The 109935-nt window shown below is 44.3% G+C and overlaps 1 protein-coding gene across 2 annotated transcripts; it reads left to right on the forward strand.

Moving 5' to 3' along the window:
* Window positions 1-365: 365 nt before the first annotated feature.
* Window positions 366-98396, forward strand: nek11 (NIMA-related kinase 11). 2 transcript variants are annotated; one of them, XM_045698340.1, is made up of 17 exons: window positions 366-466; window positions 673-887; window positions 14872-15037; window positions 31391-31509; window positions 31726-31790; window positions 32827-32953; window positions 35444-35593; window positions 35801-35879; window positions 39443-39528; window positions 44259-44378; window positions 46394-46487; window positions 48446-48575; window positions 58498-58634; window positions 70464-70524; window positions 75539-75635; window positions 81417-81618; window positions 98005-98396. In XM_045698340.1, the coding sequence occupies exons 2-17, from the start codon at window positions 703-705 to the stop codon at window positions 98131-98133; spliced, it is 1947 nt and encodes a 648-aa protein (XP_045554296.1). In that variant the 5' UTR covers window positions 366-466; window positions 673-702; the 3' UTR covers window positions 98134-98396. The 2 variants fall into 2 exon arrangements, with proteins under 2 accessions (XP_045554296.1, XP_045554290.1); XM_045698334.1 differs by lacking the exon at window positions 98005-98396 and having other exon boundaries at window positions 81417-82944.
* The last annotated feature ends 11539 nt before the right edge of the window (window positions 98397-109935 follow it).

Genomic DNA, 109935 nt, shown 5'->3' on the forward strand with positions numbered 1-109935 from the left:
GTAATAAATTTGCTAACAATTCTAAGCCTGTTTTTGCTTTGTTATGATGGAGTATTGTGTGCAGATTGAGGGGGGAAAAACAATTTAATACATGTTAGAATAAGGCTGTAACATAACAAAATGTGGAAAAAGTAATTGACTATATTCTTGAAGAATATGACTTAGGTTAGGTAGCCAGCCTACAGATGTCTCATACAACTCGGTTCCACGTTAGAAGAGAATATAGTATATGTGTAGTCTTCTGGTCAAATGCATTGCGATGAGAATTGAGACTAAAACTCCCTATCCCAAACAGGCCTTCACATCAGAAGGCTCTTCACTGACACCTGGTGAAATAAAAGGGTGTAATGAAAGGGAGACAAGAGGTTTCCTATTACCATAGGAACAAGAGTAAACACGGAAGTTAATACAGTAGGCTATGGATGTTTTAAACTGGTGGAAATAGCCAACACCTATCTGCAAACAGGTGAGTTTGTTTGACAAAGTGGCAATAGTGAAATGGAATAACCTAGCCAGGACTCTGCTTTCAGTAATCCTACACTGTAACAAGTGCGATGAGCTGCTATCGGACTCTGTCTCCCCTGTAAAATATGTATTTATTTTCATCTGAATTGGGCAAACGTGAATAAAATAAGGAAAAGCAACATGTTTGTGTTTTGCTGAATTTTGCAGTTAATTCTCCTGCAAGAATCCCGCAACAAGATGCCCAAGTTTGAGGAGCTGGAAGCCCATTCATCCTGCCATGTCCACTCCCTCTCCACTCCTATAACTCCTGTCCCCAGCAACCTGATTGCCAAAAGATACAGCATCCTACAGAGATTGGGCAGAGGGAGTTTTGGCACTGTTTACCTCGTACAAGACACTAGAGCAAGGGATGGGGAGAAACTGTGAGTATGCCTCCTGCTGTTGTCCTGCGCTGCTCTTCACATGTCAACTGCCCAGTGCCCACCTTGCCCTCTATTAGAAATGGGTCAAATCTTTCATATTGCTTACACCTCTCCAATCCTTCTAGATAAGTGTGTTGGGGGTCGAGACCGATGACTAGGAGTGTAGGGGTGGTTCCTCTACCGTTGGTGCTCAATTAAAACAGCAGTTCATCCTCTTGGTGGCAGCATTAGCCTGGGTATACCGATGCCTGAGAGCACCTCACATCTCTTCTCTTCCCCTCTCTCTTCCCCTCTCTCTTCTCTCTCTTCTCTCTGTCTCCCTCATCATATCCCCATGTATGGGGGAGAGAATGTTTGCTCTGAGCAGCTGGCTCTGTGCTAATCAAACACATTTGAGATTTTATTAGGATCCCCATTAGCTGACACCAATGGTGACAGCTAGTCTTCCTGGGGTCTGACATATAATGAAAAAGACATTACGGACAAAAATACTTCACAATTTACATACATTTAAAAACATAAACGTAGACATGACAGACTTATAAAATGTAACTGCATTACATTGAACTACATTGCAGAAGCCAAGGCATTATCTGGATGTACTTGAGACTCAACATGAAGAGAGCTGGCTCTCTGGACTGAGTTTAATTGAATCCACTATAATGACTATATTCATTCACTGTCTGGAACATATACTGTAGAGTTACAACATCAGCGTATGTCTATTAATCCAATAGGCTTTGATGGACTGCTATTCCAAAAACGGGTCTGTACATACATGTAGCAGTGAGAATAGATTTCCCAGGAGGGATAGAGGAGGGAGGAGAGTATGTGTGTGTGTGTGTGTGTGTGTGTGTGTGTGTGTGTGTGTGTGTGTGTGTGTGTGTGTGTGTCTGTGTGTGTGTGTGTGTGTGTGTGTTGGTGTGTGGTGTGCCAGTCATGTTTACCTCCTGACCTTGACATAACAAACTCCTGGCTCACTGCTCAAATACTGGCCACCCAAATCAAAACAGCACTAGGAGTTCATCTACTATGTCTACAAATACACATTTATCGATAAGCCTAAGCCTAAATGGGCACTGCAAGCACACAATGTTCTCACTACAAAGGACATACATGATGAAACTGGGTCTTGCCTAACCAACGTTGAAGCATGATGCCTGCTGGCACAGTCCAGCGAGACGGGCCCAGAGTCCGTGTCTCTTTGAGCACACAGATGCCACAGCAGGTATGCTTGGCTCATGGGCAAGTATCAAGCCCCTGCAAGGTGCCAGACAGTAGGCTCTGAGGCTCCTTTGGCATTTCATGCAGTGTGCTGCATTCATAGGGTCTCAGTCATTAAGGAGAGCGTGACAGTAGCCCATCTTTAATCATGGGCCAGAATCTAATCGTTGCAGATAGCAGATTTGAATTGGAAAAAGTCCTCACTTTCATTCTCTGTCTCTCTGCCACACACACACACACACACACACACACACACACACACACACACACACACACACACACACACACACACACACACACACACACACACACACACACACACACACACACACGCACACACACACGCACACACGTACACACACACAGGCGTTTGCGCACACACATACACACACATGCCCTCCTTCCCACTCAACACCTCATCACATCTTTTAGGTTTCAAAGAAATGGAGGGAAAGGGACTCCACCCAGAGAGTAAAGAGAGGGAGTGAGAGAGAGTGAATAAAGAAAGAAAGAAATGGAGGGAGATAGGGAGTAAAGAAAGGGAGAGAGGGAGACATACCCTTTTCAGAGAATGCAGCACCAATTAGTTATGGCACCCAGAGGCAAGAGACGTCATGCCACGGGTCATTACACCCACGCTCCAGGCTCAGGGCAAGGCTTTCAACTTGTTACCACAGCCCAGCGGTGCCCACTAACCCCCTGACCCACCACACACTAGCACAGCACTGCCACTCAAAACCACCGCCATTCACAGGGCAGACAGCTCACCTCACTCACAGCACACATTAGCAAGTTAGCTACTACCAGGGAGGGAGGGAGAGTTCTCCAAATGGTTTTTGTAGTCCAGATGAAATCCACTAAACATCTGAAATGAAATCCCTGAATCTTTTTGGGAGAATCAATACAATAGCATAACTCTTTTATAGCCAGATATATAAAGAGTGCTAGCCAAGGGGCTGTATTTAGGATAACTCTTTTATAGCCAGATGTATAAAGAGTGCTAGCCAAGGGGCTGTATTTAGGATAACTCTTTTATAGCCAGATGTATACAGAGTGCTAGCCAAGGGACTGTATTTAGGATAACTCTTTTATAGCCAGATGTATAAAGAGTGCTAGCCAAGGGGCTGTATTTAGGATAACTCTTTTATAGCCAGATGTATAAAGAGTGCTAGCCAAGGGGCTGTATTTAGGATAACTCTTTTATAGCCAGATGTATAAAGAGTGCTAGCCAAGGGGCTGTATTTAGGATAACTCTTTTATAGCCAGATATATAAAGAGTGCTAGCCAAGGGGCTGTATTTAGGATAACTCTTTTATAGCCAGATGTATAAAGAGTGCTAGCCAAGGGGCTGTATTTAGGATAACTCTTTTATAGCCAGATGTATAAAGAGTGCTAGCCAAGGGGCTGTATTTAGGATAACTCTTTTATAGCCAGATGTATACAGAGTGCTAGCCAAGGGACTGTATTTAGGATAACTCTTTTATAGCCAGATGTATAAAGAGTGCTAGCCAAGGGGCTGTATTTAGGATAACTCTTTTATAGCCAGATGTATACAGAGTGCTAGCCAAGGGGCTGTATTTAGGATAACTCTTTTATAGCCAGATGTATAAAGAGTGCTAGCCAAGGGGCTGTATTTAGGATAACTCTTTTATAGCCAGATGTATAAAGAGTGCTAGCCAAGGGGCTGTATTTAGGATAACTCTTTTATAGCCAGATGTATACAGAGTGCTAGCCAAGGGGCTGTATTTAGGATAACTCTTTTATAGCCAGATGTATAAAGAGTGCTAGCCAAGGGGCTGTATTTAGGATAACTCTTTTATAGCCAGATGTATACAGAGTGCTAGCCAAGGGACTGTATTTAGGATAACTCTTTTATAGCCAGATGTATAAAGAGTGCTAGCCAAGGGGCTGTATTTAGGATAACTCTTTTATAGCCAGATGTATAAAGAGTGCTAGCCAAGGGGCTGTATTTAGGATAACAAAGCTGTATAGTTAATAGACCAATCATAGAGCATCTGCTTAATACAGTTCCTCCCTTCCTGTGTGTGTGTGTGTGTGTGTGTGTGAGTGTGTGTGTGTGTGTGTGTGTGTGTGTGTGTGTGTGTGTGTGTGTGTGTGTGTGTGTGTGTGTGTGTGTGTGTGTGTGTGTGTCTGTGTGTGTGTGTGTGTGTGTGTGTGTGTGTGTGTGTGTGTGTGTGTGTGTGTGTGTGTGTGTGTGTGTGTGAGTGCAGAACGTATTCTTAAGCAGTTTGATCTTCTGAGTCACTGCCTGAATTGGCTTTGTTCTGCCCATTGTAGCATATGGCTCCAGCTTACCAGATACTGTGGTATTTCTATTGTGACTCATTACGACTTCGCAATACAGCAGTCTAATGCGCCCTCCAACAACTGATTGTCAGTTAGCTGTATTCAAGCTATATTTGGGATATGTAGAGATATATGTGTCAAGGATGCATTTAAAGCAGTGCATTCACATACAGTATACACATTCATTTCTCACATTTTTCTCAGATCATATGACAGCAGATTGTGGGTTGGTGTTGGAAGCCACACCCTTTCCCTTACTGAAGACATCAGGTGCCACCAGCCCCTCTGCAGTAAAAATACATATCAAATCGTCATCTGCTATGATGATCAATGTTATCACTCTGCTCATGGATCACACCTGCTTTGAGTAAAAGGAGTTTCTGAATGTCTGATGTTTGTTCCCCTGGGGCAGGGGTGTCAAACTCATTCCATGAAGGGCCTAGTGTCTGTGGGTTTTTCTTTTTTCTTTCCAATTAACACCTACACAACCAGGTGAGGGAAGTTCCTTACTAATTACTGACCTGAATTCATCAATCAAGTACAAGGGAGGAGCGAAAACCTGCAGAAACTCATCCCTCCGTGGAATGAGTTTGACATGTGTGCACTGGGGGATTGATTCTGTAACCTGGACTGTCCATCAGACACATCCACACTGAGAGATGACTGGTAGCTTTCCTTTCCTCGTCACGTGAGACCAGTGTCAGTCAAGCTACTGTCTATCACATGCAATGATGACTCGTGTGTGTGTGTGGGGTTCTGAATGAATTTATTATGTCCAGCCAGAATTCCTCCTGCACTTGCTGAAGCCAGTCACTCATGACTTCTGGTTTTTGCTACCCTTCTTGGCACTCAAGTAGGTAGCTATGCACATAGCAAGAAAGTATTTTTAAATTTATGTTTTGTTGAGCACAGTAGAGTAGGTAACCATTTTTGATTCCAGCTAGAACCCTTCTTGGTTCCAGGTAGAACTCATTTGGGTTCAATGTAGAACCCTCTGTGGAAAGGGTTCTACATGGAACCAAAAATGGTTCTACCTGGAACCAAATGGGTTCTACTTGGAACCAAAGGGGTTCTAGCTGGAACCAAAAGGGGTTCTTCAAAGGGTTCTACTGTGGAAACAGCCGAAGAACCCTTTTTGGCTCTAGATAGCACCTTTTTTTCTAAGAGTGTACATGAGTCATAAACACATACAGTGTGCAACGTGACCTTATTGACTTATTCTGGTCAACAAGCCCATCAATCTGACCTCTACTCAAATTGAAGAAGTGGCAGAAACCAAACTATTAGGAGTGCAGCTAGACAACTGCTTATCATGGTCATCTCAAATAACTAATCTATGTAAAACAAATATTAAAACAGCATGTATAATCAGAATGATAGCTAAATATTTACTTAAGCAAATAACACAAGTATTAATTGAGAGTCAGGTGAACTACTGTTCTGTGGTCTGGGGAAATGCATCATCAAGTGAAGTTAGGAGGCTGCAGATTGCACAGAACAAAGCAGCAAGGATTGTTTTACGGTGGAGATATGGTTTTTCTGTTGCAGTCATACGCAATGTTCTTGGTTGGTCATCAATCGACAAGATAATTGAAAAAAACATGCTTATTTTATTTCATAATATACATAATTTAAAACGGCCAAGTACAATTCACAATGATAATCAGTTGGTAAGAGACAGACATTCCGTAAATACTAGGAATAGATTGTCCACCATCTATGCGTTATCCAGACAGAAAAGAGAAATAGGCAAAAGAACATTTCAATTTAGAGCAATAAAGAAATGGAATAAATTAGCTGAGCAAACCAGAAACCTTTCAATATATAAATGTAAACATTATTTTAAAGCAATTTAAATATAATACACAGAAACGTTGTGGGATTACAGTAGATGAAGAATCCATATTTTTTAGATTGATTATTTATTGGTTTATTACTATTTACTGTTAGTATATTATGTATGTTTGTAATAGTGTGTTATATGTGAAAATGTGTTCGTATATAAATTGTATTTTAATATTTAAGGACTCTTGGAAGATTAGTCCAAATGGGGACTAAAAGAGATCCCAATAAAATCAAATGAAATCAAATCTACTCCACTGTGTAATCACATACAGTAGATGGCTTTGAACAAGAAAAAACTAGACTTTAAAAAGAGCAGACTTCAAGGCTACAACAGAGAGAGCTGCTGTTTCATATCAGCCCAAGACAAATGGCCTTGTCTTCTTCCCCTTTATTAAGAATCCCCTCCTTATCGTTTAATTCTAACGTTAAAATGATTAACTCTGAATGAGGAGCGATGTGTTCTTCTGCCTGTTTCAGAAACAAGAGTGACAGGCAGCCAGCAAGGCAGAAATAGTTTCCCCCTTTATTTATTTAGTTCCCCCCACCCATTCACTTAGTGTGTGCAGCATTCTGGGAAAATAAGAATTGCTCCTTCGGTTAATTTAGCTGTCAACAGTCACTGTAAATGTTCCCCATCCAAAACGTGTGTATTGAGTGTTTGTAAACACAGTCATTACTAACAATGCTGGTCTTTTCTAGATGGTTTATTGTGTGCTTTCTATGCTAATTACAAAGTCGCAGCTGATGTGCTATCAGTACCGAGTAATTATTGTATCATACACACATATCTAATTCATTACCAGCACCTACCAGCAGGCCTTTGGAGTCCTTCTCCAATGTGTAAATAAGTATCAGCCAATAGCAGGACACAGGCAAGCACACTAATTAAATGACGACCAGCTGACGTTGCTGTCCTTGCATACTTGAGTTGTGTGTACCCGCTAGCTCAATAAGTGTTTCTGTACCTTTAGGGAAGAATTACGGAGGTGAGGACAAACAGCTTGGTAATATTTCCTTCTGGGCTGTGGACAGATGTGGTTGGCAGCACCATGCCTCTCGCCTCTCACACTCTCCTTAGCCTCGCCCGCCACCACACATCCATTTAGCAATATCCCGCCACTCATTTCCCTGCAATGCGAGGTCTTTCACTTGGAAAAGAGCAATATACGGACGGTACTGATGCGGATAGAACGTTTTAAAGGCTCAACAAATGAAATTGAATTAGAAATCAAATCAGAAAAAATAAGCCCTGGTTGCATATTAGGGACTGACTGACTGACTGCCTGCCTGCCTGCCTGCCTGCCTGCCTGCCTGCCTGCCTGCCTGCCTGCCTGCCTGCCTGCCTGCTTGCCTGCCTGCCTGCCTGCCTGCCTGCCTGCTTCGAGGTGGATTTGTGGTGGTGTGGCCAGTGGATCAGAGATTGTCAGGTCTCAGACCTTTACTGTACATGGATACAGAGGGGGGATGCAGGTGTTCTTTACATGGAGCAGGTCTGGCCTGGCCTATTGCTATACAAGGCCTACTAGAGGGGTTTCCATGCCAATAGTGGACTCCTGTTCACCAGTTCTTGTATAACCTATTTCATGGACTTATAGTTACCAGCTCGCAAGTTACTATTGATTACCATATTATTGTTTTATATCTGTATACACATACAGATCATTATATTTACTGTATATTCACACACAGATCATTACACACACATCATTATATATACTGTATATACACATACAGATCATTATATATACTGTATATACACATACAGATCATTATATATACTGTATATACACATACAGATCATTATATATACTGTATATACACATACAGAGCATTATATATACTGTATATACACATACAGATCATTATATATACTGTATATACACATACAGATCATCATATATACTGTATATACACATACAGATAATTACACACACATCATTATATATACTGTATATACACATACAGATCATTATATATACTGTATATACACATACAGATCATTATATATACTGTATATACACATACAGATAATTACACACACATCATTATATATACTGTATATACACATACAGATCATTATATATACTGTATATACACATACAGATCATCATGTATACTGTATATACACATACAGATAATTACACACACATCATTATATATACTGTATATACACATACGGATCATTATATTTACTGTATATACAAATACAGATCATTATATATACTGTATATACACATACAGATCATCATATATACTGTATATACACATACAGATAATTACACACACATCATTATATATACTGTATATACACATACAGATCATTATATATACTGTATATACACATAGAGATCATTATATACACTGTATATACACATACAGATCATTATATATACTGTATATACACATACAGATCATAACACACACATCGTTATATATACTGTATATACACATACAGATCATTATATATACTGTATATACACATACAGATCATTATATATACTGTATATACACATAGAGATCATTATATACACTGTATATACACATACAGATCATTATATATTCTGTATATACACATACAGATCATTACACACACATCGTTATATATACTGTATATACACATACAGATCATTACACACACACTCACATCATTATACACACATCATTATATAAACTGTATATACACATGCACACGCAAATGCGCGCACACACACACACACACATAGCTTCTCCACTCCTCTCAGTCTCCAGACCCCATACCTCTGTCAGATTTAGGAAACCTCCCAACCTCTTTGAAGCCAGATTGGTTATCTCATCTGACTGCATGTCCCCCCTCCCTCCCTCCCTCCCTCCCTCCCTCCCTCCCTCCCTCCCTCCCTATTCATCCATCCATCCATCATCAATCCTCTAACTCACTCTCACTCTCTTTTCACTCTCTTTTTCTCCTTCCCTCCATTCCATTGGTGCCATGTTTCTTTCTTTCTCTTTATTTCCCTCACTCCCCTCTCTCCCCTCTCCCCTCTCCCCTCTCCCCTTGCCCCTCTCCCCTCTCCCCTCTCACCTCTCACCTCTCACCTCTCCCTCTCCCTTCGCCTCTCTCACCTCTCCCCTCTCCTCCCCCCTCTCCCTTCTCCCCTCTCACCTCTCCCTCTCCCTTCGCCTCTCTCACCTCTCCCCACTCACCTCTCACCTCCTCCCTCTCCTCTCGACTCTCTCGCCTCTCCCCTCACTTCTCTCCCCTCTCGCCTCTCACCTCTCTCCCCTCTCACCTCGCCTCTCTCCCCTCTCACCTCTCGCTTCTCTCCCCTCTCACCTCTCTCTCCTCCCCTCGCCTCTTTCCCCTCTCCCCTCTCCCCTCGCCCCTAACCCCTCGCCCCTCGCCCCTCTCCCCTCTCCCCTGTCCCAGTCCATATTGTAATTTGAACTTCTGGGATCTATCAGGACATGTACATCTGTTTGGGATTATTCTTCATGTTAACAGTGAGACAGACAACATTTTCAACATATACCTGTAAATCTTTGTAGTGATTTCTCATCTTGTTTTTCAGACTGTCATCACCTTGTTACTTATCAGCTAGTGATGTGGCTAGGAGGAGCATAGGAATGCTACCAATGGTTTATTCCCCAGGAGGAAAGTGTGTGTGTGTATGTGTGTGTGTGCATGCGTGTGTGTGTACCGTAATGTGGCTTCCCTCCCCACTGTTCCAGGATTATACCAATGTGATCCAACTAACAGAGACAATAAGAGAATCTGGACACGCTACGTGCTGAGTTATTCCCTGCAGGAACGGCTCCATGATTGATGTGATGTTCATGCCGCATGGCGATAACCCCTGTCCTATGAGATTGAATGGAGGACTTTCTCTGAATTCTGAATGCCCTCCACTGCAATGTGATATTATGAGGGAGACAGAACAATTGCATAAAACAAAAAGCAAAAAACGAAAGCACTGAGTCACATAGACACATTTTTATATACTCAATCCATACTCTCATACTCCTACTTTGGGCCCAGACCCATAGTTTAAGAAACCCTGCTCTACGTCAATCTCTCCCACCAAGGACAAGGTCACTAAACTGCAAACCATTTATCGTATCATACTGTACGTATGCATGAGAACATGTGAAAGGTGGTGGCATGATATCTAATGAAGCACAGTATATGGAGGGTGACTTTGAACGACCCATTTATCACAATGTTCCACCAACATCTCCGCAACCAGCTGACTTCAGCAGTGTTGGAAATCTCCACCAACAGCAGTCTTAGACAGTGTTGGAAATCTCCACCAACAGCAGTCTTAGACAGTGTTGGAAATCTCCACCAACAGCAGTCTTAGACAGTGTTGGAAATCTCCACAAACAGCAGTCTTAGACAGCGTTGGAAATCTCCACCAACAGCAGTCTTAGACAGTGTTGGAAATCTCCACCAACAGCAGTCTTAGACAGTGTTGGAAATCTCCACCAACAGCACTCTTAGACAGTGTTGGAAATCTCCACCAACAGCACTCTTAGACAGTGTTGGAAATCTCCACCAACAGCACTCTTAGACAGTGTTGGAAATCTCCACAAACAGCACTCTTAGACAGTGTTGGAAATCTCCACCAACAGCACTCTTAGACAGTGTTGGAAATCTCCACCAACAGCAGTCTTAGACAGTGTTGGAAATCTCCACCAACAGCAGTCTTAGACAGTATTGGAAATCTCCACCAACAGCACTCTTAGACAGTGTTGGAAATCTCCACCAACAGCAGTCTTAGACAGTATTGGAAATCTCCACCAACAGCACTCTTAGACACCGTTGGAAATCTCCACAAACAGCAGTCTTAGACAGTGTTGGAAATCTCCACCAACAGCAGTCTTAGACAGTGTTGGAAATCTCCACCAACAGCAATCTTAGACAGTGTTGGAAATCTCCACCAACAGCAGTCTTAGACAGTGTTGGAAATCTCCACCAACAGCAATCTTAGACAGTGTTGGAAATCTCCACAAACAGCAGTCTTAGACAGTGTTGGAAATCTCCACCAACAGCAGTCTTAGACAGTATTGGGAATCTCCACAAACAACAGTGTTGAAAATCTCCACAAACAGCAGTCTTAGACAGTGTTGGAAATCTCCACCAACAGCAGTCTTAGACAGTGTTGGAAATCTCCACAAACAGCAGTCTTAGACAGTGTTGAAAATCTCCACAAACAGCACTCTTAGACAGTGTTGGAAATCTCCACCAACAGCAGTCTTAGACAGTGTTGGAAATCTCCACAAACAGCACTCTTAGACAGTGTTGGAAATCTCCACCAACAGCACTCTTAGACAGTGTTGGAAATCTCCACCAACAGCAGTCTTAGACAGTATTGGAAATCTCCACAAACAGCACTCTTAGACAGTGTTGGAAATCTCCACAAACAGCAGTCTTAGACAGTATTGGAAATCTCCACAAACAGCACTCTTAGACAGTGTTGGAAATCTCCACCAACAGCACTCTTAGACAGTGTTGGAAATCTCCACAAACAGCACTCTTAGACAGTGTTGGAAATCTCCACAAACAGCAGTCTTAGACAGTGTTGGAAATCTCCACCAACAGCAGTCTTAGACAGTGTTGGAAATCTCCACAAACAGCAGTCTTAGACAGTGTTGGCCATGTAGTACATCAAACCACAGCTTGGTCATGAATGATCCCATCCCTCCACTGTCTCCTGGATGACCTCTCAGCCCTGCCCACTGATGTGGTAGTGACCCGGAAGTTATTTCAACCTGGGATCACTGGCTAGCTCAGAACAACAGTAAGCCCACACCTACGCTGACATTAACAAGAAGTCAAGGAGCTCTCTCAATCTGCAGACAATCATTTCATTCCAGGAAGACAAATAGTCTGACCGACTGTCAGACACAGCCAAGCTTGACCATGACTCATTACAGAGAGCCAACAGAAGAGGGTGTAAAATATGTTTTCCGGCAGGAAGGAAGAAAGTGGAAGTTAGTTCTTGAATGTCTTGCCAGCTGCCACCGGGAATTTGTGAAGAGAGCAGAGAAGACGGAACACCAGATGTAACACATTTCACCAACCACACTAACCCTGGATGCCAACCCAACTGCAACATGTGTCATAGTTAGGGCCATGTGTTTTGGTTAATCATGTCAGAAGCCTAAGGAGCTCTCAGTCTCAGAGCAGCATGGCAGGATGTAATTTAGGACATTGCGTTTCCGCTGCCTAACCTTTGCAGAAAGTGAGAGAAAGGGAAGTAGGAAGCTGAATAGAGAGAGACTGAATGAGAACGTAGACCTCACATCAATGACCTGAGAGGAGGAGAGGAAGAGAGGAGGAGAGGTAGAGAAGAGGAGAGGAAGAGAGGAGGAGAGGTAGAGGGGGAGAAAAGGTAGAGGGGGAGGATAGGTAGAGAGGAAGAGCGATAGAGGAGGAGTGGTAGAGAGGAGAGGTAGAGAGGGGGAGAGGTAGAGAAGAGGAGAGGAAGAGAGGAGGGGAGGTAGAGGGGGAGAAAAGGTAGAGGTGTAGGATAGGTAGAGAGGAAGAGCGGTAGAGGGGGAGGAGAGGTAGAGAGGAGGAGAGACAGAGAGGAAGAGAGGTAGAGAGGTACAGAGGAGGACAGGTAGAGGAAGAGCGGTAGAGGGGGAGGAGAGGTAGCGAGGAGGAGCGGTAGAGAGAAGGAGAGGTAGAGGGGGAGGAAAGGTAAAGGGGGAGGAGAGGTAGAGAGGAAGAGCGATAGAGGGGGAGGAGAGGTAGAGAGGAGGAGTGGTAGAGAGGAGGAGAGGTAGAGAGGAGGAGAGGTAGAGAAGAGGAGAGGAAGAGAGGAGGAGAGGTAGAGGGGGAGAAAAGGTAGAGGGGGAGGATAGGTAGAGAGGAAGAGCGGTAGAGGGGGAGGAGAGGTAGAAAGGAGGAGAGGTAGAGAGGAGGAGAGGTAGAGAGGAAGAGAGGTGGAGAGGTAGAGAGGAGGAGAGGTAGAGAGGAAGAGAGGTGGAGCGGTAGAGAGGTAGAGAGGAGGAGAGGTAGAGAGGAGGAGAGGTAGAGAGGAGGAGAGGTAGAGAGGAAGAGAGGTGGAGAGGTAGAGAGGAGGAGAGGTAGAGAGGAGGAGAACACTTAAAAAAACGGCTGCTCTCCGAGTCTCAGCCTCATTACCACGTATCCCCCTGGATTTGAGCACAGACCTATGCTGGGATTCAAGCAAACCCTCAACGTGTAAAGTAGTATTGTTCATTTAGTTGTTAAAGCCTGCAGCAAGATTACATGGACCCACCATTGTGAGGTGGATGTTTTTCCACTTGAAGGACAATCTTGGACAACAGGCTAATGTTTCCAGTTAAGAGAAAAACAACAATGGCATCCTTTCCTTGTGCTGAGTCCTTCCCACAGGGTCCTTCCTCCTGTCCTTCAAACACAACTCAACACAACTCCAGATTACTGTTTTCTCCTGTCCTGTCCCTCTGTAATGACTAAAGACCCAGACATCCTGTCCTGTCCCTCTGTACTGACCAAAGACCCAGACATCCTGTCCTGTCCCTCTGTACTGACCAAAGACCCAGACATCCTGTCCTGTCCCTCTGTAATGACCAAAGACCCAGACATCCTGTCCTGTCCCTCTGTACTGACCAAAGACCCAGACATCCTGTCCTGTCCCTCTGTAATGACCAAAGACCCAGACATCCTGTCCTGTCCCTCTGTACTGACCAAAGACCCAGACATCCTGTCCTGTCCCTCTGTACTGACCAAAGACCCAGACATCCTGTCCTGTCCCTCTGTACTGACCAAAGACCCAGACATCCTGTCCTGTCCCTCTGTAATGACCAAAGACCCAGACATCCTGTCCTGTCCCTCTGTACTGACCAAAGACCCAGACATCCTGTCCTGTCCCTCTGTACTGACCAAAGACCCAGACATCCTGTCCTGTCCCTCTGTACTGACCAAAGACCCAGACATCCTGTCCTGTCCCTCTGTAATGACCAAAGACCCAGACATCCTGTCCTGTCCCTCTGTACTGACCAAAGACCCAGACATCCTGTCCTGTCCCTCTGTAATGACCAAAGACCCAGACATCCTGTCCTGGTAATTACATCTCAGGGCCTACACAATTAGTAGCAGGCTAATGACAGCCTCTGTGTGTGTGTGTGTGCATGCGTGCGTGTGCGTGCTTGCGTTCACGCGCACATGTGTGTGTGTACCCAGGACCAGACAGGGGACTGGAGAAAACATACATTTTAAACGATCTGTCTGAATGACGTTCCCTGTCCCTGTCCAGGATGATAATTGGGGAACGGTGGTCAACTTACGTCTATTGCCAGCTTTTCACATTTGCACTCCCTAATACTCTATATGGATATATGGACGGCAGGTAGCCTAGTGGTTAGAGCGTTGGACTAGTAACCGAAAGGTTGCTAGATCCCCGAGCTGACAAGGTAACAATCTGTCGTTCTGCCCCTGCACAAGGCAGTTAACCCACTGTTCCTAGGCTGTCATTGTAAATAAGAATTTGTTCTAAACTGACTTGCCTAGTTAAATAAAAAATAAAAATATCTTGCTACTACGTACATGTGTTGCCCATTTTGGAAAAAACCCTTACTATGACCTTTCTCTCTCCTCTGCCCTCTGCCCTTTAATCCCTAGTAAGGTGCTGAAGGAGATCCCTCTGGGTGACCTGCGTCCTAACGAGACGGTCCATGCATCCCAGGAGGCTCAGCTCCTGTCCCAACTCCACCACCCAGCCATCATCACTTTCTACAGCAGCTTTCTGCATAGAGACTCCTTCTGCATCATCACTGAGTACTGTGAGGTAGGACTGGCCACAAATATCAATTTCTTTGCACTTAAGGCCTAGATCTTTGCCTTTAAAAGGTGCATAGCCGAAAAGGGGCGATCGGATTGAATCATGGCCTAAGTCAAATACGTGTTGATAAAGTACATTTTTTTTATGAGGGCATTTCAAATCTTGAACGGGCCCGTAAAGAACATAAATGATTTTAGTGAGTTTTTGTGAAACCACCTATGAATTCTCTAATTCTTTCTGTTGTTTATTTAATGTTTTGTAAACCTGGCATGTCTCCAGATCTCTTCAAATCTTTTGTGCTGTTGCAATCTCATCCACAACCTTGAATAACGCATTCACTCTCGAGTTCCCTCTGTCAGCTGGACTGGCATCAGGTCAGGGCTTCAACCATGCAGTGAGGAAATATTCTCTGCCATCGGTCCAATTTCAGTTTCCTCGTTTGACCTTGGGCAGGGATCGTGTGCACCTTGCCATTGCATTCTCAGTTGTTATTTTCTGTCAGAAACCTGTGAAGTGGTTATGGTTCTGACTGTGGTGGTTTAAAGTGTAGCTTGGTCTCTTAACCTACACTTCACCCCAGGTTGTTTCTCATTAATTCAGAGCCTGGTGTTATACCGTAATGGCCAACAGCTGTTTTACCACAATTATTATATTTTCCCATTCTCTCCAGAAGATTAAAAATACATTTAAAAAACAGTCCAACACAGAGACTTCATCTTTCTATGGTCTGTTGCTAGCTGTCTACCAGGGGTAGCCTATTACCCCCAGCTGTTAATAGACAGGTTTAAAAATGGGAAAGGTTAGAAGTAGAAACTTGGTTTCACTGCAAAAGTGAAATAATGGTTTCACTGAAAATTAATTCATGAAAACAAGAAAACAATCACTGACTATACAAAACATTAACCTTTACAGGATTGGTGGGTCCCCCTCGGTACAGTTGAGCTAACGTAGGCTAATGTGATTAGCATGAGGTTGTAAGTAACAAGAACATTTCCCAGGACATAGACATATTCTGACATATTTACAGAAGCTATTACAGTGAAAGAATACCTTGCTATTGTTTGAGGAGAGTGCACAGTTATGAACTTGAAAATTAATTAATAAACCAATTAGGCACATTTGGGCAGTCTTGATACAAAATTCTGAACATAAATGCAATGGTTCATTGGATCAGTCTGAAACTTTGCACATACACTGCTGCCATCTAGTGGTCACAATCTAAATTGTGCCTGGGCTGGAATAATACAATATGGCCTTTCTCTTGTATTTCAAAGATGAAGAAGCATGGTTTTTTCTTTGTATTATCTTTTTCCAGATCTATTTATATTCTCCATTCATTTCACAGTTCCACAAACTTCAAAGTGTTTCCTTTCAAATGGTATCAAGAATATGCATATACAGTTGAAGTCGGAAGTTTACATAAACTTGTTTTTCAACCACTCCACAAATGTCTTGTTAACAAACTACAGTTTTGGCAAGTCGGTTAGGACATCTAACATGACGCAAGTAATTTTCCAACAGTTGTTTACAGACAGATTATTTCACTTATAATTCATTGTATCACAATTTCAATGGGTCAGAAGTTTACATACACTAAGTTGACTGTGCCTTTAAACAGCGTGGAAAATTCCAGAAAAAGATGTCATGGCTTTAGAAGCTTCTGATAGACTAATTGACACCATTTGAGTAAATTGGAAGTGTACCTGTGAATGTTTTTCAAGGCCTACCTTCAAACTCAGTGTCTCTTTGTTTGACATCATGGGAAAATCAAAAGAAATCAGCCAAGACCTCAGAAAAACAATTGTAGACCTCCACAAGTCTGGTTCATCCTTGGGAGCAATTTCCAAACGCCTGAAGGTACCATGTTCATCTGTACAAACAATAGTACGCAAGTATAAACACCATGGGACCACGCAGCCATCATACCGTTCAGGAAGGAGATGCGTTCTATCTCCTAGAGATGAACATACTTTGGTGTGAAAAGTGCAAATCAATCCCAGAACAACAGCAAAGGACCTTGTGAAGATGCTGGAGGAAACAGGTACAAAAGTATCTATATCCACAGTAAAATGAGTCCTATATCGACGTAACCTGAAAGGTCGCTCAGCAAGGAAGAAGCCACTGCTCCAAAACCGGCATAAAAAAGCCAGACTATGGTTTGCAACTACACATGGGGACAAAGATCATACTTTTTGGAGAAATGTCCACTGGTCTGATGAAACAAAAATAGAACTGTTTGACCATAATGACCATCGTTATGTTTGGAGGAAAAATTGGGAGGCTTGCAAGCCTAAGAACACCATCCCAACCGTGAAGCACGGGGGTGGCAGCATCATGTTGTGGGGGTGCTTTGCTGCAGGACGTACTGGTGCACTTCACAAAATTGATGGCTTCATGAGGAGGGAAAATTATGTGGATATATTGAAGCAACATCTCAAGACATCAGTCAGGAAGTTAAAGCTTGGTCGCAAATGGGTCTTCCAAATGGACAATGACCCCAAGCATACTTCCAAAGTTGTGGCAAAATGGCTTAAGGACACCAAAGTCAAGGTATTGGAGTGGCTATCACAAAGCCCTGACCTCAATCCTATAGAAAATGTGTCGGCAGAACTGAAAAAGCGTGTGCGAGCAAGGAGGCCTACAAACCTGACTCAGTTACACCAGCTCTGTCAGGAGGAATGGGCCAAAATTCACCTAACTTATTGTGGGAAGGTTGTGGAAGGCTACCCGAAACATTTAACCCAAGTTAAACAATTTAAAGGCAATGCTACCAAATACTAATTGAGTGTATGTAAACTTCTGACCCACTGGGAATGTGTTGAAAGAAATACAAGCTGAAATGAATCATTCTCTCTACTATTATTCTGACATTTCACATTCTTAAAATAAAGTGGTTATCCTAACTGACCGAAGACAGGGAATTTTTTACTAGGATTAAATGTCAGGAATTCCTGAAAAACTGAGTTTGAATGTCTTTGGCTAAGGTGTATGTAAACTTCCGACTTCAACTGTACTTGCCTCAGGTCCTGAGCTACAAACAGTTAGATTTAGGTATGTCATTTTAGGCGAAATTTGAAAAAAATCCAATCCTTAACACCTGCTCTTTCCATGACATAGACTGACCAGTTGAATCCAGGTGAAAGTTATGATCCCTTGTTGATGTCACTTGTTAAATCCACTTCAATCAGTGTTGATGAAGGGGAGGAGACAGGTTAAATTGTTAAGCTTTGAGACAATTGAGACATGGATTGTCTATTTGTGCAATTCAGGCGGTGAATGGGCAAGAAAAGATGTAAGTGTCTTTAAACAGGGTACGGTAGTAGTTGCCTGGTGGGGGGTGGGTTGCAACTCAATATTAGGAAGGTGTTCCTAATGTTTGGTATACTCAGTGTATATTTCAACATAGCATGTCATTGTTATTCAAGGTAGAACAAATGTACAGAATCGTCTACACACACCTTATTCAATACTGCATTATCACAGCATTACAATAGAACTATAGAAGGCCACAGATGTATGATCTTAATTTGATCACCATGTGTTGCAGGAGAACTTTCCAGGAAATGTAAAATGTGTAGTGTATTTTAAAAAATACTTCTGAAGTTTGTAATTTCCCCTTTGAAATGTCATACTTGATTTTCCTTTATGAAAAATGTATCAACCCCTACAAAAATGTCCATGAATTATAATCACATAATTCACATTTCCTGTTGCTGCAGGATTGTTTTCCTGCTGTAGCAAACTGGCTCAAATTAAGATCCTACATGTGTATATGGTTGTTTTGATCCTGTCATGCACTTATCATGTTATAAAGTCATGGCTTCGTGATTTTCTTATATAACACCATGGCTTGGAATCACTCCATACAGCGCTAACATGATTACATGGTCACTGTGGTTCCCTGCACCAGAGCAGCACACCTCTCTCTTCAAACTGTAGCCCTCTAGGTGTTCCAAGCTAGAGAGAGGTCTCGGGGGAATGTCTGAAGTGTCAGAGCATGGAACAAGTGATTGATCTGTGCCCCCTCCTTCTCCGCCCCCCTTCTCTCGCTCTCGCTCTCGCTCTCTCTCTGTCTTTCTTTTCATCTTGTGTTTTCTGTTTCATCTCAAAGTGTTTGCTGTATAGATTACAGCAGGTAGGGGTCCTGTTATCCAGTCTTTCTCCTACTAGATTACAGCAGGTAGGGGTCCTGTCTTCCTCTCTTTCTCCTACTAGATTACAGCAGGTAGGGGTCCTGTCCTCAAGTCTTTCTCCTACTAGATTACAGCAGGTAGTTGTTCTGTCCTCTAATCTTTCTCCTCCTATTCTTTCTCCTACTAGATTACAGCAGGTAGGGTTCCTGTCTTCCTCTCTTTCTCCTACTAGATTACAGCAGGTAGGGGTCCTGTCCTCCAGTCTTTCTCCTACTAGATTACAGCAGGTAGGGGTCCTGTCTTCCTCTCTTTCTCCTACTAGATTACAGCAGGTAGGGGTCCTGTCCTCAAGTCTTTCTCCTACTAGATTACAGCAGGTAGTTGTTCTATCCTCTAATCTTTCTCCTCCTATTCTTTCTCCTACTAGATTACAGCAGGTAGGGGTCCTGTCCTCCAGTCTTTCTCCTACTAGATTTGGTATTTGGTATTTTATTAGGATCCCCATTAGCTGTTGCGAAAGCCGGAGCTACTCTTCCTGGAGTCCACACAAAGCATGAAACATGACATAATACAGAACATTAATACAGTCGTGGCCAAACGTTTTGAGAATGACACAAATATTAATTTCCCCAAAGTTTGCTGCTTCAGTGTCTTTAGATATTTTTTTCAGATGTTACTATGGAATACTGAAGTATAATTACAAGCATTTCATAAGTGTCAAAGGCTTTTATTGACAATTATATGAAGTTGATGCAAAGAGTCAATATTTGCTGTGTTGACCCTTCTTTTTCAAGACCTCTGCAATCCGCCCTGGCATGCTTTCAATTAACTTCTGGGCCACATGCTGACTGATGGCAGCCCATTCTTGCATAATCAATGCTTGGAGTTTGTCAGAATTTGTGGGGTTTTGTTTGTCCACCCGCCTCTTGAGGATTGACCACAAGTTCTCAATGGGATTGAGGTCTGGGGAGTTTCTTGGCCATGGACCCAAAATATCGATGTTTTGTTCCCCGAGCCACTTAGTTATCAATTTTGCCTTATGGCAAGGTGCTCCATCATGCTGGAAAAGGCATTGTTCATCACCAAACTGTTCCTGGATGGTTGAGAGAAGTTGCTCTCGGAGGATGTGTTGGTACCATTCTTTATTCATGGCTGTGTTCTTAGGCAAAATTGTGAGTGAGCCCACTCCCTTGGCTGAGAAGCAACCCCACACATGAATGGTCTCAGGATGCTTTACTGTTGGCATGACACAGGACTGATGGTAGCACTCACCTTGTCTTCTCCGGACAAGCTTTTTGCCGGATGCCCCAAACAATCGGAAAGGGGATTCATCAGAGAAAATGACTTTACCCCAGTCCTCAGCAGTCCAACCCCTGTACCTTTTGCAGAATATCAGTCTGTCCCTGATGTTTTTCCTGGAGAGAAGTGACTTCTTTGCTGCCCTTCTTGAAACAGGCCATCCTCCAAAAGTCTTCGCCTCACTGTGCATGCAGATGCACTCACACCTGCCTGCTGCCATTCCTGAGCAAGCTCTGTACTGGTGGTACCCCGATCCCGCAGCTGAATCAACTTTAGGAGATGGTCCTGGCGCTTGCTGGACTTTCTTGGGCACCCTGAAGCCTTCTTTACAACAATTGAACCGCTCTCCCTGAAGTTCTTGATGATCCGATAAATGGCTGATTTAGGTGCAATCTTACTGGCAGCAATATCCTTGCCTGTGAAGCCCTTTCTGTGCAAAGCAATGATGGCGGCACGTGTTTCCTTGCAGGTAACCATGGTCGACAGAGGAAAACAATGATTCCAAGCACCACCCTCCTTTTGAAGCTTCCAGTCTGTTATTCTAACTCAATCAGCATGACAGAGTGATCTCCAGCCTTGTCCTTGTCAACATCCACACCTGTGTTAACGAGAGAATCACTGAGATGTCAGCTGGTCCTTTTGTGGCAGGGCTGAAATGCAGTGGAAATGTTTTGGGGGGATTCAGTTCATTTGCATGGCAAAGAGGGACTTTGCAATTAATTGCAATTCATCTGATCACTCTTCTTAACATTCTGGAGTATTTGCAAATTGCCATCATACAAACTGAGGCAGCAGACTTTGTGAAAATGTATATTTGTGTCATTTTCCAAACTTTTGGCCACGACTGTAGACAAGAACAGCTCAAGGACAGAACTACATTTTTTTTTTAAAGGCACACGTAGACTACATATCAATGCAGGTCAAATAGGGGAGAGGCGTTGTGCCGTGAGGTGTTGCTTTATCTGTTTTTTGAAACCAGGTTTGCTGTTTATTTGAGCAATATGAGATGGAACAGAGTTCCATGCAATAATGACTCTATATAATACTGTACGCTTTCTTGAATTTGTTCTGGATTTGGGGACTGTGAAGACCCCTATTGGCATGTCTGGTGGGGTAAGTCTGTTTGTCAGAGCTGTGTGTAAATTGACTATGCAAACAATTTGGGATTTTCAACACATTCATGTTTCTTATAAAAAGAAGAAGTGATACAGTCAGTTTCTCCTCAACTCTCCACCAATCATCAGTCATTTGGGTTTGTGCAGTACATGTTGAGTGCCCTTCTCTATAAGCATGCTGAAAGTCTGTTGTTAATTTGTTTACAGAGAAATACCATTGTATTTGGTCAAACACAATTCTTTCCAACAGTTTGCTAAGAGCTGGCAGGAAGTTTATAGGTCTGCTGTTAGAACCAGTAAAGGCAGCTTTACAAACTTTTGGGTAGTGGAATTACTTTGGCTTCCCTCCAGGCCTGAGGACAAGGACTTTCCTCTAGGCTCAGATTAAAGATATGACAGATAAATCAAATCAAATCAAATTTTATTTGTCACATACACATGGTTAGCAGATGTTAATGCGAGTGTAGCAAAATGCTTGTGCTTCTAGTTCCGACCATGCAGTAATATCTAACAAGTAATCTAACCCAACAATTTCACAACAACTACCTTATACACACAAGTGTAAAGGACTGAATAAGAATATGTACATAAAAATATATGAATGAGCGATGGCCGAACGGCATAGAGACTGAATGCCGTAGATGGTATAGAGTACAGTATATACATATGAGATGAGTAATTTAGGGTATGTAAACATTATATAAAGTGCCATTGTTTAAAGTGGCTAGTGATACATTTCTTACATCAATTTTTCATTATTAAAGTGGCTAGAGATGAGTCAGTATGTTGGCAGCAGCCACTCAATGATAGTGATGGTTGGTTAACAGTCTGATGGCCTTGAGATAGAAGCTGTTTTTCAGTCTCTCGGTCCCCGCTTTGATGCACCTGTACTGACCGCGCCTTCTGGATGATAGTGGGGTGAACAGGCAGTGGCTCGGGTGGTTGTTGTCCTTGATGATCTTTTTGGCCTTCCTGTGATATCGAGTGGTGTAGGTGTCCTGGAGGGCAGCTAGTTTGCCCCCGGTGATGCGCTGTGCAGACCTCACTACCCTCTGGAGAGCCATACGTTTGTGGGCAGAGCAGTTGCCGTACCAGGCGGTGATGCAGCCCGACAGGATGCTCTCGATTGTGCATCTGTAAAAGTTTGTGAGTGTTTTTGGTGACAAGCTAAATTTATTCAGCCTCCTGAGGTTGAAGAGGCGTTGCTGCGCCTTCCTCACCATGCTCTCTGTGTGGGTGGACCATTTCAGTTTGTCCGTGATGTGTACGCCGAGGAGCTTAATAACCTCTTACATCTAGACGTTCCGCTAGCGGAACACCTGCTCCAATATCCAATGATGGGCGTGGCGCGAAATACAAACTCCTCTAAAATACAAACACTTCAATTTTTCAAACATATGACTATTTCACAGCATTTTAAAGATAAGACTCTCCTTTATCTAACCACACTGTCCGATTTCAAAAAGGCTTTACAACGAAAGCAAAACATTAGATTATGTCAGCAGAGTACCAAGCCAGAAATAATCAGACACCCATTTTTCAAGCTAGCATATAATGTCACAAAAACCCAGAAGACAGCTAAATGCAGCACTAACCTTTTATGATCTTCATCAGATGACAACCCTAGGACATTATGTTATACAATACATGCATGTTTTGTTCAATCAAGTTCATATTTATATCAAAAACCAGCTTTTTACATTAGCATGTGACGTTCAGAACTAGCATACTAGCAAACTTCCGGGGAATTCGCTAACATTTTACTAAATTACTCACGATAAACGTTCACAAAAAGCATAACAATTATTTTAAGAATTATAGATACAGAACTCCTCTATGCACTCGATATGTCCGATTTTAAAATAGCTTTTTGGTGAAAGCATATTTTGCAATATTCTAAGTACATAGCCCAGGCATCACGGGCTAGCTATTTAGACACCCGGCAAGTTTAGCACTCACCAATATCAGCTTTACTATTATAAAAGTTTCATTACCTTTTGTTGTCTTCGTCAGAATGCACTCCCAGGACTGCTACTTCAATAACAAATGTTGGTTTGGTCCAAAATAATCCATCGTTATATCCGAATAGCGGCGTTTTGTTCGTGCGTCCCAGACACTATCTGAAATGGTAAATCAGGGTCGTGCGCATAGCGCAATTCGTGACAAAAAAAATCTAAATATTCCATTACCGTACTTCGAAGCATGTCAACCGCTGTTTAAAATCCATTTTTATGCCATTTTTCTCGTAGAAAAGCGATAATATTCCGACCGGGAATCTCCTTTTAGCTAAACTGAGGAAAGTAAACAAAGCTTTCGGTCGACGCGGGCACGCGCCTGAGTCTCACAGTACTGTAACCAGCCACTACCCAAACGCGCTACTTTGTTTCAGCCAGAGCCTGCAAAGCCACGATTCAGCTTTTTACCGCCTTCTGAGACCCTATGGCAGCCGTAGGAAGTGTCACGGGACAGCTAAGATCCTCACTCTTCAATAAACAGAGACAAGAAGAACGACACCTTGTCAGACAGGCCACTTCCTGCCTGAAACCTTGTCAGGTTTTTGCCTGCCAAATGAGTTCTGTTATACTCACAGACACCATTCAAACACTTTTAGAAACTTTAGGGTGTTTTCTATCCATATGTAATAAGTATATGCATATTCTAGTTACTGGGTAGGAGTGGTAACCAGATTAAATCGGGTATGTTTTTTATCCAGCCGTGAAAATACTGCCCCCTAGCCATAACAGTTTAAAACTTTCCACCTTCTCCACTACTGTCCCGTCGATGTGGATAGGGGGCTGCTCCCTCTGCTGTTTCCTGAAGTCCACAATCATCTCCTTTGTTTTGTTGACGTTGAGTGTGAGGTTATTTTCCTGACACCACACTCCGAGGGCCCTCACCTCCTCCTTGTAGGCCGTCTCGTCATTGTTGGTAATCAAGCCTACCACTGTAGTGTCGTCTGCAAACTTGATGATTGAGTTGGAGGCGTGCATGGCCACGCAGTCATGGGTGAACAGGGGGTACAGGAGAGGGCTGAGAACGCACCCTTGTGGGGCCCCAGTGTTGAGGATCAGCGGGGTGGAGATGTTGTTACCTACCCTCACCACCTGGGGGCGGCCCGTCAGGAAGTCCAGGATCCAGTTGCACAGGGCGGGGTCAAGACCCAGGGTCTCGAGCTTAATGATGAGTTTGCAGGGTACTATGGTGTTAAATGCTAAGCTGGAGTCGATGAACAGCATTCTTACATAGGTATTCCTCTTGTCCAGATGGGTTATGGCAGTGTGCAGTGTGATTGCGATTGCGTTGTCTGTGGACCTATTGGGGCGGTAAGCAAATTGGAGTGGGTCTAGGGTGTCAGGTAGGGTGGAGGTGATATGGTCCTTGACTAGTCTCTCAAAGCGCTTCATGATGACGGAAGTGAGTGCTACGGGGCGATAGTCATTTAGCTCAGTTACATGCACTTTCTTGGGAACAGAAACAATGGTGGCCCTCTTTAAGCATGTGGGAACAGCAGACTGGGATAAGGATTGATTGAATATGTCCGTAAACACACCAGCCAGCTAGTCTGCGAATGCTCTGAGGACGCGGATGGGGATGCCGTCTGGGCCTTGCGAGGGTTAACACTTTTAAATGTTTTACTCACGTTGGCTGCAGTGAAGGAGAGCCCGCAGATTTTGGTAGTGGGCCGTGTCAGTGGCACTGTGTTGTCCTCAAAGCGAGCAAAGAAGTTGTTTAGTTTGTCTGGGAGCAAGACATTGTGGTCCGCAACGGGGTTGGTTTTCCCCATCCGCGTTTGTAGTCCGTGATTGACTGTAGACCCTGCCACATACCTCTCGTGTCTGAACCATTGAATTGCGACTCTACTTTGTCTCTATACTGACGCTTAGCTTATTTGATTGCCATGCGGAGGGAATAGCTACACTGTTTGTATTCGGTCATGTTTCCGGTCACCTTGCCCTGATTAAAAGCAGTGGTTCACGCTTTCAGTTTTGCGCGAATGCTGCCATCAATCCACGGTTTCTGGTTGGGAATGTTTTATTAGACGCTGTGGGTACAAGATCACCGATGCACTTGCTAATAAACTCGCTCACCGAATCAGCATATTCATCAATGTTATTGTCCGACGCTATGCGGAACATATCCCGGTCCACGTGATCGAAGCAATCTTGAAGAGTGGAATCCGATTGTTCGGACCAGCGTTGAACAGACCTGAGCACGGGCGCTTCCTGTTTTAGTTTCTGTCTATAGGCTGGGAGCAACAAAATGGAGTCGTGGTCAGATTTTCTGAAAGGAGGTCGTGGGAGGGTTTTATATGCGTCGCGGAAGTTAGCCCGGGTCGCGCATTCGATATGCTGATAAAATTTAGGGAGCCTTGTTTTCAAATTAGCCTTGTTAAAATCCCCAGCTACAATACATGCAGCCTCAGGATATGTGGTTTCCAATTTACATGGAGTCAAATGTAGTTCTTTCAGGGTCATCAATGTGTCTGATTGGGGCGGGATATAGACGACTGTGATTATGATCGAAGAGATAGGAGAGGCTATAGAGTCAGCTACCATCCTCAGTAGCTTTCAATCTCTGTTGTTAATGCCAAGAGGTTTGTCATTATTGATTGTAAACAATAATCTTTCCATCTCTCCCGCACTTACTTTACAAAATTCTAACTTGCAATGCTTTTCTTTCATTATTTGTTTTTTTATGCATGAATACGATGGCTCACGGTTCGTTGTTGGCATTTCCTTCCTAAATTTGCCCACTTTGCCAATGAAGTAATCATTAAAATAGTTTGCAACATCAAATGGTTTTGTGATGAATAAGCCATCTGATTCGATGAAAGATGGAGTTGAATTTGTCTTTCTCCTACTACAGTAGATAATAGTAGGTAGGGGTCCTGGCTTCCAGTCTTTCTCCTACTAGATTACAGCAGGTAGGGGTCCTGTCTTCCAGTCTTTCTCCTACTAGATTACAGCATGTACGGGTCCTGTTATCCAGTCTTTATCCTACTAGATTACAGCAGGTAGGTGTCCTGTCTTCTAGTCTTTCTCCTACTAGATTACAGCATGTACGGGTCCTGTTATCCAGTCTTTATCCTACTAGATTACAGCAGGTAGGTGTCCTGTCTTCCAGTCTTTCTCCTACTAGATTACAGCATGTACGGGTCCTGTTATCCAGTCTTTATCCTACTAGATTACAGCAGGTAGGTGTCCTGTCTTCCAGTCTTTCTCAAAACAATCATGGTGTACAAGACACCTGTCTGATTGGCGCCTGTCTGAGTGGACTGATCCATTGTGGAGGCCGTGGAGATGGCACAGTTCATCAGTCTAAGAGATGTGCTACTGAAATTGTGTATGGTTATATTATGTAAGAACCATGGTGCAACACAAATCAAAATTATATTATTTTATAACAAATGCGCTTTCTCCCATGTTGGATAGTGGTTACTGTCCTGAAACACATTAGGTCTATAATCAACAGTCTAACTGTTAAATGTGCCTGGCTTTGTAAATCTTCCATTTATATCTACAGAAATAACACAGATCCTGCTTCTGTTGTCTGTTTGACTGTTTGTTTAATAGCCTACTGATTCTGTGAGCAATAAGCCTTACGTGTAACGGTTGTCGTACTGTAGAGAAGACCAAGGCGCAGCGGATTGCGTGCTCAACATCATAATTTATTAAATAATGAGAACACGGAAAAAACAAGAAAATAACGAAGGACAAACCGACAGTTCTACAGGCTATATAGATACTTACAGCAGTGCAAAATAAATAACTACCCACAAGTGACAAATAAAACACACACCTACTTATAGGACTCCCAATCAGAGGCAACTAGAAACACCTGCCTCCAATTGAGAGTCCAGCACCCAACCTACACATAGAAAAACTAACCTAGAACATACCCATAGAAATACAAACATAAACTAGTGACCAAAAAAACCCGTAATACATAAATCAACTACCCTCTGCCAAGTCCTGACCAAACTACAATAACAAAATATCCTCTATACTGGTCAGGACGTGACAGTACCCCCCCCAAAGGTGCAGACCCCGGATGCACCTACACAAAACACAGAAAACCCCAAAACAAACAGAAAAATCCCCCTAAACTAAAGGGAGGGAAGGGAGGGTGGCTGCCGTCAACGATGGCACTGTGCTACACCCCCCCTCCCCAACCCACCTATATAGGAGGCGGCTCAGGTACGGGACGCGGACTCCGCTCCACCCTCGACGTCGCCCACTTAGGTGGCGCCCCTGGCCGCGCCGGAGGACTGGCGGGCGACTCTGGCGGCGCTGGCCCAAGATTCACCAGGCTGGGGAGACATAAAGGAGGCCTGGCCCTGGGCGCAGGCACAGGACTCACCAGGCTGGGGAGACATGAAGGAGACCTGGCCCTGGGCGCAGGCACAGGACTCACCAGGCTGGGGAGACATGAAGGAGGCCTGGCCCTGGGCGCAGGCACAGGACTCACCAGGCTGGGGGGCGGCTCTGGCGGCTCCGGGCAGGCGGGTGGCTCTGGCGGCTCTGGACAGGCGGGCGGCTCTGGCGGCTCCGGACAGGCGGGCGGCTCTGGCGGCGCCGGACAGGCGGGCGGCTCTGGGGGCTCCTGACTGGCGGGCGGCTCTGGCGGCTCCTGGCTGGCGGGTGGCTCTGGCGGCTCCTGACTGGCGGGCGGCTCTGGCGGCTCCTGGCTGGCGGGCGGCTCTGGCGGCTCCTGGCTGGCGGGCGGCTCTGGCGGCTCCTGGCTGACGCACTAGAAGCTTGATGCGTGGTGCTGGTACTGGACGTGCCAGCCTGGAGACACGCACCTCAGGGCTAGTGCGTGGAGCAGGAAAATCTGGACCGTAGAGGCGTGCTGGCGGTCTTGAGCGCAGGACTGGTATCACCCGTACTGGCTGGATGCCCACTTTCCCCTGGCACATGCGGGGCACTGGTACTGCGCATACCGGCCTGAAAATACCCGGCCTTGCCACAGCACCCATCACCCCAAAGCACGGGACCTGTCCAGTATGTCTCTGCCCAAAAAGGGTACGGGGAGCTGGCCTGGGGCTCCATCCTCGCCCCGCCAAACTACCCTTGTGCCCCCCCAATTTTTTTTATTGGGGCTGCCTCTCAGACTCCCTTAACTCCTCCATAGCCCTGGAAATGCTTATCCTTAGTTCTGTCCATGTCTCACGATAGTCCATCCGTTGCTCCCTCCTCCGCTGCTTGGTCCATTTTTGGTGGGTAGTTCTGTAACGGTTGTCGTACTGTAGAGAAGACCAAGGCACAGCGGATTGCGTGCTCAACATCATAATTTATTAAATAATGAGAACACGGAAAAAACAAGAAAATAACGAAGGACAAACCGACAGTTCTACAGGCTATATAGATACTTACAGCAGTGCAAAATAAATAACTACCCACAAGTGACAAATAAAACACACACCTACTTATAGGACTCCCAATCAGAGGCAACTAGAAACACCTGCCTCCAATTGAGAGTCCAGCACCCAACCTACACATAGAAAAACTAACCTAGAACATACTCATAGAAATACAAACATAAACCAGTGACCAAAAAACCCCGTAATACATAAATCAACTACCCTCTGCCACGTCCTGACCAAACTACAATAACAAAATATCCTCTATACTGGTCAGGACGTGACATTATGCAGCCACATGTCGGATAAACATGTCAGTGTCCGTGTATAGGTGATGAGGAAAAGGAGTCAATCGCAGGACACCGAACTGAGTAAAACATAAGTCATTTACTCAAATAAAATTTCAGTATACAAAATCCACGCAGGGAAAACAAGAACTACAAACACAACGAACAATACCAACAGTAAAACAATAACGCACAAAACATCATGATGACCAGAGGGTTTAAATAGGGAAGTAATCATAACAAAATGGGAACCAGGTGTGAACAATCAAGACATAACCAATCGACAAAGAAACATGGATCGGTGGCAGCTAGAAAGCCGGTGACGATGACCGCCGAACGCCACCCGAACAAGGAGAGGCACCAACTTCGGCGGAAGTCGTGACAAAACAATTCCACAAATTCGTCTGTTTTTAATCTTTGCTATGCTGTAATAAAGGCTTTACACTTTTTTTCATTAGACCAGCCTCTATGGCATTATTTATAATTTATTTAATGTTGTTTACTCTGTTCCAAATTGAGAGCGCATCCTGTTTAGTCTTAATACTGTAACTTACTGAGGCCTTAGGCTTATATTTCAACACTTATATAGGCTACTGCAATAAATAGGCCTAAACTGCCCCATTTCGTAAATTGCATTCACAAATAAATGTGACTGTTTTTAGTCTTTGCTGTAATAAAGGCTTTACAAGAAAAAAACTAAAATTGTTACAATAGACTACCTATTACGCTTGTAATTTATTTTATGTTGTTTACATTGTTACAAATGGTAAGAAATGTTTTATTGTAATCTAACAGCACCTGTTTGGCACACATAATATGCATGAAGCGCATGCTCCTTACCTTCTTTTTCTTTATCTCCAGTATTTTCCACAACTTGTCAAATTTATTCCACACATCTGAACTCCCCTTTTACCTCCTGAGCAACCAGTAAACATTCCCCCGTATCAAGTTTGTTTGTCACATCCTGTGCATCCATTTTGCTGTCATGCGTTACAGTGTTCAGAGTTTGTTATAACCAATTTATTGATATGATTATAATATGCTATAGGTCAGGCCCTATTAGTCACGTGCATGCGATGCATACATGTGTCACGTAAAGAGAGCAAGGGTTGAGAGAATAGGGAATGTTTTTCCTAAACAAATTAGGAATTTCGGTAACATATCTTTTCAGTCAGAAATGGCTGTAATTATGTTGCAGCAACACGGACAGCACGATACACACTGTTGATGTTCTGTGGTGGACGCTGCAGCAGCGAGGAGAGAGACAACGGGTGCTAGTCACACTTGTTTTTAACACAGCGCAGCAAATCCAGGAGGCATAATCAAATCAATTGCAGTCGGACTCCCTCTAGTCATTTCTGTGTCTTAATTATTTAATGAAACAGTTTGCTTAAAGCATTTTTAGCCGAGGACAGACCTACCTGACACAGATACAGCTTATGTTGTTCCATCACCCCCCATATACACACAAAATAGGCTTTTCCCCACTACACAGAAGCTCAGATGCATGCAGGCATGCTTGTAGACACGTGCACACACACACACACACACACACACACACACACACACACACACACACACACACACACACACACACACACACACACACACACACACACACACACACACACACACACACACACACACACACACACACGCACACTGTCAGAGCATCATAACCTACTCAGCGCCTCTCAGAATGAACCAGTGAGGACATTACCCGTCCCACACCCCTACAGTTCCATTAAGAAGTTCACTGGTGCTGTTCTGTTCTCTCTGGAAGTCCCATTAGAGAGAATAAAGCCAGCTCAGATCTCATTCCAGCTTATCCTCACAGACAGTTAAATGGTCACAATGGCAGCTGACAGAGGACCTTTCTGTCTGGAGTGTAAAATAGAGATGAGGATTCAGAGCTCTCTTAGTGTTGATGCACTTAGCTCTTACAGTTAGAGTTGATGCACATTTCCCCCAGAATGGAAATTAATGAACTTATGGACGTAATGGAATGGGTATTTTGCAAAAGGTTTTCCACAATGTGTATCCACAATAGTGTGTTGGTGGGTGTGTGCGTGCATGCACCTGTGTACACTTGCATGCATTTATTGTGATGTGGGTATCTGTATGAATATCTGAGTCTGTTGCTATAATATTCTATGCTCTAGGACAGGGACTTGGACTGTCATCTGGAGGAAGTGAGAGAAGCAGGGCAGAGCTTGCCTGAGACCCAGGTCACTGATTGGCTGATCCAGCTGCTGCTTGGACTCCACTACATGCATAACAGGTTCATACTGTATTTATACTTTTAAAGTCCAAGACTCCATTGGTCAAAAATGAAGAGTACATAAGGGGGAGGTCTAAGAACCACAGGGATCTAAACAAGGATATATTTTGGACTTCAAAGTATCATGATTGCATTGTGCAAGGTTTATTTCTTTATTGTACTCCTGCCTGTCTGCCTGTCTGCTGATATCTGTTTGTCCTGCCTCCTCTGTCCCAGGCGCATCCTCCACAGAGATCTGAAGGCCAAAAATATCTTCCTGAAAAGGAACATAGTTAAAATCGGTGAGTTCCAATGCAGCAGGGGCCCATGGGAGTTTTTTTTGTTTGTTTGAAATCTTTGCTAGTCCTTAAAAGTGCAGGGAGGCTGTGTCACGCCTGTTAAATTCAAAGGCTCTCTCCATATGTCAGCGGCATACAATTACCTACAAAGGTAATGGATGAATACAAAAGTGTTGAAAGTACACACAGTTTATACACAGCACACAGTTTATACACAGCACATCATCTGTAGCCCACTGTGTAAATCACTGTCAGTTGTTTGCTTACAAGATTTAGATCAAATATGTAATTCACTTTAACAAATTAAGACAATAGAACATAATAAGGGCATGCACTTTAATGTGCTAATGGTTCAATTCCAAACAGAAAATGTGCTGATGGTTCAATTCCAAACAGAAAACTGTCTACTTTAATGTGCTAATTGTTCAAATCCAACCCGAAAAAGGCCTACTTTAATGTGCTAATAGTTCAATTCCAAACAGAAAACGTGCTAATGGCTCAATTCCAAACAGAAAACGGTCTACTTTAATGTGCTAATGGTTCAATTCCAAACAGAAAATGTGCTAATGGTTCAATTCCAAACAGAAAACGGTCTACTTTAATGTGCTAATGGTTCAATTCCAAACAGAAAACTGTCTACTTTAATGTGCTAATGGTTCAATTCCAAACAGAAAACTGTCGTTCTTTCCTCTTCCTATGATGACTCATCCTTGTCACTCGAAAGAGGACTGGATAGGTGAAAGCAATATGGCGGACACTTCTTTCAGGCTTTTTATTGTCCTTCTGCATAGTGCTCACACCCATCCTCCTGGTCCTTTCAGATGGGATCAATGAGGGCACAGGAAATAGGAACAGGTTCCAGTTTGGAAATAATCACCACATAATGCTTGATAAATTCATCTGCTTAGTCTAGAGTTAGCATTATTAGGTAATGTATTGTTGCTGTTAATTGTTCTTTGTTTTGTTTCCTACCTTGTGCAAATTGCACTTTACAAATATAATATATTATTATTATAAGTGTTGCTCTTCCTCCGTTCAGGTGATTTTGGGGTGTCCTGTCTGCTGATGGGGTCATGTGACCTGGCCACCACCTTCACGGGCACGCCTTACTACATGAGCCCTGAAGTACTGAACCACCACGGTTACGACTCCAAGTCTGATATCTGGTAGGAAGGTGGAGCAGCACACTGAGGCTCAAAGACAGAAAGGTCAAAGTTAGGTTAAAGTTCAAATGTAAAGAAAGGTAAGGTTAGATAGGTTGAACGGTGAGTGGACATTGACATTTATCTTGATGCTGCACTGTTTGTTTATGTGTGTAGTAACTTTCTTGTCACTTGTAACGCTTGTTTTGTGTTGCGGCAGCCACCACAAGTTTTATTATGTGAATGTTTGTCATGTTTAAAACTTTTAATGAAACAAACACCTTTAGAGCTCTGCGTTTTGAAGATGAGTTCTTTTTTGATTCTCATACCCCTCCGAACCTCAAGAGAGTTGTTGACATCCAGTTTCCTCCGCCATCTCTCTGCTTCCTGCTAAGGCTACAGGTGCTGAGTTCAGAATGCTGTGTAATGCTGTCACGTATCAAGGCAGACTCTCATTGTGAGATTTGGCTGGCATTTACTGAGAACTTGCTACTCACTTCAAAGCAGTCCAAAAGGAGCATGGCTAAGAGGCACTTTGGATATGGACTGGAATATGTGATGAGTAATGAAGTGTAGAAGAGGGGTAGAAAAGGATTCATGTATAATGATGAATGGAGTCGATCCGGGCGTTGGTATGATCAGCAGGAGAGCATAAAGAACACCTTTAATACCAAGACCGACTATAGATCCCTCATTTTTCACTGCAGTCTGAAGTGCAAGCAAGCATCTACTGAACTCAAAGTTCTTTGAAAACAATGCAACAGTGGTAACTGTTCATGACTTCCTTCAGCACCAGTGCTCCATGGTTTCAAATAATAGTCTTTTTGAGAAGTTATTCATGAAGAAGAATCTGATTTCTTGGAGAAAAATAAGTACAGCCGGTAGAACATAGTACTGAATGGAGACAAAAGCACTGGCAACTCTGCACTATCCCTCCCAGCTGCCAGCAGCTACGTTCCACCCCTGGCCTTCCTTCCTCCCTTCTTTCCCTATTCATCTGTTTTCAAGAGGAAATTACCACTAATCCCAGAGTGGGAGTGGAAAATTGGCTTATTTTATCCGACAGAGAGGAAGAGAGATGGACAGAGAGGAAGAGAACAAGAAGCCAATTGAGGAGATGGTGGTGATCTCAGACACTGATACACAGCCCTCTGGGTAGTCTGTTGCCTCCCACTCCTCACTCCGCAAGGCTCAGCGTCTCTTCCCATAGACCACACTAATGAGAGAGGAAGTGGTCACCTCACGCCTCGACCGCTCTACTGTACCACGCACGGCCCGTTTAGCTGATCTCACAAGGAGGAGAGGGCTCACTGTAGGAAACAAGTAAAGACAGGAAGTGGGAGATGGACTTTAAGGGTTAGAAAGAGTACGAGGATTAGAGCAACAAATAGAGTCACAACTCTGTTAGGTCACAATGAGACAATGACTGGTGATAGATGTTTGAAATCCCTGTAATACATGGATGTCCACTCCTCTTCCCAATCCCTTCTTCTTATTTTACATCAAATAATACAATTATTACTTGATATAAAAACAATGGAACATTTGATATGGAAAATAAGATGGAGGCTTCCAGGGAAATGTAGATGATATTGTTTGTTTATCCTCCATTATGGTATCTGAATACATTCATATTCATTGTAGAATCACTCTGTCCATTTATATTACTTGCATTGTTGTTCTGGTGAACTGTGTGGCAGGATGCAATAAAACAAGAGATTAAGAGAGAGTGATATTAAAGACAAAGAGGTGGACGATTGACAAATAATACCTTTAACTCTCTAACTTCCATCTTCTTCCTGTCATCGTTTGGTTATCTCTCTAATCCATCAAGAGTAATAACGGGAGCTAGTATATTCATTCACATATGTCTGGCGGGCTATTATTATTCTCCCATCTAATCTGTTTATTCATGGCCACTTTCCTTTGATGCCAAACAACCTGCAGGAGAAGGGAGCTTTATTACACCTCAATAGAAGATCTGTACAGTTCCATTACCAGATGTGTTAATGTTCTCACTTCTTACTGATCTGTTTAGAGTCCTTGTGGGGTATTAGTCATATTGGAAATATGAGACGACATTGATTTATTGATTCAATTACACAGTAGATCAGAGTGTCAGGTCGCACTACCCTTCCAAGGGCAGGTAATGAATATGGAATGGAATGACAGTTTTGATCCAGTAGGTGACCTTATCACTGCTCAGATGGATGGGGACCTCAAAGGTTACCTCAACTGGCACCGACTGTTCCATACGACTGGACTTCAGGTCAGGACCAGTGGATCCTGGTGCAGTTGTATCCTTAACCAATGCAGGTGTACCCAGAGGGGTCGATGATATCACTACCAGTGTGAACTGTGTTGGCTGATTTTGTGTGTGTGTGTGTGTGTGTGTGTGTGTGTGTGTGTGTGTGTGTGTGTGTGTGTGTGTGTGTGTGTGTGTGTGTGTGTGTGTGTGTGTGTGTGTGTGTGTGTGTGTGTGTGTGTGTGTGTGTGTGTGTGTGTGTGTTTCAGGGCCCTAGGCTGTATCCTGTATGAGATGTGTTGCCTCTCACACGCCTTTGAAGGACACAACTTCTTGTCAGTTGTGATGAAGATAGTGGAGGGAGAAACCCCCAGACTGACAGCCAGTTACTCTCTGGAGCTCAACACACTCATGCAAAGGTGAGAAGGTATTAGCTGGAGAATGTAAGGGTCAACTCAGTAACACATAGTAACACAGAGTTCATACCTCTCACATTGTGCTTCAAAGTGTACAAAAGGATAATACAGGATAAAGAGTTTCTTACCCTCCTTCAAACCCTAACACTTAACTTAGCTTCAAACCCTAACCCTTAACTTATCCAGAACCATGTGCTATGTCTCTTTTAGGATGCTGGAGAAAACCCCGTCATCCAGGCTCTCTGCTGCAGAAGCTCTGAAGACAAAATTCATTGAGGACAGTATGCAGGTTAGACCTATCCTGGAAACATAACACATATCACAGCAATATAAATACTTCCTAAAGCTGATTGATTGGTTGATTGATTGGGGTGGCTCCAAAGGTCAAATGGGCAGAGCTATGGTACCAGAATCACAGACTAATCAAACCTACTGGCTGGTTGGATTTACTCAATGCTAAATTGACTTCCTGTCATAGTTCACTTTTTTCCACAGCACATTTTCTGTGTTCATAACCTTTTCTACCATGACAGGTTAGAAAGTCAGTATTTCATCTGTCGTCCACATTCTTATTGACAATTCACACACACACACACACACACACACACACACACACACACACACACACACACACACACACACACACACACACACACACACACACACACACACACACACACACACACACACACACACACACACACACACACACACACACACACACACACACTCAGACAGGAAAATGAAGCTCACTAAGCTCATGTGAGATGTCAAATAATGTACTGTATCTGACAAGCATGTACGGTGCCTTCGGAAAGTATTCAGACTACTTGACTTTTTCCACATTTTGTTAGGTTACAGCCTTATTCTAAAATGTATTACATAATTTTTCCCCCCTTCATCAATCTACACACAATACCCCATAATGACAAAGCAAAAATATGTTTTTAGACATTTTTGCTAATTTATAAAAAATAAAAAACTGAAATATCACATTTACATAAGTATTCAGACCATTTACTCAGTACTTTGTTGAAGCACCTTTGGCAGTGATTACAGCCTCGAGTCTTCTTGGGATGACACTACAAGCTTGGCACACCTGTATTTGGGGAGTTTCTCCTTTTTCTCTGCAGATCCTCTCAAGTTCTGTCAGGTTGGATGGGGAACGTTGCTGCACAGCTATTTTCAGGTCTCTCTAGAGATGTGCGATTGGGTTCAAGTCTGGGCTCTGGCTGGGCCACTCAAGGACATTCAGAGACTTGTCCCAAAGCCACTCCTACGTTGTCTTGGCTGTGTGCTTAAGGTTGTTGTCCTGTTGGGAGGTGAACTTTCTCCCCAGTCTGAGGTCCTGAGTGCCCTGGAACAGGTTTTCATCAAGGATCTCTCTGTATTTTGCTCATTTCATCTCTGCCTTGATCTTGACTAGTCTCCCAGTCCTTGCCGCTGAAAAACATCCCCACTGCATGATGCTGCCACCATCATGCTTCACCGTAGGGATGGTGCCAGGTTTCCTCCAGACGTGATACTTGGCATTCAGGTCAAAGAGTTGTTTTCATCAGACCAGAGAATGTTGTTTCTCATGGTCTGAGAGTCTTTAGGTGCCTTTTGTCAAACTCCAAGTGGCTGTCATGTGCCTTTTACTGAGGTGTGGCTTTCGTATGGCCACTCTACCATAGAGGCCTGATTGGTGGAGTGCTGCAGAAATGGTTGTCCTTCTGGAAGGTTCTCCCATCTCCACAGAGGAACTCTAGAGCTCTGTCAGAGTGACCATTTGGTTCTTGGTCACCTCCCTGACCAAGGCCCTTCTTCCCCGATTGTTCTTGGGGACCTTCAATGCTGCAGAGATTTTTTGGTACTCTTCCCCAGATCTGTGCCTCGACACAATCCTGTCTTGGAGCTCTACGGACAATTCCTTCGACCTCATGGCTTGGTTTTTGCTCTGACATGCACTGTCAACTGTGGAACCTTATATAGACAGGTTTATGCCTTTCCAAATCATGTCCGATCAATTGAATTTCACCAATGTGGGCTCCAATCAAGTTATAGAAACATCTCAAGGATGATCAATGGAAACAGGATGCACCTGAGCTCAATTTAGAGTCTCATAGCAAAGGGTCTGAATACTTATGTAAATAAGGTATTTCTGTTTTAGTTTTTTTTCATTATGGAGTATTGTGTGTAGATTGCTGAAGTTGTTTCTTTTTAATCCATTTTAGAATAAGGCTGTAACTTAACAAAATGTTGAAAAAGTCAAGGGGTCTGAATACTTTCGAAGGCACCGTATGTAAATGTACACATTACATGGATACACATCTGGTGGTCTGTGTTTAGTTTCTGCCTTGTGCAGTATGGTAACCTGACTGGACATGATGTATTCTGTTGAGCTTTCTTTCTGTCAGCACTGCATTTTTTTGTATTGCATTTCTCTCTAGCACCAATGGCTGAATGTACATGTAAAGTATATGTATAAGTATATGATGTGGCTATCCCCTTTTATGTCTGTATGCTAGCCTGACTGTTGTCTCCTTCTCAGTAAACATGGTAATTGGTGTTGCCTGGCTGTTCTGTGTTCACATAAAACACAATGGTTCTTTGATGTCTCTTGTTTTATCTCCTCCTCCTCCATATCTTCTCCATCTCTCCCTCCAGCTCCTCCATCTCTCCCTCCTCCATATCTCCTCCATCTCTCCTCCTGCATCTCTCCCTCCATCTCTCCCTCCTTCATATCTCCTCCATCTCTCCCTCCATATCTCCTCCATCTCTCTCCCTCCATCTCTCCTCCTCCATCTCTCCCTCCATCTCTCCTCCCTCCTCCTCTTCCTTCTCCTCCTCCTCCTCCATCTCTCCCTCCTCATCTCTCCCTCCTCCATCTCTCCTCATCTGTCTCTCCCCCTCCTCCTCCTCCATCTCTCTTCCTCCATCTCTCCTCCATCTCTCCTCTCTCCTCCTCTTCCTCCTCCTCCATCTTTCCCTCCTCCATCTCTTCTCCTCCTCCATCTCGCACTCCGCTTCCTCCATCTCTCCTCCTCCATCTCTCCTCCTCCATCTCTCCTCTTCCATCTCTCCCTCTGCTTCCTCCATTTCTCCCTCCATCTCTCCCTCTGCTTCCTCCATCTCTCCCTCCATCACCTCTCCTCCTCCATCTCTCCCTCTGCTTCCTCCATCTCTCCCTCCATCATCTCTCCTCCTCCATCTCTCCTCCCTCCTCCTCTCCCTCCTCCATCTCTCCTCCTCCATCTCTCCTCCCACCTCCTCTCCCTCCTCCATCTCTCCTCCTCCTTCTCTCCCCCCTACTCCATCTCTCCACCTCCATCTCTCCCCCTCCTCCTCCTCATCCATCTCTCCCTCTATTTGTATTCAGGGTGTGGCGTGACTGGTGTTATTTGTCCATGACAAGTTTCTTCTATTGTCCTGTGAATCTTCTCCCTCCCTCCCTCTCCCTCCCCCTCTCCCTCTCCCCCCAGTGGTTTACCCTCCATGTCCCTCTTTACTCTTGTTGACAGATTTCAGTGAGAGAATGAGGGACATAGAGATAGGGCACCACCCTCTATTATTCCGAAAGCACAGAGTTTCGAAAGAGAGGAAGAGGGAGAAAGAGAGAGGGAAAGAGAGGAAGAGAGAGGGAAAGACAGGAAGTGAGAGGAAATGAGAGGAAGAGAGAGGAAGAGAGAGGGAAAGAGTTGAAGAGAGAGAGAGAGAAAGAGAGCGAGGGAGGTAAACATATCAACGATGGTGAAGTAAGACAGGGATATACTAGTCTGTTAGTAATAAAGCAATAATATTGATAATGTTAACCTTTATCTCGCTCTTTCTTTTCTCTCTCTTTTTCTCTGTCTCACTCACTCTCTACAGATCTTAAAACACAAGTTCTGTAGTCTGACGCTGAGAGACAAGACATCGGCGGGAGAAAGAGACGCAGCACAGATATTGAAAGCGGTGTAAGGACATGCTCTATATTCTGTATGGTTTGTCTGTGGTTTGGGTTAGAAGGAAGAGGGAGAACTAAAACCACTATCATCCTCAGACATGAAGAATGAACACTGGCTCCTCAGTTTAGAGCTACGTGGCTGCAGTTACACACCAGTATCATCCTCAGACATGAAGAATGAACACTGGCTCCTCAGTTTAGAGCTACGTGGCTGCAGTTACACACCAGTATCATCCTCAGACATGAAGAATGAACACTGGCTCCTCAGTTTAGAGCTACGTGGCTGCAGTTACACACCAGTATCATCCTCAGACATGAAGAATGAACACTGGCTCCTCAGTTTAGAGCTACGTGGCTGCAGTTACACACCAGTATCATCCTCAGACATGAAGAATGAACACTGGCTCCTCAGTTTAGAGCTACGTGGCTGCAGTTACACACCAGTATCATCCTCAGACATGAAGAATGAACACTGGCTCCTCAGTTTAGAGCTACGTGGCTGCAGTTACACACCACTATCATCCTCAGACATGAAGAATGAACACTGGCTCCTTAGCTTAGCGCAATGTGGCTGCATCGGGACAGAGGGATTTTTAAGCATTTACCCAAACACACACTAATATTGCCATACTCTGTCCCTCTCCATAACCCCCCTCTCTCACTCTCTGTCTGTCCTCTCTCTCTATCTATCTATCTCTCTATCTCTCAATCTCTCTATCTCTCTCTCTCTCTCTTTCTCTCTCTTTCTCTCTCACTTCCTCTCTCTCTCACTCTCTGTCTGTCCTCTCTCTCTCTCTCTCTCTCTATCTCTCAATCTCTCTATCTCTCTCTCTCTTTCTCTCTCTTTCTCTCTCACTTCCTCTCTCTCTCACTTTCTCTGTCCTCTCTCCTCTCTCTCTCACTTCCTCACACTCACATTTTCTCACTCACTCAGACATGGAAGCACAGTTAGTAGCAGCTGTCTCTTAAACAAACCAGACCGTCACTGATTCAAACTGGCACCAATCAGGGAAGGTGCCTGTCATCATTAGCTTAGCTGGCCACACACTCTCCTGTATGTCAGAGTAGCCAGGTGTAACATGCTGCAGAGAAAGACCAGATTAGGTCTAGGTCTTAGCAATAGCCACACCCATCTCTTTAGGATTGACACGATCATGTCATTTGTTACCTGATAGACTGCATCTGTAATGACTTGCCAAGGTGCCTTGGTAGCATGTGGACAATGCGATATGGTTGTGAGAAATTGTGATTAATTTGGGATTATGCATGATATGATTCTCTGATCTGATGTTATGCTTATTAACTGGTCAGTGACATGATCGTGTTATTCCACTTTGTACATACTAACCCTGATGACTTGTCGAATGGAATTCTACACACCTTATAGTTAGAGTTAGAGTTGTGGTTGAAGCCAGGGTTGTGGTTGAACTGGGATGTGGACATGATGCTAGGTTTAGGGTTGGGTCTAAGGTTAGGGTTGAACCAGGATGTGGACATTGTCGTGTCTTTGGGGGTACCATTAAATGGAAGATATGTTTATCAATTAGCTCCCTGTAATTATTATCACGCGATTAAACTGATTAATCGTTTAATTGTAATTAACTAGGAGATCGGGGCACCAAGGAGAATATTCAGATTACAAAGCTATAATTTTCGTAATATAACTTTCCTGTACTATAATATTATATTCTATTATAGTATAGGCCGATTATCTTCTAGTTTCAATGGTGTATTTACCTCTAGTCCAGTCTCATCCCAAACGTCGTAAATTGTTGTATCTGCACGAACCCAGTCTTTACTAAAATCATCCATACATCAATTGTCTTAAAATCATTTATTTACTACACTAAGTAATTAACAGAAAAACATACAAACAGTAATTATCATCACAAAGGATTGGTATCGGAATGTGCCCTTGTGGGCTAAACAGGCAGGTCGGCCTGTTGAACAATGGATCATAAACGGTCAGGCTCAGAAGTTACACAGAGTTCATTAATATGAACAATTGACAATTGAAGGCTCACTCATTCGGGAACAATTGCAATCAATATATATTTACGCTCAGTGTGTCGTCGTTCTTTGTTGGAGAGTTCGGTTCTGTTGGGAAGTTTTGTCCGCGTTCTCTCTCTCTCTCTCTCGGTTAGAATGGATCTTTCAGAGCGACATTCATTAATGTCGTCATCGAATGGTTGTTTCGTTGGTCTTCGCGTTCAATGATATAATTTACTTAGCTGCAGACTAATAATTAATATCAAAGACTTGTTCTTATTCTGTCAGTATCGATAGTCTAAAAGTTAACCACGTGGTATGGTTCACTTTCAGTAGAGGAATTGGAAGGTAAAACCTATTAGCCAACGGAGTGTAGGCCTGGTCTGGGGAAATGTAAATCAGGGGGTGTTTTATAGTGCCCATAGAACAGCTTCTCAAATGACGCCTGGTCCTGTATGGGTCCCTGGGGGCGTGCCTATGACTGAGTTAGATTTGGTTACAGAAATACAATTCTATCACATTACATCAGTACAATAGCATCTCAATGTCTTACAAAAGCTTTATCCTTATTAATACATTCCATACACCCATATGATGCAAGTCTTAAGCTAAGTCTATTATATAAACAGTTTTATGGTAATATGGCTATATTGTCTCTTCTGAGTATCACAAAATTGTACCAAGCGGATCAGTTCGTAGCTGGATTCTTCACCAATCTTCCATACCTTCTCCAGAACACAAAATGTCGCTTGGCCCTCCAATTCTATGAGTTGGAAGAATTTCCTGTGTCTCTCTATGGGCCATGTGGCCAGAGACTCTCCTGGAATTTTAGAGTTTTTACGACCCTTTACACACAGGGTCGATTGGGTGCAAAAGGGAGGGGTCAACTGTCCTCCCTGTACCAAAAGAGGCCAACGTCATGACAACATGGAGCTAGGTTTAGCATTGGGTCTACGGTTAGGGTTGAACCAGGATGTGGACATAGAGCTAGGTTTAGGGTTGGGTCCAAGGTTAGGGTTGAACCAGGATTTGGACATGAAGCTAGGGTAAAGGTTGGGTCTAAGGTTAGGGTTGAACCAGGATGTGGACATGAAGCTAGGGTAAAGGTTGGGTCTAAGGTTAGGGTTGAACCAGGATGTGAACATGAAGCTAGGGAAAGGGTTGGGTCTAAGGTTAGGGTTGAACCAGGATGTGGACATGAAGCTAGGGAAAGGGTTGGGTCTAAGGTTAGGGTTGAACCAGGATGTGGACATGGAGCTAGGTTTAGGGTTGGGTCTAAGGTTAGGCTTGAACTAGGATGTGGACATGGAACTAGGTTTAGGGTTGTTCTAAGGTTAGGGTTGAACCAGGATGTGGACATGGAGCTAGGTTTAGGGTTGGGTCCAAGGTTAGGGTTGAACTAGGATGTGGACATGGAGCTAGGTTTAGGTTTGGGTCTAAGGTTAGGGTTGAACCAGGATGTGGACATGGAGCTAGGGTAAAGGTTGGGTCCAAGGTTAGGTGTGAACCAGGATTTGGACATGAAGCTAGGGTAAAGGTTGGGTCTAAGGTTAGGGTTGAACCAGGATGTGGACATGAAGCTAGGGTAAAGGTTGGGTCTAAGGTTAGGGTTGAACCAGGATGTGAACATGAAGCTAGGGAAAGGGTTGGGTCTAAGGTTAGGGTTGAACCAGGATGTGGACATGAAGCTAGGGAAAGGGTTGGGTCTAAGGTTAGGGTTGAACCAGGATGTGGACATGGAGCTAGGTTTAGGGTTGGGTCTAAGGTTAGGCTTGAACCAGGATGTGGACATGGAACTAGGTTTAGGGTTGTTCTAAGGTTAGGGTTGAACCAGGATGTGGACATGGAGCTAGGTTTAGGGTTGGGTCCAAGGTTAGGGTTGAACTAGGATGTGGACATGGAGCTAGGTTTAGGTTTGGGTCTAAGGTTAGGGTTGAACTAGGATGTGGACATGGAGCTAGGGTAAAGGTTGGGTCTAAGGTTAGGGTTGAACCAGGATGTGGACATGGAGCTAGGTTTAGGTTTGGGTCCAAGGTTAGGGTTGAACCAGGATGTGGACATGGAGCTAGGATTAGGGTTGGGTGTAAGGTTAGGGTTGAACTAGGATGTGGACATGGAGCTAGGTTTAGGTTTGGGTCTAAGGTTAGGGTTGAACCAGGATGTGGACATGGAGCTAGGTTTAGGTTTGGGTCTAAGGTTAGGGTTGAACCAGGATGTGGACATGGAGCTAGGTTTAGGTTTGGGTCTAAGATTAGGGTTGAACCAGGATGTGGACATGGAGCTAGGTTGAGGGTTAGGCTTTCGGTTAGGTTTAGGCTTATGGTTAGGGTTTAAGTTATGGTTAGAGGACAGTGGGAGACATATCTGAATCAGGGTCTCCAATTAATATTCCTCTTGATTAGATCGTCTCTTTCATATGTATATTGTTTATATCTGATTACAGCCCATCTCACTCTAAATGACCTTGTTACATACATTACATGATGAAAGAAGTATTTACATTCACATAGGAAGTGACCTACAAAAGGTAAACGCTAGAATTCAATCAAATCCACCACACTGAGGTATTTACTGTGCACAGTATCTCTTTTTGCCATGGTAAATTCAAAATCCCATTAAGGCAGCAATTGTTTTTAACAGTGCAGAGGTAATTGTGTGTAGGAGTATCTGACCTCTGACCTATCTTACTCGCCAACGCTCCAGCCCTCCCAACCTCTGACCGTTGCCCTTTGACCTTTGCCCTTTGGACAGGCAGAGAAAGGTGCACCTTCAGACACTGAGGGAGAAGTCAGAGCTAGACAGAATGACCCCCAGGGAGAGAATGAGGCTGAGGAAGTTGCAGGCTGCCGACGACAAGGCCAGGAGGCTTAGGTAGGACACCCGCACATACACACACACGCACGCACATGTACACACACACACACACACACACACACACACACACACACACACACACACACACACACACACACACACACACACACACACACACACACACACACACACACACACACACACACACACACACACACAGCCCACACCACAGTCATTTGGTCCATGAACAGTATAGAGCCCGTGAGGTCCCGTTGGGATTCTCCTGGGGCTGATGCTTGGCTGGGTTCCTTTTAAAGATGAAGAGAGATTTGTGTAAATGCATTCTCCCCTGCCCTAGTTTCCTTGGGCTGAACTGTGTTGGAGACGTGTCTACAGGGAACGGTACTGAGAGCGACAGAGGGGTGGTGGATGGGAAGGACAACGGGCCAGGCAACAGGGCTATTGATGTGCTCTATGGAGTTCCAACTTTTATATATTATACAAGCCATGACCTTCTCTCTCTCCTCCTCTCCTCTCTCCCCTCTCTCCCCTCCCTCTCTCTCCCTCTTCTGCCTCTCACTTTCTCTCTCTCTCTCTCTCTCTCTCTCTCTCTCTCTCTCTCTCTCTCTCCCTGTCTCTCTCTCTCTCTCTCTCTCTCTCTCTCTCGCTCTCTCTCTCTGTCTCTCTCTCTCTCTTCTTTGTGTGTGGCTCTCTCTCTCTCTCTCTCTCTCTCTCTCTCTCTCTCCTCCTCTCCTCTCTCCCCTCTCTCCCCTCCCTCTCTCTCCCTCTTCTGCCTCTCACTTTCTCTCTCTCTCTCTCTCTCTCTCTCTCTCTCTCTCTCTCTCTCCCTGTCTCTCTCTCTCTCTCTCTCTCTCTCTCTCGCTCTCTCTCTCTGTCTCTCTCTCTCTCTTCTTTGTGTGTGGCTCTCTCTCTCTCTCTCTCTCTCTCTCTCTCTCTCTCTCTCTCTCTCTCTCTCTCTCTCTCTCTCTCTCTCTCTCTCTCTCTCTCTCGTCTCTCTCTCTCTCTCTCTCTCTCTCTCTCTCTCTCTCTCTCTCTCTCTGTGGGTCTCTGTCTACCTGTTTTGTTTCTTTCTCTCATTTTCTCTTTCTCTCTACCTATGTCCTTCCTCCTCTCTCTCCCTCTTTCCCTCTCTTTCCCACACTCTGTTGTTTCTGGTTGATAACTACAGTGTTATGACCTCCTAGTCTTAATGATCAACATAACCCACTGCCATCTCACTTTTATACTGTGTTGCATCATTCATCTACAGGTAACTGCCAAGATAAAGGAAACCCCAACATAGTGTCATAATAAGGCATTGGGCACCACGAGCCAGAACCGCTTCAATGCACCTTGGCATAGATTCTACAAGTGTCTGGAACTCAATTGGAGGGATGCGACACCATTCCTCCATGAGAAATTCCATCATTTGGTGTTTTGTTGATGGTGGTGGAAAACGCTGTCTCAGGCTCCGCTCCAGAATCTCCTATAAGTGTTCAATTGGGTTGAGATCTGGTGACTGAGACGGCCATGGCATATGGTTTACATCGTTTTCATGCTCATCAAATCATTTAGTGACCACTTGTGTCCTATGGATGGGGGCATTGTCATCCTATGGGGGAATAGCCATGGTAGACAAAATTATTTTTTATACATGACCCTAAGGATGTTTAACTCAGGAACCATACCTGTTTGGAAGCACCTGCTTTCATTAAACTTTGTATCCCTCATGATCTCAAGTGTTTCCATTATTTTGGCAGTTACCTGTATATTAAGATATAAGGCACGGGGGGTGTGGTATATATGGCCAATATACCACGGCTAAGGGCTGTTCTTAAGCGGGACGCAACGCGGAGTGCCTGGATACAGCCCTTAGCCGTGGTATATTGGCCATATACCACAAACCCCCGAGGTGCCTTATTGCTATTATGAACTGGTTACCAATGTAATTAGAGCAGTAAAAATAAATGTTTTGTCATACAAGTGGTATACAATCTGATATACCATGGCTGTCAGCCAATCAGCATTCAGGGCTTGAACCAGCCAGTTTATAATATAATGTAACACTACAGGAGACTTGCTGAGGAGAAATACCAGGAAAACCACTTCCGAATGCAGGAGCTGAGGAGCCTCCATTTCGAGAAAGTCAGTTTGGACGTCTTGAATGTAAGAGAGACAATTCTAAAAGTTGAATGAAAAGCTCTCTTAGGAAATAATGCATATACAGTGAGGGAAAAAAAGTATTTGATCCCCTGCTGATTTTGTACGTTTGCCCACTGACAAAGAAATGATCAGTCTATAATTTTAATGGTAGGTTTATTTGAACAGTGAGAGACAGAATAACAACAACAAAAATCTAGGAAAAAGCATGTCAAAAATGTTATAAATTGATTTGCATTTTAATGAGGGAAATAAGTATTTGATCCGCTCTCAATCAGAAAGATTTCTGGCTCCCAGGTGTCTTTTATACAGGTAATGAGCTGAGATTAGGAGCATACTCTTAAAGGGAGTGCTCCTAATCTCAGCTTGTTACCTGTATAAAAGACACCTGTCCACAGAAGCAATCAATCAATCAGATTCCAAACTCTCCACTATGGCCAAGACCAAAGAGCTCTCCAAGGATGTCAGGGACAAGATTGTAGACCTACACAAGGCTGGAATGGGCTACAAGACCATCACCAAGCAGCTTGGTGAGAAGGTGACAACAGTTGGTGCGATTATTCGCAAATGGAAGAAACACAAATGAACTGTCAATCTCCCTCGGCCTGGGGCTCCATGTAACATCTCACCTCGTGGAGTTGCAATGATCATGAGAACGGTGAGGAATCAGCCCAGAACTACACGGGAGGATCTTGTCAATGATCTCAAGGCAGCTGGGACCATAGTCACCAAGAAAACAATTGGTAACACACTATGCCGTGAAGGACTGAAATCCTGCAGCGCCCGCAAGGTCTCCCTGCTCAAGAAAGTACATATACATGCCCGTCTGAAGTTTGCCAATGAACATCTGAATGATTCAGAGGACAACTGGGTGAAAGTGTTGTGGTCATGTGAGACCAAAATGGAGCTCTTTGGCATCAACTCAACTCGCCGTGTTTGGAGGAGGAGGAATGCTGCCTATGACCACAAGAACACCATCCCCACCGTCAAACATGGAGGTGGAAACATTATGCTTTGGGGGTGTTTTTCTGCTAAGGGGACAAGACAACTTCACCGCATCAAAGGGACGATGGACGGAGCCATGTACCGTCAAATCTTGGGTGAGAACCTCCTTCCCTCAGCCAGGGCATTGAAAATGGGTTGTGGATGGGTATTCCAGCATGACAATGACCCAAAACACACGGCCAAGGCAACAAAGGAGTGGCTCAAGAAGAAGCACATTACGGTCCTGGAGTGGCCTAGCCAGTCTCTAGACCTTAATCCCATAGAAAATTTGTGGAGGGAGCTGAAGGTTCGAGTTGCCAAACGTCAGCCTCGAAACCTTAATGACTTGGAGAAGATCTGCAAAGAGGAGTGGGACAAAATCCCTCCTGAGATGTGTGCAAACCTGGTGACCAAGTACAAGAAACGTCTGACCTCTGTGATTTCCAACAAGGGTTTTGCCACCAAGTACTAAGTCATGTTTTGCAGAGGGGTCAAATACTTATTTCCCTCATTAAAATGGAAGTCATTTTCTAACATTTTTGACATGTGTTTTTCTGGATTTTTTGTTGTTGTTATTCTGTCTCTCACTGTTCAAATAAACCTACCATTAAAATTATAGACTGATCATTTCTTTGTCAGTGGGCAAACGTACAAAATCAGCAGGGGATCAAATACTTTTTTCCCTCACTGTAATTGGATGAAAAATGTTTAGTTTTTACCCTCTACGACTTTAATTACTTGAATTAACTAATTGTTTAAGTGAAATTAGTAGCCGGTTCTTTGGCCTGAGTTAAATTAAACACTAAGGGTGTCCCTTCTCCGTGAACCTCGTTTGGTATTCCCTTATGGTCTCATTAGCCAATCACTCGCTTCATAATTGAAACTCCCCCTAAAAATACAAAAAAAAATTGTCTTGTTAAAAAATTAAATATATACTTATGACTAATTGAATTGAAAACTCCATCACTTCCACCCAATAGGAGAGTGCAGGAGATGCAGTCCACCAGACTGCACCAATCCCATCTGAGAACTACCGGTCGCTGGGTTGTTCACAGCCAATGGGAAGGCAGCAGCAGGACAAGATGCGAATGTCTGAGCCAGTGGGACGTGGTGAGTATACTTTCTTCTTGTACCTTTTATTTCTGTTAACGATGACCTACTATAAGATCATGTTTTTATGCAATACATCTTGGTTGGCCTGCAGTACATGTTTTTCTTGCTATACTTTATTTACTTTGCCACCATGGCATTTTTTTGCCTTTACCTCCCTTATCTCACATCATTTGCTCACATTGTATATAATCTTTTTTTTTTTTTTTTTCTACTGCATCATTGATTGTATGTTGTTTTACTCCATGTGTAACTCTGTGTTTTTGTATGTTGTCGAACTGCTTTGCTTTATCTTGGCCAGGTCGCAATTGTAAATGAGAACTTGTTCTCAACTTGCCTACCTGGTTAAATAAAGGTGAAATAAATAAATAAAATAAAATAAACATCTTGGTTGGCCTGTAGTACATCTTGGTTAGCCTGCAGTACATCTTGGTTGGCCTGCAGTACATCTTGGTTGGCCTGCAGTACATTTTGGTTGGCCTGCAGTACATCTTGGTTAGCCTGCAGTACATCTTGGTTGGCCTGCAGTACATCTTGGTTGGCCTGCAGTACATCTTGTTTGGTCTGCAGTACATCCTGTTTGGTCTGCAGTACATCTTGGTTAGCTTGCAGTACGTCTTGGTTGGCCTGCAGTACGTCTTGGTTGGCCTGCAGTACATCTTGGTTGGCCTGCAGTACATCTTGGTTGGCCTGCAGTACATCTTGGTTAGCCTGCAGTACATCTTGGTTAGCCTGCAGTACATCTTGGTTGGCCTGCATTACATCTTGGTTAGCCTGCAGTACATCTTGGTTAGCCTGCAGTACATCTTGGTTAGCCTGCAGTACATCTTGGTTGGCCTGCAGTACATCTTGGTTAGCCTGCAGTACATCTTGGTTGGCCTGCAGTACATCTTGGTTGGCCTGCATTACATCTTGGTTAGCCTGCAGTACATCTTGGTTGGCCTGCAGTACATCTCCCCGCCACTGTTTCAGTAAAAAGCTGAGGGATGGGGCTGGAGAAAAATAACCACTCTCAAATTCATAGACAGGGATATGGATGCAAGGACTGATCATCCATGATATCAAAATTATAGTTGTAACCATGTTTTGAGGCTATACAGTTTTGTTTATATTGACTTTGTTTACAAACGTGGGAGTAAAACAAGCTTATATTTAGTGTTCTGATGGGGTACGACAGTTAAACTAAGATCATGATGCATTTCTAAGTTATACAGTGGGGCAAAAAAGTATTTAGTCAGCCACCAATTGTGCAAGTTTTTTTTCTCATTTTGTCTGTCATAGTTGACGTGTACCTATGATGAAAATTACAGGCCTCTCTCATCTTTTTAAGTGGGAGAACTTGCACAATTGGTGGCTGACTAAATACTTTTTTGCCCCACTGTATTCTTCAAGAATCAATGGATACCATTCATTTATAAAATGTACTGTATGTAGCAACTGCAGAAATGTTTGTTGAAATTAAACCTTATGTAAACCCTGATGAAAATGTTACTTTGGCAAATAAAAATCTGTTCCCATTTATCCAAGACCACCTTAAAATGTATCGTGTGCTTGAATCTCGCCAAATTTTATTTTTCTATTTAACAACACTCAGGCACTTTGGAGGAATACACACGCACACACACACACACACACGCACACCTGCGCCCAATCACACGCCCAATCAGGGCCGGCCCTGTGCCCAATCACACACCCAATCAGGGCCGGCCCTTCACCCAATCCTCTGAGATCGGTGAAGACCAGGATGTAAGAATAAGAAAATAGGACTTCAACAACGGTTATACTGTTGCAGCTGTAGTGCCCTTCAGGGTTGGGGTCAGTTTAGTCTCGTGTTGCTATTCCTCCAAAATCACGCCATTGTCACGCCTCCCATTGTAGGGAAGGTCGACGAGGCCCGGGTAAGTTTAAACTCAAGTCTATAAGTGGACAAGTGATTTCAGTTGAAAATAATGTCTGCAATTCACGTTGGAATCCGTCATTAATTTAAATGACTATTAAATATCCAATATTCCTTGATGAATGTCCAAACCCATAGACCAACCCCCTGCTTAACACTCGCTCCACTTCCACTTCACTGTGGGACCCCCATAGTGGGAGATCCAGGGGGTCCCTCAGATCTCCAATGCCCCAGATTCCCTCATCTCGGCTGGGAGCCCCTGGTGGCATGAAACCTCTCCTACTCTGACAGACCAGCCATAATGTAAAGCAGCCCAGGCAGTATCATCAAAGGCTGAGGAGCAGAGTGAACATGCATCACACAGTGTGCAGGAGAGAGTGTAACATAGAGGATGGCTCATAGTAATGGATGCATTTATTCTGTTCCAGCCCGTCCTCCCCATTTATAGTGTCACAAGCCACCACTGTTATTGTACTACACACACCCACTCACCCCCTCAAGGTGCACACTCACACACACACACACACACACACACACACACACACACACACACACACACACACACACACACACACACACACACACACACACACACACACACACACACACACACACACACACACACACACCCTCAAGGAGCACACATGCAAATAAGAAAGACAAGAGAAAAGTGCTTTGTTATTTTTACTAAACCACATTAAACCAAATCTCAATGGCCCATTGCCCCCTTTCCCCTTTCAACTGTAGACATGGTCTGACATTAAACATACCTCAAGCAGCCTCACTGGGGAATAAAGGCAAGTATTAGACTAAAATGAATTAGGAAATAAACATTGAATTATGCATGCCGATGACCTCTGTCCTTAGTATAAATAAACATACAGTATCACTGAGAGCCACAGGCAGCCCCAGATGCAACATGCTCACAGGTTTCAACACAGTGTGGTAGGATATAGGGCTGAAAGAAGATTATATTATCTGAGTTTGAGGTCAGATGACAGAGGTCTCTCTCTCTCTCTCTCTCTCTCTCACTCTCTCTCTCTCTCTCTCTCTCTCTCTCTCTCTCTCTCTCTCTCTCTCTCTCTCTCTCTGTCTCTCTCTGACAGTCCCAATTTGCCCAGTGAAGCACTTTTTCAAAGTCTCAGAACTCTTTGCAGTCGGTCTCAGAAAGTTGCAGAGTCTGTTGGACAGGGAGGGAGGATAGATTGACTGATGGGAGTACCTGGCCCTCTGTAACCTTGGCCGTGGTACTGCTGGTGCAGGTGGCCAAGATGAATGATACCTGGGGCAGCGGAGGGCACATGAATGAAACATTCTGGATTGCAAAAAACTGTTAGAGCTTGTTTGCATAAGTGATTATTCTGGTCTGGTATTAACATGAATTAAAATCAATAAAGCACTGAATCAGGTGAGATGGGACAGAAACCACTGACAGAAATCGACATCAGGTTATAAGCACCAGACAGACAGGGTGTGTGTGTGTTTGCGTGTGCAGTTGTGTGTCATTCTCTGTCGTGGAGAGTCTGCCGGCTGGTTGGACTGTGGGATGCCTGGTCATAGGTCACTGATCTGATCTGCTTCAGGCTCTGTTGGACTCACTCTAAGAAAGCCACAAAGGGGAAGGCTTTTAGGAGGCTTATAGTTTGTGTGATGTAATCAGGGTATTGTGTTGTACTGTAGTTGTATGACTTGACTGAGACATCATTATTTACCTGGTTCCTTTATGATACTTTGGTCAATTTTTAGAGACCGCTTGTTTTTTTTCTCCATTTCATTCCCTCTTTCTGCCTCTTTATCTCAATTTCATTCCCTGTCTCTTTATCTCCATTTCATTCCTGTCTCTTTATCTCCATTTCATTTCTGTCTCTTTATCTGAATTTCATTCCTGTCTCTTTATCTGAATTTCATTCCTGTCTCTTTATCTCCATTTCATTCCTGTCTCTTTATCTCCATTTCATTCCTTCTGTCTCTTTATCTCCATTTCATTCCTGTCTCTTTATCTCCATTTCATTCCTTCTGTCTCTTTATCTCCATTTCATTCCTTCTGTCGCTTTATCTCCATTTCATTCCTTCTGTCTCTTTATCTCCATTTCATTCCTTCTGTCACTTTATCTCCATTTCATTCCATCTGTCTCTTTATCTGCTTCCCCCATTTTTAGTGGCCATATTTCTCAGAAGATATGGTTTTGTCTTGAAGGATTAAGGATAAGTCTTTGGAAAGTGTACCGTTTTCTATTGGAGTGTAAGGAAGTTTGTGTGTAGCTGGTGTATAGGAGTCAGGCGCAGGACAGCAGATATGAGTAAAACACGTATTTTACTCAACATATAATCAATGCATTACAAAAACAGAGCCCACAATAACGGACCTTCCTACATAGAAACAATCACTCACAAACAAACATGGGGGAACAGAGGGTTAAATAATGAACAGGTAATTGGGGGATTGAAACCAGGTGTGTAAGACAAAGACAAAACAAATGGAAAATTAAAAGTAGATTGGCGATGGCTAGAAGGCCGGTGACGTCGACCGCCGAACACCGCCCGAACAAGGAGAGGGACCGACTTCGGCGGAAGTCGTGACAGTACCCCCTCTTGATGCGCGGCTCCAGCAGCGCGCTGACACCGACCTCGGAGACGACCCGGAGGACGAGGCGCAGGGCGATCCGGATGGAGACGGTGGAACTCCCGCAGCAACGAAGGGTCCAAGACGTCCTCCACCGACACCCAGCATCTTTCCTCCGGACTGTACCCCTCCCACTCTACGAGGTACTGAAGGCCCCTCGCCCGACGCCTCGAGTCCAGTATGACTCGAACAGCATACGCCGGGGCCCCCTCGATGTCCAGAGGGGGTGGAGGAACCTCCCACACCTCACACTCCTTGAGTGGACCAGCCACCACCGGCCTGAGGAGAGACACATGGAACGAGGGATTAATACGGTAATCTGGGGGAAGCTGTAACCTGTAGCATACCTTGTTCAGTCTCCTCAGGACTTTGAATGGCCCCACAAACCGCGGACCCAGCTTCCGGCAGGGCAGGCGGAGGGGCAGGTTTTGGGTCGAGAGCCAGACCCGGTCCCCCGGTGCGAACACCAGGGCCTCACTGCGGTGGCGGTCGGCGCTCGCCTTCTGCCGCCTCATGGCCCATTGCAGGTGCACATGGGCAGCCTCCCAGGTCTCCTCCGAGTGCTTAAACCATTCGTCCACCGCAGGAGCTTCGATCTGGCTCTGATGCCACGGTGCCAGAACTGGCTGATACCCCAGTACGCACTGGAAAGGAGAGAGGTTAGTGGAGGAGTGGCGGAGTGAGTTTTGGGCCATCTCTGCCCAGGGGATGAATGCCGCCCACTCCCCCGGCCGGTCCTGGCAATATGACCGCAGAAACCTACCCACATCCTGATTTACTCTCTCCACCTGCCCGTTACTCTCGGGGTGAAAACCTGAGGTGAGACTGACCGAGATCCCCAGACGTTCCATGAACGCTCTCCAGACCCTGGACGTGAACTGGGGACCCCGATCAGAGACTATATCCTCAGGCACCCTGTAGTGCCGGACGACGTGCATGAACAGGGCCTCCGCAGTCTGTAGGGCCGTAGGGAGACTGGGCAAAGGGAGAAGACGGCAGGACTTAGAAAACCGATCCACAACGACCAGGATCGTGGTGTTGCCCTGTGATGGAGGAAGATCTGTCAGGAAGTCCACCGACAGGTGCGACCACGCCGTTGTGGAACGGGTAGGGGTTGTAACTTCCCTCTGGGCAGGTGCCTGGGAGCCTTGCACTGGGCGCACACCAAGCAGGAGGAAACATAAACCCTCACGTCCTTGGCCAAGGTGGACGACCAGTACTTCCCACTAAGGCAACGCACCGTCCGACTGATGCCAGGGTGACCAGAGGAGGGTGACGTGTGGGCCCAATAGATCAAACGGTCGCGGACAGCAGAGTGGGCTCTGTGCGTAACGCCCACTCTGCTGTCCGCGTCCAACTCCCACACCACCGGTGCCACCAGGCAAGAGGCCGGAAGTATGGGAGTGTGATCCATGGACCGCTCCTCTGTGTCATACATCCGGGACAGTGCGTCTGCCTTAGCGTTCTGGGAACCTGGTCTGTAGGACAGAGTGAAAACAAAACGGGCAAAGAACATGGCCCACCTTGCCTGGCGAGGGTTCAGTCTCCTCGCCACCCGGATGTACTCCAGATTGCGGTGGTCAGTCCAGATGAGAAAAGGGTGTTTAGCCCCCTCAAGCCAATGTCTCCACGCCTTCAGAGCCTTGACAACAGCCAACAGCTCCCAGTCCCTCACATCATATTTTCGCTCCGCCGGGCTGAGCTTCTTCGAATAGAATGCACGGGGCGGAGCTTTGGTGGCGTGCCCGAGCGCTGAGAGAGCACGGCTCCTATCCCAGCCTCGGACGCGTCCACCTCCACTATGAACGCCAAAGAGGGATCCGGATTAGCCAGCACGGGAGTCGAGGTAAACAGAGCCTTCAGGTGACCAAAAGCCCTGTCCGCCTCAGCCGACCACTGCAGCCGCACCGGTTCCCCCTTCAGCAGTGAGGTAATGGGAGCTGCTACCTGACCAAAACCCTGGATAAACCTCCAGTAGTAGTTGGCAAACCCTAGAAACCGCTGCAATTCCTTTATCGTGGTGGGAGTCGGCCAATTACGCACGGCTGAAATGCAGTCACTCCATCTCCACCCCTGAAGTTAAAATGCGGTACCCTAGGAAGGAGACGGACTGTTGGAAGAACAGACATTTCTCAGCCTTGACGTACAGGTCATGCTCCAACAGTCGACCAAGCACCCTGCGCACCAGGGACACATACTCGGCGCGCGTAGCGGAGTATATCAGAATGTCGTCGATATACACCACTACACCCTGCCCGTGCAGGTCCTGGAAAATCTCATCAACAAAGGCCTGGAAGGCTGATGGAGCATTCATCAACCCGTACGGCATGACGAGGTACTCATAGTGCCCAGAGGTGGTACTAAATACTGTCTTCCACTCGTCCCCCTCCCGGATACGCACCAGGTTGTAAGCGCTCCTGAGATCCAATTTTGTGAAGAAGCGCGCCCCGTGCACTGACTCGATCGCACTGGCGATGAGAGGCAGCGGGTAGCTGTACCTCACAGTGATCTGATTGATACCTCGATAGTCAATACACGGGCGCAGATCCCCATCCTTCTTCTTCACAAAAAATAAACTCGAGGAGGCAGGTGAAGTGGAGGGCCGAATGTATCCCTGCCCCAGGGATTCAGAGACATATGTTTCCATAGCCACTGTCTCCTCCTGTGACAGGATACACGTGACTCCTGGGAAGTGCTGCATCTACCAGGAGATTTAGTCGCACCGATGGAAACCCCGACACACCTCCCTGAGCACTCTCATGACTACCCCTTGAAAGCCCTCTGTTGCCACGAAATAGTGGGGTCATGACAGGCCAACCAGGGTAGGCCCAGCACCACCGGAAATGCAGGAGAATCAGTAAGGAAGAGACCGAGTCTCTCCTTATGACCCTCCTGCGTAACCATGTCTAGTGGAGCGGTGGCCTCCCTAATCAGCCCTGACCCTAATAGTCGACTATCTAGGGTGTGCACAGGGAAGGGCATATCCACAGGAACAAGGGGGATCCCTAAACTATGGGCAAATGAATGGTCAGTAAAATTCCCAGCTGCGCCTGAATCCACGAGCGCCTTATGCTGGGAATGCGGGGAAAACTCAGGAAATGAAATAAACATATACATGTGAGCAACAGGGGGCTCTGGGTGAGCCTGGTGCTGACTCACCTGGGGTGACACGATAGTACCCTGCCTGCTGTCTCGACTCCCTGAGGAACCCCCCCCAGCACTGACCAGCAGTGTGCCCTCTGCGGCCACAGATGGTGCAGGGAATGGCCCCTCCTCCGGTCGCCCTAAGCGCAGCACCTCCCAGCTCCATGGGATGGAACTGACAGGCCCCAATCCGGACGTCCGCGGGCAGTCAGCAGGTTGTCCAGCCGGATGGACAGGTCCACCAGCTGGTCCAACGTGAGGGTGGTGTCTCGGCAGGCCAACTCCCGACGGACGTCCTCGCGCAGACTGCACCGGTAGTGATCGATCAGGGACCTGTCATTCCATCCGCACTGGTGGCCAGGGTCCGGAAGTCCAATGCAAAATCCTGCGCGCTCCTCGTCCCCTGCCTTAGGTGGAACAGTCGTTCACCCACCGCTCTACCCTCAATCGGGTGGTCGAAAACTGCCCGAAAGCGGCGGGTGAACTCTGCGTAATGGTCCAACGCCGCGTCTCCCTCACTCCATTCGGCTTTGGCCCACTCCAGGGCTTTGCCTGAGAGGCAGGAGATGAGGGCGGACATGCTCTCACGTCCCGAAGGAGCCGGGTGGACGGGCGCCAGGTAGAGCTCAAGCTCAAGCTGGAGTAGGAACCCCTGGCATCCGGCAGCCGTCCCATCATACTCCCTCGGGAGCGCGAGCCGGATCCCGCTGGAACCGGGTGAATGGAGGGGTGGACCTGCTGTAGTGGGGCTGGTGGAGACGCTGGACGACCTCCTCCTCTCTCCCAACGATCCATCTTCTGCAGCACGCGATCCATGGCTGCTGGACGCGGTCCTATATCGCTGAAGGGAGGGCGTCTGCTCCTGCTGACTCCATTCTTTCGGGTGAGTGATTCTGTTAGGAAGTCTGTGTGTAGCTGGTGTATAGGAGTCAGGCACAGGACAGCAGATATGAGTAAATAACCGGATTTTACTCAACATATAATCAATGCAATACAAAAACAGAACCCACAATAACGGACCTTCCTACATAGAAACAATCACTCACAAACAAACATGGGAGAACAGAGGGTTACATAAGGAACAGGTAATTGGGGGATTGAAACCAGGTGTGTAAGACAAAGACAAAACAAATGGAAAATGAAAAGTGGATCGGCGATGGCTAGAAGGCAGGTGACGTCGACCGCCGAACGCCGCCTGAACAAGGAGAGGGACCGACTTCGGCGGAAGTCGTGACATGGAGATAGTCCCGGTTTGAAATTGAACTTTTGTCTCCAATACCAGTCAACACTGTATATTACAGGCTTCTGTGGTAGATAGGAAATAAACAATTATTGGAAATGAAATGAAAGTGATTTCCACTCTCTTCCACACATTTTCTTTCTCTGTCTCGCTCCTCAGTGCTCTCTGTCTTTCTATTTTTCTGTCTCTATCTCTCTTTTCTCACTCTCTCTCTACCCGTTTCCCTCTCATTCAGGCAGACAGTAAGCTGCTGCAAAAGTAACTCAACGCCATACAGCTGTCACTCTCTTCCTTTCCTATCTCTTTCTCTTGTTCTTTCTCCGCACCCTTTCTCTTCCCCCCTCCCTCGCTACTTCACTCCATGGAGAGGAGTCCCTGGACAGGCTGGTGCTCAGGTGCAGAGCACTATGTGAGAAAATGGAAGTGTTCAAGAGAGGGATGTTCCCAGTAGCACAGACATCCACCACAGCTTTTTCCTTAACACTCCCCCAACCCACACCAGCACCAGCACACAACTGCTGGAAATATCTCAGAGAAAGAAAGTGAGAGGTAGAGAGAGGTAGAGAGAGAGAGAGAGAGAGAGAGAGAGAGAGAGAGAGAGAGAGAGAGAGAGAGAGAGAGAGAGAGAGAGAGAGAGAGAGAGCGAGAGTATATGTGTGTCGTCCAACGTGCTCTGGAGAGGGAAAATTATCTACACCCTACATTTCAATACTGTTCTCCGTGAAGAAAATGGCCCCCATAGTGTTAGTCTTGTGTTATCTTTGCTTCAGTGTTTTGAACCAATCAGGCTTGTATTATCCATGATCCATCTCTCTGTATTCTCCCTACATTGCGTCACTTATTTTGTTTTGTTTGTTCCCCACTGTGTGTGTGTGTGTGTGTGTGTGTGTGTGTGTGTGTGTGTGTGTGTGTGTGTGTGTGTGTGTGTGTTTATGTGTGTGTGTGTGTGTGTGTGTGTGTGTGTGTGTGTGTGTGTGTGTGTGTGTGTGTGTGTGTGTGTGTGTGTGTGTGTGTGTAGAGATCCCAGAGGACCCTCAGACTGCAGAGGTGTATTATTACATGGATGGATTTGAGTCCTGCACTGATGAAGAGGAGGAGGAAAGAGAGGAAGGGGACACCCTGACCTCAGAAACCCTCTGTCATACCTATGGACAGGTGAAGTCTGTGTGTGTGTGTGTGTGTGTGTGCATGCGTCCGCGTGTGTGTGCATGTGTGCTTGCATGAGTGTGTGTCGGTGTATGCAAGCTCTGGAGCTACTTGAATTACTTCTCCCTGCTACTTGAATTACTTCTCCCTGCCACTTGAAGACTGAGACAGACAGACAGACAGACAGACAGACAGACAGACAGACAGACAGACAGACAGACAGACAGACAGACAGACAGACAGACAGACAGACAGACAGACAGACAGACAGACAGACAGACAGACAATCAAATCCTCTCTCCTGTGTGAAGACAGGCAGACAGTCAATCAAGTCCTCTCTCCTGTGTGAAGACAGATAGACAGTCAATCAAGTCCTCTCTCCTGTGTGAAGACAGACAGACAGTTAATCAAGTTCTCTCTCCTGTGTGAAGACAGACAGTTAACTTCTCTGGGCTAGGTGGGACGTGACCGTCCCACACTATTCAACAGCCAGTGAAATAGCATGGCGCGAAATACAAAACAGCAAAAATCTCATAATTTCATTTTCTCAAACAATCAACTATTTTACACCATTTTAAAGATAAGACTCTTGTTAATCTAACCACATTGTCCGATTTCAAAAAGGCTTTATGGCGAAAGCATAAAATTAGATTATGTTAGGACATAAACTTCACAAGAAAATCCACACAGCCATTTTCCAAGTGAGGACATGCATCACAAAAACCAAAAGTACAGCTAAAATATTCACTAACCTTTGATGATCTTCATCAGATGGCACTCATAGGACTTCATGTTATACAATACATGTATGTTTCCTTCGATAAAGTTCATATTTATATTCAAAAACAGCATTTTACATTGGCGCGTGAAGTTCAGAAAATATATTCCCACCAAAACTTCCGGTGAATGTGCACATCAATTTACAAAGATACTCATCATAAACGTTGATAAAATTTACAACAGTTATTGAAAGAATTATAGATACACTACTCCTTGATGCAACCGCTTTGTCAGATTTCAAAATAACTGTACGGAGAAAGCACATTGTTCAATATTCTGAGTACATAGCTCAGCCATCGAAGCAAGCTATACAGCTACCCGCCAAGTTCTGGCATCAACAAAACTCTGAATTAGTATTATAAATATTCTCTTACCTTTGCTGATCTTCATCAGAATGAACTCCGAGGACTCCTACTTCCACAAGAAATGTTATTTTTGTTCGAAATAATCCATATTTATGTCCAAATACCTCCGTTTTGTTCGTGCGTTCAGATCACTATCCAAAGGCATAACGTGCGAGCCCAGTACCAGAGACGAAAAGTCAAATAGTTCCATTACCGTTCGTAGAAACATGTCAAACGTTGTTTACAATCAATCCTTAGGGTATTTTTTAACATAAAACGTTGATAATATTCCAATAGCGTATTCATTCAAGAAGAAAAAGAAGGAGGGGCGCGCTGTCGGGCTCGCGCATCACCAAGTTCTTTGTCCATAGGCAGTCCACTCATTGACTGAGCTCCTATTCTCTGCCCAGTAACAGGAGAATGATGGAAAAACTTTCTGAAGGCTGTTGACAGCCAATGGAAGCCTTAGGAAGTGCAACGTGACCCCACAGACACTGTAGTTTCGATAGAGATTCAAAAGAAGAACTACAATTCTCAGATTTCCACACTTCCTGGTTGGATTTTTCTCAGGTTTTTGCCTGCCATATGAGTTCTGTTATACTCACAGACATCATTCAAACAGTTTTAGAAACTTCTGAGTGTTTTCTATCCAAATCTACTAATAATATGCAAATATTTCACTCTGGGCCCGAGTATTAAGCAGTTTACTCTGGGCACGCTTTTCATCCGAAATTGAAAATACTGCCCCCTATACCTTGACAGGTTAATCAAGTCCTCTCTCCTGTGTGAAGACAGACAGACAGACAGACAGACAGACAGACAGACAGACAGACAGACAGACAGACAGACAGACAGACAGACAGACAGACAATCAAGTCCTCTCTTCTGTGTGAAGACAGACAGACAGTTAATCAAGTCCTCTCTCCTCTGTGAAGACAGACAGACAGTTAATCAAGACCTCTCTCCTGTGTGAAGACAGACAGACAGACAGACAGACAGACAGACAGACAGACAGACAGACAGACAGACAGACAGACAGACAGACAGACAGACAGTCAATCAAGTCCTCTCTCCTGTGTGAAGACAGACAGACATACAGCCAATCAAGTCCTCTCTCCTGTGTGAAGACAGACAGACATAGAGCCAATCAAGTCCTCTCTCCTGTGTGGAGAGAGACAGACAGACAGCCAATCAAATCCTCTCTCCTGTGTGAAGACAGACAGACATACAGCCAATCAAGTCCTCTCTCCTGTGTGAAGATGAAAGGGGGAAAGTTCCAAGAAAGGATGTGGAGATGTATTGCCCTTTAGAGTGGTACTGACAGCTATCAGTGTCTCTCAGCCTTTTTCTCAAGTTGAAAAGCATTTTTATGGTATCTCTGGTGGCAACCATTGAATAAGCATACCATGATTATGAATCCATTATTTAGAGTTGGGTTATAATGTTGTCAATGTAAAATCTGTGACTTTATGATGCCATGCATGTTTTCATAAAGTAATGCAGCCATTTATGGTGACAATAATGGCACTTTACATGTTATTTTGTGTAGAATATCAATAACCATTTAAACCTAGCTGTAGGTTATGATGCTCTAGAACCCTCTCCCCATAACTTAGTCCTGATGTGGCTAGCACCCTCTCCCCATAACTTAGTCCTGATGTGGCTAGGACCCTCTCCCCATAACTTAGTCCTGATGTGGCTAGCACCCTCTCCCCATAACTTAGTCCTGATGTGGCTAGCACCCTCTCCCCATAACTTAGTCCTGATGCTCTAGCACCCTCTCCCCATAACTTAGTCCTGATGTGGCTAGCACCCTCTCCCCATAACTTAGTCCTGATGTGGCTAGCACCCTCTCCCCATAACTTAGTCCTGATGTGGCTAGCACCCTCTCCCCATAACTTAGTCCTGATGTGGCTAGCACCCTCTTCCCATAACTTAGTCTTGATGCTCTAGCACCCTCTCCCCATAACTTAGTCCTGATGTGGCTAGCACCCTCTCCCCATAACTTAGTCCTGATGTGGCTAGCACCCTCTCCCCATAACTTAGTCCTGATGTGGCTAGCACCCTCTCCCCATAACTTAGTCCTGATGCTCTAGCACCCTCTCCCCATAACTTAGTCCTGATGTGGCTAGCACCCTCTCCCCATAACTTAGTCCTGATGTGGCTAGCACCCTCTCCCCATAACTTAGTCCTGATGTGGCTAGCACCCTCTCCCCATAACTTAGTCCTGATGTGGCTAGCACCCTCTCCCCATAACTTAGTCCTGATGTGGCTAGCACCCTCTGCCCATAACTTAGTCCTGATGTGGCTAGCACCCTCTGCCCATAACTTAGTCCTGATGTGGCTAGCACCCTCTGCCCATAACTTAGTCCTGATGTGGCTAGCACCCTCTCCCCATAACTTAGTCCTGATGTGGCTAGCACCCTCTCCCCATAACTTAGTCTTGATGTGGCTAGCTAGCCTCCATGCTACTGTATGGTGTCATTCCATTACTATGAATGGGAACATTCATTGCCACATCTGGGAAGCTTAACTTTCATGAACTCTTATGAGCCTTGTGTTTGTGGAAAGAGAATGAAAAACACAGAATGAAAAACATGTGAAGGTGCATATATCTCTATTTTAACATCCCTGACCAACACTGATGTGGCTAACACCCTCTCCCCTTAGTCCTGATGCAGCTAGCTAGTCTCCATTGACTGTCTGTCTTCACACAGGAGAGAAGACTTGATTGGTTATGTGTCTGTCTTCACACAAGAGAGAAGACTTGATTGACGGTCTGTCTGTCTTGACACAGGAGAGACGACTTGATTGACTATGTGTCTGTCTTGACACAGGAGAGAAGACTTGATTGACTGTCTGCATCAATTAATTTAATACATTCAAAATGATTGACAGACTATGAGGGGCGGGCCACACAGCATGGAACACAGCTTTGAACCGTTCTATTCTTAACTTCTGCCTGTTCTAATGCTCTGGTTTGTATTCTGTAGTGGTGGTGCATCTGGGTGGGGATTCAGGAGGGATTACTGTTGAATAATCCTGTGCTGGAGACTGTGGAAAAATGTGTTTGTTGTGAGGGCTGGCTCAGGGGTATAAATGTGTCTGTTGTGAGGGCTGGCTCAGGGGGCTCGGGGCTTTTTGGAGCATTGTTCACTGGCACACTTTAGTGTTTTCCTCTTTATCAGTGAGATAATATTTAAATCAGTTTGGCTCCGTTGGCTCTCAGGTTTTTCCTATCCAGAGTTGCACAAAAGCCAACCACTAATCATCATTGAAGAAATCCAAACGAGAACAATGTGAATTCAGAGAGTAATTCTCCTCTGTGGCCAGATGCCAGAGAGGCGCCTTGGCAGGATGAGACTCTATGGTTTACCCAGGGATTCCCGGCTTTGTAGTCCTGGTGTGTGAGGACTTTCATTTCACACACACACACACACACACACACACACACACACACACACACACACACACACACACACACACACACACACACACACACACACACACACACACACACACACACACACACACACACACACACACACACACACACACACACACACACACACACCAACATTCTCATCATCATTGGATTAGCATGATAAGTATATTCAAAACACACATTAGCATGGTGGTTATTCCCTCTGCTTGTCCTGGTCATAAATACAACACAAGTGGTTTACACATTTGGTCTTTATAGGTTGATATTAGATTCACTTACAGATGTACAGTAGGATCTTAATTTGAGCCAGTTTGCTACAGTAGGAAAAGAATCCTGCAGCAACAGGAAATGTAAATTATTATGTGGATTACTATGAATGGACTTTTTTTGTAGGGTTTGATACATTTTAAAATGGAAATTACAAACTTTAGAAGCCTTTTTAAACCTTAAACACACTACAAGTTTGCATTCTCAGTAACAAAAGAGTGATCAAATTAAGACCTACATCTAGAATGATAGCACCAGACCTTGCCCAAGGCCACGAGCCTCACTGTGTAGTTAATGAGTGTTAATGTGCTGCGCTGTGCTGTGGGTCCAAACTCCCGTATGCAGCATTATGGAAATGTAATGATCCCACGTTGTTCAGATCAATCTAATCCCTACTAATTGCAGGCTTATTAGACATTACAACACAATACAATACAATGCAACACAATGCAATACAATGCAAAACAATACAATATAATACAATGCAACACAATACATTTACATTATACATTACATTTACATTTACGTAATTTAGCAGACGCTCTTATCCAGAGCGACTTACAAACTGATACAATACATTGCAACACAATACAATACAATACAATACCATACAATGCAACACAATACAATACAATGCAACACAATACAATACAACACAACACAATACAACACAACACAATACAATACAACACAATTCAAAACCTTATGAGACTTGAGACTTCTCTAGCCAGACTGCAAGCTCATTTAGTAACAGAACACCTCTGATAACAAATCCCTGACACAGGATACTGTACAGATGTAGGATCTTAATTTGAGCCAGTTTGCTACAGCAGGAAAATAATCCTGCAGCCAAAGGAAATCAGAATTATTATGTGGATTTTAATTCATGGACTGTTTTGTAGGTGCTGATACATTTTTTGTTAGAACATATTAAGTCTGACATTTCTAAGTAGAAATTACACACTTTAGAAGCCTTTTTAAAACTCAAATACACTACAAGTTGGCATTAACTGCTTTGCAGGAAAATTCTCATCAACAAAAGAGTGATCAAATGAAGATCCTACATCTGTACATTTGTCAGTATCAGTATTTTAACCTTAATATCTTATACATTGAATACCATAACTTTTATTATGGCAAGACCATCTAGGGTTGTTGTCATGACCGCAGTCAAATTCCATGTGACCGTTGAGCAGTGGCGTGCATTCATGGATGCCAAGGGAAGCCAGGCTTCCCCAACAAAATTACCAAGAAAAAAATGAAAAAACATAAAATAATTTATCTTTCATCTCTTTCAGAATTTTCCGTCAATTCGCAAGAGGCTGAATGTATCTCACAGGAGAAAGCATCCGAGCGAGTGAAACAGTGTCCCTCTGTCTCTCTACGTGTAGGCCATCTTTCTGATGCTGTCTGGTCCAAATAAGTATGACATTGATGCCGCCCATAGCATTGAAGGCAAGGGAAGCCAGCGAGCATTTGGCCTGCCTTGACAAAAAAAGTATAAAAAATGTGCCAATCAGCGTTAAGCTAAACTGAGCGAGCTCAAATGTGAATGGTCCTGGCGCACCAAAAGGACAGCTTGGATTTGCGTCACTCCTATGAAATACCATTGAGAGCATAAATCATTGACAGAAAATCTTGAATTGTTGCATCTCGTTGTGTTGTTGTCCTCCGGTGGCTAGCTAGCCAGCTAGTTAAAATTGGCCCTTTCCTAAATTAGTCATGGACTGAGATAGGGCTGGGCGATATGGCCAAAACATTATATCACGTTATTTAAAAAACAATTGACGGTATGACATATTTGACGGTGTTTTATGTTTTTTAATAATAAAAGTTCTAAATTAGCTTTATTAGTAGTGCATGACTCTAGGTTGGCAACACATACATTCTAAGTGATTTCAATGGGTCTTTCTCCATTCTGATTGTTTTATACTGTTCAATTCAACTTCAACCCCCAAAAAGTCATCATTGTCATCAATTTCTGCATTTGAGATAATTTCCACACTGCCACATAGGGCTGCACAATATGGGCAAGCAATCTGGGCCTTATTTTTAACCAAATGTTGCAATTTGACTTGCGATTCAGAGCAAAACACTTGGGTTAACTGTTGGAATCATGGAAATAGAATGTCTATTCAAATTATATAGTTAGAATATAATAGTGGGCACTTTTAATACAGTGTTGCTTGACATGACAATGAATGAAAATGCAAGGGAGGAGTTATTGTGACATGGTAGGAAGTAATGTGTTTCTTAGGGGACCTATTATCTTTGGCTACATTGAATGTTTTCTCTTAGCTACTTCATGTAGCTAACATATTCTTGCTTTCCGTTTACCTCTTTAATTTAGAAGACACTGTTGCTGATTTAGGTCTACACCATCACTGGTATTATCAGGCTGTATAGCTAATTACGCTTGCTCTTACTCAGTACATTTATTAGCTAGCTAGCGATTAGCATTAGCGGCTAAGAAAAGACAAACTAGCTGTTTGCAGATGTAAGAAACACACGCTAATAGTGTAATTATAGAATGCTAGTAGAACTGCATCATTGTCAACATCGTTGTATGTGCTACATTGACCATGCAGACTGTACGTGTCCCCTGGTCGAGGAACAACAAATGCGCTCCTTAAGTGACAGGGCGTGGCTAGGTCTGCGTGGAAAGCGTTATGGAGAGAGATGACTCAAGTAGCGGAGTAAACTATAAAAATGGACGTTACACACAGTGTATCACATTTTAACAAACCAAATATTCAAATACAGTTATAGAAGGTAGACTAAAAACCCAAACCGGTCCGTGCATCAATACCGGTATATCGCAAAAAACTGTATACCGCCCAGCCCTAGACTGAGATAAAGATTTGGAGTTGTGCTTTTACTTAATCCTCCTTAGGAGGTAACTTGCTTTACCATGCAGTAGGTCATGTAACATTTTAACATGTAATCTATCCATCTACAAACCCACTTTTAACACCACTATAAGCAAAACATTTTAACATGTAATCTATCCATCTACAAACCCACTTTCAACACCACTATAAGCAAAACGGCAAAATGTAAAGGTTTAAAAGTGCAGAACTACATCACAATCTGAAGAATTTCCAATAAAAACAAATACCAAACACATTCATTTGAAAATAAAGCAATTAGTTTTGCCAGAAGCTTTACTGAACTTTTCACTTTGGCTAGCTTAGTAACCAGAAGAAAAACAAAATCTACAGAATCAACATTAATGATTCTGATCGAACCATTAATGAATACATTGTTGGGCCTGAGATGATGGAAGTTCAATATGTAGCAAGATGTAGAAGACCAATGAACTTCTTAGGGCTAGGCCTCTTTTTTCTCCACTTCCTGTCTGAATGACGTGCCCAAAGTAAACTGCCTGTAGCTCATGCTCTGAAGCCAGGATATGCATATAATAGGTACCATTGGAAAGAAAACACTTTGATGTTTGTAGAAATTTTAAAATAATGTAGGAGAATATAACACAATAGATATGGTAGGAGAAAATCCAAAGAAAAAACAACCGGAATTTATTTTTGAGAGAGAACATCCTCTTAGAAATGCAAGAGAAAGGTCATATTTATAATTAGCTCCCTCGATGCAATTCCTATGGCTTCCACAGGGTGTCAGCAGTCTATGTTCAAGGTTTCAGGCTTGTAACTTCAAAAACGAATAAGAAATATCAGTTTTAGTAGAGGGACACAGTCTTGGAAATTCGTGTTTGCGCGCGCCATGAAGACATTACGCACCTGCTAAAATCTGTTTCCTATTGAACATACTTCTTTCTTGAAAGAAATATTATAGTTTGATTACATTTTAGGGTATCTGAGGAGTAAATAGGAACTTATTTTGACTTGTCGAAACAAAGTTTAGTGGTAGATTTTCGGATTCCTTTCTCTGCAAGTTGAATTTGTGGATTACTCAAATTGTTGGCGCCAACTAAAAGGACTTTTAGGGATATAAAGAAGGATTTTATCTAATAAAACAACACTGCATGTTATCGCTGGGACCCTTTGGATGACAAATCAGAGGGAGATTTTCAAAAAGTAAGTGAATATTTAATCGTTGTATATGAATGTATGAAACCTGTGCCGGTGGAAAAATATTTTGATGTGGGCAGCCATCCTCAAACAATCGCATGGCATGTTTTCGCTGTAATAACTATTGTAAATCGGACAGTGCAGTTAGATTAACAAGAATTTAAGCTTACTGCCGATATAAGACACTTATATGTAAATAAATGTTTAAAATCCATAATATTTATGACTATTTATTTCAATTGCGCTCCCTCCAGTTTCACCAGAAGTTGTCCCGTTAGTGGGACACCTAGCCCTAAGAAGTTTTAAGTAGCTAACTTTGCCCGTGAATAGAAGTTAGGCTAGTGAGCCAGCATTTTAGCCAGGTAGCCTAGGACAATAAATAATAAAAGCGTGTACTGTATGACAGAGTGATAGACCGTTTCATCAACATGAAAGAGAGGAGGATGGCATTGACGTTTCTCTACAAGTAGGGTGAGTCAACATGTTTTTCTACTTGCATGAACGCACACACACACAAATCAGAACCATGGACAGCCACATCATATTTAGCTTACATTGATTGTCCTAAATAGTTTTTGGTATCTTTTAGTTGTCACTGTATTAGACTAAGCAGAGGTGATTTGATGATGTTGAAATGGTGCTGGAACAGTGGAGGCTCCTGTTTTCTTTGCGACTTGCAGTAACTCTGTCGTTCTAAAGCAATAGTTGTTTAGTGGTCCGAAAATGTCGGGAACATTAACTTGCTTTACCATGCAGTAGGTCATGTAACTGTCTGTTACTGTACATACAATATGCTTTGTGGACTTCACTAGACAGAGGTTGCTCTCCAGTTTTGTGATAAAACAAAGTTGTGGTTGAATTTATTCTGCCACTGTGTCTTTTTATTGTCTGGGCCTTTAGGCCTGTATGTCACTGTGGCAAGGCATGTGAACTAGCAGGTTATAGAGCAAACAACGCAATTATCACAACACATAGGTTGTAATATGGATCTTTTTGAGGGTGTGGGCTTCCCCAGTGATTTTACTCATGCACCGCTACTGCCACTGAGTCACGGCAGTATCCTCCTATTCTGCGCTCTGTAAGCCTACATGAATGGTGCTGATGCATTGGTGGTACCCAACTCACTAACGGCTGTCAGGTTGCTAATAAATGGTCTGGTACTCAGCGCTCTATTGTCCCTCTAATCACTCTGACATCAATGCAAAAAAATCACATCACATTAAACACTTCCTGATTTGAATTTGTATAATCTGAATAATGAGAATAAATGCTGATGGGACTTAGAGGTCCCGTTTTGAAATGGACTCGAGGCTTTCCCAGCTGGACACAATTCATTTTTAAAACGTTCACCCGGGTCCACACCAGGTCCGGTCCGAGTGAGGGAAGTAGTAGAAAAGCAATTTTTTGTGGTACTTTATTAACCAGTGCAGAGGAAGGGAGACAAACATAGCATGGTGCTAGGGAGCAGGGGAGAGGCTGTGTGGGTGTGGGTGTGTGTGCAAAGTGAGTGACATGGGAGCCACAGAGAGAGAGACAGAGAGAGAGACAGAGAGAGACAAAGAGACAGAGACACAGAGAGATGGCAAGTACTATTAACTTGCGCTAGTAGACTAACTTCTTGCTAGTTATTTATCATCCCATCTGATTACATAATACCTGTCTTGACTGCATCAAACCGAGAGAAGCTAGTTCATTCTTAATTTATTTATGCAATGATTTGCATTCAGCATTCTACCCCCCCTGCAGAGAAAAAATATATTTCTTCCTTCCTTCTTTCCCCTGACACACACGAGGGGATATCTCAAGGCTGCAACCCAATCTCTTCCCACTGCACCATGAGAGAAGGAAGGCCAAGCTAGATTAAAACTATTTGTCACTGTTGGGAGAAAGGACAGGAGAAAGGAGAAAGGTAGAAAAGAACAAAGCGAGCAAATAAAAAAAGAAGAATTCAGCTTTGGGAGTTGGTAAATGAGTGTGTTGCCAGGGATAAGGATGGCAGGTAGTTGGATGTAGCCTTTCAGCTGTGCTGGTGTCAGAGTGAATCCAGTGGAGGAGAGACGGTTTAGACTAGTTCTCTCTTAACGATGCACTTCCTGCTTGTACAGGTTTGTCCTCCTAGATGAAGACACATTTCCCACAGATTCATTAGTTCTATAGTAGGGCACTGCACGCTTCACCTCACCTCTGAGATGGTGCCAGTGTGGCTTCATCTAAATACTCACTCATCTTCTCCAGCTCCTTGTAGCTTGCCCTGCGACATTAGGCTCTCCACGCCGTCCTGTTGGATGACAGTAACGCAGGGTAACGGGGGTGACTCCCTCTTTCCCCTCCTTTGTCACATGGATGTGGCACACATCACACTGCTGTACCCAGGAGAGTCCAGCCAGGGTCTAACACACACTGAGGCCATGCAGCAGCTGCTGTTTCCTGGCCCCTTGGAGCCTCATCAATGGAGAAGTTGTCATGTGACGCCACGGAGAGGAGCTCCTTCTGACAATCTGACAGCTGAAAGATGTCTCGTGGCTGATGTTTGCATTTCTCCTCAGCAGCGGTGCCGTGGTGGTGTGGTGCCCTGGGGGCCACGGAGAGAGGGGGATGCTGGGATGTGAGGTCTATATCTAGGGGGAGGGGATCGGAACCCCTACCTGACATATCTGACAGGGTCGGGGGAATCCCTGAGAGAGCTGCTGTGTGCTTGTTGTTGTTGTACAGCTCAGCTCACTGACCTCCATCTCCTGAGATCCACTACCTCTCTGTGTGTAGTTGGACTGTTTGGACACCTGCTCAAATGATTCTCTAGGCTTGTTTTATACCAGTGAAACATACTCAGGATACTCCAGCACATGTATTATGATGACCGTTTGACCATGTCATTTACATCGAAATGCCAAGTTTAACAGCTGTAAATATAATAAACCATAACTGAGTGTGAACTCTGACCTTTGTTGTTCCTCAGGACAGCGACCTGGAGGCCATGATGAGACACATGGAGCAGGTTCTGGAAGGAGAGCTCAGCGGTGAGTTAGAAGACACACAGGTGCGCACAAACACACCATGCAGGAGGTTGATGGACTTGTCCTAATGGTAGCAGAGTAGTGAGGAACCAGGTTACAAGTGCTCTGCAGTGGTAATTGATGTAGCTGCAGCTACGATGTTGAGGATATTGATGTGTTTCCACACCGTGAACACACTCTCACATTAACTGTACTGGAAGGCCTGTGGTGGGCTGAGAGCATGTCTGGTTGGAGCATTGATCAGGTCTTTCACTGTGCTGCTATTTACCGCTGCTAGAGTAGCTATATCAGATGTACTGTGCTTACCTTCATATCGATGTCTGGATAGGGCTTGGATGTTTTCCGTGCATTACATCCTCTCTATACCTTATTAGGGTTCTTCCTCCTGATGTGTTGAACACGTTGATGTTGTGTGTTCTATGGGTAGGTGTAAATCCTTCTCTCTCTCACCGTCCAGCATGCTCACCACAAAGCATTTCCTGTCAAGCTCCCTTCTTTCTAAACAAGTCAAATAAGCACTTATTTTGCCTTCAAGTTCTCCATTTGATATTTGAAGAAATTGCTCAAGTTACTCCTGTGTGTCCAAGCACCAGACTACTGTCTGTTCTGTCACTAACAACAGACAGACTAGTTATCTCTGTGTGTCCAAGCACCAGACTACTGTCTGTTCTGTCACTAACAACAGACAGACTAGTTATCTCTGTGTGTCCAAGCGCCAGACTGCTGTCTGTTCTGTTACTAACAACAGACAGACTAGTTATCTCTGTGTGTCCAAGCGCCAGACTACTGTCTGTTCTGTCACTAACAACAGACAGACTAGTTATCTCTGTGTGTCCAAGCACCAGACTACTGTCTGTTCTGTTACTAACAACAGACAGACTAGTTATCTCTGTGTGTCCAAGCACCAGACTACTGTCTGTTCTGTCACTAACAACAGACAGACTAGTTATCTCTGTGTGTCCAAGCACCAGACTACTGTCCTGTCACTAACAACAGACAGACTAGTTATCTCTGTGTGTCCAAGCACCAGACTACTGTCTGTTCTGTCACTAACAACAGACAGACTAGTTATCTCTGTGTGTCCAAGCACCAGACTACTGTCTGTTCTGTCACTAACAACAGACAGACTAGTTATCTCTGTGTGTCCAAGCACCAGACTACTGTCTGTTCTGTCACTAACAACAGACAGACTAGTTATCTCTGTGTGTCCAAGCACCAGACTACTGTCTGTTCTGTCACTAACAACAGACAGACTAGTTATCTCTGTGTGTCCAAGCACCAGACTACTGTCCTGTCACTAACAACAGACAGACTAGTTATCTCTGTGTGTCCAAGCACCAGACTACTGTCTGTTCTGTCACTAACAACAGACAGACTAGTTATCTCTGTGTGTCCAAGCACCAGACTGCTGTCTGTTCTGTCACTAACAACAGACAGACTAGTTATCTCTGTGTGTCCAAGCACCAGACTACTGTCTGTTCTGTCACTAACAACAGACAGACTAGTTATCTCTGTGTGTCCAAGCACCAGACTGCTGTCTGTTCTGTCACTAACAACAGACAGACTAGTTATCTCTGTGTGTCCAAGCACCAGACTACTGTCTGTTCTGTCACTAACAACAGACAGACTAGTTATCTCTGTGTGTCCAAGCACCAGACTACTGTCTGTTCTGTCACTAACAACAGACAGACTAGTTATCTCTGTGTGTCCAAGCACCAGACTACTGTCTGTTCTGTCACTAACAACAGACAGACTAGTTATCTCTGTGTGTCCAAGCACCAGACTACTGTCTGTTCTGTCACTAACAACAGACAGACTAGTTATCTCTGTGTGTCCAAGCACCAGACTACTGTCTGTTCTGTCACTAACAACAGACAGACTAGTTATCTCTGTGTGTCCAAGCACCAGACTACTGTCTGTTCTGTCACTAACAACAGACAGACTAGTTATCTCTGTGTGTCCAAGCACCAGACTACTGTCTGTTCTGTCACTAACAACAGACAGACTAGTTATCTCTGTGTGTCCAAGCGCTAGGAAAACTAGCTAAAAAAACACAGCCAAAAACAAGCTAAAAATCCAGTATATTCAGTTGTACTCAGTTGATATTCTAATGATGAATATTATACCACGGGTATGACAAAACAGTAATTTTTACTGTTCTACTTACGTTTGTAAACAGTTTATAATAGCAATAAGGCACCTCGGGGGTTTGTGGTATATGGCCAATATACCACGGCTAAGGGCTGTGTCCAGGCACTCCGCATTGTCTAAGAACAGCCCTTAGCCGTGGTATATTGGCCATATACAACACCCCCTCTGGCCTTATTGCTCAACTGTTGCTGTCCTCTTAGGTTGATGTGTTCATCTGCATATTTTTTGCTCTGACAGGTGGGCTTGGTGTTCTCTCTAACAGGTTGTGCTGAAGCCCTACGCTCTATGTATCCCTCCATTGTGTTTACTTAAACAGGGAAGGGAGTGGAGAGCAACAGTGGTCTGGTGGATAGGAAAATACTATTCTCCATGCACACAACACATTGCCATAGAGGCTATAGAATGGAAAAGAATACATGTTTAATCCACAGAGAATGTAAATGAATGCATGTTTAATCCACAGAGAATGTAAAGGAATGCATGTTTAATCCACAGAGAATGTAAATGAATGCATGTTTAATCCACAGAGAATGAAAATGAATGCCTGTTTAATCCACAGACAATGGAAAGGAATGCCTGTTTAATCCACAGAGAATGTAAATGAATGCATGTTTAATCCACAGAGAATGAAAATGAATGCCTGTTTAATCCACAGACAATGGAAAGGAATGCATGTTTAATCCACAGAGAATGTAAATGAATGCATGTTTAATCCACAGAGAATGAAAATGAATGCCTGTTTAATCCACAGACAATGGAAAGGAATGCATGTTTAATCCACAGAGAATGTAAATGAATGCATGTTTAATCCACAGAGAATGTAAATGAATGCATGTTTAACCCACGGAGAATGTAAATTAATGCATGTTTAATCCACAGATAATGTAAATGAATGCATGTTTAATCCACAGAGAATGTAAATTAATGCATGTTTAATCCACGGAGAATGTAAATGAATGCCTGTATAATCCACAGAGAATGGAAACGAATGCATGTTTATTCATGTATTCTATCCCTCTCATTATTTCTCTCTTCTTACAAATAATGACCTACTCCAATTCACACACACGAACACACTCTCTCTTTCCTGTGCCATCTCCCGTGTCACTCACAGCGTACACACACACACACACACACACACACACACACACACACACACACACACACACACACACACACACACACACACACACACACACACACACACACACACACACACACACACACACACACACACACACACACACACACACACACTCTTAGCTGGCCCAGTGAACCGTGGAACCTCGTGTCAGATACTGGCAGCTCCTAGACACAGTCTCTCTGCCTGCTCACCTGTGGTGAAGCTATACTCTCAGCAGCTGCTTTTATTTAATATTGGCCTAGATAAGTCTGGAAACATACAATGACAAACTTTCTTCCAACCCACTATGGAAGTGCCGCAGTAAGTACTGCCTTGGTGACAATGATTTCAAACTTTCATGTAAATAACGAAGAGAATAACCACACACCCAAAACTGATTAGTGAAAGTGCTGGAGGCATGCTCAGATGAATCTCGACTGAACGAAAGCTCAGCTACTATTAAAATACATTTGCATCTGACTGGAGGTGTGCCAGGACTTTTTCCTGTTTTTCCAGTACAAATAATGAAACAAAATGCTAAATAAATCAAGTTACTACTTTACCTGAATGTAAATCAGTTGTGTATTTCTCTAAAAGTGACCATGTATTGTGTTGATGTCTTCTTCTCTCACCTATCACTCTGTTTTAGGTTAAAGACACTGGCTGGGACATCGACAGCACAGTCTCTCTCTCTCTCTCTCTCTCTCTCTCTCTCTCTCTCTCACTCTGTCTCTCTCTCTCACTCTCTCTCACTCTGTCTGTCTGTCTGTCTGTCTGTCTGTCTGTCTGTCTGTCTGTCTGTCTGTCTGTCTGTCTGTCTGTCTGTCTGTCTGTCTGTCTGTCTGTCTGTCTGTCTGTCTGTCTGTCTGTCTGTCTGTCTGTCTGTCTGTCTGTCTGTCTGTCTGTCTGTCTCTCTCTCTCTCTCTGTCTCTCTCTCACCTATCACTCTGTTTTAGGTTAAAGACACTGGCTGGGACATCGACAGCACAGTGTCTCTCTCTTTCTCTCTCTCTCTCTCTCTCTCTCTCTCTCTCTCTCTCTCTCTCTCTCTCTCTCTCTCTCTCTCTCTCTCTCTCACCTATCACTCTGTTTTAGGTTAAAGACACTGGCTGGGACATCTACAGGACAGTGTCTCTCTCTCTCTCTCTCTCTCTCTCTCTCTCTCTCTCTCTCTCTCTCTCTCTGTCTCTGTCTCTGTGTGTGTGGGTGTGTAATTCATGACACCAAATAAAATATTCGGATGCACTTCCTCTGCTCTCTTTACATAAAGGAACTTTTTAATAACTCAAAACAACCCAAGCTAAATGGCAATGGTACCAACAACTCTCCCTGCACTCTGGCAGTATTTAATCTGAGTGGAGACAAGATGACACACAGCATGATTTACTGTGATTAGATAGACAAGGGCAGAGATACTATCACAATCCCACAGTCGCTGAGAAAAGATGTGGTGTTTGTGTGTGATGCGAGGTTGTGATGGATACTCTTGAACTAACAGAGATCATTGTTGTTTTGTTTCTATAGTTTAATCATGTAGGAAGTGATTGTCACAGACCAAGGAGCTCCTTTATTAGAATTTGCTTTGATTTTATACTAAATTTGAGCATATTAAAAAAGATTAAATGATTTCTCTCTATGAAATCATGTAAATACGAAAATATCAGTTTAAGCCTTACATTTTGTTGTATTGTTAATGAATGAATTGCCCTTGCGTGCCCCCAATAATCACAATGACCTCTACAGTGGCTGAAGCAGTGCCAGAAGAGGGTCAGTGTGTCCCCATGGGGCCTCCAGTCATCAACAGCACCATGGCCGAGACAAGGATTCAGCGCATGACTGAGTGAGCATGAGAACCTCTCCTTTCACCTGACTTCACATTTCATTTGATTTCTTTGAATAACTTTAAAGTGACGATAAGCTCAAAAGTATTTATTAAGTCTGAACAATTATGTTAATTATCTCATGAAAAGCCTAACTTGTGAAACAGAAACTACACTGTACACTGTATACAGCGGGCTAACTTCATTTCCATCCCTGCACATTCTGGCAACGGCAAACTTGAAAATGTTCAATACACTCAGCATTGAAGTTTTAAATGAAAGTCGGATGTATCTCACCTCGAGGAAGAGTCCGTTTCCCTGTCTGCCTGTGGCCTCTCTATCCATCCACCCTCTTGTTATCCTATCCATCCATCGGTGGTGCACATCAATATGGACATCACATCAGCCTGGTGTAGCTGTGGGAGAGGGGCCCATCACTCTGCTGTCTGCCCAGTGAGGTGGATGTGTGATAGGGTGAGAAGGAGAGTGACAGGGCCTGACGATGCTGCTGGCCCAGGGGCCCAAACCTCACCTCTATTCCACAACACTACTCTCCTGTACAGACAGCTCTCTGGACTACAGACAGACAGACAGACAGACAGACAGACAGACAGACAGACAGACAGACAGACAGACAGACAGACAGACAGACAGACAGACAGACAGACAGACAGACAGACAGACAGACAGACAGACAGACAGACAGACAGACAGACAGACAGACAGACAGACAGACCGAGAGAGAGATACAGAGAACGAGAGGGAGCGAGAGAAAGAAAGAGATACAAAGAACGAGAACAAAAGAACGGGAGAGAAAGAGAGTGTGTTTGATTGAGTGTGCATCATTGACTGACAGCTGTCATAAACACATGCACATGCACACACACCATTAGTCACATTTTTGAGGGCTGTTCACTTTCAGATATGTACCACATTTGTTAAACATGTACTGTGAACATGCTCATCCATAGCGAGGCTATTTAGAATAATTTGGATTGATCAAATACTTTTGTACCATTCAATATTTGGGCTCCAGTTTTTGTTATGCATCATGGTCATAGTCAACATTTTGTATATTTCATTTTGTGTATGGAAAAACATTATCTCTGTAGAGAGGAAATGGGTTCCCGCTGGTTTACAAATGTAGGAGCCAAAGTTGTGTCTCAATGTAGGGACTTCAATCTGTAAAGGTCAACTGAAGAGGAGGAGATGGAGGAGAGAGGAGGAGCGCAGAGGAGAGAGAGGGCGAAGGAGATGGTGGAAAGAGGAGAGAGGAGGAGAAAGAGGGAGATGGTGGAAAGAGGAGGAGCGAGGAGGAGAGAGAGGGAGATGGTGGAAAGAGGAGGAGCGCAGAGGAGAGAGAGGGAGATGGTGGAAAGAGGAGGAGTGAGGAGGAGAGAGAGGGAGAAGGAGATGGTGGAAAGAGGAGGAGCGCAAAGGAGAGAGAGGGAGAAGGAGATGGTGGAAAGAGGAGGAGCGAGGAGGAGAGAGAGGGAGAAGGAGATGGTGGAAAGAGGAGGAGCGCAGAGGAGAGAGAGGGAGAAGGAGATAGTGGAAAGAGGAGGAGCGCAGAGGAGAGAGAGGGAGAAGGAGATAGTGGAAAGAGGAGGAGCGCAGAGGAGAGAGAGGGAGAAGGAGATGGTGGAAAGAGGAGGAGCGAGGAGGAGAGAGAGGGAGAAGGAGATGGAGGAAAGAGGAGGAGCAAGGAAGAGAGAGAGGGAGAAGGAGATGGAGGAGCGAGGAGGAGAGGGAGAAGGAGATAGTGGAAAGAGGAGGAGCGCAGAGGAGAGAGAGGGAGAAGGAGATGGTGGAAAGAGGAGGAGCGAGGAGGAGCGAGGAGGGGGGAGAAGGAGATGGTGGAAAGAGGAGGAGCGAGGAGGAGAGAGAGGGAGAAGGAGATTGAGGAAAGAGGAGGAGCGAGGAGGAGAGAGAGGGAGAAGGAGGAAAGAGGGGGAGCAAGGAGGAGAGAGAGGGAGAAGGAGATGGTGGAAAGAGGAGGAGCGAGGAGGAGAGAGGGAGAAGGAGATGGTGGAAAGAGGAGGAGAGAGAGGGAAAAGGAGATGGAGGAAAGAGGAGGAGCGCAGAGGAGAGAGAGGGAGAAGGAGGAAAGAGGGGGAGCGAGGAGGAGAGAGAGGGAGAGGGAGAAAAATAATCTACTCTGTAGTAACGATGTCTGCTATCACAGAACCTCAAAAACGGAATTACATTATAAAGTTCCATCAATCATAAACAATCAGATGAATTACATTATAAAGTTCCATCAATCATAAACAATCAGATGAATTACATTATAAAGTTCCATCAATCATAAACAATCAGATGAATTACATTATAATGTTCCATCAATCATAAACAATCAGATGAATTACATTATACAGTTCCATCAATCATAAACAATCAGATGAATTACATTATACAGTTCCATCAATCATAAACAATCAGATGAATTACATTATAAAGTTCCATCAATCATAAACAATCAGATGAATTACATTATACAGTTCCATCAATCATAAACAATCAGATGAATTACATTATAAAGTTCCATCAATCATAAACAATCAGATGAATTACATTATACAGTTCCATCAATCATAAACAATCAGATGAATTACATTATAAAGTTCCATCAATCATAAACAATCAGATGAATTACATTATACAGTTCCATCAATCGTAAACAATCAGATGAATTACATTATAAAGTTCCATCAATCGTAAACAATCAGATGAATTACATTATAAAGTTCCATCAATCGTAAACAATCAGATGAATTACATTATACAGTTCCATCAATCGTAAACAATCAGATGAATTACATTATAAAGTTCCATCAATCATAAACAATCAGATGAATTACATTATAAAGTTCCATCAATCATAAACAATCAGATGAATTACATTATAAAGTTCCATCAATCATAAACAATCAGATGAATTACATTATAAAGTTCCATCAATCATAAACAATCAGATGAATTACATTATAAAGTTCCATCAATCATAAACAATCAGATGAATTACATTATAAAGTTCCATCAATCATAAACAATCAGATGAATTACATTATACAGTTCCATCAATCATAAACAATCAGATGAATTACATTATACAGTTCCATCAATCGTAAACCAACAGATGAATTACATTATACAGTTCCATCAATCGTAAACGATCAGATGAGTTGTGGGTATGGCAACTCGTGCAGGGTGTTGGTGTGTACGCAATATGCATGGCTCCTCTCCTATCATCAGTCTTACAGTGGAGACCCTGCTGAGACAGTGGTAGCTGCCACCTCTAGAGTGAAAGTTCTGCCTCGTAGGGATTGTCACCGTCCAGAGGGTGACACTCACTTCATCTTGACTGGAGGAAGATTTGGAATTGGTCCACCTGCTCACTGCCGTGTCTCAGAATGCCTGCCCCAAAAATCATGTAAAGAGAGGCCCAGTTCAGTCTATACAAGACACTTATGTTAAGAGAGAGAGGGGGAGAGAAAGAGGGAGAAAGAGAGAGAGAGACTAACACTCACTAGGATCCCTTGTGCCTCTGCAACAATACCTCAGAGAGGACTATCAATCCTCTCACAATCCTAGCTGTTTCTATCTTATATCCTTTCCTTAGGAAGCCTCAAGCCAGAGATGACTTAGAATGGAATTATAATAATGAGACAGCATTTGCTATGCCTGCATATTCTCTCTAAGAAAAAGACAAAGCCTAATTACACATTTATTGCTAAACTTAACTTCAGCCTTATGAGGACACTTATAATGTTAAGAAGGATGGCTAACTCTGGAATTTCGTCTGTTGCTACAGACTTAAGTTTTTTGGGGGGGTTTCTTCGTACCCCATGTATTAAGAACAATCTTCAGAGTTCCCTACAACAGGATGTACTGGTGTCATTCCGGCAGATCAGGTGCTGATTGAGGACCTCTCTGCTGATTGAGGACCTCTCTGCTGATTGAGCTGCTGATTGAGGACCTCTCTGCTGATTGAGAACCTCTCTGCTGATTGAGAACCTCTCTGCTGATTGAGCTGCTGATTGAGGACCTCTCTGCTGATTGAGGACCTCTCTGCTGATTGAGAACCTCTCTGCTGATTGAGAACCTCTCTGCTGATTGAGAACCTCTCTCTGCTGATTGAGAACCTCTCTGCTGATTGAGGACCTCTCTGCTGATTGAGAACCTCTCTCTGCTGATTGAGGATCTCTCTGCTGAGGAATGTGATTGTTTTTCTTCAGTGTGTTTTGATTTTTGTATTCTCTTGAACTTTTTAAAGCTGTTTATTTTGTATTTTCTGGTGTATTTTCTAGTGTATAAATTGTGTATAATTGTAAGATGCAGGGTTCCCTTCTGAAATAGACCTTGGTCTTAATGGGACTCCCTGTTAAAATAATAAATAATGAACACAACTATGAACACACAACTGAACTATGGGCAGAAAACTCTGATCATACAACTATGGCCAACCAAACACATTTTTGTTGGTCTGAAGCTTTGTCTGAGGCCCCAGGGTCATATCTAAGATCACTATAGACACAAATACCATATAGCCCCAAATGTGATGGTACTTTTAGGTGAAAATGAATTACGCTTCGGGGCTTTCCTCTCTCCCACACAACCCCAGAACATCCATAAAGTCCAATCTGAGATCCTAATGGTTCATTTCTCTGGGAGAGAGGTTTCACCAGCTTTATAGACCTGACAGGACCATTATCAGATAACTGGACAAACCAAAAGTACAGTAGACATTCATCTTTACGTCACAATATTAACTCCAGAAATAGTATCTGGTAAAGGGCGTCCAGATTAGATGAATAAGTATTTTCTAAATGTCCGTTTTCTCTGGCTTTGACGTCTCCAGAAAACAATGCAGTGAATCTCAACAGATCTCAATAGAGACTTGACAGTTGTCCCGTGACAATCGTGTACTACGTGCTCTGGGCATTAGAAACTGTTCATTTAGTGTCTGATGTGTTGGACTGTTGGAGTTGTGTTGTCTCCTAGTGGAAGATGTGGACTTTGGTATATGATACCAGGAGTTTCTTGGGCCCACATCCTCGTCAAATTCATGAGGCCCGCCCCAAAGCACCTGCTCTTTTCCTGCTGCCAGCTCCATGGCAACGGAGCACCCACTGATGACAGCACACACAGGCACTTAGGCAGCTTAGCACTGGCTAGTGACAATGTATGTCTCCATGTGATGAAATATGATTTTTCCATTCTATTGGATAGACAGGTATAGTAATACTCTCTCTCACAGCATCCATTATGCATTATGTGAAAGCATACAGGGACAAATGGACTACTCTTGTTGCTAACGGGTACAAGAGTGGTCTTTTTGTGGTCTTGTATGGCTCTGTTGATAGAGCATGGAGCTTGCAATGCCAGGGTTGTGGGTAAATTCCACAGGGGACCAGTACGGAAAATGTATGCACTCACTACTTTAAGAGGTTCTGGATAAGAGTGTCTGCTAAATGACTAAAATGTAAAATCTAAGTGCTGTTATTCTGGCTGGATACGTCTGTTCACCTGCTTTAGCAACAATCATTCTGGTTCTGTTTAAGATTTGCTTGAGGTTGCCCGCGGTGCACAACATGCAAATGTTTAGTATGATATTTCACTGAAGTACAAGTTCAATGTAATTTCCTGCCTCCTGTAATCACATCAAATCACTCTACACAGAGAGCATGTTATGGGAGCCGGGACAACATTTAAACTGTCAAAATGTCACCCAATGTCAGGCTGATGAGTGATTAGTTGGCAGAGTTGACACCTGGTCTCTCTCCCTGTGTCTGTCCCAGGTCAGTGTCCCGTCGGCTGGGTCTAACTGTCTTCCAGAGGGTGTATAACTACCTGAAGGGAGCCAGGGAGCGGCAGGAGGATGAGGGGAGCATCAGACAGGCCCTCAGCAGCCTGGTGGAGAGGCCCAGTGATGGCTTTGAAGTGGACCAACTACTGTACTACGAGGAGCAGCTCCAGGGAGCCAGAGAGGGAGCCAGAGAGGTAGCCAGAGAGGTAGCCAGAGAGGGAGCCAGAGAGGGAGCCAGAGAGGGAGCCAGAGAGGGAGCCAGAGAGGGAGCCAGAGAGGTAAGCAGAGAGGGAGCCAGAGAGGGAGCCAGAGAGGGAGCCAGAGAGGGAGCCCGGTGAAAAACATGTCTGACACTCACCAACCTGCGATCACGTTGCCTATCCAAGCATTTCAGAAAGAGCACATCTTGTTGCTCTCCAGGACCAGGGTTGGTGACCTAGTTGGTCAACAGAGATGACAGACATTTACTTCATGATAGACCAGGGTTGGTGACCTAGTAGATCAACAGAGATGACAGACATTTACTTCATGATAGACCAGGGTTGGTGACCTAGTTGGTCAACAGAGATGACGGACATTTACTTCATGATAGACCAGGGTTGGTGACCTAGTAGATCAACAGAGATGACAGACATTTACTTCATGATAGACCAGGGTTGGTGACCTAGTTGGTCAACAGAGATGACGGACATTTACTTCATGATAGACCAGGGTTGGTGACCTAGTAGATCAACAGAGATGACAGACATTTACTTCATGATAGACCAGGGTTGGTGACCTAGTAGATCAACAGAGATGACGGACATTTACTTCATGATAGACCAGGGTTGGTGACCTAGTAGATCAACAGAGATGACAGACATTTACTTCATGATAGACCAGGGTTGGTGACCTAGTAGATCAACAGAGATGACGGACATTTACTTCATGATAGTTATTTTTCTTTTTGTTCTTCCTGTCATTTCCATCTAGAAGAACAAGCAATTAAATTAAATCAATATTGAATATTAGTGCATAGATTTTGGGCTAGATTCTATCAGATCAACATGGTGGTTGTTTTGGCGGTGTTAGAGGGGGAACTGCGTTAGAGCTGTAAAAAATCCACAAATGGCTCATTTAGTTAGCTTGACATGACAATTGAATGCAACAAAACCACCCGACTTTATAATCCGACAAATCCCATGCAGCAACGTTAGAAGTTCATGCAGCCGCGTTCAAACATTCAAATGTGTGATGTTCAGTTGTGTACACCTCGATTGGACAGATAGGCTATTATATACCCCCATCCAAATTAACATGAAAAGTATCAGGTATGAAGGTAAGACCCAGGCAAAAGACAGGTCAAGGCAGGCAGGGGTCAGTAAACCAGAGGTGGGGCAGCGGTACCGGACGGCAGGCAGGCTCAGGGTCAGGGTAGGCAGTCAATAATCCAGAGTTGGGGCCAATGTACAGGTCGGCAGGCAGGCTCAGGGTCAGGGGCAGGTAGAGTGGTCAGGCAGGTGGGCTCAGAGTCAGGACAGGCAAGGGTCAAAACCAGGAGGGTGAGAAAAAGAGAGACTGGGAAAAGCAGGAGTTGAGAATAAAAACGCTGGTTGACTTGACAAACAAGATGAACTGGCAACAACAGGCAAACAGAGAACACAGGTATAAATACACAGGGGATAATGGGGAAGACACCTGGAGGGGGTTGGCGCCAATTACGAAGACAGGTGAAACAGATCAGGGTGTGACAAAAACATGCATTAGCCGACACTCTATCGCCGTTTTGAACTTCTAACGCGTTAGGGATAATAAGGAGGGGAGTGGTTTGTTACACACAAGAGCAGCCGCTCACCTATTGGTCAGCTCATACAGCAGTTACACCTCCAACACCGCCAAAACATCTGCTATGCAGGTGTTTGCCAACGCAGGTTAACACTCAATCTGATTGAATCGAGGCCTTACTTTCATCAGCAGTGCTCAGTAGTTCTATATTAGCGTTATTAACCTCTCTAGGGTCGGTGAGACAAAATCGTCCCACCTACGTAACAGCCAGTGGAATCCTGTGGCGTGTTATTCAAATACCTTAGAAATGCTATTACTTCAATTTCTCAAACATATGACTATTTTACACCATTTTAAAGACAAGACTCTTGTTAATCTAACCACACTGTCCGATTTCAAAAAGGCTTTACAACGAAAGCAAAACATTAGATTATGTCAGCAGAGTACCCAGCCAGAAATAATCAGACACACATTTTTCAAGCTAGCAAATAATGTCACATAAACCCAGAAGACAGCTAAATGCAGCACTAACCTTTGATGATCTTCATCAGATGACAACCCTAGGACATTATGTTATACAATACATGCATGTTTTGTTCAATCAAGTTCATATTTATATCAAAAACCTGCTTTTTACATTAGCATGTGACGTTCAGAACTAGCATACCCCCCGCAAACTTCCGGTGAATTTACTAAAACTTTACTAAATTACTCACGATAAACGTTCACAAAAAGCATAACAATTATTTAAAGAATTATAGATACAGAACTCCTCTATGCACTCGATATGTCCGATTTTAAAATAGCTTTTCGGTGAAAGCACATTTTGCAATATTCTCAGTAGATAGCCCGGCATCACAGGGCTAGCTATTTAGACACCCAGCAAGTTTAGCACTCACCAAAGTCCGATTTACTATAAGAAAAATGTTATTACCTTTGGTGTTCTTCATCAGAATGCACTCCCAGGACTTCTACTTCAATAACAAATGTTGGTTTGGTTCAAAATAATCCATAGTTATATCCAAATAGCGGCGTTTTGTTCATGCGTTCAAGACACTATCCGAATGGTAAAGAAGGGTCACGAGCACGACGCATTTCGTGACAAAAAATGTCTAAATATTACATTACCGTACTTCGAAGCATGTCAACCGCTGTTTAAAATCAATTTTTATGCAATTTTTCTCGTAAAAAAAGCGATAATATTCCGACCGGGAATCTGCGTTTAGGTAAAAAGACGAAAGAAAATAAAGCATGGGGTCGACTCGTGCACGCGCCTAAGCCCATTGTCCTCTGAACGGCCACTTGCCAAAAGCGCAAATGTGTTTCAGCCTGGGGCTGCCTCGATATCATTCAGCTTTTTCCCGGGCTCTGAGAGCCTATGGGAGCCGTAGGAAGTGTCACGTTACAGCAAAGATCCTCAGTCTTCAATAAAAAGAGCCAAGATGAACAAGAACTTGTCAGACAGGCCACTTCCTGTTCAGAATCTTCTCAGGTTTTTGCCTGCCATATGAGTTCTGTTATACTCACAGACATCATTCAAACAGTTTTAGAAACTTTAGGGTGTTTTCTATCCAAAGCCAATAATTATATGCATATTCTAGTTTCTGGGCAGTAGTAATAACCAGAATAAATCGGGTACGTTTTTTATCCGGCCGTGTAAATACTGCCCCCTACCCCCAACAGGTTAATGTAATGGCAAGGATGGGAGTATTTCGGTTGAATGCATTCAGTTGTGCAACTGACTAGGTTTCCGATTTCCCTTTCCTTATTTGATCTATCAGATGAATACGTTCTCTCTGTGTGTGCTCATGTGTATATTCATCTCATATAATTCCCATTTCAGACACATATAGAATAATGGCGTCAATAAGAGGTGGTATAGCTACTCTTGCCCATGGGCTGAAGACAGGCCTGATTTCTGTACGGGCCTCTCCTCTCCAACATCAATAGTAATACTATTAGCATAATCTCTTATCTGTCCAAGGAACTGCACAGAATGTATGAATATTGTCCATTAAAAGTAAATGACTTCTGAAGACAGTCATTGCCTGGTCCTCTAACATCCTTTTAGATGTCTCTGTACTACAGACAGCCTTTTGCTTGACAATAAAGCATTTATGAAAATCCGGAGTTTGAGCACCAGCCTTTGATGTGAACTTTTAAGGACATGAAATATACAAGAAGTCCTCAAGTCATAGCCTAACTACTAGAAGCTGTAGGAAAAACAGAGATACAGTGAAAAGAGAGAAGCTTCTGCCCGCCTGCCAGTATGGATCCTCTGTTATCTCTGTTGTACAGTAAACTCCTGGCTTGGATCTGAGGAAGGCCCGGCACGACGGGGGGAGGTGGGAGATCAAACTCCTTTTATCTCTGTTGTACAGTAAACTCCTGGCTTGGATCTGAGGAAGGCCCGGCATGACGAGGGGAGGTGGGAGATCAAACTCCTTTTATCTCTGTTGTACAGTAAACTCCTGGCTTGGATCTGAGGAAGGCCCGGCATGACGGGGGGAGGTGGGAGATCAAACTCCAGATATGCCTCTCAGCTTCAATCTTCACGACAAACCAGAAAACATGACATCAAATGTGTTTGTTGAAGGTTGAACTGACGAGTGATGGTGAACGACCAACAAACATTTCACCAACATCTCAATCAGATTCTCACATCTTACCATGATTGAACAATATTTCAGACTCATAATTAAGAAAACGTAATATATTATTTGATTGGTTTTTACAGCTTGTTTCATTTTGACAGAAGATGTTTTATCTGAGGTGGAACATCAACAGGGAAAAGATAATCAACACACATAGGGGAAGAGCAGGATGTCATGCTGATTGGAGGTATCTTGGGGGATTTAGGATCGTGATTGGAGGAAGAGCAGGATATCATGCTGATTGGAGGTATCTTGGGGGATTTAGGATCGTGATCGGAGGAAGAGCAGGATGTCATGCTGATTGGAGGTATCTTGGGGGATTTAGGATCGTGATTGGAGGAAGAGCAGGATGTCATGCTGATTGGAGGTATCTTGGGGGATTTAGGATCGTGATTGGAGGAAGAGTAGAATGTCATGCTGATTGGAGGTATCTTGGGGGATTTAGGATCGTGATTGGAGGAAGAGCAGGATGTCATGCTGATTGGAGGTATCTTGGGGGATTTAGGATCGTGATTGGAGGAAAAGCAGGATGTCATGCTGAATGTAGGTATCTTGGGGGATTTAGGATCGTGATTGGAGGAAGAGCAGGATGTCATGCTGATTGGTTGTATCTTGGGGGATTTAGGATCGTGATTCAGTGAAGAGAGAGATGGAATGCTGATTGGAGGTTCTTGGGGGATTTAGGATTGTGATTGGAGGAAGATCCAGATGTAACGCTTATTGGAGGTATCTTGTGGGATTTGGGATGGTGATTGGAGGAAGAACAGGATGTAGTGCTGATTGGAGGTATCTTGGGGGAATCATTCACACCAGAGGTAGCTGTAGTTATAGGATGAACATGGTGGACGATCCCTATAAGACCAACATTACAACCTTATTGCTGCTGTGCCTTGATGGAGCCTTTAGAGACAGATAGGTGGAGACCAACATCACAACCTTATTGCTGCTGTGCCTTGATGGAGCCTTTAGAGACAGATAGGTGGAGACCAACATCACAACCTTATTGCTGCTGTGCCTTGATGCAGCCTTTAGGGACAGATAGGTGGAGACCAACATCACAACCTTATTGCTGCTGTGCCTTGATGGAGCCTTTAGGGACAGATAGGTGGAGACCAACATCACAACCTTATTGCTGCTGTGCCTTGATGGAGCCTTTAGGGACAGATAGGTGGAGATCAACATCACAACCTTATTGCTGCTGTGCCTTGATGGAGCCTTTAGGGACAGATAGGTGGAGACCAACATCACAACCTTATTGCTGCTGTGCCTTGCTGGAGCCTTTAGGGACAGATAGGTGGAGACCAACATCACAACCTTATTGCTGCTGTGCCTTGATGGAGCCTTTAGGGACAGATAGGTGGAGGGAAAAGATGTGGAGCAAACAATGGAGGAAGAAGATGTGTAATCTCTTCTGTAATTGTCTTCACACCCTCCCCCCAGCCCACACCAACATACACACAGCAGGTAGTCTATAACACTGACCCAGTGGTCTCCATCCCTCTGTCTGTCTGCTTCTCTATTTCAGCAGGTAGTCTATAACACTGACCCAGTGGTCTCCATCCCTCTGTCTGTCTGCTTCTCTATTTCAGCAGGTAGTCTATAACACTGACCCAGTGGTCTCCATCCCTCTGTCTGTCTGCTTCTCCATTTCAGCAGGTAGTCTATAACACTGACCCAGTGGTCTCCATCCCTCTGTCTGTCTGCTTCTCTATTTCAGCAGGTAGTCTATAACACTGACCCAGTGGTCTCTATCCCTCTGTCTGTCTGCTTCTCTATTTCAGCAGGTAGTCTATAACACTGACCCAGTGGTCTCCATCCATCCCTCTGTCTGTCTGCTTCTCTATTTCAGCAGGTAGTCTATAACACTGACCCAGTGGTCTCCATCCCTCTGTCTGTCTGCTTCTCTATTTCAGCAGGTAGTCTATAACACTGACCCAGTGGTATCCATCCCTCTGGCTGTCTGCATCTCTGTTGCTCTTTGTATGCCATTTCTAAAATGGCTGCACCCCATTCGTTTGCTTCTCCGCAAAGGTCTTCATGCCAGTTTTAGACACCTATTGCTCTCTGTCTTGTTCTATGTTCGCTCTAGAACAGGGATGGGCAAATGGCGGCCTGCCACGGGGAAACTCAGTCGAGGTCTCAACTTACTGTTGAGAGTTGGAATAATAGAAACACAAGGTATAATTTAGAAATGTGGTTGTGCATCAGCAGTTTCTCTCATGTGATGTCAGTCACTGATAGTCACTCAGTTAGCCACGTCAGCTAAAACATTTTATATGGCAAGTTAGTCTAGCGGCCAGCTATCTAAACTTGTTATCATAGTGGAATTACTGACCGGGTGCCCCCATTGATTTTGTTAGTCAGTCTCACTCAGACATCATATTACAAACTTCAAACAATTCTCTCCACCCAATGGCAAAATGTGTAGAATTCAGGAAATGAGCTGTCAAACAGCTCATTTCCTCTTTGCCCTGTCTCAAAATGAGTAGAATTGCATGAATTTTGTCATAAAATTGCAAAAACCTATGTCCTCCTGTTCCAATTTGTAATGTGTGTGACAGCGATGCGCCGATGCTGTGATTAAATCTAGCCTTTTATTAGGATTGAGGCCTTGGAGCTGATATCAATGGCTTTAATATGAGATGTAAAGATGGCCCATATTACCACTAAAGGGGAGAGAGAGATTGCATTAAAACACATATGACCTAGCTAATTTATCATTCACTTCCTCAATTACAATGACAGTTATAATAATATAGGCTGTGAGTGGATAGCGGATACCTCTCTATGAAACTTTAATCAACACTTTGCAATACTTAGAGATGCTATTCATCCAGAAAGGTTCCTGTCTTTCTGTTTCTTTTCAAAACATGTCTTCAATCCCATCACTTTGGACCACTGTTCAAAACTGTATGCTTGCTGCACAAGCTTTAGTGACTTTAATATAAAATTCATTGAAAACAGTAATGGAGAACCTCCATGTCCAATTCAACTGACTGGAATTGGCGAGATGACAGGTAGGGGAGGAGAGGAACAGTGGGGTTGTGTGAGGATGCCAGACCGCTGCATGGATGATGGGAGGAATGTCGAGGTTCAGGGGTAGACACCCACAGCTCTCTGAACAGTAGATCCTGATTAGGCCTCCCCATGCAGTCGTCTGGGAGATGTGTGGCAGATTGTACCTCTTCACACAGAAGTATGGCAGCTGAGTGTATGTGTGTGTGTGTGTGTGTGTGTGTGTGTGTGTGTGTGTGTGTGTGTGTGTGTGTGTGTGTGTGTGTGTGTGTGTGTGTGTGTGTGTGTGTGTGTGTGTGTGTGTGTGTGTGTGTGTGTGTGTGTTATTCTGGGTGTTTAAAAATATATATTTCACCTTTATTTAACCAGGTAGGCCAGTTGAGAACAAGTTCTCATTTACAGCTGTGACCTGGCCAAGATAAAGCAAAGCAGTGCGACAAAAATAACAACGCAGAGTTACAAAATCTATGTAAAGTGTGTGCAAATGTAGAAGAGTAGGGAGGTAAGGCAATAAATAGTCCCTAGAGGCAAAATAATTACAATTTAGCATTAACACTGGAGTGATAAATGTGTAGATGATGATGTAGAGATACTGGGGTGCAAAAGAGCAAGAAGATAAATAACAATATGGGGATGACTGTAACGACTGCCGTGAGAGAGTGGACCAAAACGCAGCGGAGTTAGTGTTCATCATATTTAATTATTAAACGGAACACTATACAACTACAAAATAAGAAACTGACAGCCAAACAGTCCTGTCAGGTGAAACACAATGACAGAAACAATTACCCACAAAACCCCAACGGAAAAACATGCACTTATGTGTGACTCCCAATCAACAACAACGAACTTCAGCTGTGCCTGATTGGGAGCCACACACGGCCCAAAACAAAGAAATACAAAAACATAGAAAGAGAACATAGAACGCCCACCCAATGTAACACCCTGGCCTAACCAAAATAAAGAACAAAAAACCCCTCTCTATGGCCAGGGCGTTACAGTACCCCCCCCAAGGTGCGGACTCCGGCCGCAAAACCTGACACTGAAGGGGAGGGTCCGGGTGGGCCTTCTTACGGCGGCGGCTCAGGTGCGGGATGTGGCCTCTGCCCCACCCTTGGTGTCGCCCTCTTAGGTGGCGCACCTGGCCGCGCCGAAGGTCTGGTGGGCGACCCTTGTTGCGCCCGGCTGGCGGACGACCCTGGCTGCGCCCGGCTGGCGGGCGGTGATGGCTGCGCCCAGCTGGCGGGTGTCCCTTGCTGCGCCCGGCTGGCGGGCGGCGATGACTGCGCCCGGCTGGCGGGCGACCCTTGCTGCGCCCGACTGGCGGATGACCCTGGCTGCGCCCGGCTGGCGGGCGGCGATGGCTGCGCCCGGCTGGCGGGCCACTCTGGCAGCTCCGAACAGGCGGGCCACTCTGGCAGCTCCGAACAGGCGGGCCACTCTGGCAGCTCCGGACAGGCGGGGCGGCTCTGGCAGCTCTTGACTGGCAGGCGGCTCTGGCAACTCCTGACTGGCGGGTGGCTCTGGCAGCTCCTGACTGGCGGGCGGCTCTGGCAGCTCCTGACTGGCGGGCGGCTCTGGCAACTCCTGACTGGCGGGCGGCTCTGGCAGCTCCTGACTGGCGGGTGGCTCTGGCAACTCCTGACTGGCGGGCGGCTCTGGCGGCTCCTGACTGGCGGGCGGCTCTGGCGGCTCCTGACTGGCGGGCGGCTCTGGCGGCTCCTGACTGGCGGGCGGCTCTGTCGGCTCCGGACTGGCGAGACCCACTGGAGGCCTAGTCCTGGGAGGTGGCACAGGACGGACCAGGATGGGGAGACCCACTGGTGGCCTGGTCGTAGGAGGAGGCACAGGACGGACCAGGATGGGGAGACCCACTGGAGGCCTGGTCCGTGGAGCAGGCACAGGACAGACCAGGATGGGGAGACCCACTGGAGGCCTGGTCCGAGGAGGAGGCACAGGCTTAACCAGGATGGGGAGACCCACTGGAGGCCTGGTCCGAGGAGCAGGCACAGGACAGACCAGGATGGGGAGACATGCAGGAGGCCTGGTTCTGGGCATAGGCACAGGACGTGCAGGGCTGGGAAGACATGCAGGAGGCCTGTTTCTGGGCGCAGGCACAGTCTTCAACAGACGGCCAGCATGCACCTCAGGACAAGTATGGAGAACTGACTCAGGTGACATCAATTCATTTACACGCTCCGTAGGGCGAATGCCGTGCCTTATGCACCAAACCAGCAGCTCTCTCATCTCTCTCTCCTCCAATCGCCCCATCAACTCCTTCACTGTCTCTGCTTCGCACCCTTCGCTCACCTCCAACGTCAACCCGACTGGCTCTGGTTCCGACCTCGGCACCGCCGACTGTCCCGTGTGCCCCCCCCCCCCCCCAAAAAAAATCTTGGGGCTGCCTCTCGTGCCTGTTGCGCTCCCTCTCCTCATACCATCGCCTCTCCGCTCTCGCCGCTTCGATCTCCCACTGCGGGATGCGATACTCCCCAGCCTGAGTCCATGGTCCCTCTCCGTCCAGTATTTGTTCCCACGTCCATGAGTTCATCATGCTGCTCTCCTGGTGCTGCTCCTTCCTCCACTGCTTGGTCCTTGTTTGGTGGGTAATTCTGTAAGACTGCCGTGAGAGAGAGTGGACCAAAACGCAGCGGAGTTAGTGTTCATCATATTTAATTATTAAACGGAACACTATACAACTACAAAATAAGAAACTGACAGCCAAACAGTCCTGTCAGGTGAAACACAATGACAGAAACAATTACCCACAAAACCCCAACGGAAAAACATGCACTTATGTGTGACTCCCAATCAACAACAACGAACTTCAGCTGTGCCTGATTGGGAGCCACACACGGCCCAAAACAAAGAAATACAAAAACATAGAAAGAGAACATAGAACGCCCACCCAATGTAACACCCTGGCCTAACCAAAATAAAGAACAAAAAACCCCTCTCTATGGCCAGGGCGTTACAATGACGTAGTTGGGTGTGCTATTTACAGATTGGCTGTGTACAGGTACAGTAAGCTGCTCTGACAGCTGATGCTGAAAGATAGAGAGGGAGATATAAGTCTCCAGCTTCAGTGATTTTTGCAATTTGTTCCAGTCATTGGCAGCAGAGAACTGTAAGGAAAGGCGGCCAAAAGGAAGTGTTGGCTTTGGGGATGACCAGTGAAATTGACCTGCTGGAGCGCGTGCTACAGGTGGGTGCTGCTATGGTGACCAGTGAGCTGAGATAAGGCGGGGCTTTACCTAGCAAAGACTTATAGATGACCTGGAGCCAGTGGGTTTGGCGACGAATATGTAGCGAGGGCCAGCCAACGAGAGCATACAGGTCTCAGTGGTGGGTAGTATATGGGGCTTTGGTGACAAAACGGATGGCACTGTGATAGACTGCATCCAGTTTTCTGAGTAGAGTGTTGGAGGCTATTTTGTAAATGTCATCGACGAAGTCAAGGATTGGTAGGATAGTCAGTTTTACGAGGGTATGTTTGGCAGCATGAGTGAAGGAGGCTTTGTTGCGAAGTAGGAAGCCGATTCTAGATTTAATTTTGGACTGGAGATGCTTAATGTGAGTCTGGAAGGAGAGTTTACAGTCTAACCAGACACCTAGGTATTTGTAGTTGTCCACATATTCTACGTCAGAACCGTCCAGAGTAGTGATGCTGGACGGGCGGGCGGGTGCAGGCAGCAATCGGTTGAAGAGCATGCATTTAGTTTTACTAGCATTTAAAAACAGTTGGAGGCCACGGAAGGAGTGTTGTATGGCATTGAAACTCATTTGGAGGGTTGTTAACACAGTGTCCAAAGAAGGGCCAGATGTATATTGAATAGTGTCGTTTGCGTAGAGGTGGATCAGAGAATCACCAGCAGGAAGAGCGACATCATTGATATATACAGAGAAAAGAGTCGGCCCGAGAATTGAACCCTATGGCACCCACATAGGGACTGCCAGAGGTCCGAACAACAGGCCCTCCGATTTGACAAACTGAACTCTATCTGAGAAGTAGCTGGTGAACCAGGCAAGGCAGTCATTTGAGAAACCAAGGCTATTGAGTCTGCTGATAAGAATGCGGTGATTGACAGAGTTGAAAGCCTTGGCAACGTCGATGAAGATGGCTGCACAGTACTGTCTTTTATCAATGGCGGTTAAGATATCGTTTAGGACCTTGAGCGTGGCTGAGGTGCACCCATGACCAGCTCGGAAACCAGATTGCATAATGGAGAAGGTACGGTGGGATTTGAAATGGTCGGTGATCTGTTTGTTAACTTGGCTTTCGAAAACCTTAGAAAGGCAGGGCAGGATGGATATAGGTCTATAACAGTTTGGGTCTACAGTGTCTCCCCCTTTGAAGAGGGGGATGACCATGGCAGTTTTCCAATCTTTGGGGATCTCAGACGATACAAAAGAGAGGTTGAACAGGCTAGTAATAGGGGTTGCAACAATTTCGGCGGATAATTTTAGAAAGAGAGGGTCCAGATTGCCTAGCCTAGCTGATTCGTAGGGATCCAGATTTTGCAGCTCTTTCAGATCAGCTGTCTGGATTTGGGTGTAGGAGAAGCGTGTGGGGGGGGGCTTGGGCAAGTTGCTGTGGGGGGTGCAGAGCTGTTGGCCGGAGTAGGGGTAGCCAGGTGGAAAGCATGGCCAGCCGTAGAAAAATGCTTATTGATATTATCGATTATCGTAGATTTATCGGTGGTGAAGGTGTTTCCTAGCCTCAGTGCAGTGGGCAGCTGGGAGGAGGTGCTCTTATTCTCCATGGACTTTACAGTGTCCCAAAAGTTTTTGGAATTAGTGCTGCAGGATGCAAATTTCTGTTTTGAAAAAGCTAGACTTAGCTTTCCTAACTGACTGTGTATATTGGTTCCTGACTTCCCTGAAAAGTTGCATATCGTGGGGGCTATTCGATGCTAATGCAGAACGACACAGGATGTTTTTGTGATGGGCAAGGGCAGTCAAGTCTATACCTGTTCTTAGTTCTACATTTTTTGAATGGGGCATGCTTATTTAAGATGGTGATGAAAAGCACTTTTAAAGAGCAACCAGGCATCCTCTACTTATGGGATGAAGTCAATATCCTTCCAGGATACCTGGGCCAGGTCAATTAGAAAGGCCTGCTCGCTGAAGTGTTTTAGGGAGTGTTTGACAGTGATGAGGGGTGGTCGTTTGACCGCGGACCCATTACGGACGCCGCAGGCAATGAGGCAGTGATCGCTGAGATCCTGGTTGAAGACAGCAGAGGTGTATTTAGAGGGCAGGTTTGTCAGGATGATATCTAAGAGGGTGCCCATGGTTACAGATTTAGGGTTGTACCTGGTAGGTTCCTTGATAATTTGTATGAGATTGAGGGCATCTAGCTTAGGTTGTAGGACGGCCAGGGTGTTAAGCATATCCCAGTTTAGGTCACTTAACAGTACACACTCTGAAGATAGATGGGGGGCAATCAATTCACATATGGTGTCAAGGGCACAGCTGGGGGCTGAGGGGGGTCTATAACAAGAGGCAACGGCGAGAGACTTGTTTCTGGAAATGTGGATTTTTAAAAGTAGAAGCTCGAATTGTTTGGGCACAGACCTGGATAGTATGACAGACCTCTGCAGGCTATCTCTGCAGTAGATTGCAACTCCACCCCCTTTGGCAGTTCTATCTTGTCGGAAAATGTTGTAGTTAGGGATGGAAATTTCTGGATTTTTTTGTGGCCTTCCTAAACCAAGATTCAGACACGGCTAGGACATCCGGGTTGGCAGAGTGTGCTAAAGCAGTGAGTAAAACAAACTTAGGGAGGAGGCTTCTAATGTTAACATGCATGAAACCAAGGCTTTTACGGTTACATAAGTCAACAAATGAGAGCGCCTGGGGAATGGGAGTGGTGCTGGGGGCTGCAGGGCCTGGGTTAACCTCTACATCACCAGAGGAACTGAGGAGGAGTAGGATAAGGGTACGGCTAAAGGCTATAAGAACTGGTCGTCTAGTGCGTTCGGAACAGAGAGTAAAAGAAGCAGATTTCTGTGCGTGGAAGAATAGATTTGTGTGTGTGTGTGTGTGTGTGTGTGTGTGTGTGTGTGTGTGTGTGTGTGTGTGTGTGTGTGTGTGTGTGTGTGTGTGTGTGTGTGTGTGTGTGTGTGTGTGTGTGCCTTCCTCTCCCACACACCATCTGTGTGGGTCTCTCTTACTTGTTCATCCTTTAACATTTTCCTCTCCTCTTCCAGTTAAGATGAGTTTCATTCTTCACTCTGTCCATTTTCCATTCAGCAGGAGGTATTCTTGAGTGCATTGAAATGGGGTGTAAAGAAGCCTATGAGTTTAATGAATGATGACCAGCCTCTGGCTCTCTATTGTTGAGGCACACACAAACACAGTATTTCTCTCAATGTCTCACCTTATCCCATATCTCTTGTTCCTCTCTCTTGCTCTCTCTCGTTCTCTCTCTCTCTTGCTCTCTCTTCACCTCTCTCTGTCTCTGTCTCTTTCTCTCTCTCTCTTCCCCTCTCTCTGTCTCTTTCTCTCTCTCTCTCTCTCTTCCCCTCTCTCTCTTTCTCTCTCTCTCTCTCTCTCTCTCTCTCTCTCTTTCTTCCCCTCTCTCTGTCTTTCTCTCTTCCCCTCTCTCTCTTTTCTCTCTCTCTCTCTCTCTTCCTCTCTCTCTGTCTCTTTCTCTCTCTCTTCCCCTCTCTTTCCCTCTCTCTCCCTCTGTCTCTCTCTCTCCCTCTCTGTCTGGATGCTATTAGTATGCTGTGACGTGCGGGCTGCTGTGTGCATGGCTGCAGGGAGATAAATTAATTGATATTTGGGTGGTGGTGGCGACAATTCCACTCCAACGGACACACTTATACACGTTGACCCACTTTTGAAGCTGAGTGCTCACTGTCAAACTGAGGCTGCAAATCAGGAAGCGCTCAAGAGAGCCAAGTCAATGTCACTTGAGGTCCAATTCAATCAAAGTGCTAACCAGGAGTTTCTGGAATAATGCAAAACAAAGCTTGTCATGGCATCAGGCATGCTTATACATTTGAGTCTGTAAACATTGTTTTGTTACGAACATGAATCAAAAATGTATTCTGTATTGGGATAAAGCTGTTGCTTTGTATTTTCCTCAAAACCATGGTTAGTGGTTTTGATTGATTGATTAGGACCCCTTTAGTCAGTAAAATCGACTCAATCATTTATCAAAACACAATGAAACAATAGTGTTCTCTTTTATAAGAGTATTGTCCACATACAATAAATCATGGATTTCAAATAACTTGGTACCCATAGGAGGGAGATTCGTGAAAGACAGGGAAATTGCTCCAGTGAATTGGGTATTTTCAGCAGAAAGGGGTCATCTCTAACCCAGGGGAGAGGGCACCAGCTGACTGGAGGTGTTGGACACCGAAGTAAAGGAACTGTTATTAATGTCTCTGTATTTCATCATCAGCCAATTAGGAGCTAAGTGTCCCCTCTAAGTGTCCCCTCTCCCTCTCCCTCTCTGTACCTGAACCCACACAACATCCAAATAATACAAAAGTATTATTTTATAGCATCACCCTCAGTTAAATAAAGGTTAAATAAAAATATATATATAATTTTAAAAAACAAGGTACATTTTGAATGAACTGCAACTAATGTCAGGTTGTTACAATTAATAAAAGTCAATTCTCCAATTTATGGATGCACATTTTTCTCACACTTACCCATCGCCCTTAACACAAAAACCTAATTTATTGATGGATGGTGGCTATTTAAACGTTTTGTGAGGCATACTTGTGTCTTTTTACCCCGAGGTAACCTCATAAAGAGGATTTCCCAGGTGGAGTGAGGGTGTTATAATACAACTCATGGTAGCAGATTATTCATCCAATATCCCACTATTATTTTATTTGTCAAGAGGCTCTCATTTGCAGGAGAAGTTTTGTAAGCAACACCAAAATAAGTAATTTAACATTTCAGTAACAGTTCCTGAAAACAGACCTACAGCTTGTACAACTTTGGGGCAATTTCAATATTAAGGCTGAAGAGTACCCTCATTTATGTCTTAAATCCTTAAATCTGATAAATGAGGGTTATTAGAAAGGTGAGTGCTCTGTGGAGAGAGAGAGAGAGGGAAAGAGAGAGAGAGGAGGGAGGGTGAGAGGACTGAAGAGTTTGTCCTCCTCCCCAAATCAGATTTGCCCCAGGCTCTAAATATAGCACTGGTGATATCAGGACACCTCCCTAGAGGAACCAGCTTTCCTACCATACTGAGGATATCCTCAATTATTAGAGTTTTGTCAATGTAAGTGACAAATTACTCTGGATTTTGTGTGTGTGTGTGTGTGTGTGTGTGTGTGTGTGTGTGTGTGTGTGTGTGTGTGTGTGTGTGTGTGTGTGTGTGTGTGTGTGTGTGTGTGTGTGTGTGTGTGTGTGTGTGTGGCTCTGCACTGGGTGACACAATTATAATTTGTTTTTACTGCACAACGGTTCGAATAATTTTCATTGTGAAGGAATTTGGTTATGAAAAATGACAATATTTGGCCTAGGCAAATACCTACGTTCAATACTGACGCTCAATACTGACTCTCCATACTTACTCATTTGTATTTCATTTATGGATCATTATAAAGATTATAACAGCAACTACTCAAACAGCATACAGAAATATATGTCAAATGTGTGGGCTTGGAGCCAGAAAGGGAGAGAGAGAGAGAACGGGTCAGAGAGAGAGAAGGGGGAGAGAGAGAGAAAGAAAGAAAGAGACAGAGACTAATATGAACTTATTCCAGCGTCAGGAGAACATCCAGTCAGTTAACCACTGGAAAGGTCAGCTGTGTTTATTGTCTTGGCATAAGGACGTTGCAGTAGGTCACTTTAGCCTAGTGACAGCTGTTTCTGTACTCTACTGAGTCAACAGTGTTTTTCATTTTTGAAACATTTCAATCTGTCTCCATATGTATACAGTAACTCATATTTACAGATATGGGATCTGAATTTGACCACCCTGTTGTTCTAGGAGTGTTCCTACACAGCAGGAATTGCAAACATGTAGTGTAATTGAGGTTTAGACAGGCTTCTAAAATTATTAATTTCCACTTTTACATTTCAGACTTGATTTGGCCTTACTAAAAATGTACCAACCCCTACAAAAATGTCCACTAATTATAAAATAATTCACATTTCCTGTTGCTACAGGATTATTTTCCTGCTGTAAGAAACGGGTCAGACCACACTGGATTTCGGAGTATAAATGCACAGATGAACCACCACCAGCCAAATCCTGTTTCCTTCAGCTGGTGTCAGGAGGATCACAGAGGCCGATAGACGTGAGGGCTTGGCTCAGTGGCTCAGCTGCTCAGCAGCAGGACCGGCCCGGAACGATACAGGAAGTGATTTGTCTCCAGAGGAAGAAGACACTTATTTATCATATTAATCTATTCTAATGCACTTAACCTTATCTACCCAGAAGGTTAGCTCAGATGTGACACATGCATTGATTACAGTAAATTCACCTCACACAGACTGTCTCCAGAGACCATGGCCTTGTTAATTAGAATGCATTGTAGTTAATGTGCTGCATTGAAATTAAACAGTTACTGGAAAATGCTGTGTGCGAGTCAACAGTAATATGTTGTGGCAGTGGTGATTTTAGCATGTAAATCTTGATGGGGGCTAACTAAACTTTTTTTATTTCTATGCACAACACAACAAATGGTGCCCACAAACTGTTAGGGCCTACATAAAGCTGTCCCAACAGCAGAGTCCCAACAGCAGTCCCAACACCTTACCACTACTACACCTGGCTATCAGCAGAGCCTTGTCTGGGAGCAAAAGAGTTCATTCAGCCTCATTTACTGACTTAAAAAAATATAGCTGATATGGCTGACTTGCTTAAACAAATGTGGTTTCTACTGACAATTGAGATGTACTAACTATGGCATAAGGGGACGACGAGCGGATAAGAGGCAAACTGTAATTTCGATTAAGACATTAATGAGAGAGCTAGGACGGATGTAGTCAGTGTAAGTATTTGTTCAGCACTTTTGAAATGTACAGCGACAGAATTCAGAACATGGGCCTTTCTTACAGTATTCTCCCTGTACACCAAGTCAGAACCGTAGAATAAATAAAGGGGGCATATAAGCAGACAATGAAAGCTTTTACAATATTCGATGATTACATTTCTCTAAAACAGGCAATTTTTTTATTTTATTTTTTATTTCACCTTTATTTAACCAGGTAGGCAAGTTGAGAACAGGTTCTCATTTACAATTGCGACCTGGCCAAGATAAAGCAAAGCAGTTTGCCACATACAACAACACAGTTACACATGGAGTAAAACATACAGTCAATAATATAGTAGAAAAATAAGTCTATATAAAATGTGAGCAAATGAGGTGAGATAAGGAAGGTAAAGGCAAAAAAAGGCCATGGTGGCGAAGTACATACACTATAGCAAGTAAAACACTGTAATGGTAGATTTGCAGTGGAAGAAAGTGCAAAGTAGAAATAGAAATAATGGGGTGCAAAGGAGCAAAATAAATAAATAAATAAATACAATAGGGGAAGAGGTAGTTGTTTGGGCTAAATTATAGATGAGCTATGTACAGGTGAAGTAATCTGTGAGCTGCTCTGACAACTGGTGCTTAAAGCTGGTGAGGGATATAAGTGTTTCAAGTTTCAGAGATTTTTGTAGTTCGTTCCAGTCATTGGCAGCAGAGAACTGGAAGGAGAGGCGGCCGAAGGAGGAATTGGCTTTGGGGGTGACCAGAGAGATATACCTGCTGGAGCGCATGCTACAGGTGGGTGCTGCTATGGTGACCAGCGAGCTGAGATAAGGGGGGACTTTACCTAGCAGGGTCTTGTAGATGACCTGGAGCCAGTGGGTTTGGCGACGAGTATGAAGCGAGGGCCAGCCAACGAGAGCATACAGGTCGCAGTGGTGGGTAGTATATGGGGCTTTGGTGACAAAACGGATGGCACTGTGATAGACTGCATTCAATTTATTGAGTAGGGTATTGGAGGCTATTCTGTAAATGACATCGCCGAAGTCGAGGATCGGTAGGATAGTCAGTTTTACGAGGGTATGTTTGGCAGCCTGAGTGAAGGATGCTTAGTTGCGAAATAGGAAGCCAATTCTAGATTTAACTTTGGATTGGAGATGTTTGATGTGAGTCTGGAAGGAGAGTTTACAGTCTAACCAGACACCTAGGTATTTGTAGTTGTCCACATATTCTAAGTCAGAACCGTCCAGAGTAGTGATGCTGGACGGGCGGGCAAGTGCAGGCAGCAATTGGTTGAAGAGCATGCATTTAGTTTTACTTGTATTTAAGAGCAGTTGGATGCCACGGAAGGAGAGTTGTATGGCATTGAAGCTCATCTGGAGGGTTGTTAACACAGTTTCCAAAAAAGGGCCAGAAGTATACCGAATGGTGTCATCTGCGTAGAGTTGGATCAGAGACTCACCAGCAGCAAGAGCGACACCATTGATGTATACAGAGAAGAGAGTCGGCCCAAAAATTGAACCCTGTGGCACCCCCATAGAGACTGCCAGAGGTCCGGACAACAGGCCCTCCGATTTGACACACTGAACTCTATCTGAGAAGTAGTTGGTGAACCAGGCGAGGCAATCATTTGAGAAACCACGACTATTGAGTCTGCCGATGAGGATGCGGTGATTGACAGAGTCGAAAGCCTTGGTCAGGTCAATGAATACGGCTGCACAGTATTGTTTCTTATCGATGGCGGTTAAGATATCGCTTAGGACCTTGAGCGTGGCTGAGGTGCACCTATGACCAGCTCTGAAACCAGATTGCATAGCGGAGAAGGTGCGGTGGGATTCGAAATGGTCGGTAATCTGTTTGTTGACTTGGCTTTCGAAGACCTTAGAAAGGCAGGGTAGGATAGATATAGGTCTGTAGCAGTTTGGGTCAAGAGTGTCCCACCTTTGAAGAGGGGGATGACCGCAGCTGCTTTCCAATCTTTGGGAATCTCAGACGACACGAACAGGCTAGTAATAGGGGTTGCAACAATTTCGGCAGATAATTTTAGAAAGAGAGCGTCCAGATTGTCTAGCCCGGCTGATTTGTATGGGTCCAGATTTTGCAGCTCTTTTAGAACATCAGCTGACTGGATTTGGGAGAAGGAGAAATGGGGAAGGCTTGGGCAAGTTGCTGTGGGGGGTGCAGTGCTGTTGACCGGGGTAGGGGTAGCCAGGTGGAAAGCATGGCCAGCCGTAGAAAAATGCTTATTGAAATTCTCAATTATAGTGGATTTGTCGGTGGTGACAGAGTTTCCTATCCTGAGTGCAGTGGGCAGCTGGGAGGAGGTGCTCTTATTCTCCATGGACTTTACAGTGTCCCAGAACTTTTTTGAGTTTGTGTTGCAGGAAGCAAATTTCTGCTTGAAAAAGCTAGCCTTGGCTTTTCTAACTGCCTGTGTATATTGGTTTCGAACTTCCCTGAAAAGTTGCATATCACGGGGGCTGTTCGATGCTAATGCAGAATGCTATAGGCTACATGTGCACCACCAAGTCAGAACAGTAGGCAAAATTATGAGGGGAAAAGGGAGCAAATTATTAGGGTGAGGCCCATGAGCTACTAACAGCTTACTTCACAACATGCACTTAGTATTACTTTCTTAGCTACAGTAAACTGTACATATCTCCCTGGCATATTACATAATTTATGCACCAGACTATTTGCATTGCTCCCCCCCTTCTCCTCCTCCCCCCTTCTCCTCTTCTACACCGCTTCTTCCCTGTAGCTCAGTTGGTAGAGCATGGTGTTTGCAACGCCAGGGTTGTGGGTTCGATTCCCACGGGGGGCCAGCACAGAAAAAAAAAAAATGTATGAAATTGTATGAAATGTATGCATTCACTACTGTAAGTCGCTCTGGATAAGAGCGTCTGCTAAATGACTAAAATGTAAATGTAAAATGTACTCTCTGTTGTTATCATCTAGACATAGTCACTTTAATAACTCTACCTTCATGTACATATTACCTCAACTAACCGTTGTCCCCGCACATTGACTATGTGCCGGTACCCCCCCTGTATATAGTCTCGCTATTGTAATTTTACTGCTGCTTTTTAATTACTTTTTACTTTTATTTCTTATTTATTATCTGTATTTTTTAACTGCATTGTTGGTTTGGGGCTCATAAGTAAGCTTTTCACTGTAAGGTCTACACCTGGTCTACACCTGTTGTATGCGGCGCATGTGATACAATACAATTTGGGCAAATCGTGGGCAAATTTTGTCATCAAACTTTGTCATCAAAATCTGTCATTCTTTGGATTTATGGTGCTTTCAAGACAACTGGGAACTCTGGGGAAAAAACAAGGTTGAATCATGATGACGTCAAAGAGGCACGAGTTTGCAACTTTTTGGATGGGCACTTCGAGTGTAACTCTATGGCAGCACACAAGGGGCTTGAATTTTTTACCTCTACCCTTAGATTTGGTGGCGACGTAGTGTTCCCATGAGTGACAGTCATGGTGCAACTAGAAAACACTACCAACCCCTACACACACATTTTACGCTGACTGCCCCACCACCACAGAAAGCACTGAGCTAGGCTGAAACACCTGCATTTTGGAGCTGCCTTCATACTGAAAATATTTAACTTTTTGCTCACATACATTTTCCTTGACACCTAAAAGTACTTGTTACATTTCGAACAAAATGTTAACGCACTTACCAAGACAAACGCGAGGTCATCACTACTGCCTCTGATCTGGTGGAGTCACTAAACACAAATACTACATGTGTAAATGATGTCTGAGTGTTGGAGTGTGCCCCTGGCTGTCTGCAAATAAAATAATAAACAGGACAATCTGGTTTGCTTCATATAAGGATTTTGAAATTATTTATAGCGTTTACTTTTACTTTTGATACTTAAGTGTATTTTAGCAATTACATTTACTTTTGATACTTAAATATATTTTAAATCAAATACTTTTAGACTTTTACTCAAGTAGTATTTTACTTGGTGACTTTCACTTTTACATGAGTCATTTTATATTATGGTATCTTTACTTTTACTCAAGTATGACAACTGGGTACCTTTTCCACCACTGCAGAGGCTATTTTATAAATATGTCTCAGAAAAATATGCGCTCACATACCACTACCAACTGGCTTCATGCTTGCAACAGATAGAATTCAGTTTTACGGTATTAATTAAGTGATGATAAATCCCTGCCAGCAGCCTGACCTGAGTTGAGGTATGTTAGTATAGATTAGTTAATCACAGACAGTACCAGACCACTGAGATAAATAGATTATGCTGATCATCCAGAGTAATAACCGACCAACAGAAGAAATCAACTCACAGTCCTAATCTCATCTGGTTCTACTCTTCCTCTTCCTGCCCAGTTATTGATCTCTGAAAGTCATTATGGAGCAGTATCATTTAATCAAAGCCTATAGAGCTGTATGTTGCTGGGTGGTATCAGCTCATAAATAGCTCACTCGTGGCTCATTTCCAATGACGATTTACCCTGGTGTTTTACCCTGGTGTTTTACCCAAAAGGTTCAAACTTTTCTGTTAACATCAACGCGGACCAGCAGCCGTGTCTCACTGGGCCATGGCTACCGCGAACCTGCTATAACTTGGAGCCAAGGCAGGCCCTGGGTGCTTTTCAGCTATCATTTACATAAAAATGGCTAACTGTGAACTTTAACACCTTCTCACAAAGCAACAGTCTTGAATGATGCAGAGGTTGTTGATTCTGCTCGCCACCAGTCTTTAGTGTCACACTCCTGATGGAAACACAATAACACTAGAGATGACATTAACATAAAACCCTGGCAACACCCTGATGTGGGGGTACGTCTAAATGGAAAAGCACCATCAGTCATAGGTTTGTAATCCCACAGTTGGGGCAGAGGTGTTTTGCTGTGCCGGTGCATTTTTTTCCCCCACCAACCTCTTGGCATTAGTAACCCGGAGCCGAGCTGAGCTTATGGTAATCCATTATGCACTCTGTACTCTATCTAATGAGGGTTTTATCCTGTGGGGCCGGGGCCCAGAGCTGACAACTGCACAACCTGCTTAAAAAGGTATCTAGTGACTCACTGTAAGAATCACACAGAGAAGCAGACAAGGAAACTGACCTGTGAGTCACCTGGCAGGGAGGCTGAACTAGTAGTCAGTATTGTCTTTTCTTGGCTGAGAAAAATAGCTCTACTCTACTTCTACTTAATACATTTTGTGCAGCAAACCTATCACTAACCTTTTAGAACCTTGAAGTGAGGAATTTCTTGAAAGGCACACTGATTGTCCAGAGGTTCTCCATTCACCAAGTTGCCTTTGATGTTACAAGAGGAAGGATTGTTAATAGACCTTCCCACAAGGGAGCAAAAGGCTGGGTGATTTGCAGGGTCATCAATCGATAGGGTGTCTCTGGGTGGCAGGTAGCCTAGAGGTTAAGTGCTCTGGGCCAGTAACTGAAAGGTCGCTGGTTCGACTTCCAGAGCCGACTAGGTGAAAAATCTGTCTGTGCCCTTGAGCAAGGCACTTAATCTTAATTGCTCGTTAGTTGCTTTGGATAAGAGTGTCTGCTAAATATGTGAAATGTCTCTCCTTTGTGTGATCATGAGAAGTGAGTGACCTCAGCCCTGAACCAGGATCAACACAAGCCTGTAGTGTCCTTTCAATGTGATGTTCTTCAGTGTACCTACACAGAGCAGGACTCAACAGGCTTTAGAGGGCAGATGAGCTCTCTAACTACCTTATCAAAGCAGCACCTTGGACAGCTCATTTATCTTCTGAACCATAGTCAGGGTCAGGAGGCGTCATCTCTGCTGTGCATTTGCTGTAACGATGCTTTAAAACAGTTGGGTGCTATTTGGTGTTGCTACAACATAAATAACCCTAAATAATAAATATGATGACATCCATTAGCCATCAATTAGAAAAAACTGTCCTTACTCGTCAGACATCATCATGGCAAGAGGAATTTTGCACCAAAGCCAGGTAGCTAGGGAAATTAGGAACCAGAGACGGGTAGCTTGGGAAATTAGGAACCAGAGACGGGTAGCTAGGGAAATTAGGAACCAGAGACGGGTAGCTAGGGAAGTGAGGAACCAGAGACGGGTAGCTAGGGAAGTGAGGAACCAGAGACTGGTAGCTAGGGAAGTGAGGAACCAGAGACTGGTAGCTAGGGAAGTGAGGAACCAGAGACAGGTAGCTAGGAAAGTGAGGAACCAGAGACAGGTAGCTAGGGAAGTGAGGAACCAGAGACAGGTAGCTAGGGAAGTGAGGAACCAGAGACAGGTAGCTAGGGAAGTGAGGAACCAGAGACAGGTAGCTAGGAAAGTGAGGAACCAGAGACAGGTAGCTAGGAAAGTGAGGAACCAGAGACAGGTAGCTAGGAAAGTGAGGAACCAGAGACAGGTAGCTAGGAAAGTGAGGAACCAGTGACCGGTAGCTAGGAAAGTGAGGTAACGCCAGGCTAACGACTCAGGCCGCTAACGACCCAGGCTAACGCCCAGGCTAACGACATTCACAGTGAGGGTGGTTTCTGTCTCTTGTTACATTGGGGATTTTCAACGTCAACAGCATCCACCACCTGCTCTAGACAGGTCTTTGTGAGGGATGTGCTGATCCATTTTTCTCCGTGGACCAGAGCAGGGTAGGCATCAGCAGGTACAGGGAAGCTGGTACAGTTCAATCCAATGATTTGTTGGTTCTTGTGCCATAGTGGATGGCTTGGGTGAACAAATACACACCTTTCTCTGCTACAAGTACATTATATATTTATCTATATCAGGGATTCACAACAGTGGCTTTGATCAACATTCTGTAGTGAACCCACAGTACAGTTTCCTTTATCTTTAATCGATTGAATTGGTGTCTTAGTGATCTATTCAGTCTGTATCGCTGAAGCTAATCAACACGGATCCCTGCCCAAAGCTAACATCTCAAGATGACGCTAAACTAATTGCTGATTGGCATCAGCGCTGCCGAATCCCGGCACAATGCTAACAGCTAAAAACAATGCTAACTCCAATTTACAGACAATTGCTTTACTCTAGACCTAATTGGTCTTCCCGACACTAGCATTAGAAGATGACTATCCTGTGTGACTTCCAGCTGTCCCCAGGAGGTGTAAGTGTTGATGTCCCCCTGAGACTCGAGCCACACCAACCCCTATCCTCCAACCTCTGTCTCTGCGCTAAATGAAAGGTGACAGTTGTAATGGCCATGGCCTAGCTCCATAATTTAACCTTGGTGATGAGGAGGGGAAGGGGAGAGATGGCGTGCTTACAGATCATTATTGTCCTCATGGAAAACATCCAGGCTTTCCCACGCCTGAGCTCTAACCATGGCAGCAAGATGGGGTGGTGATTAGGCTACCTTTCTGTCATTCTACAGCACAGACAGTAGTTCACTTTAAATCACTATCAATAATGTATAGGATGGTAGGGGTAATGTACTCTTAGAAAAAACCGGTTACAAAAGGGTTCTTCGGCGGTCTTCATAGGATAATCATTTTTATTAAAGGTAGAACCATTTTTGGTTCCAGGTAGAACCCTTTTGGGTTCCATGTAGAACCGAGTTCTACCTGGATCCAAAATGGTTCTACCTGCAACCAAAAAGGGTTCTTCAAAGGATTATCCTATGTGGACAGCCGAAGAATCCTTTAAGGTTCTAGATAGCACCTTGTTTTCTAAGAGTGTATACTAGCGCTATAGAGCATGCCAGTGCAATTCAGTGTCCCCAGATACAAATCGCTTTAGAGCTGCGGTGCATTCGGGTGATGGTTGTTCAATACTCCCAAAGTCTTTAACTAATGCACACATTTAGATTAGAGTACAAGAACTTAGATCAATTCATGGTCCTTGGCCTACCATGCAGTCTGATATGTGCCGATAAGCAAGGTGAATACAGCAAAATGCCATCCAAGCATACTTTTTATTTATTTATTTTATTTCACCTTTATTTAACCAGGTAGGCTAGTTGAGAACAAGTTCTCATTTGGAACTGCGACCTGGCCAAGATAAAGCGTAGCAATTTGACACATACAACAACACAGAGTTACACATGGAATAAACAAAACATACAGTCAATAATACAGTAGAACAAAAGAAAACAAAAAGTCTATATACAGTGAGTGCAAATGAGGTAAGTTAAGGCAATAAATAGGCCATGGTGGCAAAGTAATTACAATATAGCAATTAAACACTGGAATGGTAGATGTGCAGAAGATGAATGTGCAAGTAGAGATACTGGGGTGCAAAGGAGCAAGATAAATAAATAAATACAGAATGGGGATGAGGTAGGTAGATAGATGGGCTGTTTACAGATGGGCTATGTACAGGTGCAGTGATCTGTGAGCTGCTCTGACAGCTGGTGCTTAAAGCTAGTGAGGGAGATATGAGTCTCCAGCTTCAGAGATTTTTGCAGTTCGTTCCAGTCATTGGCAGCAGAGAACTGGAAGGAAAGGCAGCCAAAGGAGGAATTGGCTTTGGGGGTGACCAGTGAGATATACCTGCTGGAGCGCATGCTACGAGTGGGTGCTGCTATGGTGACCAGTGAGCTGAGATAAGGCGGGGCTTTACCTAGCAGAGACTTGTAGATAACCTGTAGCCAGTGGGTTTGGCGACGAGTATGAAGCGAGGGCCAACCAACGAGACCATACAGGTCGCAATGGTGGGTAGTGTATGGCACTTTGGTGACAAAACGGATGGCACTGTGATAGACTGCATGCAGTTTGTTGAGTAGAGTATTGGAGGCTATTTTATAGATGACATCACCGAAGTCGAGGATCGGTAGGATGGTCAGTTTTACGAGGGTGTGTTTGGCAGCATGAGTGAAGGATGCTTTGATGCAATATAGGAAGCTGATTCTAGATTTAATTTTGGATTGGAGATGCTTAACCTGTTGTGGACAGACGTTCTGCTAGCGGAACCCCTAGCCAACAGCCAATGGAATCGCATGGCGCGAAATACAAAAACAACTAAAATACCACAATTCAATTTTCTCAAACAATCAACTAATTTACATCATTTTTAAAGATAAGACTCTCGTTAATCTAACCACATTGTCCGTTTTCAAAAAGGCTTTACAGCGAAAGCAAAACTTTAGATTATGTTAGGTGAGTACATATACCAAAATAACCACACAGCCATTTTCCAAGCAAGCATATATGTCAATAAAACCCAAAACACAGCTCAATGAAGCACTAACCTTTGATGATCTTCATCAGATGACACTCCTAGGACATTATGTTATACAATACATGTATGTTTTGTTCAATCAAGTTCATATTTATATCCAAAAACAGCTTTTTACAGTGGCGCGTGATGTTCAGAAAATGTATTCCCACCAAAAACTTCCGGTGAATTTACAAAAATACTCATCATAAACGTTGACAAAATACATAACAATTATTTTAAGAATTATAGATACAGGTAGATACAGGACGCCAAGTTTGGGGCAACCTAAACTCAGAATTAGTATTAGAAATATTCTCTTACCTTTGCTGATCTTTGTCAGAATGCACTCCCAGGACTGCTACTTCCACAAGAAATGTTGTTTTTGTTCGAAATAATACATATTTATGTCCAAATACCTCCGTTTTGTTCGTGCGTTCAGGTCACTATCCAAAGGGTAACGCGCGAGCGCATTTCGAGACACAAAAAGTCAAAATGTTCCATTACCCTACTTAGAAGCATGTCAAACGCTGTTTAAAATAAATTATGGTATTTTTATCGTAAAATTGCGATAATATTCCAACTGGACAATAGTGTATTCATTCAAGGAGAAAAAGAAAAAACAGCGTGCTCACGGGAACACGCATATCCAATCCCTTTGTCCTCAGGCAGACCACTCAGTAACTGAGCTCCTATACTCTGCCCAGAGACAGGAGAAGGCTCAATCCACTTTCTGAAGGCTTTAGACAGCCAATGGAAGCCTTAGAAAGTGCAACGTAACCCCACAGATACTGTAGTTTCGATAGAGAATCAAAAGAAGAGTTCATATTTATATCCAAAAACAGCATTTTACATTGGTGCGTGATGTTCAGAAAATTTATTCCCACCAAAACTTCCAGTGAATGTGCATATCAATTTACAAAAATACTCATCATAAACGTTGACAAAATATCTAACAATTATTTAAAGAATTATAGATAGACTACTCCTGGATGCAACCGCTTTGTCAGATTTTAAAATAGCTTTACGGAGAAAGCACATTTTTCAATATTCTGAGTACATAGCTCAGCCATCACAGAGAGCTATACAGACACCTGCCAAGTTTGGGGCAACCTAAACTCAGAATTAGTATTAGAAATATTCTCTTACCTTTGCTGATCTTCATCAGAATGCACTCCCAGGACTGCTACTTCCACAAGAAATGTTTTTGTTCGAAATACATATTTATGTCCAAATACCTCCGTTTTGTTCGTGCGTTCAGGTCACTATCCAAAGGGTAAAGCGCGAGCGCATTTCGAGACACAAAAAGTCAAAATGTTCCATTACCGTACTTAGAAGCATGTCAAACGCTGTTTAAAATCAATCTTTATGGTATTTTTAACATAAAATTGCGATAATATTCCAACCGGAAAATAGCGTATTCATTCAAGGAGAAAAAGAAGGAACTGAGCTCCTATTATCTGCCCAGTAACAGGAGAAGGCTGAAATTGGCTTTTGACAGCCAATGGAAGCCTTAGGAAGTGCAACGTAACCCCACAGATACTGTAGTTTCGAAAGGGACTAGAAAGAAGAACTACAATTCTCAGATCTTCCACTTCCTGGTTGACTTTTTCTCAGATTTTTGCCTGCCATATGAGTTCTGTTATACTCACAGACACCATTCAAACAGTTTTAGAAACTTCAGAGTGTTGTCTATCCAAATCTACTAATAATATGCATATTCTAGTTTCTGGGCCAGAGTAGTAACCTGTTTAAATTGGGTACGTTTTTCATCCGGCCGTGAAAAGACTTAATATTTGACAACTTTTGTCCACTAAATTCCCACCCAAAATAATGTACTTTTACTCCAAACATTTTCCCTGACACCCAAAAGTACAAGTTACATTTCAAATGCTTAGCAGGGCAGAAGAATTGTCAAAATCACACTCTTATCAAGAGAACATTCCTGGTCATACCTACTGCC

The sequence above is a fragment of the Salmo salar genome, chromosome ssa02, assembly GCF_905237065.1.
Source record: "Salmo salar chromosome ssa02, Ssal_v3.1, whole genome shotgun sequence".
NCBI classification, from domain to species: domain Eukaryota; kingdom Metazoa; phylum Chordata; class Actinopteri; order Salmoniformes; family Salmonidae; genus Salmo; species Salmo salar.

Coding starts and splice junctions, on each gene's coding strand:
- nek11 (XM_045698334.1), top strand. CDS start 703: ATGCCCAAGTTTGAGGAGCTGGAAGCCCATTCATCCTGCCATGTCCAC. Junction 31,791..32,826: donor AAGGAACATAGTTAAAATCG/GTGAGTTCCAAT, acceptor TCCTCCGTTCAG/GTGATTTTGGGGTGTCCTGT. Junction 75,636..81,416: donor AGGATTCAGCGCATGACTGA/GTGAGCATGAGA, acceptor TGTCTGTCCCAG/GTCAGTGTCCCGTCGGCTGG.